The 144179-nt window shown below is 40.7% G+C and overlaps 3 protein-coding genes across 3 annotated transcripts; 2 read left to right on the top strand and 1 right to left on the bottom strand.

Annotated features, from left to right (window-relative positions):
• The first annotated feature begins 68345 nt into the window (after positions 1–68345).
• Positions 68346–76331, top strand: LOC149077554 (U7 snRNA-associated Sm-like protein LSm10). Its single transcript, XM_089242796.1, has 3 exons — positions 68346–68580; positions 71690–71785; positions 75663–76331. Exons 1-3 carry the CDS (start codon positions 68447–68449, stop codon positions 76000–76002), a joined length of 570 nt encoding a protein of 189 aa, XP_089098922.1. The 5' UTR covers positions 68346–68446; the 3' UTR covers positions 76003–76331.
• A 12883-nt stretch (positions 76332–89214) lies between these two features.
• Positions 89215–120451, bottom strand: Hr96 (Nuclear hormone receptor HR96). Its single transcript, XM_089245116.1, has 4 exons — positions 120241–120451; positions 103926–104028; positions 99234–99402; positions 89215–93168 (listed from the first exon to the last, which is right to left on the bottom strand). Exons 3-4 carry the CDS (start codon positions 99369–99371, stop codon positions 91678–91680), a joined length of 1629 nt encoding a protein of 542 aa, XP_089101242.1. The 5' UTR covers positions 99372–99402; positions 103926–104028; positions 120241–120451; the 3' UTR covers positions 89215–91677.
• A 1718-nt stretch (positions 120452–122169) lies between these two features.
• On the top strand, positions 122170–143385 carry LOC149077552 (2',5'-phosphodiesterase 12-like). Its single transcript, XM_089245115.1, has 7 exons — positions 122170–123320; positions 131933–132057; positions 133398–133560; positions 134319–134454; positions 139609–139758; positions 142364–142478; positions 143065–143385. Exons 1-7 carry the CDS (start codon positions 122494–122496, stop codon positions 143334–143336), a joined length of 1788 nt encoding a protein of 595 aa, XP_089101241.1. The 5' UTR covers positions 122170–122493; the 3' UTR covers positions 143337–143385.
• Positions 143386–144179: the final 794 nt, after the last annotated feature.

The raw sequence follows: 144179 nt of genomic DNA, 5'->3' as shown, positions 1-144179 counted from the left end.
GTAAAACTGACTGCCAGCGATTCTATTGCTGAGTCGAATTTGCAACTCTTGTGCGATTGTAATGATTCATTGAGAGAATCCTCCTTACATTTAGCCCAAGCTAAAAGGAGCTTGATGAACTCTATGCGGTCGTCTTGGGACAACTCGTCATAGGTGAACGACTGACGCAGTAATTGCGTGAAGACGACATCGTCGTCGGCGGTGGCATATGGGCACAGAACACACATTGCGGGGGAGAGAGAGCGCACAACAAGCGAAACCACTTACCTTGTTCAATGATATCCAATGGTGTGTTGATCCATTGCACATGGGAAGGGGGGGGAGGGGTAGAGAGTCACAGAAGGGGGGGGGAGGAATCACAGTGGTGTAACGTGGAGGATCTGCGGCTAGCGCACCGGAGAGCCTCGCGCACAAGGTCGCTGCGGCGGTCCCGAGCAGGTGACACCAGCCTTGGTTCTGGACGACCGGTTAGAGAAACTCGATCTCTGCGGTGTCTATTTGCGATATATTACGAAGATCCAGAAAGTTGGGACCCGTCCGGTCTGACTATGACCTAGGTCCCCGGGTTTTACTCCCTTGGCCGGGCTGAGATACCTTCTCACCCGGGCCCCTACGGGAGAACGTGCGTTAGCAAAACAGTGTCCGTCGGAACGAGAGCTGAAAAAGAACGAAAGATAAAAAAATAGGAGGAAAAGTAAAAAGGGGCCCCCGAGAGACGCGATCAGCGATCGCCTCTCCCGAGCGCCATTGGTTGAATCAGACTAAAGCGGTCCCTAAAAAACAGGAGAACTCTGGAGAAGATCCAAGAGGAAAGCCCAAATCAAAAAACCTGGACTTCCTTCCAAATGCACTAGATGGCGACTCCATCGATCAGCCAATTCCCACTGTGATATTTGAAAGAGCCGTCCCAAACGATACGATGATTCTGCCAACGACATCGATAAACTGTCCCCTTGTATCGCATAGCGACAACCGGCAAACGAACCCAGCAAAAAACTTCAAAAAAAAAACTGAAAACATGCTCACAGCAACCGTGAGTAGTAGCTCGCCACCAAACTCGGCAACAGAGCATAAATACGCCGTTACCTTCCTAAGCAACGGCCGCTGGTTGAAAGTCGCAAAGACCATCGGTGACACATGCGCACATTTCGAAGTCAGAGTCAAAAAGGATCGCTGCAAAATTTTCCAACGGCCGCTGGTTGAAAGTCGCAAAGACCATCGGTGACACATGCGCACATTTCGAAGTCAGAGTCAAAAAGGATCGCTGCAAAATTTTCCTACAAAGTGAAAGCGACCTACGCAGCGTTCTTTCGTTTCTCCGCAACGAGAACTTTCAAATAATTCATTATTCAACCCAAGAGAGCGAATCGACAGCCATGCTTCTAAAAGGCCTAGACTCCCAAACGCCGACCGGAGACATCAAAGACGCACTCGAACAACTTGGATTTGAAATAATTGACATTCACCAACTCTCCACAGTGAAAAAACGTTCGAGGACGCGCAAGATCCCCTTGTGGAAAATTGTGCTCCCCAAGAACGAAAAATCGAAAGACGTTTTAAAACTTCGTCAACTGAATTTCGTGTCCATCAGTGTTGTGTACTTCCGACGGCACCCGTGCCGCGCCTCTCCGCAACGCTGCACAAAATGCCAAAGATGGTCACATACAGTAAAAACATGCAACTACCCAGAAAGATGCATCAAATGCACGGAATCCCATACCGGCCAACCGTGTAAAAAAATCAGAGGAATCGATCAACCACAATGCGTAAATTGCGAAAATGGAGCCCACCCAGCCAGCTACAAGAAGTGCAGCGCCTACGTAGCCGCCCTGAAACAGCTACAATCCGGAACCAACAAACTGGAAAAAACGGGACGCCCAGTGCATTCGCAAAGAAGGGAGATCGAGATCCCAGAGAAATCGCCGGAACGTGCCATGTTCCTGCCGCGCAGTGTGTGGCAAAAAATCAATTCTTCAAGGAACAATTCTCAGATCAACGAAAAATCCAAAGAGCCGCCGAAAACTACAAGTCCAAAAAATACAGCCGAAACGCACAAGTCCGAACGACAAGCAAGAGCCAATCCCAATCCGAGCTCAACATCTACGGACTTCACATCGACTGGAAAATCTACGGACCTCGAGAAAATCTCTGAAAATCGACAGAAAACGCAAGCGAAGGGCAAACGAGCCGGCAAAGCAACGAGGGGACCTGCTGCAACAAGATCGGCACTATCGGCCATCACCATGGCTGCACCCAGAAGCCCCGACACCGGCTCAGACGACGGCTGCCCAACGACATCGGCTCCAAAAAAACCGGCGACCGCACCCGAGTCGAAGACGAATGTCCTAATTCAACCTTATATATGTTTGAATACGCAAAACTTTGCTTCGAGGACATTCTGAAATTCAACTCTAAAAAAGATCGACGTGCGGTCTTCGAAAAATTTCTCTACGAGGCCGGGAGTATCATCTCCGAAACCTAGGCCTCGCCAAAAAATCGGAAAAACCTTCTGCAGTATTTTATCGGAAAGCATACTTTTCTTTTCTTTTTCCTTTCCACAACTTTTCTTCTATCAAAAAAAAAAAAAAAAAAAAAAACCATCTTCAAAAAAACTTTGAAAAAATTTGTGAAAAAAAAAAAAAAAAAATCGTGACTTTAAACTTTCTCTTCATCTTCTATCTATATTTTCTCGACTTTGAAAAATAACCGTATTAACTCTATCTCTTTTTTCCCACTCCTTGCCACTAATATTGTTGTATCCTATGTTTTACTTGCAGATTCCAGCCAATACGGAATCGAGGAGGCGTCTAACCCAATGAGAGACGCCCTGGTCAACATCAAAGCGTTGCCCGACCGGGCTTCTTCACAAGCGAAGCTAATAATAATAATACTAATAACGTAAGGCAGTGGTGGCATTTTACCGGCAAAAAATTCTTTAATTTTAATAATAATAGTCGACAGACCATTGTGACCATTGTTTTTTCAAAAGAGGATTTACTCCCAAAACTTTCCCTTCTCATACATGCACTTTCACAACTACACATACATTACTCACTTGTCCTTCTCTTCACCGGGGGTCCCCAAGGGGCCCCAGTCTTTATGTTGGCTAATGGCCCATTCCCATAGGGCCAGTCACCATCGAAAAATTTTGAGTCTGGTCTGGTCTGGTCTTAGATTTCTCTTTGCCCTCTTTTACTTGCGGCCGGCTTTTTTGCGAATTTGCGGGGGGCCTTGCTTTTGGGCTCTTTCCCTTTATCGTTTTTTCGAAATTTTCCGCAAACTGTGAAATCATTTTCGACCATAATTTTAAGGGCTCCTATGAGCTCTATTTGGTTTGTGCCCAGCTCATTGTCTGAGGTGCTACCCTCGACGGCTAGCATAAGCTCGAGAACCTTTCGAAAAAGGACGTCGAGTGCACACGGCACATAGTCTTCTTTTATGAGCTCTACGACTCGGGACATATCGGGACAGTTTGTTTTCACGATGTCCAAGCAATCCATTGTGGCGGCATCTAGATTATCAATTTGGTCCTCGGCCGACATGGAGAAATGCTCGTCCAGGACATATTTTACTTCATTTCACCTTTCGATCGTTTTTTCGTGAATGATGTGCGAGTGCACATAACACGGCTTAGTTTTAACGGGGGCCATGGCTTCACGCTAAATATAAAATTACGAACTAACGCTAACAGATAGCTAAAACCATAGGCGTAAACTTCTATAGGGCCCATGGGCCTGAGCCCCCCCAACATTTTTGAAGACGCGGCTCAGCCCCCCCAAAAATTCGTATGAATATGGCTTATTCATTTTGCAATGATGAAAAATTTTTTTTTAACCAAAAGTTGTCCTAATTATGAATTAGTTAATGGAAACAATCTGCACAAAATTTTAGTTCTTTTAAAAAATCTGGATGGTCTTTGGCTTTCTTGTTCCATGACAATACGTTTATCTCATTTCTTCCCTGCCGTTCAATCCCCAATTGCACCCTCCATCGGTTCCAATCCTTACTGCCAGAAGGCACGGCTGAGAAGAAGATTCTTTGAGGTGTTGAGGGGGCTCTTTCTTCTTTGCCTGTGGCAAAAACTGAGTGTCTCTCGATGGAGTGTCTCTTCTTTTGTTCACTGCGACCGGAGGACGGCCATGGCGCCGACATGAAAATAAGCCCAAAGATGCATGGTGGGGGGGAGGGGGGAGGTTGAAAATTGGGAAGCAATGATATTGAAACCGAAATAAATTACACTCTATAAAGAATAGGTGCCAGAACCTAGAGGCTGAGGCCATTTGAGCCCTCCCCCCTCGCAATAAATTTTGTAAGGGGACTGAGCCTCCCAGTAATTACTGAAAAAAACCATTGTGCAATGCATTCTCCCTCTCCTTCGTACACGCTTGAGTCTCGTATATGCGGAGGACCAATAACTTTTAGGCCCCCCCCCCCTCAATGATTTTTTGAAAAATATTGGGGAAAAAAGCACATTCTAAATGCCCATTCATAACAGATCTTGAGGACCGATGCCGAAACATTTTTCAAGCCCCTTTACAACAAAATTTGACTGGGGGTGGGGGTAGAACATAGGCGTAAACTTGTATCCGGCCCATGGGCCCGAGCTCCCCCCCCCCCCAAAAATTCGAGTGGATATGTTTCCCACACTTGGCTCAGAAAAAACTTTTTGACAAAAAATTTCTTTAAATAGTAGAAATCCATCTGCTCGAAATTTTATTTTTTTACTTTTCTTCAGAATCTCAACGCACTTGTTCTGTGACAATAGTAGTCTTATCTCCGAATCAATCCAGCATCCATTCATCCTAAATTGCGTCCTCCCAGAGTGGTGCCTGAAGGCACCAGTGTAGATAACTTGGGGGCGGGGGAACCTTTCTCTTGCTTGCACTGTCGGTAAACTCAAGAGCATCTCTTCCCAAAAAAGAACAATTCGAATACAAGTCACCGTCATGGACGGTCGCAAGAAATAAGCTTCTGATACGGTATATGGTCAACGAGGGTACGTGCCCCTGCGAGTTCATCCGGGAGTAGCGGTACCACACTACCGAATACCCGAAGGAAGACAACGAAGAGTGGGACGAGGAGGAGCCTCGGGTTGGATCTCGACTGGTTGAGGTTTCACCTGAGTGCACTGATTTCTCTTCAGAAAACAAGTCGAGAGCTTTCATCCGACGCTTCTGAATTGAGACACAGCAAAGGTTGTGGTGGCATTCGGCGAAATTCGACGACCTGGCCTGACCCCTGGCTTGGAATCTCTTTCTCTACGAGTGTTGTGTTCCCCAAAGTGCTCTTTTATTTTTTGTGCTTATGCTGCGTTCGGTGCCTTGGTGTCAACTTGTCTACAAAGGGTAAGTGCTTTTTGCTTGCCGCTTATCTTTGATTATGACGAGATTTTGTCCGCTAATAGGCTCCACCGCAGGAGGCCAATTTCATAGGATTAAAGCGCAAATTGAACTTTTTGACGATGATTCTGATACAGTAGAGTATTTCTGTTTGCTTAAACCATGGCTTGGAGAGTATTTTGATAGACAGAGAAGTCTAAGTAATGTTGGTGACGAAAATTGCACCACAGCAGTAGAGTTTGATAAGGTACTGGAATTATTTGGTGAATATATATGTTGTGATGAGGATGATGGTGTAGATCTAGTAGACAGCATTGTACATGCTACAGTTAATTTTTTCTCCGAAATAGAGAGGAACCCATGTCCACATGCTTTAGCGAAGACATTTATGAAAGATGAAAAAGAAAACATACTGAATATTCAGTATAAAAGTAGTGACAACGAACCATACAAAAGTAAACTAAGAAGTAGCTCTAAAATTGCTTCCAAAGGGGAGATGAGCCCGAAGGGAAAAAACAAGAGAAAGAAAAAGGTGCATAATATCAGTATTAGCCCTGGGAAAGATAAAGAACATGCTGTTGACATGGCGTCCTGCTCTGTTTCGGATTCTAGAATAGAAATGATACCATCGATCAACGAAGAAAATAATCTAGACAATCCAGATCATAATGTAGAACTGGAAATGCCCTCAAATGACGAAGGACTTACATCAAATCAGGAGGAAATAGACCCCCTCCCTTTTCAAAGTAATAGTGATGATAGCGAAAATGATGATGACGGATTTCAAGAAGTATCTTACCAACGTAAAAAGAAGAAATATAATATTCCCCCCATTGTTTTGTCATCCTGGGGAAACAAGTGGCTCTCTAATTTTGGGGAAATGAGAAAATTATGTGAATTTCCCCCTGAATCGAAAACAACGACTAATACGATCTCAATCAAAGTTTTTTCTGAAAATGATTATCGATCGGTCACCAAATATTGTAAAGAAAAAGGCTTCAATTTTTACTCATTTGAACTTAGATCTGACCGACACTTAAAGGTGGTAATTAGAGGACTTCCTCCGGGAATAGAAGTAGATGAAATAGCGGAAGATATACTTAGTCAAGGGTTTGAGGTGGTGAAGGTCTCAAACATGAAGAATTATAGAACTGGTCAGAATTATCCCCTTTATTTGGTGGAATTTTCCCTTCAAAATAAGGGAATTTTTAATTTAACTAAAATTGCTGAAATTCCCGTTCACATAGAACGATACAAAGGAAATAGGAACACCCTGCAATGCAGGTTCTGTTTACGCCTAGGGCACAGCTCAGTAACGTGCTTCGATAAACCGTCCTGCTCATTTTGTGGTGAAAACCATATTACTGGGAAATGCCCAAATAAGGGGGACAGAAGTAAACGAAAATGTACCCTCTGTGGGTCAGTAAAACACACAGCATTTTTCGGGGGATGTCCCAAAAAGTTACAAAGGCAGAGAACTGAGAATACTGGCAGAGTATTTATCCCCTCCTTGCCATCAATTCTGCTTAAAGACCCCGATTTTGAGCACAGCTCTAGAAAGGAAAACAGAATTCTAGCTGGAGGGCTGACATTCGCTGATATTCTAGCGGGAAAGCAGTCACAGGACCAAATTATGGATGGACCGGACCTCGAGTCATATAATAACTTCCCTTCACTACATCCGGAAGGCCTAGATCGAGAGTCTGGCAGCACTGAAAATGAATTAGAAAAAAGTGTCCCGTTCAAACAGAAGCAGACCAAACGTCCCCTCGGTCATTTGAGAGGAAAAGAACTGGGTATAGGAAAACACCCCCTTGATAAGGGAAACTCAATTCCTGAGAGTGAGTATGAAAGCGTACTAGAGAGGGCGATAAAGGAAAAAATATTTTATGAAACCAAAGAAGTGTTGGATGACACCTTAAATCAAGTAGAAACAAGTAGCAAACAAGCATCAGCAGCATCACCATCGAGCGGGAATGTAAACATCCCGATTGTCTCCCCTCTTTTCCCTTTGGGGGAGAGAGCTAGTGGAGAAAACGAAATTGAAAAACAGGATCTCTCTCATAGAGAAGTAAATATTGATAAAGAATTCGAAAAACTAACAAATGCTACATGCAATATTACTTCAATGCTAAAACATGATGACGAGATCAGTCAAAAAATTATTGCCCTATTAAGCGGCCTTAAAGAAGTCATCATTCTATTAAAGAGCAAACAATAGGTACAAACGCTAATAATCTTGGCCTACCTAGGCCCTTAACAATTCTTTCATGGAATGCAGGCAATATTAAACACAAAATTAGGGAACTCACTGAAACCCTATTCGAACTAGATATACATGTTGCCCTTATACAGGAAACTTGGCTATTGCCCAGCGATAAATTGAAAATCAACCGTTACAATTGTGTTAGATTAGATAGAATTCACAATCGTGGAGGAGGGGTATGTGTTTTAATCAGGAATAACATTCCTTTTAGAAAATTAGACATTCCACAATCCAACACGATGGAAACACTTGTAATTACAGTAAGAATAAACAACACGGATATAAATATAGTATCTCTGTACAAGCCACCTCGTAATGCAGTAGATTTAAATCACCTCAGAAATATTTTTGACCTCAATACACCTACAATTATAGCGGGTGATTTCAATGCAAAGCATGCAAGCTGGCACTCCAATTATAACTGTTCAAGAGGAGTTATCCTCAACAGATTCTGTCAAAATAATGGAGTAAACATACATGCCACAGACTATCCAACACATTATCCAGATCACCCATTCCACAGGCCAGATATAATTGATTTTGCAATTAGCAAGAATATTGATGCATCAATTTCCATACATTCACCAGCTATTTTGAAGTCTGATCACAACCCCCTCATAATCAGGATTGATTTTCTATTTGCACTTAGCATACCTACCATTAGGAAAACTAACTGGGAACTATTTGCACAGATACTTGAAAACAACACAACTCTTGAGCTTACATCTCACTCGATAGAAGAGATTGAAACTAGTGTTGCTGGTATCACAGATGTCATCCAAACTGCACTTGATAATGCTACTGAGAAAGTAAAAATAAATGAACATCAATATGGCTTGTCTAGGTTAATATTAAGGAAAATTAGGGAAAAGAATAAGATCAGAAAAAGGTGGCAAAGGCACAGGCAGACACGGGACAAGATGAAACTTAATCAAATGGAAAGGGAAATTCATGAGGAGATCAGAGCCTTCACAAATGAACGTTTCACTGCATTTCTGGAATCGCTTGAGATCCAGGATGGCTCCCTCTGGAAGGCCCTGAAAATTTGTAAAAGCAAAAGGGAAATAATTACTAAAATACATAGTGCTAGCAATGGTGTGGTTTTTACCCCTCAGGACATTGCCAATGCATTTGGCGAGAGCCTGGAAGAGCAGTTTTCGCCAAATGGCATACAAGATATGGCCACCAAGATGGCAAATAGACAAAAAATTCAAAACTATTTCACACACAATCCACCAGTCACCACGGAAACTGATGAGCTCCCACTAACAACATTAAGTGAACTTAATGAGGTGATTAACAATCTTAAAATTAAAAAAGCACCAGGGCATGATAATATTTCAAATCAGGCCATTAAAACTCTTCCTACTAATATTCGACTTTCTTTGATTAATATTTTTAATAGCATGATCCAACTTAACTACTTTCCCAGTTTCTGGAAAAATGCAATAATAAAACCTATCCATAAAACTAACTCTGATCCTCTCTTTCCCCAGAATTTCCGTCCAATATCGCTTCTTTCTAACATGAGTAAACTTTTTGAGCGAATCTTTGCTTCTCGCTTTCTCAATTACCTTCACACTAATAATGTTATCCGCTCCGAGCAACATGGTTTCCGGAGGGGGCATTCATGCACTACTCAACTACTCAGGACTACTGAATTCATCATGGATGCCCTGAATCATAGAGAATATGTTTGTGCTGTCAGCATTGATGTGGCTAAAGCTTTTGATAAAACAAATCATGAAACATTGCTTGTTAAACTTATGGATTTAGATTTTCATAACAAGTTCATATACTTTTTCAAGAGCTACATTGAAAACAGAACTTTTCAAGTTAAAATTGGGGACAAACTCTCTTCCCCTAGACAGATTAGAGCCTCAGTGCCTCAGGGAAGCGTGTTAGGTCCACATTTATTTAACATCTATGTTAATGACTTCCCTGGGCCTCAGCGCGGGATTATAAGTCAATATGCAGATGACGTCTTTTTATTAACACACTGTACGGACGTAAACAAAGCATTCGAAAATCTGCAAGAGACAATGGAGGATGTTGAAGACTATTGTCAAGAATCTGACATCAAACTGAACAACAACAAATGTAATTTTATGTGGTATCATAGAAGGAAAAAGCCACCAGATGGACCAAATCACCAACTTGAAATAGGGGGCGTTAAATTAAGACCTAAACCGCACTTGAAATATCTTGGGGTAATATTTGACAGCAAAATGAACTTCAGGGCACACGTCGAAACAGTAAAAGCACAAGCAACCAAAAAACAGGGCATGTTAAATAGGATCTATTTCCCGGGTAGCAAACTATCCCTTAGAAATAAGATGCTACTTTATAATTCGGTTATACGCCCAACAATCACTTATGCAGCCCCAGTCTGGGCCTTTAAGACCAAAAAGAATATCATGGACCTCCAAGTATTTGAAAATAAGAACTTTCGCAAATTTACGGGGGCAAGATGGTATATGAGGAACGAAGATTTACGCTGTGATCTAAAAATCAACAAATTTCTAGATCAAGCGCGAAAACTAGCTAAAAGTTGTTACGAAACGATAAAGGATTCGGAATATGAACACCTAAGAGAATTTTTAGACTACGATTCTGAAATTATCATTAAACATGGCAGGCCAATGAACATTCTCCACCGTCCCTGGTAGGAGTCTTGTAAAAAGTTGTATAAAAACTGTATATATTGTAGAAATGTAAATAAATTGACCCTTTTTGTTATTATCAAATTTTTTGTATAATTTTTCATATGCGTAAAATGCTCTCCCAGTCGGGGAATCTGGGGAATGTTCAATTGGATTGATAACTGAGAAGTGAACTGATAGATGGCGCCATGAGGAAGATGGCTGCAAGCTCTTCCTTGAAATGCAGGAATTGAAAACGTAATTAACAGCAATCTTAGATGCTGAAATCAAGGCAAACGGGATATCTCTAACTCTCAATCAGAATCTCGTCTTAGAAATATTATATATTTCTTACGGCCCAATGATAAAGGTGCCTGGGGTTTTTTAGCCGTTAATAACATCAAACGGCCTTTTTCCCCGAATTTTCCACCCCCCTTGGATGAACTGGTGTATTTATCTCTACAAATTCAAAATCTCGTTATATATAGTGAGTGGTTAAGCATTTGGCACGACCAAATGTGGGCAGTAGGCCCTGAAATATGGACTAATTTCCCGATTTTGACATACACACCATTATACACACACCATCACACACACACATTCATACAGACAAAAATTTTTTCCTCCCCCTTTTTTATTTTTTCTTCTATCGATAGGCCACCCCATTGGCCCGCTTGTTAAGAGCGGTAGAACGGCGAACGTGCCGCGGAACCGCCGAAAAAAGTTTTATTCAGGTCAGGTCAGCATCTCTTCCTTCTTTTGTTGAGTGTGACCCTTGGGGATGGGGACATGATGCAACACAAAAAAGAAAAAAAAAAAGTGGGAGGAGGTAAAGTGAACAATGATTAAGCTTATTAACAAGTTCTTCACAACAGAGGCGCTGACATGAAGAAATTAACATTGGGTGGGGAGAGACGCACTGCATTGTTCTTCTAAAAACTATTGGGGGGGGGGGGGGCTCAACCGCCTTACAAAATTTTTTGGACTGAAATATCCTCCAATCCTAGCTTCCGGTGCCTTTGAGGGGAATCAAATAAATAATAGTAAAATAAAATTAACACACAAAAAAAAAGAAAATAAGAAATGAATGGAAAATTTCAAAGCCCCCTGAGCCGGGTACAATTGCATTCTAATACTAGGAATATGAAATTTCCTCCTTATAAATCAGGGATTCTCAAACTATCTACGTTAGCAGCACTCTTATATGGAAATTTTAAATACGGTATTTCAATAAATGTTGAAGAGAGGTTAAAAGGTGAAATTTGCGTCCCCCCCCTCTGGTCCGGCACCCTAGACATTTGACCGCTCCCCCCAGCCCTGTATCCAGTACTCCAACACTTAGGTAGCCAGGGCCGGAACTAGGGAAGAAGGCAGTTTTCACAGGCGGAATTCTTGTGGGGACTGCTAATTCTGGGTGGGGGGGGGGGTGGAAGACGAAAAATATCATTTCGATCGGAGGAGGATTCGGGGAGAGGGTGAAAAAATTACATACTCTTCCCTCCCTCCACGACTAAAATGATCCTGTCTCCGTTGGACCGGGCTTTTGGACAGATCTTTCGCGAGGACCCCGATTTTTCACAGGGAAGTGCTTGGACCTGTCGTAAGCGTAACTTGTCCAGACCAGACCAGACTCAAAATTTTGCGATGGTGACTGGCCCTATGGAAATGGGCCATTAGCCAACATAAAGACTGGGGCCCCTTGGGGACCCCCGGTGAAGAGAAGGACAAGTGAGTAATGTATGTGTAGTTGTGAAAGTGCATGTATGAGAAGGGAAAGTTTGGGAAAATCCTCTTTTTAAAGAAAAATGGTCAATTAAATGGTCTGGCGATTATGTAACTTTTAACGTCGAAAAAATGCCGCCACTGCCTTGCGTTATTAGCTTCGCTTGTGAAGAAGCCCGGTCGGGCAACGCTTTGATGTTGACCAGGGCGTCTCTCATTGGCTGAGACGCTGACTCGATTCCCTATTGGCTGGAATCTGGAAAGATACATATTTCATACAGTAAAAATAAGCAAAGACAGGGAAAAGCAGAGATAGAATTAGTACGATTATTACAAAGTTGGGAAAAATGATAGAGTTTCGACAAGCGACTAAGAGAAGAGAAAATTTAAAGTCGATTAAAAACGATTATATATGTTCACAACACGATTTTTTTTTTTTTTCACAAAATATTTATAATTTTTTTGGAGAGAAGTTTTTTTTTTTTTGATTAAGACAGATCAAAGATGGGGAAAGGAAAAAGAAAAAAAGATAGTGAGATAATCCGATTAAATAATGCAGCTTCGATGAGGCTTTAGCTAGGCCTGATTATATTTCCTGCCTCGACAAGAAATTTCTCGTAGACCGCTTGCCTTTCTTTTTTTGTTTTTAACTGTAGAGAGTCCTCGAAGCATAATTTTGCGTACTCGAAGATGTAATACGTCGAGTTTGGGCAGCTGTCATCTGACGTGGAAGAACTGTCAGTGAGATCGGCACGGTTGGCGGCCGGTGTTGCCGTCAAGGGTTCGGCATCTTCTGGCTGCTTCTCGGCGTGGGCATTTCTTTCGGCTGGGGCTTTCGAGGATTTTTTTGGAAGTTTTTCTGGAAGTCGGTAGATCCATTCGATGGTCGGAAGTCCGTAGAGTCGACTTTTTCGCTGCGGTTTGAATTCAATTTCACTGCGGACTTGTCTTTTTTTCTTGGATCGAGCGGTTTAACGGAGGATTCTTGCAACGGTGGTGTGGGGGAGACACAGATTTTTCTTCTAGGTGTCGAAGATATTTTCTGGACACTGCGAGGCACAAAAAGTGGGGGATTTTTTTTTTCGGTGATCCGTTGTGTGTTACTGAATGCGGGTGCACTATCTTGCGTTTTCGGGAGGTCAGCTCTCATTTTTTTAAGCTCAGCGATGTATGCACTGCATTTCTTGTAACTGGCGGGATGGTTTCCAGTATTGCAATTCACACAGGTCGGCTGGTGGACACCGAAGATGTTCGAGCATGGCTGTCCCGTATGCTTTTTAGTGCACTTAATGCATCGTTCCTCAAATTCACAGTTTTCGGCTCGATGGGTCCACCGTTGGCAGCGGGTGCATCTGATTGGTGTGGGCCGTCTTGGTGAGCGTCGAAAAGGGGTGAATTTGACGGTGATAAATTTTAGAGAAGAAACTTCGATTATGTTGCGGGACGTCTGGTCACGGGGGAGTGTGACTTTCCAGAGTGGAAGTTTTCTGCGTCGTGTGGATTTTTTCTTGGATGACATCTGTGTGATGCTCAGGGCAGAGAAGCCAAGGTTTTTAAGTTCTTTTTCGATTAGAGAGGAAGGTGTTGTAATTCCAAGGCCTTTGAGAACGAAGCTCTGGCTTTCTTGGTCACTGTTCGCGATTTGGGGAATATCGACTTCGTTGCTGCGGAGAAATTTTGTAGCACAGTTGAAATCGTTTTTGCTTTGGAACGAAATTTTGTAGAGTTCGTTTTCTAGCTTAACGTTGAAGTCGTGTGCACAGAGTTTCCGAAGGGGGTCGGCAAGCTGAAACCAGCGGTCCTCTGCCGAGATGTATACGGCGAAGCTTGGCCTGTTTCCTTGCGGTGGCTGTGAGCTGTCACTCACGTTGGTGGGAGTGGCGACTTTTGCAGGGACGCTTTTTGATTGGTCCGTTTCGGCCGGCTGTCGGGACACTGCCGGTTGCGCCGCAAGGCATTGTGGGAAAGCTTTCGTCGTGTTTTCGAAGATAACCGTTGGGATTATTTGAAGTTCTTCGGAGTCGCTTTGTTTTCCGGGAGAGTTGTCGCGGTGGTTCCGATATAACTCCTGTGTTGGGGGCTTCGTTAGTGGATTCGAAGCAAGGGCCAGGGGTGATTTGGCTTTTTTCCTGTTGCCTGAAATCGGTTTTGGTGATTCCAAGGTTTTCCAGCTTTTTCCGGATTTCAAGTCTTTTTCTGGCGGCTAGTCCAGGGTACTCGTCGTAGAAACATGGGCTCGGAAAATTGATCAGGTACTTGATACCTCCTTCTGAGAGAAATTGAAGGCGTTTGATCTCCTTTGGCTCCGATGTTTCTGCGATTTTCCCAAAGTCCAGGAAGGCATTCTGTAAGGTGAGACCTTTGTTGCACGATTTAGACGTCATGCTGTCAGCTTGTAACAGGCTGATGTAGTCATCATGAATGCCCTCGAAGAAGTCTTGCATGGACAGAACATGCTCGGCTGTGGATTTCTTGCTGCGAAATTCCGCCGTGAGTTTACGCCAACCGGGGTTGTTTGGTTGCTCTATCACGTCGTGAAAGAAACACACAGGGATATATTTACAGTCGTTTGAGGGATCCATTGCAAAGCTTAGTTAACTAGAGAAAGAATGGGGGGAAATTACGATTATTTGTTTAGTTTGATATGGCTCCGACTGAGTACGGGCCTTGAAATGATAATTTTAGTCTATCATTTGGGAGCAAAAATATTTGCGTCCGTCCCCGACGGTGACTGGGGCGGATTTTGATTGAAGCGTAACTTGTGAGCTGAGCTGAGCTGAATAAAGCCTGTTTTGCCGGTTCCGCGGCACAAATTCTATGGCCGTTCTACCGGTCTTATTAGGGGGTCACTATGGAAATGACCTATCATGTATCGTGTACGTGCATGAGGTGTATAATGTGTGTTTTGTTGTGTAAAAGTTGGACAAAATCGGGATTCAAAGCTCATAACAACACATTTTCGCAAGTAAAACGCCGCCGCCTTCTGAAAACAAGAAAGAGTAAGTCATGAGATTAATACGCTATGACAATGGTCAGTTCCGGTTAGTTCGTTCTGAAGCTTAGATGTTATTTCGAGGAAAAACAATACTCGATCTTTTTGAGCATGAAAAAACCTCAAGACTTCTTTTGAGGGCCGTTAAAAATAGATTAAAGATAAGATAACAATAAATAATAATAATAAAATCGACCATGCCGATTTGAAGTAGAGGTGAACTCTAATTTTTAACTGTTTTGCCTTCTCACAAGTATCAATGTCTATGAATGTTAGGGCGCCATCTATTATCAACATTTAGAGTGACTATTTCTGATATGGGGGAGCAAATCCTCTACCTGGCTTATACACATGTTTCAAATTTATAAAATACAATTAGGTAAAATACAATTAATGAAAAATTAAGGAGAAAAAATATCTACAGTGTATTTACAAATTTCCTATATACAAATTTACACTTGCCAAGTTCTATATAGAAGATTCTGCGGCCTTCCATACCTGAAAATTAGCGCTGGATCATAGTCAACTAGTTCAGCAAGCTGAGCATTCTCTGAGTTTCTCAGAGTTTCATACTGGGTCTCCGCAAGTCTCTTTATATACACAAAAAATGAATCCATATGAATGTCTCTCCGTATGTCTATGTTCCTCATGTACCAACTGGCACCCGTAAATTTTCTGAAATTTTTATTTTCAAAAATCTGAAGTGTCTGAATATTTTTCTTTGTAGCAAAAGCCCATACAGGCGACGCATAAGAAATAATAGGACGAATAACTGTTCTATATAGATGTAGTTTATTTCTAAGAGAAAGACCACTCTTTGGGAAAAATATTTTGTTTAGCATCCCTAGGTTCTTTGTAGCTTTCATTCTCACTTGCTCAGTGTGAGCTTTGAAGTTAATTTTTCTGTCCATTACCACTCCTAGATATTTGATATGTGGCTTCGGGGCAAGTGTGACATTTCCTAGCTCTATATGGTAATTAGGGCCCATAGGAGGATTGTGTCTTTTGTGAAACCAGATAAAGCTACATTTCGAGTGATTCAACGCTATATCCGAGTCTCTGCAGTAATCGTCTATTTCGTCCACAGTTTCTTGTAAGTTATCAAATGCTTTGCGTGCATCTCTGCAGTTCGTACTGATTAAAACATCATCAGCATATTGGCTTAGCAAACCTCTTTGAGGACCAGGAAAATCATTCACATATAGTGAAAACAGTTGAGGGCCTAGGACACTTCCTTGGGGGACGGAAGCCCTGACTGGTCTAATGGTCGAGTGTGCGTCCCCTATTCGTACTTGGAACTGCCTCCCACTCAAGTAGTTTCGTATAAAGTAAACAAACTTCGTAGGAAAATTCATCCTTATCACTCGCGCCCCAGACTCTGAAGGGGACGGTCGTGTTTTTTGCTCGCTCCAACTAGGGAGCCATTTCTTTTTCATTGCAGGTCTCAACATGGCTAGGACCAAAAAGAAGCCGAGGCAAGCCGCATCCAAGCCAGCGCCTGCTACCGAGAAGAAGCATCACTGCCTACTGCATCACGAATCTCTTGTTAAGAACTCAATTGCATGGCGGAAATTCTTCTCGGAAGTGTACTGCACTCGGCGAGACCTCAAACTCCGCTCCAGAGAGGAGACAGCGAACGACCCCCACCTCCAGAGCCAAGCCGTGGGTCTTCTCGTAGACGTCTCGATGGACATACATCCGAGGATCACCACTGAGATCCGATGTGAACTTGAGAGACAATTCTTGGAAATTGTCCATTCTCATCGATCTAACATCTACGAGAATGACGTCGTGGTTAGGCTAAAGGACCTCGAGGGAACTTCGTGCCTCCTCCACGAGGAAGAACCATCAAAAGAAATCCTCCCGGATCAGGCCCTGCCAAATCCGCACGAGGTCACTTCTTCTATTTTCAGAGTTCAATGTCCGGGTGTTAAATCATTAACACCCGAGGAAATCGCTGATGCAGATACGACTCCTCTCCCGGATGCTGAACCCGCCTCGCAACCCCAGAAGCCACAGGACAATCCCGTCCCGTATGCCTCTCCTGAAGGACGTATGGCATCTGCCCAACCAGACAAAGATCCAACGACTCCAACCCAGGACACGCCCGATCAAGCCAAGATCCCTGACTCGTCTCCCATTGGACCAACGGCCTCCGACAGCCAATCAGAACAAGGCTCCGAGACCTGGTCGATTTTGATTGACAGCAAGGGTCAATGGTTTGGCATAGACGTTCATCTATCCGGAATCTGTGCTGAACCGTTCACCGCGACCATAGTAGATGGTCAAATTAAAGTTTCTTTCCAGGTCGAAAAAGACTTTCTGATGGCCAAAGACTGGCTACACAACGAAGGGCTCGTGCCCAAGCCAAAAGTAAATCGCTCCGGCTTTTTTCCAGTGCTTATCAGAGGTCTCGAGAAATCAGCCAAACCCGCTGACATAAAGACAGCCCTTGAATCCCTTGGTTTCACGGTAAAAAAAGCAGAACTTTTCCGCAAAGCAAATCCTATCAAGCCAGGTGTTTGGAGAATAACGCTCCCCAAAACTGAAGCAAATAGAAAAATTCTGCAACTGAAGAAAATCCACCACCTGGACATTTCTGTGGAGCGATGCATCCGGAACTTTCACACCTTCCAGTGCCACCGGTGCCTCGGATTCTCGCATTTTGCGGCAACCTGCACACAACCATACAGATGTGTTAAATGCACGGCCTCCCACGAGCCGGGAAAATGCTGCAAGGTGCCGGGATCCGACGTACCGGAATGCGTCCTGTGCTCCGGACCGCATCCCGCCAACTTCAAGAAGTGTCCCGTCTTTCTTGAAATTACAGGTCAAAAAAAAAAAGACAAGACTAAGCCTCAAGGAGGAAAATCCAGCATACCCTCCCTCTCTTTTTCCAGGAGCAACTGGCGTCATTCCACATCAGTGCTACCGGAGGAAGTCCTGGCCAAATACGAACAGTACTTGAAGGTCAAATCAACACCTTCGCCAGCGGCCATTACTACGGGACCCCCTGGCCTTAGGTCAACGGGGCCTCCCTCGTCCAGACCTCCGTCAACCAGCTCCAGTAGAACCGTCTCACCAGCCCGCCCGAGAAGTGAATCCAAGTCGCTCGGAGAAGTAATTGATGACTTCACCTCCATGGTTGGCAACATGGCCGCCAACAACATTATGGATGGTCTTGCTCTGGATGAACTACGCTCGTTTTTCCAGCAAGCGGAACAACTGAAAAAAAGATGGACGCTGGAGATAACTTAGGCCTATTCTGAGTTATCTTTCTTCCTTTATTTTCCTGGTATCCCCTTACAAAAAACTTAAAAATCCTCTTCAAAAAAACTTAATAACCAAAAAAAAAAAAAAAAGCTTTTTCATTTTTAACTAACATTTACTTTATTCTCTAACCCATTTTCCCTATCGTCTAGGAACTTTGTTTTCCAAATTTTCTATTTTCAGATCCTGGATAGCAGAGAGATCCAGCCAATCCCAGGGCTCCATCCAGAGGTCCAATCACAGAAGACCAGTCTCTCCGGCTTTCTTCACCAGCTATTATCTCTTCACTAAAACGACTAACAACATGGGGTTGTGACGGCATTACTCAGCTCCGGAATTAATTTTATTAATTCCGAGATACAGAACCACTCTTCAAAATTTACCACGACGCATATTCCAGTCGCATTGTTTACTAAATTCTCTCCCCCGGCACTTTTGTGCAACACTGCAAAAAATTACGAAATTTAAACTTCATTAGCGGATTCTACCCAATTTTGACCATGGCCCTTGGGTCAGGAAATTTATTTCTTGGCCCATTGACTTTTAGCTGCCAGGCCTTTTGTAAGCCGCTGTAATAGCCCTGAGGGCAGGACTCGGCTCAAAATTCTTGCATTCCGCATTCATCCTTATCAGTTTATAGATAAGCGTATCATGGTTTGTTCTGTCAAAAGCCTTTGCAAAGTCCAGAGCCAAAGAACACACATACTCTTTGTGATTCACAGCATCCATTATAAACTCAGTGGTTCTAAGGAGTTGTGTGACACACGAGTGCGCCCCCCTGAATCCATGTTGTTCCGGTCGAATTATTGCATTGTTACTACAAAAATTATTAAACCTCTTGATGTAAATTCTTTCAAACAATTTCCCTACATTAGACAATAAACTGATGGGGCGATAATTTTGTGGGAAGAGCGGATCAGTGCCCTGTTTGTGAATAGCCTTAATAACGGCCATCTTCCAAATCTCAGGAAAATGATTAATCTGCAACATGTTATTAAAAAGATTGACCAGAGACCTTATGATGTTCGTGGGCAGGGCCTTAAGGGCAAGGTTCGAGATCTTATCACGCCCTGGAGCCTTTCTATTCTTGAGCTTTCTGATAAGCTCATTGACTTCCTCCATGTTAGTAAGTGGTACTTCTGCCGATTCCAAAACCGGGGGTGTGTGTGACTCAGTGTATTCTCTGATACATTCTTGTATCTGTTCCCTCGTCGTTGAGGGTTGCAAGTTATTCGGCGCAAATTGCTCTTCAAATGAGAAGCGTAACTTGTATTAAGTCGTATGTTAAGTGCATTAAGTCGTAACTTGTATTACCTGTCGTAACTTGTTTTAAGCCAATGGGATCGAGACTCCCCCCCCCCCCTTATTAATTTCGGAGAGCTGGCTCAATCTTCCCCTTTCCCCCAAAAAAAAAATCGCATGGATACGTTTTCCACACCACTCCCCAGCCTTCGCCAACCTTGGCCCCCTCGCCCCCACCCTCCACCTCCTCAACCGCAGCCCCAGTGGACCAAGACGGCTTCACCAAAGTTTCCTACAGAAGGAAAAAAAAGCCAGCGCCCCCCCCCCCCCCTGTGGCCTCACCGACTCCAATTCAAGCCGCCCCCAGTCGAAGAAATAAAATTAAAATCCCAGCTATAATTCTCTCACAATGGGGTGACACCTGGCTCCGGGATTTTGCAGCTGTCCGCAAAAAATGTGAACACCCCCCAGAGGCAAAACCAACAGGGGGCACCATTGTTTTTAAAACTTTCTCAGAAAATGATCACAGAACCGCCACGAAGTTTTTCGACTCGAAAAACTTCAAATACCATACGTACCGGCTGCAGCAGGACCAGACTCTCAAATTCGTCATCAGAGGGCTACCCGCAAATGTAAAACCAGCAGAAATCGAAGAAGCCCTCAAGGGACAAGGAATCGAGACAATTAAAATAACCAACATGAGGAACTACACCACTGGCCGCTTCCTCCCCCTCTTCATAGTCGAAGTCAATATTGACAACAAACATTTTGCCAATGTTACTGAAATCGAAGGCGCCCCCATAGAGGTCGAACGCTTTCAAGGGGGAGCCTCCCCAATCCAATGTAGGCGGTGCATGGCCCCCGGTCACACGGCCGAAATTTTTGCCGAAATCTGCCCATATGTGCCTTCTGCTCTGCGGGCCATGAAACGTCCCGTTGCACCCACAAGGGCAACAATAATTACCTGCGTTGTTTTTTCTGCAAAGGGAAACACACAGCCACTTTCCCTGGCTGCCCGGCCCGCCCCCCTGCCCTGTGCAATGGCGGTCGCACATTTGTCCCCAAGCTTCCCCCTAGCCTTGCCCCCCCACAGGCAGCGGATTTCCCCCCGCTATCTGAAACCGCCCCCTTAATCGACTTCGACGATGAAACGTATGAACACGGTGCCGCCCCCATCGAAATTAGATCAACTCGACAACCAGTAATTGACACCGACAAACCAAAACAAAAGTCGCCCCCTTCCAACCTCACCGACCTTATAAAAAAACAGGCGGAACTTCATGCCAAAATCAGGCCTGGCGCCCCCCCCCAGGCGAAGGGGAAACCCTCACTCACACTTGCTGAAATGAAGGAGAAACTCGAGACCCTCGAAACCCGACGAAAATTCCAAATATGCACTTATGAACTCATATACCAAACGCCCAGACTTAACATCAGTGGCGTAAGTGATGTCAACACTTCTGTCCAAAGCGACCACTCCCAACAGCCCGACCCCCCCCCGGTACAAGCAGCCGAATCGATTAGACCCCCCACCCCCCCGATCTGCGAAACCCCCACAACCTCGGCGGAACCCGCCCCCTCCCCCCCCTTGCCCGAAACCATCACCCAACCGTCGCCCCCAAAAGAAAATAATTCCCTAGTCAACTCTCTTGGTACGCAGCTCTCCTCCCTATCCCAGGAGACCATCTCTGCATTAATCGCCCTCCTCTCCACCCTTCTTAACAAAAATTGACAATAACGGCGCCCCCACCAAGCCGTTCACAATAATGGCTTGGAACTGTAACGGAGTAAAAAATCGAGTACGTGAACTTCACTCAGAAGCCATGAGACACCAAGTCGACGCCCTTCTTCTCAGCGAAACCTGGCTGCTCCCGAGTAATAAAATTAAATTCCCCGGGTACACCATTGCCCGCACTGATCGACTTCATAATCGGGGGGGCGGAACAGCGATCCTACTGAAAAATTGCTATTCTAGTCACCCCTTTCCCCTCCCCGCTTCTCCTCACATCGAAGCCACGGCCATTACAGCCTACATCAACAAATCTCCCATAATCCTTTGCGCTGTCTACAAGCCGCCCAACCAGCCAATAGACACTGCGCTTCTCGACACACTCTTTAACCGAACTACGCCAGTCTTCGCCGGGGGCGACTGGAACGCAAAAAGTCACCTTTGGTTCAGTAAAAAAAAAAATGCAGCAGGACGCCAACTTCGCTCTTTCTGCTTAAACAATTTCCTCGATGTTCACTCCACTATAAACGAAACGCACTTTCCTTCCAACACACGCCACAACCCCGACGTACTCGACTTTGGAATTTCCAAAAATTTTCTGTTCAACATAACAACTTACCCGAAGACGCTTCTCACCTCGCCGCATAACCCCGTATTCTTTGAAATTGAATTCAACATCCCAAGAGCACGACGCATTGTCAAACAGACAGACTGGGGTAAATTTCAAGACATACTGCAAGAGGCCGCCCCCATTGACCCCTCGCCCCCCACACCTTCTAACATCGACTCAGCGGTAGAAACACTCACCGCCAGCATCCAAGACGCCATAACACAATCCACCACTGAAGTTCCCCATAACGACCTGAGGTACGGCCTACCCCGGGACATTCTTGAAAAAATTAAATTTAAAAACCAAATTCGCAAGAAATGGCAGAACCTCCACCGCCGGTCCGACAAGCTTCTGCTTAATAGACTGCAAAAACAGATCAAAAAAGATGTCGACGACTTTGTCAACACCAGATTTACTGAATTTGTCAGCAACGCCACCGCCGAAAACGGCAACTTATGGAAAGCCTGGCGGATATGTCAGCCCAGGGCTCCCCGGGTAACGAAAATAAAAAAGGGACACGACCTCATCTTTGACGATGACGCCATCGCTGAAACCTTTGCCGACGCATTCGAAAATCAATTTTCGCCCAATAGGATCCAACCGCTAGTGACGTCACGGAACAATCGAAAAAGAAGCGCTGCCTTCATTCATCGTCACATTAATAACTGCCCTGACCATATGTCCCGCACCAACATTACTGAAATTTCATCCCTTATTAAAAAACTCGAAAAAAAAAAAGCCCCAGGTGTCGACGGTATTGGCAATAGAGCCCTTAAGCTTCTCCCCCCCCCCATTCTCATCTCAATGGAAAATATTTTTAATAGCTGTCTCACCACAAGCTATTTCCCAACACCCTGGAAGCACGCCATAGTAAAGGCCATCCCCAAAGGCGGCACTGACCCCCTTCTCCCCCAATCTTTTCGCCCGATAAGCCTTCTACCCGGGATTTCCAAGCTGTTCGAAAAAGTCGTAGCCCTTAGGCTTAGCAAGTTCACAACTGACCACAATATAATTCGACCTGACCAACATGGCTTCCGCCCTGAGCACTCCTGCGTCACGCAGCTGCTCCGGGTCACGGACTATATAACCAATGCCTTTAATTACGAAGACACCGTCGCATCCCTTTTCTGCGATATATCTAAGGCATTCGACAAGTGCAACTTCTCAACGCTCTTGTCCAAAATGATCGACCTCCATTTTCCCCCCCACTTCATCGTGTTCTTCTTCTGGTATCTCACTCGTCGTACATTTCAGGTTAAACAAAACTTCTCCCTCTCAACTAAGCGTAACATCCGTGCATCAGTCCCGCAGGGAAGCGTCCTAGGCCCGCAGCTTTTCCTCTTCTATATTAACGACTTTCCCTCGCCCCGGAACGGAAAACTTGCACTCTTTGCCGACGACGCTGTCGCCCTCTGTGGGGCAAGAAATCCAGCATATGCTCTATGGAACCTGCAGGACGAGGCTGCGAACATTGAAGAATGGTGCCGTGAATCAGATATCATCATGAATTTTTCCAAATGCAAATTTATGTGGTTCACGCACAGGAAAAAGCTTCCACAGCTTCCCCTTCGCTTTGGAAACCAGAATCTCCAACCGGCCGACACTGTCAAATATCTTGGGTGCACCCTTGACAAGAAATTGCTCTTCAGGGAACACATTGCCTTAGTTCGAAATAAAACAAACGGGATTCTCGGAATGCTCAATAAAATTACCTTCCCCAGTGCCAAGCTCACAATTAACAATAAGACTATACTCTACAAATCGATATTGAGACCCACGATGCTTTACGCATCCCCCGTTTGGACCCCCGCCCGCAAGGGCAACATCGCTACCCTTCAAAAACAACAAAACAAAATTCTCCGCAGGCTTCTCAGGGCACCATGGTACATTCGCAATATTAATATTCGAGCTGACCTTAACATACCCCATCTTTTTTCATATATCAAAAAATTAAATAATTCCCAGTTTGAACGCATGGCCTCATCTGCACACCAACATCTTCAAGTTCAAGTTCAAGTTCAAGTTAGAAGATTTCTGGCGGGGCCTATCTGTTTACAGACATCTGCCGCCTTCAGAACCGGCCCGCGGGGGACCATTATGAAGAGAAAGGCAAGGGCGCTAATGTTCGTGTAAATGTAGAGTGTGTGTTTGTCGGTCAGAATTTGGGAGAACTGTCTAGTGGGGAACCCACAGTTAATTAAAGAATTTCATTAATTAACAAGGAATTTCACAAATTAAACATGTCTAGACGAGCTTGGTTAGTCATATTACTTATTAATATTTCGGAGGAAAAGTAATCGCTCCTTTGACGTCATCATCTAGCGCCATGGTCGCACCTCATTCGTCGGTTGCGTTCCTGTACCTAATTGGACGAGAGAAGTCACATGATATGCAATTTTGTAGTAATAATAAAAAATATTAGATTAGAGGTGAAGAAAAAAGAGGAATAGTATTAGTATTTTTAAAAAGCTAGGAAAAGGGATAGAAAAATATTTTTAATTATTTTCAGAGTCATTTCTGAATAAATTCAGGAATGCCTCAAAATTTTTAAGTTTTTATAAATGTTTTGGAGAAAATATTCTTGGAAAGATGGTTAAGGGAAACGTAGAAAAAGATAGAAAATGCCGATTAATTAATACCGGCTATTATGAGCCTTTAATTGCTCTTAGGGTTGCTTGCTGCTACTCTGCAAGCTATTCAGGAATTCTTTTAGTGGGCGAGATACTGTCCAGCTTCTTTTTTGAATTCCTGGATTAGTTCACGCTTGTCTTTGCGTGATGTTTTTCTTATTATACTCTTCATGTATAATTGAGCTATTTGGAAGATTTCATTTGCGGGGCTATCACTAGCATCCATCGCATCGGAATCCGGGTTATCTGTCAAAAAATCACGTTGACCTAGTCCGGGTGCCTTGTTGGCTTCTTCCGTGGGTAGTGCGTTGGCTCCAACCGTCTTGCTTACGGTATGCAGTGGGCTCGGGCTGTGCCGTGCATGGACGTCAACCTGTCGGGGCTGCTCACTCGCTCCGTCTGTCGCCTTACGTTTCACTTCGGCACTGCGTTGGAGGTCCGTAGAACGGGACTTGTGTTTTTCAGCTGATACACGCTGAGTTAAAGGTTCCGTTGGGAGGTCCGTAGAGCTGGCTCGGCCAATCGCATTCTTTTCCTTCGTTTTTTGTAAGTCCAGCGAAATTTTCTTTTTTCGCTCGTTAAATTTTCGTAGTACACTTCGTGGGAGAAACGACGTGTTTGTATAATTTTTCTTTGATCTCCGGATTTCTTTGGGGGCGATGAACTCGTCATTTCGTTCCACTATTGGGGAAGCTTTTTGCTCCTGGAATTTTGCAAATAATTTTTTGTATACTTCGCATCCACGAAAGTTGCTCGTGTGGCCTTTCCCACAGTTTGAGCAGGTCGGGGTGTCAACTCCTTTAATGTTGGCACAACGTTTTACGTCATGGTTCCCCGAACAAACCAAACATTTCTGTGGTCGCTCGCACTCGTCACCTCGATGTCCCCAGGTTTGGCATCGATAACAGATATTAATCGATTTCCTATTGGGGTTCCTACGATATCTCGTTATCGATATATCGATAAGGAAAAGCTTTTTGAGTTCAAGGATTCTCCTTGAATCTGGGTCGTCCTTCAAATCGACCTTCCAGAGGGGTAGCGGTTTCCCTCTAATTCTTTTCCTCTGGGATTTAAGTTGGGTGACGTCTAGGGGTGAGAAGCCTTCATCACATAGTTCGTTTAAGATGTCCTCTGCTGGAATCGCTGCAGTTAGCCCTCGTATAAGTACGCTGAGGGTGGGATCATCTGAGGCAGATCGTCTAGTGATTTTTGCATCACTATTACTTATGTGATTGAGGATCGTTTCGTAGTCTTTAAGAGTGCAAAAGTCCATTTTAAATTCATCACGCACTATTTTTGTTTTAACTGGGGCACGGCACTGATCTTTTATCACTTTGGAGATACTACGCCACTGCCGGTCAGCGCGAGCTACAATGGTGTACGTGACGCCGTTTAACCCGCTTGTTGCTGGCTGTTCGCTGCCTGGCTCGGGTTCGTTTGGAACGGGTATTTCCATTTCCTCGTCGCTAGCACACGACTGATAAGCCGACGCTGACCCTTCTTGTGGTTCGTGGACCTCTTGGGTGCCGATGACTGCGGTGGGGGGTTCACTCTCGCCGTCTTGAGTACGGGGGAGCTCCGGCTGATCACTGCCGGTTTTCCCGTCGATCGCAACCAGTGAGGGCGGGGCTTCATCATCGCTCATTCCACGCGATTGGTCCGCTGCTGCTGGTTCGCTCGTCGGGGCGGGGCTTCCCTTACCGTCGGTGGCGGTGAAGACCTCATCTTTGGCCTGTTCGCCCACATCATTTTCCAGTTTTCCTCGGTTTTCACCCGGAATTTCCGGTTCCTGGATTTGTGGTTGGTAATTGTCACTTAGCTGGGCCTTGTTTCCTTCTTCCGGGGGCTCAGCAATGCCCGGGTTCGGTGGTATCACTTCTTGGTCAGGCTGGGCTTCAGAGTCCGGGACGGGATTCTTCCGCATGAATAACGGGATCTCGTCCCATTTCTTGGCCCGCTTCCAGATATGTTTGTTGATTTCATTGTAGTAGTCCGTCCAGATGCCCTCGTTTTCATCTTCATCGAAGAAGCAATCTGTACCGATGATGATAATTTGTTGCAAGTTCCACCTTAGGGACTGCTTGAACAGTGGCACTTCCGGGTCATCTGGACTTCCCATAATTTTGTTGTAGTCCTCCATTGCCTTCCTTAGAAAGTCATCGCCCGTGCAATAGAACACTTCCGTGTCCGGGCGTCTGTTCCTGGGGTGTGATTTATTCCAGCTGTGGAAGTGGTCCCTGATGGTCCCGAGGTATGCGATGGCAGCCTTGTTCAGGTCAGCGTTACGTGCTTTCCTTCTGCTATAGACCGCTAGCAGCTTGGCCCATTCTGCATTCTCGTTGTCCTCATCAAGAATCACTTCATGTAAGAAACAGACTGGTTGTGGTGCTAAGTTGTTTCTCGGTGCCATGTTATGAGATGGCTATCTTATCCGACTGAGTACGGATAGTGCCTAGCCCGAGTTGAACTAATCTATCATAATACTTGATTAATTTACAAGTTTTTTAGGAGCTCATGTGGAGTGCATCCTCTCTCTCTCGTGTCACACCCGAGAGTCTGTGAAATTTGACACCAACATCTGCGGGACATAATAAATTACGACCCGGCAGAAAAGTGGACGCATCGAAGAGCCCTTCAAATAAACGATCTTGACTGGGAAAGACTCTAAACTCTGAACTGCCCGATAGATGGCAGCTCTTCACGTCTCCCTCATGCATCTCTTCTGACGTATCCTCAGACGAACCGATATCTCAACACCCATTTCTTTTTGAGAGACGCCCAACCGGGCCACTTGTATTGTTGTCTTTTTGTATTCTTGTTCAATTGTGTACTCCACTGTCTTTCATTCTTTCCTTTGTCATCCTCTCTCCCCCCCCTAACATACTAACGATTTTTTCCCACTCTCACTCCTTCTCTCCCTCCCCCTTCACCATCGACCAATCATGGCCCTGCCATGAATAAGCCAATCGCATTGCATCACCATCAGCAAGAAGTCGTTTCTTCTTCACAGCTCTCTTCGCTATCTCGCTTTTAACTACTAACACGTGAGGTTGTGCCGCCATTTTACCTGTCGCATTGCAACGTACCTTTACGATGACAACGAATTTATGAAATTTCAATAATCGCAGACCAACGACCACTCTTATACATATTACGCTATAAGAGTTTAACTAACTAAAAAAAAAAAAAAAAAAAAAAAAAAAAAAAAAAAAAAAAGAGCCTTTCGCCACCCCTTCCCTTCACATACACACACTAGCACTCACACATACAGATACTCACTTGTCTTTCCCTTCACCGGGGGTCCCCAAGGGGCCCCAGTCCTTTTGTTGGCTAATGGCCCTCACCGCCAGGGCCAGACACCATCGTAAAATTCTGAGTCTGGTCTGGTCTGGACGTTTTCCACACCTAGACTCGGAATAATCACGTCACGTCAGTACAGTGAGTTTCGGCCTTACACGAAGCTGTGACATGTAAAAAAAAAAATTGGCGATTTTTCCACAAACACTTTTTTCCGGCCATTTTACAGGATGCGACCTCTATTTATCGGAAAATACTGTAATTTTTTCTATGTTCCATTGCAAACTAAATTGGGGAATTTTTCTGAAAAGGATGTAGTATTTCTTACTTATGTTATTCAAAAAATTGTGTTTATTTCAAAATGAAGAATTATTCTTAAGGTTTTAATAGGGTTCCTCCTTTCCCGATCAATTCTTTTTTACGGACGAATTTCTATTTGTCCAGCCGGTGACCGCAAAGAGGGGGTTTTACATACCCTGTTTACGTTCGCAGCACTGTTAGAAATTTTAAATATCTTGCGGCATCACAGTCGATCTCAAGGAGGTATTTCGATGCTTTCCCCCCCCCTTTCCCGACAATAAAATGATCTTCACTCCTAGTTACAGCCCGTCTGTGGCATCTAGTGGCGTGTTTCCCGGGGGGGGAGGGCACTCAGCGAGCTATAAGCACGGCCATGGACTCCCACATACTGGAGAAGGGCTTCTAGCCTGGGATCTTTGGCGGACTTTTTATTCCATGTATTTTTTTTTTTCTTCATGATAAAGGGGCCGCCCCTTCTGCAGCTGACAAAGAGCATTTCAATAGGGTTCAGTTTCGGCTGCTTCAATGCAGGTTTACTGAATACAATCACCATTTCCTAATTAGAAGGACGGGGAGTGTATAGCGTGTCGCTTATGTGGGGAATATGTCACCTGGAGGCATCCGTCCATATGGGGACCCCCCTTCTGATCCTGAAAACTACATTCTTCTTGACGCCGCCGGTCAAGGCTTTAAAAGCTTTTGTGCTTAATGGATGGCCATCCGTGAAGGACGCCGACATAGATGATCCTAAAAAACACGCCCCAGCCTCCGTAGGGGACGGTCGCAAAATTTTTTGCTCCCAATGTTAGCCAAAACTTAACTTCACGGCCCGTACTCAGTCGGAGCCAATATCCTTGAGATATATAACCATAAGGCCCCTTCTAGCCTTACACAGCCCGTACTCAGTCGGGTTTAAAATATCTCAAATAAATAATTAATAATTAATGTTTTCTTAATTTTACGACCCAATTTCCAGGATGTCTGCCCGTAATAGCATCGAAGAGGTTCCCGTCTGTTTCTTCCACGAAAGAGTGGCACAGCCCAACAACCGTGGCTGGCAGAAACTAACCGAGGAATTCCTGAGATCATCTATTATGGAGGAACATGTCAACAGCATGCAGGAATTCTTCACCACCATTGAAGAACCATACGACAGCCTTCTACGCGCCGACAACATGGCAGCGAAATTGTGCAAGAATGGCTTCACGTTCCAAACTGCATACTCCGACTTTCGCAAACTCCGGAAAACCACGGATAGAAGCGAGATCCAACGCATCCAGAGCCTGGCCGACGGTGCGATAAAATATCTCATAAATTATCCCTACCCGTGCTACTTTGAGGACTATCCGGGAATCGCCCACATGAGACGGAAGGAAATCCAGAAAAAGATGGAACAGATCGGGATACCATACTCATCGCCGAAAAAAGATGAAGCCGCGGTCCCACCCCATCGGGATCGTCAAGCCGATACAAGGTTCACAAAAAAAGTTGCACCACCGGCCATCAGCTTTGATCTTCCGTCTCGCTCCCAAAACCCACCGATGACCCCGGAAATGTCCTTTACGGACGATTCTTCTGCGTTTTCCCCGATCCCATCACTTATTTTTTCCAGGAAATCCAGCGACGAGCCCATCCGGGAACCCGCCAAGAAGAACGTCGTTCTCCCCGCCCATCCTTGCCAAACCGACCAATCGGAACACAGGTACCCTGAACAAGCACCGCCCACCCCGGTGACTGACACTTTGCCTAGCACGGCGACAACACAGTCTCGCTATGCCGTTACCTTCATCGGCGACGGCCGCTGGTTGCAAATAGCAAACCACATCAGGAACTTGTGCAAGGAGAAATTTGAAGTTAAATTCGCGAAGGACCACTACCGCATTCTCTTCTCAAATGCAAGTGATCAACAAAATGCTCTCACTTTTCTTCGTGAAAACAACTTCACCATCGAACACTCTTCTGTCCAAATTCAAGAATCGTATCGCTTCATCCTCAAGGGGCCTGACCATTTGACCCCCACAAGCGAAATTAAAAACGAACTTTGCAATCTTGGATACGAAATTCACGACATCTCCCAACTCTCATCTACCAGAAACCGACGGAAAAATCGAAAACTTCCGCTCTGGAAGGTTGTGCTCCCCCGCACCGAGAAATCACGAAATCTCCTCTCTCTTCGTGAAATCAAGTATCTGGCAATAAAGGTCGACTTCTTCAAGCGATATCCCAGCCGCAAGTCCCCGAAGCGATGTACAAAATGCCAGCGCTGGTCCCATCTCGCCGCGGAGTGCAACTTCGAGGAACGCTGCATCAAGTGCACTAACTCCCACGTCGGACGACCATGCTCCAAAATAAAAGGAAAGGACACTCCTGAATGCGTTAACTGTTCAAAAAACCATCCCGCCAGCTACAGGAACTGTAGTGTATACAGAGCCGAACTACTGAAGCTCAAATCCGGCATCACATCGCAGGAAAAAACGGGACAATGTAATAACACAGTTTCGCTAAGTGCTGAAAACTCCAAGAAACCAGCAAAAGTGACTTTTCTCCCTCGCAGCGTACAACTTAATCGCTCTCCACCAAAGAAAATCCGCATCGAAGTCTCCCCAAAAAAAAATTCTCCCGCCACGACTCCAGGAAAAACTGCGTCCACGCACCGTCCCGTCGAAAAACCCAAAAAATTTTTGAAGTCCAACAACCAGTCGACGGCCAATAATAACGCAAGCTCACCCACCACGGACTTTGCTACGAGCGCCTGCTCTACGGACTTGCAGAAAAACTCTAAATTCTCTCGTGGCCAGAATTCTTCGAACAGCCGAGTAACTGAGACCGCCCCGAAAAAAGCCGGACCTCCCACGGCTGCACCGGCCCACACCCGAACCGAGTACATCAGTGACACATCCGACGCTGAATCGGACTGCCCGAACTCTACCCTTTACATGTTCGAGTATGCCAAACTCTGTTTCGAGGAAATCTTAAAATTCAAATCGAAGAAAGATAAACGTGCTGTCTTCGACAAATTCATCTCTGAAGCAGGCAGCATCATCGTCAAAACCTAAGCCTTTTTCGAAAATCGAAAATTCTTCGAATTTTCCTTATTTAATCGTATTTCTTTCCTTCTTCCTTCACGTTTACCCATCTTTTCTCAAAAAAAAAAAAAAAATCCCTTCAAAAAAACTTAGAAAAAAAATTTTTTGTGTGAAAAAAAAAAAAAAAAATCGTGACTTAAAATTTTCTCTTCTAATCGAAAAAACCTATCTTTCTTGACTTTGAAATAATCGTACTAACACTATCTCTCTTTTTTTCCCATTCCTTGCCGTTAACTATTTTTTGTATTTCATGTATCTTTCCCACAGGTTTCAGCCAATACGGAACCGAGGAAGCGCCTAAACCAATCGCAGACGCGCAGGGCAACATCAAAGCGTTGCCCGACCGGGCTTCTTCACAAGCGAAGCTAACATTACTAACAACGTAAGGAAGTGGCGGCATTTTACCGATTTTAAAATTTAAACTTCTAACCGACAGACCATTTAATTGACCATAAATTTCTTAAAAAAGAGGATTTATTCCCAAACTTTCCCTTCTCATACATGCACCTTCACAACTACACATACATTACTCACTTGTCCTTCTCTTCACCGGGGGTCCCCAAGGGGCCCCAGTCTTTATGTTGGCTAATGGCCCACTCCCATAGGGCCAGTCACCATCGAAAAAATTTTGAGTCTGGTCTGGTCTGGTCATAGATGATCCTAATTGGAATATAAAGAAATTACGGTGGTGAAGAAAAATCTAGACGAGGTTTGTGATTCTGCAAAATAAGAATAGCTGTGTTTGGAGCCACTTGAAGTAAACTCCTTGTTTTTCCCCCGAAAAAAAACCCCCACAAATGTTGAGATAGGCAGTTCCACAGTATTTTATGGTTTGTGTGGACCACATTCGGTTGTGCACGTACAGTATAACCTTCTGTTAGTAAAACATGTTGTATTACAAGAAAACGGAAAAGTTCCTCGTGATTCCGCACAGTTTCCTGACAGAAAAAGTAAGCAATATTAAATATAGCTACACATTTTTGATAAATTCATGCATTTTAAACATTTTCTTTAATGATAATTTATTCAAAATCTTCAAAAACAATCTAGATTTTGCAGCCCTCTAATACTTATAATCAATAAAGCGTAGTATAAAATACTTTTTTCTCTGTTAGACATATCAATAAATTAATAAAACTTACCATGTTTTATTTTTTTCAATCATATTTAAAATTTATTTAAGAAAAATTTAAACTCCATTTGGCTTGCGTACTTGTAAAAGTGACAATATTTGAATCGAGTTTTTAATAAGAAATTTATGCAACTAAAAAAATTATTATTTTTCTAATTTAAAACCTGATATATGAGAGTAAAATAAATCTTAAATAAGTGACATGTAATTTGATTTTGGGGGAAATATACACTGTATCATAAAATATAAATAAATACAGGGCTCGACAAAAATCATTAAAAAATTTAGGCACCAGCCAAATTTTGTAAGAGCCAAGCATGGTTTTTTCACGAGAGAAGTATCTTAAATAATCTTTTTTCAACCTTTCTGGGAATTGATGACCCCTTCCCAGGGCCGCAACTAGATACTTTGTCATCTGGGGCAATTCGGAATTTTGGCGCCCCTTGCATGTAGAAGAAGCAGTTAAAGGGTGAATTCGACTCACATTCTGGTCCAGCGTCCGGAGCACCAGACCTACCTGCTTTCTCTAGTTGTGGCTCTGCTCCTTTCCATGTTGGAAGACAATTATGAAATCGGAAAATTTTGAGCCATCACTAGATTCTGATTTAGCAATCACATATAAAAAATTTTAGGCGCGAATACAGATTTTCCAGTCACCATGGTGACCTGGCACTTGGGGTTTGTCCAACCCTGGAATAAATAAAGATGCATATACTGTTCTGAATATATTTTTTGTATATAGTCATTTTCATGACCCCGCCCAGGGGATTTCGGGATTCATGAGATCTGGGGGATCCTGGCAGGATATACTCAGATTTACGGCATGACTAGATCTGAATAAATTGCCTATGGCGATAGACCGGAGTTGTGCTCGTTTCAATGAGAGAGAGAGAGAATGAAAGTATATTTTTACTTGGACCGTGATCAAACTAGAATGGGGCTCAAGGGCAAAGGCTACGCCCCCAACAATCAAATAAATTTTTGTTAATTAAATGCTTTTGGAAAATTGGCACCAACTCAAAAATTCTCTGGAAGAAATTCCGTGTCCCCCCCCCCCCCCAATAGATTGGTTTTCTTGGGTACGCTCATGCTCAGGGGTAGTCCCATTCCAAGGGCGTAGCGAAGAGGAAGACTTGGGGGTCTGGTCCCCTCGTCCGAAATGTGAGAAAATGACCGAAAAAAGGGAAAAAGATGACCAAATCTATTGTTCTATCACTTTGGTCCCCCCTGCCGAACGAAATTTCTGGCTACGCCCTTGTCCCATTCACTTTGGTAACAATACATTAAATGATTGTTATACAGTCGAATATCCTGTTATAACGAACTCCAAGAAACCGGAGAAAACACTTCGTTATAAAGAAATTTCAGATTGTTTGCATTGTTCCTATGTATACTTATTAGAGGGATTAGAAAACCATTCGTTAAAACGATATTTTCGCTGTAACGGTATTCTTTAAAACGGGATTCGCCTGTAATTAGAGCCCGAATTTTCCACTTAAAAAAAATGGCGAAATATGAACTAAAACTGAGAAAATATGTGCTAAAGAACAAATAACCAAGCAAAAAACGCAAATGCGTTTTTAAATGCATCTTTTCTATTTATCTCGATGCATATTCATTTGCAAAAACATTCTCATGCAAATGATTTCTACATGTATTTTATTTAGGAATTTCTAGTTATTAGTACTGTAGCTGCTCACTAATAGAAAGAAAAAGTTGCTCGAAAAAGAAGCAAACTACACGTGCACACAAGTAACAAAACATGAATAATGTCAAAAATGGGCGGATTTTTCTCCTGAGATTTTACTTCTTTTTACTTGAAAAAAAAGAAATGACAAGCAAATAAAGCACCCGGACTTCGGGTATGGTCCATGTAGCAAAGGGTCCTTGGAGTTGAGTAACCAAACTATTTGAAAATGTCGAATTTCCGATTCGATAGACGATGTTGCCTGATCCATAAATCCATGGAAGTGAGCATGAATGTAATAAGTTCAGACTTTTAATTGTTCAGTTGGTCATCTAAACCGCTTTGATGATACGAAATTCTATGGAAAACGTCTTATACTCTTAGAGAATCAACTGATTTGAGATCAAAAATCAATTTCACATGACTAGAGTTCCGTTCAATCGTTAATATTAGAACGAAATGATCTCAAAGACGTCCCAATGCAGATAAAGCAGCAATTTTCAATAATTTTATGTCCTTACAGAGCGAAACGTGAAAATTCGTTTATAATGAGAACTACGTTACAGCGAGAACTTTTCTTGTGGTTGTGAGCTGTTGTTATAACGAACTTTTATTGTATTATGAGCAATATTAATTTGAGAAATTACAAAAATTTAATTAATCTTCCGCACAACTTGAAAATTTGCACTTATTCTGAAAATTCTTGAATTACATACATTTATACACACATTAATGCTAAAAAGAGGTTAATTTATATAAATGCAACAAACAGGACTAATCATAACAAATTTATAAATAGTGCAAAAAAAAAATGAATAAATCAAAAATAAAAAGGTCAATTTCCCGTGACCTTTCATTAAATTAAGTTGTATAATAACCAAGAATGGCCACTGAAGCTGTGCTTTCCAAAGTGTGAAATATCGACCCCTGGGGGAAGGGGTCGATGCAGTTGTCCAAAGGGTCGATAGAAGCTATGGGTTTAGTATAGGATCCTATGGGTGGGCTTGAGTTGGGAGAAATGAGAAAGAAATTTTTTTTAAAGAAGAGCTATGGAACACAAAAAGTTTGGGAAACTTTTCACTGAAGCAGCGGTTCTCAACCGGTGCTCCGTGTACACTTCCCGGGGGCTCCGCACCCACTCGAAGAAAATAAATCAGTAAATTCGATAAATGAATATAAGGAGAGCGTACGGGGCTCCACCACAGAAATTTTACGCCGAATAGAGGCGACCACTGATGCATATTTGTGTTTGAGTACAGGTGATCATTTGTGGAGATTTTACTGTATTTAGGAAAATGTAATGGAACCCTTTGTATATATCTCCCTATTACGTTTCTGACCTTACTTATTTGTACGAGGTTTTGCTTCAGTTGCTATACATTTCTATACATTATCCCTGTATACAGGGCCTGACCAGACCAGACCAGAATTAAACTTTTCCTCCCGGGCCTGGTTCAAGGGAACCATCTGCGGGCTTACAAACTGTAGCCACGGGGACTACGTGTGAAGGGAAAGACAAGAGAGTATGTGTGAATTAAAAGTGCATGTGTAAAAAGAAAGTTGTCAAGTTCGGGTAAAAATGAAATGGTCCTGGTCATGTTTAAATTAAGTTAAATTTAAACGAATTTTGCAGAAAAGATGCCGGCACAACCCCAATTTTTTAGTACGATTATTATTTTAGTGCTTTCTGCTGTGAAGAAAGCTAGAAAGGCGATTTTTCATCAGCTACGCCACTGCTTCGCATCTGATTGGCTGCGAAGTCCTGGTCATCTCTCATTGGCTGGACCTGTAATCGATACTATTAGTAGAAGAAGGGAAAATTTAGAGATAGAGTTAATCGATTATTTCAAAGTTGGGAAACGATAGTAAGAGAAGAATAAAAAATATTATTAATTTTTTTTTTTTTTTTTTTTTTCCAACTCAGAATTGAGTAAAATAAGGGTTTTTTTTTTTTTTTTTTTTTTGAAGAGAATTTTTCATTTTTTGATAGCAAAAGATGGTGAAAGGAAATGAAGGAATAGAAGATTTTCCGATAAATAATTTTTAGATTGAGATGAAGTCGCTTATTTTATGAGAATGTTCCCTGCTTCAGTCAGGAACTTATCCAGGATTGATCTTTTATCCTTTTTTGAAGCGCACTTCATAATGTCCTCCATGCAAGACTTAGCGAATTCAAACATGTCGTAAGTCGAATTTGAACTGGCCGCCGAGTCATCCGAGAAGGATATCATTGTGGAGCCGTCTTGGTCAGCTTCCTTGGCCGGCATCTGGGCTGCCGGTTTGACGGAGGTCAGTTCTGCATCGGAGGAAATTTTTTCTAAGTTTTTTCTGGAGTCCGTAGATTGATTTTTCACCAAGTCCGTAGAGCGGGACTCTGTTTTTTCTTTGGGCGAATTTTGTCGGCCCTTTTTTCCGAGTTTGTCCTGCTTTTTTGGCGTAGGGTTTGCGTCGGATTTCGCGGACTTAGATGACGTCTCGCTGATTTCTTTACCGTTTTGCAGTTTCCTGTGACTTCGGAAATTTTCCCACACGCTACGAGGAAGAAAAGTCGTGTTGGTGTAGACTCTTCCAGACTTTTCGTAAGTGGCAGTCCGCACTTCAACATTCGTTTTCTTGTGTCTTGGTTGAGCAATATTTTTGTCGTGGACATCCAGAGGTTTCCCGTATATTTCCGCGTGTATTTTTCCAAGAGCTTTCTTGTAAGCGGCACATCCACGGTAGTTACTGGGGTGACCAACCGTCCCGCAATTACAGCATTCTGGTTGATCAATCCCTCGTACCTTCTTACACATCCGAGCTGCGTGAAAGTCCTTACATTTGAGGCAGCGCTGAGGTCTGTCACATGGGTTCCCCTCACATTCCCATGACTGGCACCTATAGCACTGTCTCGGCGTAAGTCTATTTGGGTTCCTTTTGAACCTAGAGATAGTGACAGCTACGAAGGCTAGCTGTTTGAGATCGAAGATGGCCTTTGACTCTTCGTTATCTGGCAGTTCGATTTTCCAAAGCGGGAGGTTGCGCATCCGGGCACGTCTCCTTCTAGAACGGAGTTGTTCGATGGATTTTGCGCAGAAACCTGCTTCCGCTAAGTCGTTGCGTAAGTCCTCTGTTGGTGTTTCCGGGTCCATTCCGCGGAGCAGAATGAAGAAGGAATCGGCACCAATTGCAGATTGCCTGCTAACCTCAATGTTGTTGTCTCGAAAAAATTTTAGAGCAAGTTGACGGTCACCATCACTTTGAAACCAAATTTTGTGTTGGCCGCCACTGAACTTGACGCGGAAGTCACTTTCACAAAAATCACTGATTTTTTTCCCCACTTTTGACCACTGGCCATGGCATCGGATCTCAAGAAAAGTTGTCCCGTATGCTTTTTGTGATGTCCCGTATGCTTTTTCGTGTTTACTCTCCGGATCGGGTGAAGGGGGTATCTCGTCCTCGCAGATCCATTGCGATTGGGTGATCAGGACGTCAGTCTCCGTCGGGGCGGGGCTTTCGCGGGTAGTCCCGTTTCGGCACCGTTCTTCTGGATTCTCCTTCCCGTCCCCTGATCGCTCAGGAACGGCAGACGTGGGTACCACTTTCTCCGTCGAGGAAGGTGGGTCCTCTTTGGTGCTCTCGACGCGTGATTGGTCGGTTGGAGCCTTGGCTTCAGCATGGGCGGAGCCTTGGGGAGACTTTTCCTGGCTGTCTCTTGGGCTTGGCTTGGGTCCCTTTTTTCGTTTTTTTCCGGGAGTCTTGTCCGGGTTTTTTGCAAGAGAGTTCACAAATCTTTGGCACAACAGGATGTCAAGTCTGTTGAAGAGTGACGTCGTTTCAGTGAGTTTGCATTTATCGTGGACCGAAAGATCCTTGACAGCTTTCCATATCTTGTGGTTGTGCTGATCCCTCTTTTCTATGACGGGGACTTCTTTAGTCAACCAGATTAGCTTGTCAAGAATATTATCACTGGAGCAAGGCTTGAACTTGTTCTTGCTGGTTTGCAACAATTTGTAGAATGCTTGGAAGTCGTGTTCAGCTAAATCTGTCAGCTGTTCGGCTGCTGCGGCTATGTCGTCAGCTTTGGCTTCCTTGTCCCAGCATAGCTTTTCCAAGTCAATCCATCTCCAGTTTTGGGGGTCCAGAAAAATGTCGTGAAAGTAGCAATTAAAATGGGTTCTATTACACGTCATTTCTTATAGTATTTAGTTATCCGACTGAGTACGGATTGTGTTTCAAGCTTAGACTGAAAATTATTTTAATTTAAGGGTGGTTATTGAAAATTTTTTAAGTCCGATATGCTTGGCATCGGAGCGATTTTTTGCGTGACCGTCCCGTTCAATGGCTGGGACGTGTGTGTCGTGTTGACTTTTAATGTCCAGACCAGACCAGACTCAGAATTTTACGATGGTGTCTGGCCCTGGCGGTGAGGGCCATTAGCCAACAAAAGGACTGGGGCCCCTTGGGGACCCCCGGTGAAGGGAAAGACAAGTGAGTATCTGTATGTGTGAGTGCTAGTGTGTGTATGTGAAGGGAAGGGGTGGCGAAAGGCTTTTTTTTTTTTTTTTTTTTTTTAGTTAGTTAAACTCTTATAGCGAAATATGTATAAGAGTGGTCATTGGTCTGCGATTATTGAAATTTCATAAATTCGTTGTAATCGTAGGTACGTTGCAATGCGACAGGTAAAATGGCGGCACAACCTCATGTGTTAGTAGTTAAAAGAGAAGTGAGATAGCGAAGAGAGCTGTGAAGAAGAAACGACTTCTTGCTGATGGTGATGCAATGCGATTGGCTTATTCATGGCAGGGCCATGATTGGTCGATGGTGAAGGGGGAGGGAGAGAAGGAGTGAGAGTGGGAAGAAATCGTTAGTATGTTAGGGGGGGGAGAGAGGATGACAAAGGAAAGAGTGAAAGACAGTGGAGTACACAAATGAACGAGAATACAAAAAGACAACAATACAAGTGGCCCGGTTGGGCGTCTCTCAAAAAGAAATGGGTGTTGAGATATCGGTTCGTCTGAGGATACGTCAGAAGAGATGCATGAGAAAGACGTGAAGAGCTGCCATCTATCGGGCAGTTCGGAGTTTAGAGTCTTTCCCAGTCAAGATCGTTTATTTGAAGGGCTCTTCGATGCGTCCACTTTTCTGCCGGGTCGTAATTTATTATGTCCCGCAGATGTTGGTGTGCAGATGAGGCCATGCGTTCAAACTGGGAATTTTTTGATATATGAAAAAAGATGGGGTATGTTAAGGTCACAAGCGTACATCTCGTGGAGTGCGGTCGCATATTCTTTTGCTCCGCATTTTCCTATTATTCTATTTTCAGGTACACGGACCCGTACGTGCCAAGCAGCCTGTCCTAACCGGGATAATGAAGAGCGGCGTTCTACAATGCTGCCTCTTACATGCTAGATTGGTCCCGGAGAAGGAGGCCCTCTGGAGACACCTTGGTGACATCTCCAGAAAATATGTCGAAGACAAAAAGCCAAACGAAAGAGTCACCGAACTAGTTGAGGCAATCGCTCAGCTCATGTTTGGGCTGAGTAAGGAACAGATAGAGGAAATTCTGGATACAACTACCACCAAACGCTCCTGCAAAACTTTCTCCCTTTTTAGGTCGACTTATGAACTCTTCAAGAAGTCCAAAAAGCTGACATCCGAGGCAGAGAAAATCAACGCAAGAACGGAGCTGATAGATAACTTTTATCTCATGACTGTGATCGCGGACGCGACCCATTGCGAAGTCGTCAGGAAGCGATCGAAACCAAATAAGAAAAAGGCTTCGGAAAGTCCTCCAGAGGATGCCGGTGCCCCGATCTTCTCTCCGGTCCCCTTCCCGCCATCGGGAAATACGACGCTGCTCGAGGAAAGCGCGGCATCATCAGATGAAACGCTGACTCCGCCCAATATTCCAGAACAGCCAATTGAGAAGCCTTCCCCTGAGGGAGACGCAGAAGCCCCGCCTCCTGATCTGAGCGGACCAACCACGACGAACCACACGCGTAAAAGACGCAAAATCCCTCCTATCTTCGTCTCGGCGAATGGAAAGTGGAGGATCCTAGCTGCAGAACTGGATCTTATCTGCAGTCATTCATTTGATGCCAAGATTCAGAACGGGAAGGTCCTGGTCTTCCCAACCACAGAAGATGACCATCGTACCGTCACTAGGTACCTCACGGAAAAGGGTGTCGAGTATCACTCGTTCACCCTAGAATCTGATACCCCTGACAGATATGTCATTAAGGGGCTAGACCCCTCGTCCTCGGACGAGGACATTATTCTCTCCCTGCAGGTTAGCGGACATATAGCAGTCAAGGTTCAACAGCTACGTAGAAGAAGGGACGGCGCAAAACTACCCATCTGGAGGGTAGACATGCCCCAGTCTCAGAACTCCGAGGCGATCCTGAACCTGACATCGCTTGACCATCTCCGAGTCAAGGTTGAGAAATTCCGGCCTCGCGGAGCAGCAAAACACATCATGTGTTTTAGATGTCAAAGATGGGGCCACCACTCTTCTGGATGCTCCGAGCCCGAGCGGTGCGTCAAATGCATCAAGCCTCATGCCACAAAGCAATGCACGAACGTACGCGGGGTCGATAAACCCCAGTGCGTAAACTGCAAAAAATTCCATACTGCAAATTACAAAAATTGCAGTTTCTCTCCCTACAGTAAGAACTTCAAGCAGGCAGAGAAGACACAACGCACAAAACCCACGAAGGGTATCCAGGAAGCAGCGATGTCAACTCCCAAGCCTAATCCTGAAGCCGAAATCCCGTCAACAGCAGAGGTGTCAACTTCATATTCGCCGGACACCAGTCTGGACGAATCAGACATAGACCCTATGGACAAACTTAAATTAGCCTACCAAGACGTCATGATCAAACTGATTGAGGTCGACGGCCACTCCAGAACTGATGCAATCAACGAGGTCCGAATGACGTTATTTACTACTCAGGAATACGTCGCGGCCATCCTAGCAACTCCCGGCACCAGAGAAAAGCTGGCTGAATCGCGCCGACGGGCCCAGGAAAGGCACCGTCAACAAAAAGCGTTGAAGGACTCCAACGCTTAATTCCTGGAAACTCGTCTCCGGCCGGACCCTCCTCTTTTCTTTTTTCTCTTCTCTTTTGTAGCGTCCCCCTTCTAAATGTTATTTTTACTATTTCTATTTATTTTATTTTTCTTCTAGGCAAAAAATTTCAAAAACCCAAAAAAAAATTCCAAAAATTTTGAAAAAAGAAAAAAAAATTCCCTATCTCTTCTCTTTTTCCTTTTCACCACTGGACTTTTTTTCTTCCACAGGTCAATAGCCAATCCTGCGCAGGCGAGCCCTTGGCCAATGGCACCCGCTGTTGGACGGGGCATTTTTTCTTTTTCTCTTCTAGATGCTGGTTGGACTCGGCGGCATTTTACCTGAGGGAAAATTCGAAATGGCTGGAACTTGAACTTTAAAATCCCGAATTTGACTCTACACTACATCTAACACACATTTACTCACACATTCACGCACACGAGCCAAATTAGGTCACGTACTTCGTGGCCCGCGGATAAGTCTGGTAGAACGGCCATAAAAAATTGTGCCGCGGGACCAGCAAACCAACTTTAATTCAGTTCAGTTGTTAAGGTCACATGGCGCCCCAGCTCTCGTAGGGGACAGACGTGTTTTTGCTCGCTCCGTCTAGGGAGCCATTTCTTTTTACTTCCAGCTTTCTTTTAGGTAACCTGTCATGGCAAGGTCCAAAAAGAAGCCGAGGCAAGCCGCACCCAAGCCAGCGCCTGCTCCCGCAAAGGAATACCAGTGTTATCTACACCATGGTGCCTTTTCTAAGCATTCAATCGAATGGCTGAAATACTTCGCGGAAGTAGACTCTACTCGGCGGAACTGGAATCTCCGTACTCGCGAGGAGGTAGCAGATGACCCGCATCTCCAGTGCCAAGCAGTAAACCTACTGGGTTATCATTCCAAGGACACGAAGTCATGGGCCAACAAAGAGATCCGCTGTGAACTTGAACGGCAATTCATTGAATTTGTCATTGATCAATCCAGTCATAGCTACTGCAAGGACCTGGTTGTCAAACTCAAGGACCTTGAGGGGTCTAAATGCATCCTCTACGAAGACGTAGATTCGTCTCAAATCCTCACGGACCAGACCCAGCCTGATCCGCACGAGGTCAACTCCCGTCTTTTCAGATCTCCTGATCCGAGTGCTGATCCGTTGGCACTCGAGGTAATCGCTGAGCAGCCACCACCCACCCAAGAAGCTGTGGGAAAATCTCCGATGGAACCAGAAGAGCTACGGGATGGGACTAGTCCTGTCCCGTATGCTTCCTCTGAAGGACACATGGCATCCTCTGTTCCTGTAACTGGAGATCCTGCGTCAGCCTCTTCTAGCTCACCCGGATGCGATATCCCCGTCCCAGATGACACAACGAACCCTATTGGTCAAGCCGAATGCAACAGCCAATCAGTTGCAACGCCGAAGAAATGGTCCATCTCCATTGTAAGCACAGGAAATTGGATTGGTACAGACATTCACCTTACGAGAATTTGCGCCGACCCATTTTCTGCTTCCATTGCAGATAACCAGATTGAAATTCTCTTTCAGTCGGAAAATGACCTGCTCTTGGCACGGGACTGGCTCCGAAAGGAAGGGCGAATAGTGCAGCCCAAAGAAAAAAGATCCAGTCTTTTCTCGATCCTCCTCCGAGGCCTTGAAAAACAGGCCCGTGCTCAAGATATCAAATCAGCGCTAGAAACCTTGGGTTTCACTACAAAAAAAATTGAACTTTTTAGGAAATCCAAGCACACGAAATCGGGTGTCTGGAAAATCTCACTTCCAAAGAACGAGGAAAACAGAAAAATTTTCCAGTTAAGATCCCTTCACCATCTTGATGTCACTGTGGAACGATTCATCAAGAACTTTCACTCCTTTCAGTGTCACCGGTGTCTTGGATTCTCGCACTTTGCGGCTACCTGCACTCTGCCTTTCAGATGCGTCAAGTGCACGGAGTCCCACGATCCGGGCCTATGCCGCAAAGTGCGGGGATCTGACCCACCTGAGTGTGCTCTGTGCTCTGGTCCGCACCCAGCCAGCTACAGGAAATGCCCGGTCTTCATTGAACACCAGCTTCAGAAAAAAAAAAAAATGAGACCCAACATCAAAGGCAAAAAGATCATTCCCACCATTACCTTCTCCAGGAGCAACCGGCCTCCAGCGAAGTCCGTGCTCCCGCACGTGGTGCTAAAAAAATTTGAACTTTTTCAGGAAGCCAAAGAAAGACCAACGCCAGCGGTCCTCACCAAGGAACCCCCCGGCCTTAGGACCACGGGACCTCCTCCGACCAGCCGGCCGCCAGGCTCGCCCACAAATCCCGTCTCACCGGCTCACAAGAAAAGTGACTCGAGAAATCTAGCCGTAGTCATCACGGACGTAACATCTATTATTAGCAACATGGCAGCTGACAAAGTAATAGACGGCATTGCTCTCGACGAACTCCGAGCTTTCTTTCAACAAGCCGAGATGCTAAAGAACCGATGGTCGTCAGAGATAACTTAGGCCTACTCTGAGTTATCTCTCTTCCTTTATTTTCCTGGTATCCTCTTTCCAAAAACCCAAAAATCTCTTCAAAAAAACTTAATAATTCTAAAAAAAAAAAAAAAAACTTTCATTTTTAACTAACATTTAATTTATTTTCTAACCAACTTTTCCCTATCGTCTAGGAACTTTGTCTTCTATTTTCTTTATTTTCAGATCCTAGATTGCAGAGAGGTCCAGCCAATCCAAGGGCTCCATCCAGCGGTCCAATCACAGAAGACCAGTCTCTCCGGCTCTCTTCACCAGCTATTATCTCTTCACTAAAACGACTAACAACATGGGGTTGTGACGGCATTACTCAGCTCCGGAAATAATTCTCTTTTTAATTCCGAGATACAGATCCACTCTTCAAAATTTACCACGACTTATATTCCTGTCGCATTGTTCACTAAATTCTCTCCCCCGGCACTTTTGTGCAACTCTGCAAAAAATTACGAAATTTAAATTTCACTAGCGGATTCTACCCAACTTTGACCATGGCCCTTGGGTCAAGAAATTTATTTCTTGGCCCATTGACACCTAGCTGCCAGGCCTTTTGTAAGCCGCTGCAATAGCCCTGAGGGCAGGACTCGGCACAAAATTCTCGCATTCCGCATTCCGCATGTTAAGGTCAGCTCGAATATTAATATTGCGAATGTACCATGGTGCCCTGAGAAGCCTGCGGAGAATTTTGTTCTGTTGTTTTTGAAGGGTAGCGATGTTGCCCTTGCGGGCGGGGGTCCAAACGGGGGATGCGTAAAGCATCGTGGGTCTCAATATCGATTTGTAGAGTATATTGTTAATTGTGAGCTTGGCACTGGGGAAGGTAATTTTATTGAGCATTCCGAGAATCCCGTTTGTTTTATTTCGAACTAAGGCAATGTGTTCCCTGAAGAGCAATTTCTTGTCAAGGGTGCACCCAAGATATTTGACAGTGTCGGCCGGTTGGAGATTCTGGTTTCCAAAGCGAAGGGGAAGCTGTGGAAGCTTTTTCCTGTGCGTGAACCACATAAGCGGAATGCGAGAAATTTTGTGCCGAGTCCTGCCCTCAGGGCTATTGCAGCGGCTTACAAAAGGCCTGGCAGCTAAGTGTCAATGGGCCAAGAAATAAATTTCTTGTCCCAAGGGCCATGGTTAAAGTTGGGTAGAATCCGCTAGAGAAATTTAAATCTCGTAATTTTTTGCAGAGTTGCACAAAAGTGCCGGGGGAGAGAATTTAGTGAACAATGCGACAGGAATATGCGTCGTGGTAAATTTTGAAGAGTGGATCTGTATCTCGGAATTAAAAATAAAATTAATTCCGGAGCTGAAAAATGCCGTCACAACCCCATGTTGTTAGTCGTTTTAGTGAAGAGATAATAGCTGGTGAAGAAAGCCGGAGAGACTGGTCTTCTGTGATTGGACCGCTGGATGGAGCCCTTGGATTGGCTGGACCTCTCTGCAATCTAGTATCTGAAAATAAAGAGAATAGAAGACAAAGTTCCTAGACGATAGGGAAAAGTAGGTTAGAAAATAAATTAAATGTTAGTTAAAAAGAAAGTTTTTTTTTTTTTTTTTTTTTAGATTATTAAGTTTTTTTGAAGAGATTTTTTGGGTTTTTGGAAAGAGGATACCAGGAAAATAAAGGAAGTTAGGTAACTTAGAATAGGCCTAAGTTATCTTGGATGACCATCTGCTTTTCAGTCGTTCTGCCTGTTGGTAAAAAGCACGAAGTTCCTCGAGAGCTATGCCGTCAATGATGTTGTCAGCTGCCATGATGCCGACGGTATGAGAGAAGTCCGATATGACTGTGGCTAGAGTTTTCGGTTCACTTCTCGAGCTGGCAGAAGAGACGGTGATTGGACTCGGATCTGGCGGTGGGCTGGCCGGAGGCGGCCCCGTGACCCTTAGGCCGGGGGGTGTCTTGGCACTCACCGCTGGCAGAGAACGTTCTTTGGACTTCTGAAAAAGAGCAAAGTTTTTCAGGACCTCCTTCGGAAGGGCGGACTCCTTGGGTGTCCGGTTACTCCTGGAGAAGGACAAGGATGGAATGAGAAAGTTCTTTTCGTGGTTGATGAGTCGCTTTTTTTTTTCTTGGGACTGAATGTCTAAGAAGACGGGGCATTTTCTGAAGTTGGCCGGGTGAGGGCCTGTACATAGAGCGCACTCCGGTGGATCGATTCCCCGCACCTTACGGCAAAGCCCCGGTTCATGGGACTCCGTGCACTTGACGCACCTAAAAGGCAGGGTACAGGAGGCCGCAAAGTGCGAGAATCCAAGACACCGGTGACACTGAAATGTGTGAAAGTTCCTCACGTAGCGTTCAACAGAGACTTCTAGGTGATGAAGGGACCTGATTTGGAAGATTTTTCTGTTCTCCTCGTTCTTGGGAAGAGAAATCTTCCAGACTCCAGATTTGGTGTGATTGGATTTTTTGAACAGTTCGATTTTTTTAGTCGTAAAGCCTAAAGTTTCGAGAGCTGTTTTGATGTCCTGGGCACGGGCTTTTTTTTCAAGACCCCGGAGAAGAATCGAGAAAAAGCTGGATCTTTTTTCTTTGGGCATCTTTAAGTGCCCTTCCTTTTGAAGCCAGGTCCGGGCCAGGAGAAGGTCACTTTCTGACTGAAATTGGATTTCAATCTGGTCATCAGTGATAGTAGCTGAAAAAGGATCGGAGCAAATTCTCGATAGTTGAATGTCAGTTCCAATCCAATTTCCTCTACTTTCGATGGATATGGTCCAATTCTTCGATGTTTGACCTGATTGGCTGTTGGGTTCGGCTTGGCCAATGAGGGAAGGAGTATCATTCTTAGGTGTAGGAACACCTCCGGGCATGGATGACAAGGCTGTCACAGGATTGACAATGTCCATGATGTCTGTTGCCATGTGTCCTTCTTTAGAAGCATACGGGACGGGACGTATCTCTTCCCGTTGCTCCTCTGGGTCTGCCTGAAATTTTGGATCTGCTTCTCTGGATGTCATTGAGACGACTGCGATTACCTCAGGTGCTGCAATGTTAGCACCTGGTTCAGGAGATCTGGAAAGAGAAGAGCTGACCTCGGGCGGATCAGGCTGGGCCTGGTTCGTGAGGATTTGCGAGAGCGGTTTGTCCTCGTAGAGGATGCAGGTGGTTCCCTCTAGGTCCTTGAGTTGGACGACCAGGTCCTCGCAGTAGCTGAGTCGGGTATGATCATTGACCATTTCAATGAAAGCTCGCTCAAGTTCACATCGAATCTCTTTGTCGATCCATGATTTTGTGTCCTTGGCGTGGTTACCGAGTAGATTTACTGCTTGGCACTGGAGGTGAGGGTCAGATCGTACATCCTCTCGAGTACGTAAGTTCCAATTTCGCCGAGTTGAGTCCACTTCCGCGAAGTATTTCAACCATTCGATGGAGTGTTTTGAGAAAGCACCATGGTGTAAGTAGCAATTATATTGCTTCACGGCAGCAGGTGCTGGCTTTGAGGCGGCTTGTCTCGGCTTCTTCTTGGTCCTTGCCATGACTGGAACCTAGAAAGACAGAAAGAAAAGAAAATGGCTCCCTAGTCGGAGCGTTCAGAAACACGTCCGTCCCCTACAGAATCTGGGGCTCGATGATTTTAAATTTCCATGTGTTGATCTTTTTGTGAACCACATAAATTTGCATTTGGAAAAATTCATGATGATATCTGATTCACGGCACCATTCTTCAATGTTCGCAGCCTCGTCCTGCAGGTTCCATAGAGCATATGCTGGATTTCTTGCCCCACAGAGGGCGACAGCGTCGTCGGCAAAGAGTGCAAGTTTTCCGTTTCGGGGCGAGGGAAAGTCGTTAATATAGAAGAGGAAAAGCTGCGGGCCTAGGACGCTTCCCTGCGGGACTGATGCACGGATGTTACGCTTAGTTGAGAGGGAGAAGTTTTGTTTAACCTGAAATGTACGACGAGTGAGATACCAGAAGAAGAACACGATGAAGTGGGGGGGAAAATGGAGGTCGATCATTTTGGACAAGAGCGTTGAGAAGTTGCACTTGTCGAATGCCTTAGATATATCGCAGAAAAGGGATGCGACGGTGTCTTCGTAATTAAAGGCATTGGTTATATAGTCCGTGACCCGGAGCAGCTGCGTGACGCAGGAGTGCTCAGGGCGGAAGCCATGTTGGTCAGGTCGAATTATATTGTGGTCAGTCGTGAACTTGCTAAGCCTAAGGGCTACGACTTTTTCGAACAGCTTGGAAATCCCGGGAAGAAGACTTATCGGGCGAAAAGATTGGGGGAGAAGGGGGTCAGTGCCGCCTTTGGGGATGGCCTTTACTATGGCGTGCTTCCAGGGTGTTGGGAAATAGCTTGTGGTGAGACAGCTATTAAAAATATTTTCCATTGAGATGAGAATGGGGGGGGGGGAGAAGCTTAAGGGCTCTATTGCCAATACCGTCGACACCTGGGGCTTTTTTTTTTTCGAGTTTTTTAATAAGGGATGAAATTTCAGCAATGTTGGTGCGGGACATATGGTCAGGGCAGTTATTAATGTGACGATGAATGAAGGCAGCGCTTCTTTTTCGATTGTTCCGTGACGTCACTAGCGGTTGGATCCTATTGGGCGAAAATTGATTTTCGAATGCGTCGGCAAAGGTTTCAGCGATGGCGTCATCGTCAAAGATGAGGTCGTGTCCCTTTTTTATTTTCGTTACCCGGGGAGCCCTGGGCTGACAAATCCGCCAGGCTTTCCATAAGTTGCCGTTTTCGGCGGTGGCGTTGCTGACAAATTCAGTAAATCTGGTGTTGACAAAGTCGTCGACATCTTTTTTGATCTGTTTTTGCAGTCTATTAAGAAGAAGCTTGTCGGACCGGCGGTGGAGGTTCTGCCATTTCTTGCGAATTTGGTTTTTAAATTTAATTTTTTCAAGAATGTCCCGGGGTAGGCCGTACCTCAGGTCGTTATGGGGAACTTCAGTGGTGGATTGTGTTATGGCGTCTTGGATGCTGGCGGTGAGTGTTTCTACCGCTGAGTCGATGTTAGAAGGTGTGGGGGGCGAGGGGTCAATGGGGGCGGCCTCTTGCAGTATGTCTTGAAATTTACCCCAGTCTGTCTGTTTGACAATGCGTCGTGCTCTTGGGATGTTGAATTCAATTTCAAAGAATACGGGGTTATGCGGCGAGGTGAGAAGCGCCTTCGGGTAAGTTGTTATGTTGAACAGAAAATTTTTGGAAATTCCAAAGTCGAGTACGTCGGGGTTATGGCGTGTGTTGGAAGGAAAGTGCGTTTCGTTTATAGTGGAGTGAACATCGAGGAAATTGTTTAAGCAGAAAGAGCGAAGTTGGCGTCCTGCTGCATTTTTTTTTTTACTGAACCAAAGGTGACTTTTTGCGTTCCAGTCGCCCCCGGCGAAGACTGGCGTAGTTCGGTTAAAGAGTGTGTCGAGAAGCGCAGTGTCTATTGGCTGGTTGGGCGGCTTGTAGACAGCGCAAAGGATTATGGGAGATTTGTTGATGTAGGCTGTAATGGCCGTGGCTTCGATGTGAGGAGAAGCGGGGAGGGGAAAGGGGTGACTAGAATAGCAATTTTTCAGTAGGATCGCTGTTCCGCCCCCCCGATTATGAAGTCGATCAGTGCGGGCAATGGTGTACCCGGGGAATTTAATTTTATTACTCGGGAGCAGCCAGGTTTCGCTGAGAAGAAGGGCGTCGACTTGGTGTCTCATGGCTTCTGAGTGAAGTTCACGTACTCGATTTTTTACTCCGTTACAGTTCCAAGCCATTATTGTGAACGGCTTGGTGGGGGCGCCGTTATTATCAATTTTTGTTAAGAAGGGTGGAGAGGAGGGCGATTAATGCAGAGATGGTCTCCTGGGATAGGGAGGAGAGCTGCGTACCAAGAGAGTTGACTAGGGAATTATTTTCTTTTGGGGGCGACGGTTGGGTGATGGTTTCGGGCAAGGGGGGGGAGGGGGCGGGTTCCGCCGAGGTTGTGGGGGTTTCGTAGATCGGGGGGGTGGGGGGTCCAATCGATTCGGCTGCTTTTACCGGGGGGGGGTCGGGCTGTTGGGAGTGGTCGCTTTGGACAGAAGTGTTGACATCACTTACGCCACTGATGTTAAGTCTGGGCGTTTGGTATATGAGTTCATAAGTGCATATTTGGAATTTTCGTCGGGCTTCGAGGGTCTCGAGTTTCTCCTTCATTTCAGCAAGTGTGAGTGAGGGTTTCCCCTTCGCCTGGGGGGGGGCGCCAGGCCTGATTTTGGCATGAAGTTCCGCCTGCTTTTTTATAAGGTCGGTGAGGTTGGAAGGGGGCGACTTTTGTTTTGGTTTGTCAGTGTCACTTACTGGTTGTCGAGTTGATCTAATTTCGATGGGGGCGGCACCGTGTTCGTACGTTTCATCGTCGAAGTCGATTAAGGGGGCGGTTTCAGATAGCGGGGGGAAATCCGCTGCCTGTGGGGGGGCAAGGCTAGGGGGAAGCTTGGGGACAAATGTGCGACCGCCATTGCACAGGGTAGGGGGGCGGGCCGGGCAGCCAGGGAAAGTGGCTGTGTGTTTCCCTTTGCAGAAAAAACAACGCAGGTAATTATTGTTGCCCTTGTGGGTGCAACGGGACGTTTCGTGGCCCGCAGAGCAGAAGGCACATATGGGCAGATTTCGGCAAAATAGGGCCGTGTGACCGGGGGCCATGCACCGCCTACATTGGATTGGGGAGGCTCCCCCTTGAAAGCGTTCGACCTCTATGGGGGCGCCTTCGATTTCAGTAACATTGGCAAAATGTTTGTTGTCAATATTGACTTCGACTATGAAGAGGGGGAGGAAGCGGCCAGTGGTGTAGTTCCTCATGTTGGTTATTTTAATTGTCTCGATTCCTTGTCCCTTGAGGGCTTCTTCGATTTCTGCTGGTTTTACATTTGCGGGTAGCCCTCTGATGACGAATTTGAGAGTCTGGTCCTGCTGCAGCCGGTACGTATGGTATTTGAAGTTTTTCGAGTCGAAAAACTTCGTGGCGGTTCTGTGATCATTTTCTGAGAAAGTTTTAAAAACAATGGTGCCCCCTGTTGGTTTTGCCTCTGGGGGGTGTTCACATTTTTTGCGGACAGCTGCAAAATCCCGGAGCCAGGTGTCGCCCCATTGTGAGAGAATTATAGCTGGGATTTTAATTTTATTTCTTCGACTGGGGGCGGCTTGAATTGGAGTCGGTGAGGCCACAGGGGGAGGGGGCGCTGGCTTCTTTTTCCTTCTGTAGGAAACTTTGGTGAAGCCGTCTTGGTCCACTGGGGCTGCGGTTGAGGAGGTGGAGGGTGGGGGCGAGGGGGCCAAGGTTGGTGAAGGCTGGGGAGTGGGTTCATCGGGTGATGTATCACTTGTGATGACCGGGGGAGGGGGGGAGGCTATCGGGGGGGGAGCATCGGTTGAGACATTTGTTATGTCAGATTCGTGCACTGGGGGCGAGTTGGGGGGGGGCGCTTCCTCGGTGCTGTCGGTTGATATGTTGTGGGGGGCTACTACATCTGGAGCCAAGGTTGGCTCGGGGAGTTCTTCAGTGGTGGATGAGGACGAATTTGTGTCGTCGGTACTATTTTCTGTGGTGTCGGTTACGCCACTGGAGGTCGATTGAGTTGAGACTGTCGATTGGGTACTGTCCTCGAGGGCAGTAGAGTTCTCGGTATGGGAGAAGTGAAGTGTGAAGTTGTTCGATTCATTGTCGCCAGAGTGGTTTGATTCATCTTCGGAAATTGGGGGCGAATTTTTTTGGGGGCGACTTTTCTTCCTCTTATTATTTTTTTTCGGAGTTTCGCTTGTCGAAGGTGAGGTCCCTTCGATTGAGATAGGGGTGGAGATAATTCCCAATTTGAACGCGCGTGACGTTTTATGGGTACATGAGGCATCTTGGAACCTGTCGAAGAAATCCCTTGCCTCAGATATAAAATTTTCGATTAATGGGTTTTCATTTTTTTCGATTATTTCATTGATTTGGTCTGGGCGATTAAGCAGAGTTAGCCTGTTGGATAGCTCCGTGTAGCTTGTTGCAAGCGAGAGAATTGCTTCGTCGAACTTACAACTGTTGAACGATTGATAAGGTGACTTATTAATTATATTCTCCTTGCCTTTGGCCCATGTTAGTAGGAGATTACCAAATTCGATGCGCTGCTCCCTAGTGAGCTCATCGAATGCAAACGATTGGCGCTGTAATTGCGCATAAATGACGTCATCCTCAGCAGTGGCGAAGGGACATAACACACCCATTCTCAAAATAGAGAGCGCTCAAATAAGACCACTTACCTTGTCTTTCAGTATCCTAGAAAAAAGGTGTGTAATCCATTGCACATGGGGGGGGGGGGAGAAAAGCAAAAAAGTCACTGGGGGAGAAGGGGGCGATGTAGAAGCGAAGTGGTGATTCTGCGGCTAGCGCACCGGAGAGCCTCGCGGACAAAGTCGCTGCGGCGGTCCCGAGCAGGTGTCACCAGCCTTAATTCTGAACTACCGTTTGAGAGCGTCGATCTCTATTCGGTGTTAGTTGAAGATCTTAAGAGATCAACTTGTGGGACCCGTCCGGCCTAACTGTGGCCTAGGTCCCCGGGTTCTACTCCCTTGGCCGGGCTGAGATTTCCTTCTCACCCGGACCCCTACGGGAGAACTAGCGTCGGCAGTGCAGTATCCGTCGGAACGAGAGCTGAAAAAAAGCGTGACCGTTGCGTTCGGGCGTTCTCATGCGATTGATTTTGACTTTTAATGTGTTGTGTGTGTGGGGCATCCAGACCAGACCAGACTCAGAATTTTACGATGGTGTCTGGCCCTGGCGGTGAGGGCCATTAGCCAACAAAAGGACTGGGGCCCCTTGGGGACCCCCGGTGAAGGGAAAGACAAGTGAGTATCTGTATGTGTGAGTGCTAGTGTGTGTATGTGAAGGGAAGGGGTGGCGAAAGGCTCTTTTTTTTTTTTTTTTTTTTTTTTTTTTTTTTTTTTAGTTAGTTAAACTCTTATAGCGAAATATGTATAAGAGTGGTCGTTGGTCTGCGATTATTGAAATTTCATAAATTCGTTGTCATCGTAGGTACGTTGCAATGCGACAGGTAAAATGGCGGCACAACCTCATGTGTTAGTAGTTAAAAGAGAAGTGAGATAGCGAAGAGAGCTGTGAAGAAGAAACGACTTCTTGCTGATGGTGATGCAATGCGATTGGCTTATTCATGGCAGGGCCATGATTGGTCGATGGTGAAGGGGGAGGGAGAGAAGGAGTGAGAGTGGGAAGAAATCGTTAGTATGTTAGGGGGGGGAGAGAGGATGACAAAGGAAAGAGTGAAAGACAGTGGAGTACACAAATGAACGAGAATACAAAAAGACAACAATACAAGTGGCCCGGTTGGGCGTCTCTCAAAAAGAAATGGGTGTTGAGATATCGGTTCGTCTGAGGATACGTCAGAAGAGATGCATGAGGGAGACGTGAAGAGCTGCCATCTATCGGGCAGTTCGGAGTTTAGAGTCTTTCCCAGTCAAGATCGTTTATTTGAAGGGCTCTTCGATGCGTCCACTTTTCTGCCGGGTCGTAATTTATTATGTCCCGCAGATGTTGGTGTGCAGATGAGGCCATGCGTTCAAGAGCCCTTCAAATAAACGATCTTGACTGGGAAAGACTCTAAACTCCGAACTGCCCGATAGATGGCAGCTCTTCACGTCTCCCTCATGCATCTCTTCTGACGTATCCTCAGACGAACCGATATCTCAACACCCATTTCTTTTTGAGAGACGCCCAACCGGGCCACTTGTATTGTTGTCTTTTTGTATTCTCGTTCATTTGTGTACTCCACTGTCTTTCACTCTTTCCTTTGTCATCCTCTCTCCCCCCCCTAACATACTAACGATTTCTTCCCACTCTCACTCCTTCTCTCCCTCCCCCTTCACCATCGACCAATCATGGCCCTGCCATGAATAAGCCAATCGCATTGCATCACCATCAGCAAGAAGTCGTTTCTTCTTCACAGCTCTCTTCGCTATCTCACTTCTCTTTTAACTACTAACACATGAGGTTGTGCCGCCATTTTACCTGTCGCATTGCAACGTACCTACGATGACAACGAATTTATGAAATTTCAATAATCGCAGACCAACGACCACTCTTATACATATTTCGCTATAAGAGTTTAACTAACTAAAAAAAAAAAAAAAAAAAAAAAAAAAAAAAAAAGAGCCTTTCGCCACCCCTTCCCTTCACATACACACACTAGCACTCACACATACAGATACTCACTTGTCTTTCCCTTCACCGGGGGTCCCCAAGGGGCCCCAGTCCTTTTGTTGGCTAATGGCCCTCACCGCCAGGGCCAGACACCATCGTAAAATTCTGAGTCTGGTCTGGTCTGGCCATGCGTTCAAACTGGGAATTATTTAATTTTTTGATATATGAAAAAAGATGGGGTATGTTAAGGTCAGCTCGAATATTAATATTGCGAATGTACCATGGTGCCCTGAGAAGCCTGCGGAGAATTTTGTTCTGTTGTTTTTGAAGGGTAGCGATGTTGCCCTTGCGGGCGGGGGTCCAAACGGGGGATGCGTAAAGCATCGTGGGTCTCAATATCGATTTGTAGAGTATAGTCTTATTGTTAATTGTGAGCTTGGCACTGGGGAAGGTAATTTTATTGAGCATTCCGAGAATCCCGTTTGTTTTATTTCGAACTAAGGCAATGTGTTCCCTGAAGAGCAATTTCTTGTCAAGGGTGCACCCAAGATATTTGACAGTGTCGGCCGGTTGGAGATTCTGGTTTCCAAAGCGAAGGGGAAGCTGTGGAAGCTTTTTCCTGTGCGTAACGTTTTACGTCATGGTTCCCCGAACAAACCAAACATTTCTGTGGTCGCTCGCACTCGTCACCTCGATGTCCCCAGGTTTGGCATCGATAACAGATATTAATCGATTTCCTATTGGGGTTCCTACGATATCTCGTTATCGATATATCGATGAGGAAAAGTTTTTTGAGTTCAAGGATTCTCCTTGAATCTGGGTCGTCCTTCAAATCGACCTTCCAGAGGGGTAGCGGTTTCCCTCTTATTCTTTTCCTCTGGGATTTAAGTTGGGTGACGTCTAGGGGTGAGAAGCCTTCATCACATAGTTCGTTTAAGATGTCCTCTGCTGGAATCGCTGCAGTTAGCCCTCGTATAAGTACGCTGAGGGTGGGATCATCTGAGGCAGATCGTCTAGTGATTTTTGCATCACTATTACCTATGTGATTGAGGATCGTTTCGTAGTCTTTAAGAGTGCAAAAGTCCATTTTAAATTCATCACGCACTATTTTTGTTTTAACTGGGGCACAGCACTGATCTTTTATCACTTTGGAGATACTACGCCACTGACGGTCAGCGCGAGCTACAATGGTGTACGTGACGCCGTTTAACCCGCTTGTTGCTGGCTGCTCGTTGCCTGGCTCGGGTTCGTTTGGAACGGGTACGTCCATTTCCTCGTCGCTAGCACACGACTGATAAGCCGACGCTGTCCCATCTTGTGGTTCGTGGACCTCTTGGGTGCCGATGACTGCGGTGGGGGGTTCACTCATGCCGTCTTGAGTACGGGGGGGCTCCGGCTGATCACTGCCGGTTTTCCCGTCGATCGCAACCAGTGAGGGCGGGGCTTCATCATCGCTCATTCCACGCGATTGGTCCGCTGCTGCTGGCTCGCTCGTCGGGGCGGGGCTTCCCTTACCGTCGGCGGTGGTGAAGACCTCATCTTTGGCCTGTTCGCCCACATCATTTTCCAGTTTTCCTCGGTTTTCACCCGGAATTTCCGATTCCTGGATTTGTGGTTGGTAATTGTCACTTAGCTGGGCCTTGTTTCCTTCTTCCGGGGGCTCAGCAATGCCCGGGTTCGGTGGTATCACATCTTGGTCAGGCTGGGCTTCAGAGTCCGGGTCGGGATTCTTCCGCATGAATAACGGGATCTCGTCCCATTTCTTGGCCCGCTTCCAGATATGTTTGTTGATTTCGTTGTAGTAGTCCGTCCAGATGCCCTCGTTTTCATCTTCATCGAAGAAGCAATCTGTGCCGATGATAATAATTTGTTGCAAGTTCCACCTTAGGGACTGCTTGAACAGTGGCACTTCCGGGTCATCTGGACTTCCCATAATTTTGTTGTAGTCCTCCATTGCCTTCCTTAGAAAGTCGTCGCCCGTGCAATAGAACACTTCCGTGTCCGGGCGTCTGTTCCTGGGGTGTGATTTATTCCAGCTGTGGAAGTGGTCCCTGATGGTCCCGAGGTATGCGATGGCAGCCTTGTTCAGGTCAGCGTTACGTGCTTTCCTTCTGCTATAAACCGCTAGCAGCTTGGCCCATTCTGCATTCTCGTTGTCCTCATCAAGAATTACTTCATGTAAGAAACAGACTGGTTGTGGTGCTAAGTTATTTCTCGGTGCCATGTTATGAGATGGCTATCTTATCCGACTGAGTACGGATAGTGCCTAGCCCGAGTTGAACTATTCTATCATAACACTTGAGTAATTAACAAGTTTTTTAGGAGCTCATGTGGAGTGCATCCTCTCTCTCTCGTGTCACGAGAAAAAAAAAGAAAAAAAAAAAACGTGAACCACATAAATTTGCATTTGGAAAAATTCATGATGATATCTGATTCACGGCACCATTCTTCAATGTTCGCAGCCTCGTCCTGCAGGTTCCATAGAGCATATGCTGGATTTCTTGCCCCACAGAGGGCGACAGCGTCGTCGGCAAAGAGTGCAAGTTTTCCGTTTCGGGGCGAGGGAAAGTCGTTAATATAGAAGAGGAAAAGCTGCGGGCCTAGGACGCTTCCCTGCGGGACTGATGCACGGATGTTACGCTTAGTTGAGAGGGAGAAGTTTTGTTTAACCTGAAATGTACGACGAGTGAGATACCAGAAGAAGAACACGATGAAGTGGGGGGGAAAATGGAGGTCGATCATTTTGGACAAGAGCGTTGAGAAGTTGCACTTGTCGAATGCCTTAGATATATCGCAGAAAAGGGATGCGACGGTGTCTTCGTAATTAAAGGCATTGGTTATATAGTCCGTGACCCGGAGCAGCTGCGTGACGCAGGAGTGCTCAGGGCGGAAGCCATGTTGGTCAGGTCGAATTATATTGTGGTCAGTTGTGAACTTGCTAAGCCTAAGGGCTACGACTTTTTCGAACAGCTTGGAAATCCCGGGAAGAAGACTTATCGGGCGAAAAGATTGGGGGAGAAGGGGGTCAGTGCCGCCTTTGGGGATGGCCTTTACTATGGCGTGCTTCCAGGGTGTTGGGAAATAGCTTGTGGTGAGACAGCTATTAAAAATATTTTCCATTGAGATGAGAATGGGGGGGGGGAGAAGCTTAAGGGCTCTATTGCCAATACCGTCGACACCTGGGGCTTTTTTTTTTTCGAGTTTTTTAATAAGGGATGAAATTTCAGCAATGTTGGTGCGGGACATATGGTCAGGGCAGTTATTAATGTGACGATGAATGAAGGCAGCGCTTCTTTTTCGATTGTTCCGTGACGTCACTAGCGGTTGGATCCTATTGGGCGAAAATTGATTTTCGAATGCGTCGGCAAAGGTTTCAGCGATGGCGTCATCGTCAAAGATGAGGTCGTGTCCCTTTTTTATTTTCGTTACCCGGGGAGCCCTGGGCTGACAAATCCGCCAGGCTTTCCATAAGTTGCCGTTTTCGGCGGTGGCGTTGCTGACAAATTCAGTAAATCTGGTGTTGACAAAGTCGTCGACATCTTTTTTGATCTGTTTTTGCAGTCTATTAAGAAGAAGCTTGTCGGACCGGCGGTGGAGGTTCTGCCATTTCTTGCGAATTTGGTTTTTAAATTTAATTTTTTCAAGAATGTCCCGGGGTAGGCCGTACCTCAGGTCGTTATGGGGAACTTCAGTGGTGGATTGTGTTATGGCGTCTTGGATGCTGGCGGTGAGTGTTTCTACCGCTGAGTCGATGTTAGAAGGTGTGGGGGGCGAGGGGTCAATGGGGGCGGCCTCTTGCAGTATGTCTTGAAATTTACCCCAGTCTGTCTGTTTGACAATGCGTCGTGCTCTTGGGATGTTGAATTCAATTTCAAAGAATACGGGGTTATGCGGCGAGGTGAGAAGCGCCTTCGGGTAAGTTGTTATGTTGAACAGAAAATTTTTGGAAATTCCAAAGTCGAGTACGTCGGGGTTATGGCGTGTGTTGGAAGGAAAGTGCGTTTCGTTTATAGTGGAGTGAACATCGAGGAAATTGTTTAAGCAGAAAGAGCGAAGTTGGCGTCCTGCTGCATTTTTTTTTTTACTGAACCAAAGGTGACTTTTTGCGTTCCAGTCGCCCCCGGCGAAGACTGGCGTAGTTCGGTTAAAGAGTGTGTCGAGAAGCGCAGTGTCTATTGGCTGGTTGGGCGGCTTGTAGACAGCGCAAAGGATTATGGGAGATTTGTTGATGTAGGCTGTAATGGCCGTGGCTTCGATGTGAGGAGAAGCGGGGAGGGGAAAGGGGTGACTAGAATAGCAATTTTTCAGTAGGATCGCTGTTCCGCCCCCCCGATTATGAAGTCGATCAGTGCGGGCAATGGTGTACCCGGGGAATTTAATTTTATTACTCGGGAGCAGCCAGGTTTCGCTGAGAAGAAGGGCGTCGACTTGGTGTCTCATGGCTTCTGAGTGAAGTTCACGTACTCGATTTTTTACTCCGTTACAGTTCCAAGCCATTATTGTGAACGGCTTGGTGGGGGCGCCGTTATTATCAATTTTTGTTAAGAAGGGTGGAGAGGAGGGCGATTAATGCAGAGATGGTCTCCTGGGATAGGGAGGAGAGCTGCGTACCAAGAGAGTTGACTAGGGAATTATTTTCTTTTGGGGGCGACGGTTGGGTGATGGTTTCGGGCAAGGGGGGGGAGGGGGCGGGTTCCGCCGAGGTTGTGGGGGTTTCGTAGATCGGGGGGGTGGGGGGTCCAATCGATTCGGCTGCTTTTACCGGGGGGGGGGTCGGGCTGTTGGGAGTGGTCGCTTTGGACAGAAGTGTTGACATCACTTACGCCACTGATGTTAAGTCTGGGCGTTTGGTATATGAGTTCATAAGTGCATATTTGGAATTTTCGTCGGGCTTCGAGGGTCTCGAGTTTCTCCTTCATTTCAGCAAGTGTGAGTGAGGGTTTCCCCTTCGCCTGGGGGGGGGCGCCAGGCCTGATTTTGGCATGAAGTTCCGCCTGCTTTTTTATAAGGTCGGTGAGGTTGGAAGGGGGCGACTTTTGTTTTGGTTTGTCAGTGTCAATTACTGGTTGTCGAGTTGATCTAATTTCGATGGGGGCGGCACCGTGTTCGTACGTTTCATCGTCGAAGTCGATTAAGGGGGCGGTTTCAGATAGCGGGGGGAAATCCGCTGCCTGTGGGGGGGCAAGGCTAGGGGGAAGCTTGGGGACAAATGTGCGACCGCCATTGCACAGGGTAGGGGGGCGGGCCGGGCAGCCAGGGAAAGTGGCTGTGTGTTTCCCTTTGCAGAAAAAACAACGCAGGTAATTATTGTTGCCCTTGTGGGTGCAACGGGACGTTTCGTGGCCCGCAGAGCAGAAGGCACATATGGGCAGATTTCGGCAAAATAGGGCCGTGTGACCGGGGGCCATGCACCGCCTACATTGGATTGGGGAGGCTCCCCCTTGAAAGCGTTCGACCTCTATGGGGGCGCCTTCGATTTCAGTAACATTGGCAAAATGTTTGTTGTCAATATTGACTTCGACTATGAAGAGGGGGAGGAAGCGGCCAGTGGTGTAGTTCCTCATGTTGGTTATTTTAATTGTCTCGATTCCTTGTCCCTTGAGGGCTTCTTCGATTTCTGCTGGTTTTACATTTGCGGGTAGCCCTCTGATGACGAATTTGAGAGTCTGGTCCTGCTGCAGCCGGTACGTATGGTATTTGAAGTTTTTCGAGTCGAAAAACTTCGTGGCGGTTCTGTGATCATTTTCTGAGAAAGTTTTAAAAACAATGGTGCCCCCTGTTGGTTTTGCCTCTGGGGGGTGTTCACATTTTTTGCGGACAGCTGCAAAATCCCGGAGCCAGGTGTCGCCCCATTGTGAGAGAATTATAGCTGGGATTTTAATTTTATTTCTTCGACTGGGGGCGGCTTGAATTGGAGTCGGTGAGGCCACAGGGGGAGGGGGCGCTGGCTTCTTTTTCCTTCTGTAGGAAACTTTGGTGAAGCCGTCTTGGTCCACTGGGGCTGCGGTTGAGGAGGTGGAGGGTGGGGGCGAGGGGGCCAAGGTTGGTGAAGGCTGGGGAGTGGGTTCATCGGGTGATGTATCACTTGTGATGACCGGGGGAGGGGGGGAGGCTATCGGGGGGGGAGCATCGGTTGAGACATTTGTTATGTCAGATTCGTGCACTGGGGGCGAGTTGGGGGGGGGCGCTTCCTCGGTGCTGTCGGTTGATATGTTGTGGGGGGCTACTACATCTGGAGCCAAGGTTGGCTCGGGGAGTTCTTCAGTGGTGGATGAGGACGAATTTGTGTCGTCGGTACTATTTTCTGTGGTGTCGGTTACGCCACTGGAGGTCGATTGAGTTGAGACTGTCGATTGGGTACTGTCCTCGAGGGCAGTAGAGTTCTCGGTATGGGAGAAGTGAAGTGTGAAGTTGTTCGATTCATTGTCGCCAGAGTGGTTTGATTCATCTTCGGAAATTGGGGGCGAATTTTTTTGGGGGCGACTTTTCTTCCTCTTATTATTTTTTTTCGGAGTTTCGCTTGTCGAAGGTGAGGTCCCTTCGATTGAGATAGGGGTGGAGATAATTCCCAATTTGAACGCGCGTGACGTTTTATGGGTACATGAGGCATCTTGGAACCTGTCGAAGAAATCCCTTGCCTCAGATATAAAATTTTCGATTAATGGGTTTTCATTTTTTTCGATTATTTCATTGATTTGGTCTGGGCGATTAAGCAGAGTTAGCCTGTTGGATAGCTCCGTGTAGCTTGTTGCAAGCGAGAGAATTGCTTCGTCGAACTTACAACTGTTGAACGATTGATAAGGTGACTTATTAATTATATTCTCCTTGCCTTTGGCCCATGTTAGTAGGAGATTACCAAATTCGATGCGCTGCTCCCTAGTGAGCTCATCGAATGCAAACGATTGGCGCTGTAATTGCGCATAAATGACGTCATCCTCAGCAGTGGCGAAGGGACATAACACACCCATTCTCAAAATAGAGAGCGCTCAAATAAGACCACTTACCTTGTCTTTCAGTATCCTAGAAAAAAGGTGTGTAATCCATTGCACATGGGGGGGGGGAGAAAAGCAAAAAAGTCACTGGGGGAGAAGGGGGCGATGTAGAAGCGAAGTGGTGATTCTGCGGCTAGCGCACCGGAGAGCCTCGCGGACAAAGTCGCTGCGGCGGTCCCGAGCAGGTGTCACCAGCCTTAATTCTGAACTACCGTTTGAGAGCGTCGATCTCTATTCGGTGTTAGTTGAAGATCTTAAGAGATCAACTTGTGGGACCCGTCCGGCCTAACTGTGGCCTAGGTCCCCGGGTTCTACTCCCTTGGCCGGGCTGAGATTTCCTTCTCACCCGGACCCCTACGGGAGAACTAGCGTCGGCAGTGCAGTATCCGTCGGAACGAGAGCTGAAAAAAAAGCGTGACCGTTGCGTTCGGGCGTTCTCATGCGATTGATTTGAAAAAGATGATGATTGTGTGTCTAATTAACATTTCTCGTTTTAGGCTTGCAGATTTTCCAAACCTTCCATAAGTCTCCGTTAGATGCTGTTGCATTATGCACAAATTCAGTGAACCTGTTGTTGATATGGTCAGTGGATTCTTGTCTAATCTCCCTTATGAGTCTATTTAATTCAATTTTATCTTGACGCCGCCTCAGGCGCTGCCATTGCTTGCGTACCCTGTTTTTATATTTAATTTTATCCAGTATGTTTTTGTGCAGTCCAAATTTAAGGTTAGGGGAATTAAGAACGGTTGTAGCATTTTTGCATATATCTTGAAGCTGCTGAGTAAGTGTGTTAATGGCTTCGTCAATTTCCTGAGCCGAGGGCTCGACCAGTGGCGTAATCTGGAGGAGCTCGAGTTGCTCTTGGACATGGGCCCAGTCAATCCGCTTGTACGTGGGCTTCACTGTAGGGAGACGGTGATCTATATGTATAAAGATCGGGCTGTGGTCCGAGCTAAGCGTGTCTTGTGAGTGTGTGTGTGTGAAACAGTATAGGTTCTTGGACAGTCCGAAATCCAGGACGTCTGGTCTGTGTCTTCGTATGCTTGGTGTGTGTGTAGGAGTGGGTGAGGAGTGAATATTAAGAAGCTTGTCAATGACATATTTCCTTAGTTTATTACCTCCTGCATTTGTATATTTGCTAAGAAAAATGGGGTTTTTACAATTCCAGTCCCCCACAGCGAGTACTGGTGTGTTAGCGTAGAAAATTGAGTTTAGAACGTTGAAGTCCAGAGGGCTTCTTGGTGGTTTGTATATTGAATAAATATTGATATTAATGCGATTAATGTGTAATGTGGCCCCCACTGTCTCCAGGTTGTCCGAACGTGCCGGTGGCAGTGGCGTAAACGGTATGGTTTGTTTAATAAACAGAGCGACGCCCCCTCCCCTTCCTCTGCTGCGATCTGATCGGAGACAGTCGAAGCCATAAATACGTATGTTTTTACCAGGTTGTAGCCATGTCTCGGAGACTGCAAGAATGTCAACTTCGTTTTTATGTAGTTCTTCCTGTAACTCTTTAAGGTCATTTGAGAGCCCTCGGGCGTTCCAGGCCATCACGCACAGAGGTTTAAGAAAGCTATTGTTTTGTTGACTTATTGTTATGGTTGGGAATTAGCGTCTGCAGAAATTTAATTAGCTCCGGGATTGCGTCCTGGGGGATCTGTTGCAAAAGTGCGGGTAAAATGGTCTGAGTGGATTGAGACTCTTTAGTAGCACTGCTTGGACCCTCCGTGCTCTGGGATTTATTGCTGGGCACTTTATCGGCCTCGGCCTCTTCTGTGGATGTCTCGTATTCCGTTTCCACGTCCGTGAGATCATACCGTGCTCTATTCACCAGCAGTTCGTGTAACACAGTGGGGTAGGCTCGTTTATGGGATCTCTCCCCTTCAATTTGGAGCCTCTCTTCTAGTTCAAGTCGTAACTCTTCCAGAGTTTTAAATTTTTTACCTTTAGCGAAAGGGGGGGGACCCGGCCGTACAGTGGCGTGAAGTTCCTTCTGTTTCTGCAGGTTGTCCCGTATTTTCTCGGCAGGGGTGTCTTGGAAATCTCCAAAATTCCAGCTGGCGTTGCTATTGGCTGATCGCCCAACCAATAGCGTTTGCGCTCCCAGTTCAAAATTTGACTCTTCTCCTCCCGGGGCCACCACTGCTTGTGCATACGATGTTTTTTGACCGGGTAGAGCCGGGAATTGTCCCAGAGTAAACGGCTGGAGGCGGGGGGGGAGCCTCGGCAAAATGATCCGGCCCTTTTCCTTCGAGTTCCCGGGTCTCTTAGGACATCTGGGGTACGTGGCAGTGTGGGGGCCCCCACAGAAAAAACACTTCATCTTGGATTTATCATTTCCATGTCTACAATTTTTGGTTTCGTGAGGCCCGCTACAGAAGCCGCAGCGGCCCGCATTTTGGCATCTATGGCTCGTGTGGCCCCATAGAAGGCACCGCCTGCATTGCAGGGGGGACACGTTTCCACGGTACCGTTCGACCACTATGGGCATACCCGCGAGTTCTGTGACCCCCGTGAGTTGCGCCTGCGATGGGTTGATCTCTATTAGAAAAAGCGGTAGTGCTCGTCCCGTCGCATTGTTTTTCATGCTGCTGACTTTTAACACCTGGATTTGTTGTAGGGTCAGTTGCTCCTTTATTTCGTTCGGGTCGATATTCGACGGTAGCCCGCGAATTACGAATTTAAGTGCTTTGTCTTCCAGAAGTGGGTACGTGTGATATTTATATTTTTTCTCGTCAAAAATTTTTGTTATCTTTCTATGGTCCGATTCTGTGTGCACTTGCACGACAATGGTGTTGTGAGTTTGTTTAGCTTCCGGGGGGGGTGAGAATTGTGCCCTTATTTGGGCGAAATCGGTGAGCCATTTCTTTCCCCATTCAGTTAATATAATGGCTGGAATTTTTTGAGTGCGCCGCGATCTAGGGAGGGTGGGCGCCCTTTGCATCGTTGGGGGGGCGGGGTTGGTGCGTGGGGGCGAATGAATGGACGCGGGGGCAGAAGACGTACTAGCTCCCACGTTGATGCCACTGGGGGGCGACTTTGTCTGTTTCTTTTTGAGCTTCTTACTCCTGTTTACCTGGGTGAAGCCGCTATTATCATTTCGCCCTTCCTCTTCTCCCTCATTGTCATACCCCGATTCTGAGCTGCTATTGGCTGGAATTGGGGGGGCTATTTGGTTGGCTCTTGTCGCAAGCGGGTCATCGTTCACGGCTCTTGAGCGGTTATTCCTCAGAGCCGGTCTGGTTGTTATCGGGGTGTTTCCGTTCTCGGTTGCCGTAGCTTCCCGAGGATTTCCGTCGATCGTTACTGACTCTTGGTTCACGGCTCCTGAGCGGGAGCCGCTCGGAACCGGAGTTGACGTGGTGGGTCTTCCAGAGTTATCAACATTTAGAATAGAGAGTCCAGGGCTCGTTGGTGAAATCAAAACTTCATTTATCATTGGGAAAGAGTTAATTCTTTCCTGTGAGGGGGGGGTCATCTCAAAATTAATTGCTGGTGGCGTCCTTTCTATTACACCACTGCTTAGGGGATCAGACCTCTCAGTGGTGTCTCTTGGGGGGGGCGAGCTCTCTGAGCTTGTATTTGAACCACTACTTGATGAGTTCGTGGTCGTCCCATTTACGCTGCTGGAGATATTGTGTGGGTTGTTCGTACTACTCTCAGAAGATTCAGTGGTGTCCTCCCCGCCACTGCTAGACCCGGTATCTTCACAATTTTTTTCAGAAATTTTAACTGATTCCGAAGATGCTTCGTTATCAAGTTTGTTTGGGGGCGAATGTTTCGTTTTGGTGCGCTTTCTTTTCCTCCCCTCGGGGGTTTTAGCGCTATTCTCAGAATTAATGGTTAATTTTCCCTCTTTCAAAAATTTTTGAGCGGTTTTGTGTTTGCATGTTAACTTATGCATGTCCATGAAGAATTTACGAGCGTTGGACACAAAAGTATTATAGGTGAAATCGTGAATAGAATTGTCAGGTGACTTTACCAAAATGTAATCGCAGAGCAAGGCATCAAGCTTAAGGGAGATTGCGCAATCTTCCCCTTCTCTGCTTAAGTTGTCCGTCACTTCTTTGACATGGACGAGATATTTAACGAGGGCTCCATCGAACTCCTCGATTTTTTCCGGCTCTTTTTCGAGAGCTCGCGCTATATCGCTTAACTTTTTAATGACCTGCGGGTCAATTACATCAGCATATGGGCAGAGTCGGCCCATGTTCTAAACATGCACACACTTACCCCTGCGCAATTCCTTCCATGTAGGTCGTTGTTGGCAGGTGCGTATCAACCTCTTAGGGTGAGGGGGGGAGAATGGGGGGTGTCAAGTAATATACTATTATGGGGGGGGAATATAAGTGAGGGATCTGTGGCTAGTGCCTAGTGGCCTGGCCTTCCTAGCACACCAGCCTTGGTGTATCCGTTGTCAATGGATGCACAGATTAGAAAGATTGAAGTGAAAAGTTGCTTCCGTTGAACCTGAAATAAAAGATCACAAGAGTGAAAGCACGTCAGGTCAGCATCACGGCCCGGATGAAAATGGTTCTTCCCCTTGTATACAGGGCCTAATTTCTTCATGGGCAAATGAAGCCCCCGAAATTCAAACAACATACATTCACTGACCAATTAACATCTTTGACTCTTGTCGCAAGAGCCTCCTAATTCCTGCTTTACCCAGGGCCCTAAGTCTTTGGAAAACACCTTTTCTATCAATCGAATCACATAATTTTTCAATTGGTGAAAACGTGTCACTGAAATACAGTGTTTTACGGTTTTCAAAAACCCATCATGAAGAAACGTTGTAAGCGGAAAAACTAAGCGGGATCGACTGTAGTTTCTCATGCATATTTTTTACTGAAAAAGTAATAAAATTTAAGATGATTGACTGGTTCAATCAGGGCTGCAACTAGATGCTTGGTTACCCGGGGCAAGCGCGCATTTTGACGCCCCCCTTGTAATGATGAAGGAGAGGTTTTAGAATGAAATTTGCACCCCATCCGGTCTAGCGCCCGGGGCACGAGACCCGCCTGCTCCTCCCTAGTTGTGGCCCTGTGTTCAATGGCTTTTGACAGGTACTGAAATAATTATTGAACGGGCTACGGTATGCTGATAGCCAGGGCTGTAACTGGGATTTTTGTCGCCCCCACATTCGATAATTTTGTAACGGTGTTCTCTGTCAAGTAAAGGACGTTTTACATAACGTTTAAATAACACTTTTTTTTGTTAAATCTTGAAATGAATACCGTAAAATTGCGTGAGACTTTAGCAACAGTAATGTTATGATAGTATTATAAGTATATTTCTTCTCAAGCATAAGATTTTGAATCAAAACGACAGATTTTCCACAAAATTTTTTTTCGGAAACGTCTGTAAAAAAAAGGTGGGGGGGGGGGTTATTTTCGGAAAAAGTTCGTTTTTCAGTACTGCTTTCGCATTTATACGACGCGTCGTATAAACGAGGTTCCATTAGAGCCGGAGCCCCCCCAACATTTTCAATAAGTTTACGCCTATGGCTAAAACTAAATAAAGCGGGCGCTTTAAGGGGACTCACCCATTTTGCGACCGCTGCCTTGACCTCTCAAGAAAATGGCGCGGTGCGACAAAACGCGTAAAAAATCGGTAAAACCTTTTAGACTGCTTCGTAAATTGCCCTCAGTATATCGTTGTCGTCAGTGAAAATTAGCTGCAGATCCTCAGTTACTAGCCAGCACTAGGCCAGGCTAGGGGAGAGAAGCTATGTTCTGCGCCCGGTGGATTTGGCGTTCACCAGCGCCGCACGCTGTCGTATAGGCTTAGCTATCCACTTTCCGGGGTCCGGAGCAACTTTTCGCACGTCCTTCTTCCTCGACGGTCAGAGATCCCTTTTTCCATACGTTGTATAAATGCGTAAGTCGCATAATATAATTGACTTCATTTTAAAAAACACCCCCCTTCCCTCCCCAGCAGAAATCGGAAATATTCATTAAAATTTGAACCAACTTTTTTTTAATAAAATGTGTCCCGTTTTTCTCTTATTTTCAAAGAATCTCACTTAAATTTTCAAAATCAAGAATTGAGATTATTTTCATGGCGTAAATTTGCCTTGGGCAATTTTTTGGTCGTATTTGGCAACTGCACTGGCCTTCGTCAATTTCTTTGACTAATTTTCTGTGTATCGTACAGTATATGCAGTGCTGAAGAGAGTGCAATTTTTTTTTTGTCACATTCAAATTCACATGTCTTCACCATTTTGTGGCTGTAATTGGCAACTTTACTTGCCTTTGAAACATTCTTGACTATGATTAACAAATTTACTTGTTTTAGGCATTTTTTTGGCTCTAATTGGCAACTTTCCTTAGGTTTGACAACTTTTGGCTGTGTTTATCAACTTTACTTGCCTTCGACAATTTCTTTGCATAATTTACTCTGTATCATGCAAAAATAAATCCAGGAAAATGAATTTAACTGGCTTTGCGGAGAATCGAACCCACGTCCTCTCACTTCCATTTTCAAATAAGTCGCCATCTGGTGAGAGTCAGAAATTGTGAGCTTTGGCCCGAATTGTCTGGCTGTCCGTGTGCGACCTCGTTCAGCGCACACGAGCTCTAAGAAAGCAGATTCGTTGGCTTTGTCTAGGGGCACTTATCCGGCAAGTGAGAGGACGTGGGTTCGATTCATTGCAAGACCCGTTGAATTTTCTTTCCTGGATTTTTCTTCGTATCAGCCAGCTGTTGAGACCTTCGTAGTAATAGCAAAGTGACACCACATCTTCGGATTACTCTGTACAATTCGAATTTTAGTATATGATGCCGAAGCGAGTACAGTTTTTTTCGGCTGTGCTTGGCAAACTTACTTGCCTTTGACAACTTTTTTGTCTGTAACTGGCAACTTTACTTGCGTTTGAAACATTTTTGGCTATAATTAACCATTTTGCTTGCCATTGAAAAAAAAACAAATTTTTTTGGCTGAAATTGGCCCCTGTACTTACCTTAGACAATTTTTTGGCCGTGATTGGCAAACTTACTTGCCTGCGACAATTTCTATGGCTATTTTTTTTTACTGTACTTTGCAACTTTTTTGTCGGTAATTGGCAACTTCACTCACCTTTGACAACTTTTCCGGCCGAAGTTGGCAAGTTTACTTTGGTGGCAATTGCTGACTTTACTTGCCTTTGACAACTTTTCTTGGCTATAATTGGCAACTTTACTTGCCTTCGGCTAATTTCCTGTTTATCGTTCCAATTTCAGTATACGTAGCCTACTGCCAAAGTGAAAATAATTTTTTTGGCTGTACTTTGCAAATTTACTTGCCTTTGACAACTTTGTTGTCCATAATTGTCAACTTTAATTGCATTTCGAACATTTTTGACTGCAATTAGCAACTTCACTTGTCTTTGACCAATGGTTGGCTGTAATTGGCAAGTTTGTGTCGTCTTTGACAATTTTTTTTTGGCTTTAGTTGAGGAAATTTATTTGCCTTTTATAATTTTTTGGCTGTGATTGGCAACTTTAGTTCCATTTGAAACATTTAATTGACAATTTTCCTTGTCTTTGACAATTTTATTTGCGATAATTAGCGACATCCAGCCTGGTCCCCGATTTCCCATATTTCTATGAAGGAAATATGGTCAGATGAAGCTTCTATCCAGTTCTGTGATTCTCTACCAGAAATGACCCTAATCATTAGTTGACGTAGTCGTCACCAGTAAGCGCTGCAAAACTAACCCGCATATTATCGGGTGAAAGAACTGGCAACACTTGAGTACATTCGTCAGTTTGAGATTTTCTGTAGCGCGGCAACGTTGTCTCCGCGTAAAGTTTAGTCGGGAGTTTTTAATTCTCTGTCGTTCGTTGATAGATAATTAGTTTCCAAGATGATGACGATGAGGGAACGCGCCATATCGCAAAAGACTCTGATGTGCCTTCTGCAATCGTTCGAGGGCAAAGAGGCGACCGTCGAGTTCCGGGACGAAACTGCTGTCAAAGGCCGAGTGGAACACGTCGATGGGTAATTAATCAATTAATTTCAATTATTTTCCATTCATTCTCGATTGGTTTCGAATGATTTTGTCATTTCGTTTGAAGACGTATCGCGGGAATTCGGAATTTAGTGCTAGCTTTCGTTCATGTCGCGGAATCGAAACTAGAATGTCCATGTTGCTAAAAAGGTGAAGGAATTCTAAGGACGACCAATCGTGGAATAGCTTGTATCCGTTGTTGCAGAGAGATCAATCTTGATTGGTTGTAGTTATGCGTGTTTCGTTTTCAGCAGAGACATTCTTGTGTTCCATTCTGGCTCTCCCAAGACCATCATGGGGCCCCCCCACATGGTTAAAAATTTGTCCCTTTCAATTTACATGCTTACACTTGATATGTTTTACAGCACCTCCGTTTCATGAGGGTTCCTGTGTACTTAAGGTCCCAGGGCCGTGGTTCCATTCGGGACTGGTATGGCTCCATCTCGAGAGCACCGGGACGATTCTAATTAATTTTTGTCTTTTCACGCTGTAAATTCACTGCCAAAGGGCCCATGAAAGGTCCTAGCTCGCCCCCCCCCCCCCGCTTAAGGATGTGGGGGCCATAATGGCGTTCTAACAGGTTTCGGGGCCTCGCCCCATGACTATCGGTTATTTTAAATTTTGTAAGTTCTAAGAACAGGATACACCGAGGCCCTTGATGCCCCCTCCCCGGGATCCAAGGATCCGTTAAGATTGGAAGTATCGTTGAGGAAACCAGCGTAATAGAAGCTTCAAGGGCTGTGTTTAATTAATGAGGTTATAGGGCTTGAGCAATTTGAGGGCCTCTCTTCAGCTGTAATGGAAATATTCGATAATTTGAGATGCTTCTCTTTGACTATTATGTGGCCCGGGAACCCTCGTTGGATGGATCCCCCTTTCCGTAAAGATGCTACTGTAAGCAGGGCCGGCTTGTGGCAGCACGTGGGCATCATGTGTACACCCCGGGCAAATAAGATTTTTTTCAATCCCGACCTGGCTAGAAATGCTCGCCTTTACACGATAACTTACGAAAAATCAGTGGTTCCCAGTTGGGAACCCGCAGCCCTGCTGTGGTTTTCCAAAAGTAATAACTTTTGTGAGGGGAAGGCCCGGCCTTGCACACGTCTAATGCGGGGGGGGGGAAGGGAAGAGAATAAATGGAGGAAAATTGAACAAGATTAATACTCACGACCTGGTTTGAGTGATGTCAGGGCCCGGCGACTGAGAATCGCTGGTCTTGACACTGTCATGGCTCCAACAGGTTTTTTTTTGGGGGGGGGGGCCTTGAACCCGATGGGAATATTTGGTGGTTCAGGTTTCTGTTTGAAGGTGCAGGGACGGCCATGTCCTCAAGAATTCGTTGAAATAGAAATTTGCATTGAAGAAACTGGATATTCGATATAATAGAAACTATCAAGGGCCGTCTTAACAAGGTTCGGGCTCGAATAATTTTGCCTCCCCCTCCCCAGTCTGATGGAAATATTCGATGATGGTTTTAGGTTTCTGTTTGAAGATGCGGGGACCCAGGGCCCTTGTTGGATTTGATCTCTTCCCCCTCCCCGTGAAGATGGTACGGTGAACAGAACCTGGAGTTTCTTGAACGTAGTAGTTGCAGAACGCCTTGGACTCAACAAGGGTGGGACTGACATGGCTCCAGCTGTGGGGGTTCCCGGGACGATTCTGATCTACTTTTGTTTTTTCCCCACTATAAATTCACTATAGAAGGGAGAATGAAAGATGCCAGCTTTTGCCCCCCCCCCCCCGCTTAAGGATGTGGGGGCCCATACGGTGGTGCTTTCTTGGAAGGGGCCTACAATAATAGATAATCTGTGCAATAGAAATTATCAAAGGCCGTCTTATCGAGGTTAGGGCCCAAGCAATTTGAGGGGTCGCCCCTCCCCTTTTTAGTTTTATTTACTTTGATGTATATATTCAATAATTTGAAATTTCTGTTCACCTCTCTGGCCCGTTTGACATGCTCTTTCCTCGTAAAAGATGCTGCAGCAAACGCAGCCTTGTTCCTCTTCTATGAGGGTGGGCTGACGTTGCACCAGCCTCTGGCAGCCCAAGATGATTCTGATCTATTTTTGTTTCTTCTCAAAATAAATTCACAATAGAAGGCAGAGGCGGATTTAACGGCGGGCCTGCCTGGGGCCCCGAAAAATAAACACTTTTTTCTAATTTAGGGGGCCCAATATTTTCTTTTGCTTCGGGGGCCCCGACCGACTTTAATCCGCCACTGATAGAAGGGGTCCATGAAAGATCCCAGCTCGGGGCGGGGGCTATATCCCAGAGCCTCGTGGTGGAGCATGATGGTGCTGTAACGGGTTTCGGGGGGTGGGGGAGGGGTGAGCCTACAATAATTGGTTATTCCTAATGAATAAATTTGCTTTGGAAGGGACTACACCCCTTTCGGCTCAAAGGATCCGTTTGGATTATTTATTCGATAATTTGATGTTTTTGTTTGACTGCGGCCCGGGACCGTAAAGATGATTACTGTAAGCAGGGCCATCTTATGAGCATCATGTCCACCTCGTCCAAATAGATTTTTCCGGGGGGGGGGGGGGCTAGAAATACCCGTCTACCAATTTACATGCTGTTTCGAAAAAATCGGATGTGGTTCTCAACCTTCAGTGGCCGGCCCCCCTGCTGATTTCTCCTTCTGTGAGTGGAAGGCCCGGCCTTAATCATGGGGGGGGGGGGAAGCATTAAGTATGGAATAAATAGAGTAAAATTTGCCCCGCCTTCTCCCTCTTCAGTTTGATGGAAATATTCGATGTTTAAGAGACCCGATAGGTTGCCCAGTTGGAATTTTATCCTGCGTCCCCCGTGATGTAAGTGTCAACAGTGTACATGCTATGGCCCTCGGAGTCATCTGATGATTTCGTCCGTGACATCAAACCTAATCCGTGAATTATATAATTTATATAAATGACCTCGAATACCGAGGGCCGACTGTACTTGGAAGAATAGTTCTTTTTAAACAAAAATATTTGTCCCGTCAACATCTCGAGAGGGTATCGATGAAATTTCGTTTAAATTTGTTTGTGAAAGACGTGTGTATAATATTTGTCATGTATGAGATTAAAATTTGAGTTCTGATAATGTTTCTTTTCACAGCTACATGAATATTGATATGAGGGACGTGAACTACACCGCCCCGTCTGGTGCAACCAGGGAGTTCAGGAAGTTCTGCTGCCAGGGAAAGTTTGTCAGGTAAGATCAATTATAATCATCTGTGGTCACTTTAGTAGTATTTTTTTTCCCCCGATATATTTGTGGCCCTCTGTAAGTTTAATGCACGTGTTACATATGAATGGATTGATATAAAAGGGGGGGGGGGCTGTGCACACAACCTTTTCAGTCCGCGGGCCAGGTATGCGGGAAGTTTTACCGCTGGCGGGATAGAAGTTTGTGTATGTAGGGTGACCGTACGACCTGTATTTTATGGAAGATTTCCCGGTTTTTCAACGATGCTTGCTTGAATTTGTATTCATTGAAATCAAGAATTGAGATTTATTTAATAACTTATAGGTTATACCAGAGATACCTTATAACCTTTCAGACATTGCGGGCCAAATTAAACTTGCGGAAAACACGGGTTCGCGGGCCACCAAGTCATACCGGGTATTTTCGGTATCTAAACAGGATTCTCCTAATTATTGATGAGGTTTTTTTTTTTCTAAATCCGAATTAATTTCTTTCGTTAAATTTCAATTACTATTTATTTTGTAATAACTTCCGTCATTAATTAATTGTTTTTACAATCGATTATTTCTTTTAATAAATCTAAAATTTGTTTGGAAATAATTCTAGAGTTTAATGATAAGTTGATGATTCTGAAGTCGCGTGTATCATTAATAATATTAGTTTATTATATTAACAATTTTGAAATTCGCAATGATTCTGAAACTATTTCTATCAGTAATTCGGAAAAACATTTTTTCATTAATTATAAATTTTTATCAATTATAAACTTATTTTTCTCAATAATCCTCAAAATTATTTTCTTTCATTAAGGTGGTTTTTTAAGCATTTCTGTAAATTATGTATACCTTTTGGATGCCGAATTTGGCCTCTCGAAATATGTAGTCTATATGAAGTCACATAGGCCTCAAAAACTGTTGTGGCTCAGGGTACGACGACCATTTTAATGGGAGAGGGAGGAGGAGGGCAAGTGTAGTGAAACTTGTGTGTAACGATACTGTCTATAACATATTCGCCAAACCAACTAATGTCCCGCGTGCCAAATGTGGCCCCCGGAGTTGTCTGATGTGGCCCGTGACCTCAAATCTAATTTTGTGAAATAGCACATTTGCAGACCACTTAAGTGACCCGTGACACATTTACAGATCACTTGAGTGCCCCACGATACAGTTGCAAACTACGGTCCGTGACGCAGTTACAGGTTATTTATATTTAAGCTGCCCGTGGTACAGTTATACATCACTCAAGTGACCCTCGAAGCAGTTCCAGAGCACTTATGCGGCTCGTGGTAAAGTTCCACGTTACTCAAGTGACCTGTGGTAAGTTCCACAACATTCAAGTGACCTGTGGTAAGTTCCACATCACTCCACTGTCCCAAAGGTTGAGCAAGCACCCTTGATCTATAACAATAAACCTGCCTATAATACAGGCTAATATTTACTTTGGTTCCGGAGGAATTCCTATGTATTTTGAACCCATAACGATGACCACTTTTTAGATCCACCTGTCCATATAACGATCATTTGATCTCTTCAGAAAGCTGGTAGTAATAATTATATCCCGATTTTTTATCTTGGAAAACGGGGGGGGGGGAAGATACCCCATTATTCAGAATGTGATGAGATAACAAAAAGATTGCAACACGTGAGTAGTAAGAAATGTGCACATCGCAAAAAAATTTTTGTCCGAAGAAAAAGGTCCAAAATAATGGTTTTTTTTCCCCTCCTTTTCCGGGGCATAGTGAGGAAAGGGTCGATCTAGAGCTTGCTGTTGGGAGGGGTGATTTTAAAATTCACTAAAAAGAAAAAATAGTCGGCGACCATACGTCCCGCATTTTTCATGATTTTTTTTCTGCGCCCGACTTTTTCGGAAACTGTCCCGGTTTTACCCGTTTTTTAGTCCGGAGTTTTCTTGAATTTATTTTTGCAATATTGTCATATGGAAGTTCCGAAAATTTCATGAATTATATAAGCTCATACTAATCAATTATGCCCCGTAGATCGACCCTGATAATGACCCTCTTTCATGTTGGCAGATATGCTGCTATAAATTCCAAACATTTTGTGCCGCTCTCAACTTGCAATTTAGTAACTACACAAAGAAATTTATAGGTGCCTATGACAATTTTTTAGGCGACCTGGCGTCTGGGATTTGTAACGCCGTAACATAAGCACATGTTTCGATTCGTCAGATGGGTTGGAACATAGTGTATGCGAGTGTCATCTGCAGAGAGGTACATACGGTTTGCCGCCTGTGTGGGCTGCTCGTCTTTCTCTAATTCTGGTTTATTTTTCTGGACCACTGATTCCTCAAATTCGCCGCCCTGTACTATGACCCACTTGCCTCCCCCAGCCTGTAAATATGGTTGTGTCTCTTTAAGTTCTTATGTTTACTCACATGCTTGCGCACTCTTGTGGTCACGCTCATCTCTAGGTCAAAATCTCTAGGTGATATACTGAGCTGGTCTCTCTCGCACTTTGAGCAGCAGCGGATTCACGGTTTTAAAATTTTGCCGCCCTTTCCCCGTTACGCTTTTTTCAACCTCTCCTTTCCCCCACCCCCTTGGCTATAGCCCGCAGAGTTCACCGCCGCAGGGTCAAACAAGTGGATCATCACAATCATCAACAAATAAACAAACAATATTAACGGATTTCATTTCCCTGTAATTTTACCGCATGCAATTTTTCCAGAATCAATCTGTTCCTTGTTGAAAGGGAAAAATGATTTTTAAAAAATAATAGTAATTTGAATCCCCCCCCCCCCGCCCCATTTCTAATTGAAATTGTGTTTTCTGATTATTTTGTGTTCCTACGAGTGGTAATTTGGAAAACTTCGGTCTGATTAGTGAGCTGTCATCACCAGTTCATGTTTCTCACACTGGCAGACGGAGCTCGTACCTAGGGTCCACAGGATTTTAAAGGGGGGCCCCCAAAATTGGCCTCAAGAATGAGCGACAGTCACTCATTCATGTGGTCACTCATACGATCACTTTCACTAGCTTACTCGAGATGTATATCTGCTACGCGTACATGTGATCAATCCGGTTATTATGCGTACTTAGCAATCGTCGTGGTAAGTTTGATAAATCCATCAGTTTTACCTTCGAATATGCGTAATACCCAATCGTCGTTGATAAATTTGATAAATGCTAAAAAAAAATTATCGCTTTTACTAGCGATTATGCATAATAACTAAGTGTCATTGGTGAATTTGATAAGAAACTGAAATTTATCGCCTTTATCTGCGATTATGCGTTGATTTGGTAATTAATGCATATTAATTATCAAAGAATAATTAGAATAAAGTAATAAATAGCGTGAGAAAAAATTCTAATTGAGTTTAGTATGTGTGTGATGATGAATATAGTCAGGTCAGGATATAATGATGCAAACGTGTGTGAATTATCATATTTACGATTTATCGTGTTTGCCAACAAAACGACGCTTGGATACTATGCATAATCGCCGGTGAAAGTTAATTCAGGGGAATTTATCAAATTTACCAATATTCTCGGCAAAGAAAAATAGAACCCCTGCACTAGAGTATTATGCATAATCACAGAAAAGAAAAAGGCGATAAATTTCAAGTATTTATCAAATTTACCAACGACGCTTGGGTGTTATGCATATTCGTCGGTAAAAGTGATAAATTCGTCGGTCTGGTAAACAAAACGATCGGTAAGTATGCATAATAACCGATTTTCTTTTTTTTATCACTTTTTCCGTAACGATAGTTCACTCACACATTCACTCGATCACTCACTCGTTTGTGATAAATTGTTATCGGTGAATTTTCCTATAGATATTCCGTTAATCTTGTCGGAGCATAGTGTTTACTCGAGAACAAGCACCTACGATTGGTTGTGTATATTTTCGTTTTGTTGCAGGTATGTCCAGGTGCCGGACAAGGAAGACATCATCAAGAGCATCAAGGAGAGGTTGCAAGAACTGGCTCGCATGCCAAGCGGACGAGGTAGGGGCCGCGGACGTGGTCGCGGCCGAAGTCGTGGTCGCGGTGGCCGTGGCGGGGGCTTTCGGCCTCGCGGTGGCTCCAGGAGCGGCATGACCAACGGCAGCAGCGGCCGCTATGGGAGCAGCTCCAGTGGCTATGGCAGCGGCGGCAGTGGAAACCGCTACGGCGGCGGCGGCTACAGCGGTAGCAGCAACCATTATAGTGGTGGTGGTAGTCACTACGGTAGTCATAGTTACACCAGCAGCTATTACTGAATGTGTCTTTTTTTTGGTTTGTTCATCTTTCGTGTATGTGGTTTTTTTGTCTCTCTTCTGAACTTGTGTTAATTTTCTCCCTTCCCTAAGTGAAGAAGTTCGTGTATTTTCCTTTCACTGAAATCAGTTTTTCCTCGTGTTTCATGTATTGATTTTGCATTTTTTTGATAATGCTCATTTTTGTGGAATTTCTGTTATAGTAAAGAATAGTCAATTTTTCGTTCTCCGTCGTTATTACTTATTTGTGTGGTGAAAGGCATTTATAATTTATAGTGCTGCCATATTTGTACGTTCAAAATTAATTGTATAATAAACCTGTTGCATAAGGTAATAATTTTAGTCAATTTCTGCGTTATGTGTGTGTGCTTTTTTTTTGCATCTTTTCATATTTCGCTATTTTTTTATACGATGTAGAAATTTTTCATGTTTTTTTTTCCCAGTAGTTTTGGGGCATTTTTCATGATCAGAATTTATGGCGTTTTCATATTTTAGAGTATTGCTTTGCATATTTCATCATAACGATGGAGGGGGACTTTTCCCCCAAGCTCTCTCTAGCTTCATTTCCCGGAATCGACGTTTTCAGCAATAATTCGAATTTTATTTGTGTACCTTTGGCGTCATTTTTGACAATCATTGGTGATTTTGTTTGCAATTTCCTCCAGAAAATATGGTCAACCAATTTTGTAGAATATTTTTTTTAGGTGTTTACGGAATATTTCTTAGGGCGTAAATGCATTTTTTTTTATGGTACTATATCGCACACCAACTCCAGTCATATATCGCCATATGGCAATTTCCAACTAGTAGAGTTGAGTGGGAAACGAAGACTCACTAGGTAAAGAACTTTTTCTGGTGTTCTTTTGGCTGGATGCGTGCGTACCCATGGACCTTGACAGCAACCTTCATAGTGGAAGACGAGCATCTTACCACTGAGGCGCCAAGCGTAGACACTGGGTCCTGGCCTTCCCGCACTCAGCTTGAAACGGCGTAGGAGTACATCTAAGAATTCCGACATCTTCATTCAGGATGAAATTCATACTCGAACAACATGAACTTCGGCTGAGCGACAGATGGCTCTTCCGCCAGTTGCAAAAGTCGTTGAAACTCAAGGTGCAACCACATCTCGAGTACAGAAGAACGTTCTAGGGGGATTCGATCTCGCTCGTTCCTCGGCGATTCTAGCTAGTTCTTTTTCTTTGGGGGATTCTAACGTGATTTTCTTCTCTTCCCTCAGCTATTCTATAGCTCGTTTTTTTCTCCGATAATAGTACCCAGCAGGGCTTTCACGAATTCTTCATAACCGGATTTCGTTATTAGTATATGCTTCATATCAACTACAAGTAAATAATTCGGAACGTCCTCTCTTAATTCTAGAGCAAGTAGGATCAAATCACGTTTCTTACCTTTGGCCAGGTACGCCATTCCGATTGTAGGCGCTATCAGGAACATGGGCGTACCCAGCGAGGGCTGGGTACTAAATACCCCCCAGAAGAGAAATTAAAGTGTAGTAATTGACACAGCACAGACATCAATTTAGTATCCGTGAGTTCCCCCCAGTTCAGATCCTGGGTACGCCCTTGATCAGAGACCTTACTAATGAAATCGGATGTCAGTTTCACCACGACGTTGGGCGCCAAATTGTAAGAAGCGATTAGGTGGGCATCCCTTCCGAGCGGCGGCGGAAGATTCTTAGACAATTAATATTAGAAGGATCTCAAATTAATGCACAAAATCACGGAACCTAAAGAAAACGATTTTATTTCACGGCACACTCGTAAAACTACAGTGAATGCAGCGAAAGCTTTACATCCCAACTCACGCTCTCCTCTCGCCATAAAATAAAGCGGGGAAAGAAAACTCAAGAAGCTTCTCTTTTACGAAATTTTGATATGATATTCTGCTATATATTTATAAGGTTATGAACTAACCTTAGATCTCTAAGATCTATGTCATATATTTGTCTGACTAAATTGCGCTTTCCCGACGTGTCTCTAATACGTAAGAAGTTCCTAAGGAATATTAACGAGACGTGTCCTTTTTTACTACTGCCATCTCAACAGCATAATAGCCCCCCCAGCACAAAATGAAAGAGGGCGACACGTCAGAGGGATAGGTACCACCCCTTGATCAGGGGCGTACGCAGGATCCACTTTTGAAGGGGTCACCGAAGACGACTTGGGGATACAAAAATAGTCTCGTTCGTTCACATGCTTTCATTCACACCCTCTAAGTCACTGTTTTCGTCTCGTGCTCACCAGGTCATTCTTTTGGCCACTCACATGCTTGCACATTCTCTAGTCTTCCAAATTATCTGGATTTTTTTTGAATGACACTACCTCGTTAAAATTACATTTGCGAATATTAACAAGAATGAAGAAAGTTTTCTTCTTTGACAAAGCTCTCGCGGGTTTTTAAGGGTTCCATTGTGTTTGATCACGAGGAACCCCAAAAGCGCTTATCAATCAACCAATATATTTGATTTTTTCAAGAAAACAATAATACAAGAAACCGGGGGGAAAAATTGCCAAGAAGCAGACTTGGCTCATACTGGCAATCACAGCATTATAGAGTAGCTATTTACAGAACATTCAGTACAATTATAACAAATAATAATGATATATAATAAATGAAAGGTGAGGGAAGAACAAAATAGACTGTGTATATAGTTGACGGTGGCAGTTGTGGTGGGAACAGTATCTAAGGAACCGCAGTTGGAAACCGTGCTCTAGGCAGTAGAAAGGGTTTTTGTTTCCCTATAAGACCATCCAAAGCATTCTGTGCTGGTGTACTGAAAATCTGTCTTAACACTGGGGTATCCATGTTGGGTTTATGCTCAGAACTTACCGAATTTTTTTTCTAAAAATGCCTCAATTTCCCGATTTTGTAAAATATGTTTTTACTTTTCCCTGGTGGTTCTTCAACACACACTTTTCTATCCACATTTTTTTACCTTTGAAAGCTGTTTAATGGCCTTACCAAAGCGTGGAAGTGGTGTCTTCTTTGGTGCCACAGAAAAACCACTATATTCAGAGGCACTGCTCTCTGCGGTGAGACACTTTTTTTTAAATGAAAATTTAACAACTATTAATCACAAACCAGCAAAAAAAAAACAACACTTCTCCATAAAATAAACTGTTTTTAATGTGACAGTAATTTTTTTAAAAATGCATGCGCGCGTCATAAAATTTATCAAACTCAAAGAAAATATACAACGTAACAAATACACACACGAACAAACTTCTAAAAATTCCACGCAATTTCAATAAAATGACTCGGTAACATAAAAGAATTAAAAACGAATCGTTTGCTGATTAACAACATTTCACAAGCCAAAATTCTTGTATTTGAGACAGGGATAATTTATAGACATCGATGGAAAGCAAATGGTAGACAAGTTCATGAATGCACCATAACTTTACAGCACATTCGATTTGAAACTTAATGTATAAATAAAACAATGACAAGATAAGCAGAATTAGTGAAATTAGATCATAACACTACGTAACAAAAAAAAAAAAAATTTTATTTATCCTTGAATTGAAATTTAGATGGCAGCACTGAAAAATCAGACACACTATTAGGTACACACTTTGTTCCAGACTCTACCACAAAGCTGGCAGGAAAGAGATCTCTGCAAGAGGGTAAGTCCTGGTATTCATTCATGTCTTTGGGTAAAAGTTGTTATTTCTGTGCCTGCTTGTCCTGAATAATCATGATTATTCCCCTTAAACATTGCTTTTTGTAAGATATGGGACTTTTTTCATCTTTTATTTCCATAAACACATTTTCATGTTTTAGCTGCCGAAAGAATTATCTCCATGATATTTTCAATGTGTTTCCTCTTATATAGATGGTCCAAGTTGAGAATTCATTGGTGAAGGTGCTCTTTTGGGTAAGCCCCCTGGCTTTGAATTTTTCAAAAAGTGAGAAGGAAGTGATGTGCCAAATTTAGAGAAATATTGGGCATTTCAATTTTGTATAGATTTTTATTTATTTTCCCCACAAGTTCAACATGGTTTTTGGTATAGCGATTACCTAGGAAGCCATTAAGCATGCGAACATAGATATTCCAAGCTGATTTATCAGTCTTTGACTTCTTTTGGGAGAAGTTCTTCATATTACACATTCTTGACTGTGTAATCTGATAAAACCCCTCTCTCGTGTTTTTTTTAAAAATCTAGGAATGTCATAAACTATTTAATGAGACTAATTTCAATGTTTTGTCCTTTTTGGAAATCAGTCATGTAAAATTAAAGAAATGTTAGAATTTTGTGAAAATTTCGAAATCGCATGACACAATGCCGAATGAATAGAGTCTGCGACTGCAATTACAGCATTGGATTTACAGAGAAACCTGTCTATAACATTCTGTACAATATCGTTATAGACAGGTTTCACTGTATATGTGATAAATTTTGTTATAAATCACAACCGATTATTAAATATAACTGTCCAAAATAATAAGTGACTAAAAATGCCAGTTACAATACATAATAATTGATTTATCTAATTTACTGTAACATATATACAGTTTTTTGTTAACATATCTGCAGTTTTTTGGTCTCAAAAACAGTTATTTTTTTCTTTGGCGTTTCTGTGGTTTTTGGTAATGGGAGGCAATCTGACCATTTTGATGATTGATTGGCAACAAATGGCACATTTCTTGCTATAGTTTCAAAGAAATGTGGTCACTCTTGGGTATCAATGATTTGTGATATCAATAACTGGCAGTTCTAAGAAAAAACAATCGTTTGTCACATAATATTTACATGGTATTTCCTTACAACTCACATAGTCCTGCTTTTCAGGTGTTTGACCCCGCCAAGGTAACAAAAAAAAAAAAATTCGCTATCCTGAATGCAAAAGCAAAGTTTAAAGCAAAATTGCCGTATTTAGTCTTTTTTTAGTCATAAGTCAATGGAAAATGTGGTCCGCAAATCAAGGACATAAATTGTGTTACACAGTGATAATTGAACAATCATCGTACTGAAATTATAGAATCAAAACATTGTTGATATAGCTGCATAAATGGAAAATAATTAGAAATCACGCTAATGTACCAACAGGAATAGATGAAAAAAGAATGCTTTACGGTTTTTCCATGCTTCAAGCAACATATCTTTATAGAAAAAGGATGAGTCACCTAGGATATCGGTAATGAATATGAAAGATTTCATGCCTCGAAACTTTCCACATTTAAACGAGGAATATGCAAAAAAAAAAAATCTGGATGTTAGATGGCATCAATGTTTATTACAGAAAAAAAAAATCACTCAAAACCGTAAGAAATTTAGAGTGTGAGACCCTTTTCGTATGACAGTGCTTATAAATGAATTACGTACATAAATAAGGTAAAACAGAAACTAAACATTTATGTTATCTGCATCGCTAACAGAGTCACTTCACAAATACAGTTCAAAATATACAAAAAACTATGTTAACTTGAGCTTTGGCTGGCCGATTCACAAACTGGCCAGATTTAAAACATTGGCTGTTAATGCATACACACACACATAGTTTAAAAGCATCTCGTATAAACATACATATTTCTGTTTAAAAATATACACAGTAGGACACAAAATGTACGGTGTCTGAAATTTTCAGTAGATAAATTTTTATAAGAAGAGACTACAACAGGTGATTCGATACAACATCAAACTCGTTATAGAGCAGGTGTTTCTAACTAGAGGTCCACAGAGAGATTTCATGGACGTTCAGGAGCTTGGATGAGAAAACAATTTACTTTGCCCTATTACATATATCGAGTATTATTCTGTGAAAGAGTTCGTGACCTTCATCTTATTGGTGCAAAAGGTTAAAAATCCATGAGCCCGAAATAGAAACAGAATTCTGGAAAATGAATGGTAGCATTGAATTGGGATTCAACTATATATAATTTCATCTGAAGATGATCTACACGATCAACTTTAAAGCAAATTTCAAGTATTAAAAATGACACAAACTTTGACACATTAGAATTATTTACAAGTCCACATGATTAATATATTTCTTAGCTTTACATATTGCACACATTCTTTGAAAAAAAAAATATATATATTCAGCAAACGATAAGAAGATAAATATTCACCAGGTTTACATTGTGTCATTAATTTGAATCACTTCTGATTCCAACGCATAGAACGATTCTCATTTCTCTTAACCGATATACAGGATGTCCCATATTGTTCGCACAGTGGATATCTTTAGAACCATTGACTTTAGATACATCCTTTAGTTATAAAAAGTTCTTGAATGATGGTGAAGTTACTCAAAATCTAAAAATTTGTTTGATGGATCGTATACTTAAAAAATACAGAAATTAACTTTTTATGCAGTCCCCATGCGTTAAAACTTCTAAATATTGAAATGTAGATCCTGCTCTTTAAAGTCATTTGCGAAAAATTTCATATCTTTAAATGTAATACATATTGAGATATTAAACCACTGTGTTTTTGCAAGTTTTCTTTGGCTCATATAAAAGTTGCTGTTTTTAGGGACATACACAAATGGCATGTACTGAAGCAGCATGTATTTTTTTATTCGCAATAAACAGAAATTATATTTTCTGAAAAATTCAGAATTTTTACAATTTCAAATTTAATTTACATTTCGCAGTTTGTGAACAACACCTCAATCATTGACAATAAATGCTCAAATCTTCCAAGTAAAATACAGTAAAACCCCTCTTAACGATCATCCCTGTTGAATGGCCAAATAAGAATTTCAAATTTCATAGCAAGAAAGGCTATTTGAATATGCATTTCTAACCTCTGCTTAATGGCCACCCTCAGATATGGTCCTGGACACCATTTTTATAATTTGCTCCACTGGACTAAAACCTTCTATATGAACACTGATATTTGTCATTTTGGTACAAAATATGCTCACTAGATGGCAGAACATGTTCATATATTTGATCCACTTTTTGGCTACTATTGAAATTTTGACTCGAAGTTTATTAATGCTCGGCAAAACTCTGATGTATATTTACAATCATAAACTACTTATATTTTATATATGATTCCATGCTGTTCAATACGGCCAGCTCTAGTATAATCGTCGCTCTCTATCACTAAGAGAAAATACTGATGTCATCCAGTACAGTGATTTATGATGGCATTGGTAGAAGATTATGCTCCTATAGATGATAATGTAAGAATGAAAAATCATACTACAGAAATATCAGATATCGTTAAGAAATTAGTAACGTCAGAGTCATCTGAAGAAGAAGACAATATGGAAGAAGTACAGTGTGAGGAGCAAGAAAGAAATGTCAAAAAAGTTTTGGACGTTTTTATAATACTGGAAAAATTACATCCTGCATGGCACAATGAAGGAAAGGTGTTGGAATTAGTCTTGCAGCTTACAATAAATTTTGAAGAATTTGAAATACTTAACAAAACCCAAACAGATTGGTTTCTTCAAAATATGCAAAATCATAATGCAAACTTTGTACATAATATTTCACAATTTTAATTGCATAAATCTGTGCAATAATTATGCACTTTCATGACTTTAAATGCATCTTATATTGTCCGAATTTCATTCGTTTTCAAATACAGTACGGAATCATTTGTTTATTGTTAATATAGTTTCAACACAAATTCCCTCAGATATGGTCACTGCACTTTTAAGTAAAAATTTTTTTTTAAGGAAAATGTTTTTTGTCCCACAAAAAGAGGGGTTTTACTGTATTTCCAAGAGCGCAAACCATCCCAAGATGGTCTCTATGGGCGGTCAGCGGTCATGTCTGTCTGTCTGTATTTCCATGAATATTGCATTTAAAAATATGCAACTTTTTGTAAATGACTTCTCAGAGCCATATTTATATTTTACTAATTAGAGATTTTAGCACACACTGTCTATCTAAAAAGTAAATTTTTCTATTTTTATAAATTTATAAAACCTCTTCAAAAATAAAAGGCATTTTGACTAACTGCAAGTCATTTGATTGTTTTGTAGTAGAAATGATGTTTCCAAAGTCAACGGTTGCAGCGATATCAGCTGTGTAAATATTTTTGGACAGTTTATATGTATAACATAAATAAAAATTACAACATGTAATAAATATTTGATATTATTTTCGAGCCCAGATAAATTTAATAGTACAATAAAATACAATTTATATATACAGTGAAAATACTATATAACGATACCGTCTGTATCAATAATTACCCATACAATATTACACTCTCTGGTACAGATGCAGTTTTCATACATTTCATTCATCTATAATGATGCATTTATCTGGTACCTTTGGGTTATATAGGCATTTCACTGTGATAATTAATAATAATTCTTCTCCATAATAAATTTTGACATGGATTATTTTTACAGAGTTTACATACCATGAACATGTAACTCAGTGAAACCTCACAGCAAATAATGCAACTCTGATGCCATAATCGGAAGGTGGCTACTTCACCAACACCAACTCTGGCCATATCGCTATGCTGAAATTTACTCCCACTTATAAGTTGGTTTGGAAATGAAGGCACCATCTACTGGTGGTTGCCTCAAGCTCATTGGGGAAAATATCACCACGCCACTCAGGCAGTAATTGGAAGGTGGCTGGTGTTAAGAGGATTGGCATTTCCAGGAGGAGGAAAGAAAGCCCTTGAAATTTATGATATATAATGTATCATACATGAACATAGGTGCCAGAACCTAGGGGCTGAGGCTATTTGAGCTCCCAATAATTCCTTCTCCTGTGTATGTGCTCGAGTCCCATATATATGGGACAACCAGCAACTTTCAGGCCCCTCCCCCTGCAATGTTTTCTTTATGTTGTCGCCTCTGTACATGAACAACAATTACAATCCTCACTTAAATAATTGAAAAAAACACTTCTAACATACGGCTTATATCATAGGTTGTTGTCCTCTATACTGCAACCAGCCTACAACTTAACCACACTTGCATCTCGTCCACAATCCTCTGTGGAATTTCTACTGAATTGGTACATGTTGGAATGTGAGTGTATGTGTTGTGAACCTAACATGAAGTTTGTTACCGTGTAATGCTTGTTATGTGTAGTGCCGCCATCTGCAATTAATTTTTCTAACTATGAGTGAAGTGCACTAATTGAATAATTCTACCATTGTAGGCCTGTTACTTTCTGTGGTAAAGACTTTTAAAGGAGTGGTTGGCTTGCATTTGGGCTTCGAATTTGGGAACCACAGAAAACCAACTTCAGCCGACCACCATTATGGTGACGGTTGGGTTCGTTCCTGGGTCCTCATGATGCAAGTCTGTCACTATGACCACTTGACCACCGCAACAGCACTGAAACCAACCTGTCCGATGCTATTTTTTGTTCACATAAGTGAGATATTGAATTGGCTCAACAAAGTGTATCCATAAATTTTAAAAATATTGGGTGGTATTTTTTTCCTGACTCATATTTTTTTCTTCGTGATTCGATGACTGAAAGCGATAATTGTTTGGAGGTTAATGATATGGAATGTGCTCCATTTCTTGAAAATAGGGCTGTTGTTCAGACAAGTGCCCTTTTCTCACAAGGGCAAAGCAGGCACATTTAGCAGAGCCCAGAAGTTATTCACCATATTTATCTCGTTGAATTTTGAATATATTGCTGCAAAATCTGAAGTCTGGAGACTCCGCAAAGCAACCAGCCACTATGAACATTTGCAATATTATTTATATGTGATTATCATATATAGCAAACCCTGTAACAAACCTTCAAAGAGCTTTAGAAGGAGGCCCAAAAAACTATGTTTGCCCAGGGTACAAAATATCCCACTGCCACCACAGTGATGGTCGACTGAAGTTGGTTTTCTGTGGCTCCCAACTTCAAGGCATGAATAGGAGCTGACCTCTCCATTAAAAAAAACCATGTCACAGAGAGCAACAAGTCTATAAAAGTACAAGTATTCAATCATTACACTTCACTCATGGTTTAAAAAATTGATGGCAGATGGCGGCACTTATATACACACACACAAACATTTTCCACCATGGCCCGTCTTCTTTGACCACCTGTCAAAACCTTTTCACTAAGACAGAGCAGCGGGACAGGATCTGGTTGGGAGCAGGAGGGTTACAAACTATTGAGGAACAGGCCCAGTTTGGAGGAGGCAATTGCGAGAGGTTTCACAGTATATGTTCATTGCACAGGAAATATATGCAGTTTGAATTAAATATCTCTAGCATATACTATACATAGATCAACATCATTTATATGAACCATAAGAACACTGATTTACAAAGTGGTGATAAAACATTTCATTCAAAAATATTTCGATTTTGATTTCCAAAACACCAGAAAGTTCATGGACGGACAAGAGATTATTCATATTTCAAATTTAAAATGCCCAGCTAAATATATGGTTGGTCCAGGGAAAAAACAATTTAAATCTTAGGTCTAATCTGGCATATAATACAATACAATCTTTTCTGAGGAAATAGTAGGCAATTCTGGCGGAAATGCTACTAAATGTGGTCTGGTATGTCTTTCGAGAGTAGTAGACATCCTGGGTCGAAAATCCTACAAGACAAAAGAAACTATTATATTTACTTGCGCAGAGAACAAGGTTTTTATTCAATTTTCCTGCTTCAAAGACATGGGTTGTCCTATATGAGTGAGCGAATATCTAAACAAAAAATTTCATTAAAAGACAAAAACCCTGAAAAATGTGAATTAATTTAAGAAATAACTCCACAACTAATGATAATTTTGACTGATCAAAAAATATTTATAATTCAGGATTTATTCAAAATTCAATATCGATGAAAAAAACTAAAGTCACAATCAAGGAGTAAAATAATCAAAAATTGACGAATGGTAAACTAATGAGAGATATTTTTCCAGAAATTTAATAAAAATTCAGAAATTATGAAAGATGACAGAATTTGTGAAAGTTTTCAATACTTTTGTCCCCCTCCCCTTCCCCTCATTTGATACAGGGCTTTGAACCAGATACAGGGATTCCAACAATGGCATCAGAGCCAAGGGCATAGAGGATACTCAAGCACTCACAGTAATTTGTAACATCCTTTCTGAGCAACCCCCCCCCCTAGAATGTATTCAGAACTCCCCAATACAATAATACCCTGGCCTACATCACCCAGCATTTCCTTCATCTCACTCTAATGCTATTATCTGAGAATAAACAATATAAGGAGTTGAATTTAAAAATCTAGTTTTCCTTATTTTGATCTCTAAAATCATTCCTCGTCTCATATGCAAATAAATACAGTATTTTAAAAAAGGTTAATTAATCTAAATTCCAATTAATGCAGTTCATGAAAGATGAAATTGTTTTCATACTTATTCTGACACACCCTGAATGCAGTAAAAATAAAAAAAATACTTTTCTGGATATTAAACAGAGGTAAACACAGCAAGAAAACCTAGCTGTTTCCACCACGAATCGAATCCCAGACCTCTAGCAATATAGGCAAGTACACTGAGGAGGCAAGAGAACTGGGGTTTGAATCCCAGAAAGTGACGACAGCAAACTTTCAATTTCTGAGTTCACCTTGGCATAATAGCAAGAAAAGCCTATATTTTGATGTATTATGGGCTGATGAGATGAGAAAAATCACATCTATTTTTTACCAATGCAGAATTATGCCCCAGAACCGTTTCACTAGGCACACTACATGATTAGAATTTCACTGTAATGTATGATGAATATATAGATAGGAACTGAGAGACAACTAGGCTCTGTCACATTAGGTGGTGTACGCACATTGCCCCATGGGAACTTTGCGATTCTGCAGAACAGGCAGTCAAGAAAATTAGACTAGAAGTGGAGAGAGGAGGATGATAAGACCCATAAATACATCTCTGTCCATAACAAGCCAACTAATTTCTGTGGGATTATCAATATTATTGGGATATGGAACAAAGAAATGGCTTCATAATCATTCTATAAGTGAAACTTGATTCTGGATTTTCATGATCATTAAATGGTAAATTAATCATATAATTTGAGGTACCAGTCTACATCAAAAATAAAAACATGAAAAAAAACGTGCAAGACACAAAAAGTCATAAAAAATCTTAACCATAAAATGATTGCATAAACTACAGTGATCTCTCGCTTATGCATTGGTGCAAGGGAACAAGAAAAAAAGATGCATGAATGAGAGGTGTATAGGTGAATAGTATTATTGTGCTATATCGTTGACTGGGAAAGCAAAAAATAGTCTCATAAGTGAGAGAAATGTATAAGTTTCTCTCACTTATGAGACTATTTTCTGCACTTATACGGTATAAGTAAGAGATCACTGTAATTAAAAAAAAAGCATAATGATCATCTAAAACAATAAACCAGCAGGGGTCTTCAACATTTCAAACACCGTGGGCAAAAAGTTTTCTATGAAGCCTGAGGGCCAAAAAGTTTCATCCTGGTACCTAGATGCACAAAGTGGCATCTTAATGGTGCCCAGGCGTACGAATAAAACAGGCCCTGTATCATAAGAAAATTTTATTTTTGTGAGATTATTTTTCAATTAAATATGATTTTTCATCAATTCTTAAATTGTGAATTCGTGAAAATTGTGAATTTTTTTTCATTAATTCTGAATTTTTTTTTTCATTAATTCTGAATTTTTTTTTTCATTAATTCTGAATTTTTTTTTCATTAATTCTGGAATTATTTCTTACAATTTTTCTTACTCCTAAAAATTATTTCTTTGTATATATTTCTGAAATTATTCCTCTCATTAGTTCGTAATTTCGGAATTAATTTCTCCAGCATTCCCATGAATTCTGTATAACTTGTAAGCATTTTCGTCAGCGGGCCACTGCAAAAAACATCCAGGGCCATGCATTGAAGACCCCTGCAATATAGAATCCCCCAATACTCAATAACCAATAATACACAACTTATGACATGAATGTCGCTCTCCACTTGTTAATACAAGATATACAGAAGACTGGATGTTGTGAAGATATTTATTATTTGAGATGTTAATTTTTTAAGGAAGGAAAAAACTCTCTGCCTCTACCGGGAGTCGAACCCGGGTCCCTCGATTGCCGGACGAGTGCTCTGACCACTAAGCTACAGAGGAGATAGAGATTTTCCTTCGCTAGAGCGTATATGTGCCGAACGGAACCGTGCAATGGACGGTGAACCGATCAGCTAATAGCTCATGGACGACGAGCCACCAGATGGCTATATATATGACAATCGAGGGACCCGGGTTCGACTCCCGGTAGAGGCAGAGAGTTTTTTCCTTCCTTAAAAAATTAACATCTCAAATAATAAATATCTTCACAACATCCAGTCTTCTGTATATCTTGTAATACACAACTTATGAAATATGTACATGTGAAAATATGTTTTGCATTAATAACTTCAAGCCAAAACATTCCAGTTTTTTTTCAGGACAAAATTCATGAAATTATACACAAAAAGGATTCAAAGACAATTTCAAGAAGGAAAAATGATGAAAGAGAAATGAAACATAACAATATTCTTATATAAACTTAATGAAATCGCAAAAGTAACATGTTATTCAATGATTTAACCGATACTGGGAAACAAATAACTCACAAAAATATTCAACGAGAGGAAGAAAAAAGACAATGCTTAAAACTTTTAAGCAGAGATGTTACACAGTGAAACAGCATTGAGGACCAATTAGAACAAAGATAAACAGCACAGTCATCGCTTTACGACAAGGAAGAGCATAATTGTGTATTCTTACGTAATGGTTTAAGGACAGTACTTCCCAAACTTTTGGCACCCATGGCTTTATTTTGCTAGAGATCATTTACTCTTGGCAACTTTCCTTTGGGGATCAATCCTCCGCAACTCAATTCATTCAATTCCCCCCTTCTAGTTAAAGCCAACAAGGTGAAAACTAAGAAGGCTTAGGGATATTATCTAGAATTCTGATGGGAAATTTGCTTTATTCACTAAGTATCAGATAGAATTTATTGCTTTTATCAGATAGGAATTTGATTAATTAGTCACACTTTGCATCTTGAAAGCATTTCATTTTACAAAATTCTGATTTTCAAGGGACACTAACACAAAAGCAGATACAAACTCACAGAATGGGGAAGGAAGGGGAGGGGGTAAATCACTGATTGTGTGTATAGTGAACGGGGGGGGGGAATGTCCTCCTATGTCAATAACACAACTTTTAACACTATGAGAAGGTGTATCTGCCTAGGGCTTCAGAGAGAATAATTAAGTACAGAGAAAGGCCTCCCCCAAAAAAGGGGTGGAGCAGGTCTGCTCTAGGATGGCAAGGAGTCTGGTACTACAGTTGTTTGATTCTATGAACAACCAATTTACAAACCGATACATTTTTACCAACTAGTCCTATGGCACCAAACAATATACACCATTTCTTTGAGCATATATTCTATTTGAGTTCATTAAAAAGAGGATCAACTGTATCTGGCTGACACACTGCAGAAAGTTTCAGTTCACAGGATAAAATTTTAAATTCTGAATAAGGCATGGAATTCTTCCCAAAAAGACCAGTTTAAATCAGAAATGCTAAGTATAGTCAGAAATCCCAAAGATAAATAAACTAACCAGAGGGTGACAAAGTGACTGAATTTGAAGTGATATTAGATGAAACATTCATGGAGAGAGAAAAAAAAGCAAGTACCGGTCTGTTAAGGCTGCCAACTGGTGATAAAAGAAACCAGCCAAGTGTCATCTGGGAATATTTTGACAGTGAAAGATAACAAAGCTTCCAACAAAGGTGGCAACCTGCAAGTGTGCCCAATAAAAGGTTCCTGACAGTTTTTCTGATATTTCCATTACTTGCTGTTCCATCAAATACGTTCAGTTTTATTACTCTACAAAACAATTTATAAAAATGACAATCAACACAATTAATTTAAAAAAATATAATTGCTAAAAATTTAAAAAAAATCTGCAGCTAAAATCACAAGCACAATTAGGAATGCCAGGCAGTGTGCAGAAAAATCATTGCCAACAATTCACTGCCAGAAAATTCACCGATCATAATGCAATTCAGTGACATGACAATTCATTGACAGAGAGATATAGTGATTGGATAAGTTAATGATTGAACCAGTGAGTGATTGATCAAAGGAAAGAGCAGGTCAAACAATAAGTGGGTGAATAAGCAAGTGAGTGAGACATTCATAGGGTTGCTCACTCATTCACAAATTCACTCATTCATAGATGACAAACTGTTGTCGCTCAATGTTCCCAGCGAGATTTTTTCGTCAGTGAATTGTAGTCATAAAATTCCCGTTAATCATGCCAGACTACTATTGGTATCCCAAGAATAACCTGAATCTGGTCATTAACCTACTAGTAGCAAAGAAAAATCTTGTAAAGTGGGCCTAAAATGCCACAATTTGACTATAACATTCCTTTCACCAAAACGATCTTTGATAAAATTATGAACAAAATAAATAACAAAAACAAAACAATCGATAATCTGAATATTTAAAAAAAAAAAAAACTATATTAAAACAATTATGTAAATCAGTTATAAGATTTGGTTTTGATATATAAAAATGGCACAACGATACAGCTTCATTGATTTTTTTGTATATAATGCCACAAATAAACTGAATGCAGAGTTCATTAAGAAATTAAAAGTTCACCCCCTCCCCCCTCAACAATTGAATGAACCACGAATCATGCCAGGCATTTTGCCTGATCTTTGGATAAAACCCTGAGAAATAAAGTCTTCAAATTTCAATACTCAGTGTTTCAAATCGAATATCTCGATGAGCAGAGGCTCAACATCCTTGGGATTAACATCAAGAAAAACACGAACGTGATTCTCGTTAAGTATGTGCAACTCCTCTATTTTTTGCATGAGATGAAGGTAGGCAGATTTAGCTTCACAATCACTATACAGTGACTCCAGATACCTAAATAGCAAGTAGTAATAAGTGTCTTGTTCCAGTTTTATTACTTCCCTGTGAACCAAATTTGGGCGTTCTGGAGAGAACAGAGCGATGCCAGTGAGGATGAGCATGATGCTCTCATCCGTTCGCCATTGCGGCAAGAAAGAATTGATGAAACGTTTGTGTTCTTCGTACACATTTCCCTTCGCTTCTTTCAGTATGTCAACTTTTATGGACATACGCTTTGGCCCCCGAGGCGTGTTCCAGCAGTCTTTCTCAGGGTCGTACGACATGACAGATCTGAGGAGCATCATCTCTGTACAGCCCCCTTTCAGCAAAGCAATCTGGTCATTTTGACACAAGCCCTTGAAGGCTGCAATTTTCTTGGACATTTTGATGAGGCGTCTGATTGCGTGGTCTGTCATGTTGATTACATCCAGAAGGCTTGGATCTGCAATCCCGCACGCCAAAGGCATGTTTAGAATTTTGTTGGCAACAAACAGCTCATCGAGTTTGGCTTTCTCCAAAGCGCTGAGTTGTTTCGAATTGATTGAAGAACTCTTCAACGGCAGTTCTGTAAATCTTAGTGCTACTGCTTTTTCATACACAGAATTAGGCAGATGAGTATTGTTACATGTTGGAGGCACTTTGTGAGAATTCAAACCAAATACTGAGGTGAAACTAGCCCCCCTCTTTGCAGCATCAAACTTTGAACTTCCTTCAAACTCTGGACCGCATCTATGAGAGACCTGAATAATTTCAGGATCTGGAAGGCTGTGTTCTGATACTGCAGGAGATATAGACTTATCATGTACATTTAAATCATCATTGATTGACGTTCTTGAATCCTCTTCTGCAACCACATTCTCCGAACACATCGACAACCCAGTATCACTATAAACATCCGATGGGTCATCTTCAACAGCAATTATTTTTTCGGGAGGACTATATTCGCAATCCGATGGAGTCAGAGGTTGGTGGCTGTACATGTGGCTCTTGCAAGTCACTTCGGCGGAAGTTCCCATGTTGCCCGGAGTTTGAGGTGTCAGGGGTGACATGGCTGGAGATGGGCTAAGCACAGCATGATTAAGTGAATGATCCGGACTTTCCACTTTAACCATGGGCGATTCGATAGAAAGGCAAGCATCATCTTGATGAACACGACTGTTCCTCTTCAACCTATTCCTTTCTATCTTTTCTCGTTTGGCTTTCTTTTCTTCATCTGTCATGATCCATTCTTTCTTCATACCGATATCGAAACATTTCTTCAAACGACACTTCTGACAGAATCGCCGAGTTACCACATCAACTTTGCAGTCATTGTCAAATGGACACTTGAATTCCTGTTGAGAAAATAGCCACAATTAGATCCTAATTAGAAGAAAGAAAATTCCATTTTCTTCTATGATTCTGATACAAATCCACAAAGAAAAAGTTCAATTCAACCCTGCAAACACTAAATATCAATAATGTCAACTCAAAAAAAATCAAAAAATGATAGTTTCAGATATTTTTTTTGACAACAGGGATTCTTCGCCTCTGCATTCTATGGGCCTTTCTGTGTTAATAAGACAACGACCATAGATTGCACCACAGAATAATATTTGGTTTCTGAATAATGTAGAAACATTGCATTATAACTTTTTTCTTGTTCCAGATCACAGATTCCCTGCATGAAATCACTCTAAAGAACCAATTAAGAAACACTATTTTAAAGAAACCAAAGCAACAGAGAAATACTGCCAATTAAATGGTCTAAACCAGAGGTCTACTACTACTACTACTCAACTGTGCATCCTGTACACATTTCTCTACGGAATTTCTAACGAATTGTGTGCGTGTTAAGAAATTAATTTGAATTTGTTTCTGTGTAATGCTTGCTATGTGTAGTGCTGCCATCATTTTTCTAACTATGAGTGAAATGTAATGATTGAATGACTGTATCGCTGTAGGTCTGTTGCTATCTGTGGCGAGACTTTTTAATGGGTAGATCAGCTCGTATTTGCGCCTCAAAGTTGGGAACCACTGAAAACCAACTTCAGCAGCTGACCAACACTGTGGCGACAGTGGGATGAACCCAAGTCCCCACTATGTGAGTCCATCACTGTGAACGCTCGACCACAACAGTGGTAATCCTTGACTGCTATTGGATTTGAAAGATCCATCTTGGAAGTCCCCCAACCCAAATGGGTCGCGACTTTGGGCATTCTTTTGGTCACTCGTGCACTTGTACACTCTTTTGTTCGCTCACATACTTGCAAACTCTCTACGTCACTCACTGATCCCTCACTGGGTGTCATGGAGCTTAGATATCCTTCAGAAAGTTGCCAAATGTGGCACCTTGATAACATTTATTTTCTCTGGGCTTGCCTGCTCCGACTGGATTTTACTGTCTCATTTGTCAACAACACCTGTTTAGTGAAAAACGAATAATAGCACCATTATAATTTCTTTCGTTATAATCCTAATGCAGTTCAGTGGAAAGCATTTTTTTTTATCATGGTCCTAATCATTACACCCACAGTAGAGTATCAATAATTTGAGTCTCAAAATTTTAAGATTCAGAATAATTTGAGGTGCTAGAATTTTTTAAAACTTCTCTCTTTGCTGCCAAGCAAGAGTTTTGTTTCATTTTTCCCCTTAATGAAAGTCTATGGGTCTTAGCAGTTGTGTAATGAATTAAGAGCAAAATAGGATCCCCCAAACATCAAAGACCCTTTTCTAACACTTAATGGATAAGCAGAGTTTTCAGTATGTACAGGGTGGTAACTATCGACTGCCCAATAATTACCGTAATTATTGGATCGAAACAACTCAGCGCTCTGGAGAAAGCCAAACTCGATGAGCTGTTTGTTGCCAACAAAATTCTAAACATGTCTTTGGCGTGCAGGATCGCAGATCCAAGCCTTCTGGATGTAATCAATATGACAGACCATGCAATCAGATGCCTCATCAAAATGTTCAAGAAAATTGCAGCCATCAAGAGCTTGTGTCAAAACGATCAGATTAATGACTTAGAAGGCTTTAAAAATTGATGATGTCAGTTCAAAATCCCGCCTAATTCACCAATCGTACACAAATAGTTCTTGGAAATGCTAAAAATATATTAATCCCTCACACAGAAATTCAGAAAACCAAAGAGATATAAAAACAAATTTTTTTCCCTCACACTTTTCAGGAAAGAGAAAAAAAACCTTTTTTTACAAGTCAATTAGAATATGTTCTTTGCATCTCACATCACAACACTAGTTTTGTAGAGGCTATAGTTAGTCATTTTGTTTTATTCCCCAGAAAGTACTGAGTCTATTTTATTTTAAAACTTTGGTTATAATTTCTAATTTGATGGCATATATATATGATGGCTTGGCTTTCATCATACCAAGAATATTGTACGCTGAACTACCCTTAAAATTTTTTGAAAGGTATGAAACTATTCTTCAATGTTATTTTTTTCAAATAACACTGGCTCTAATAACTACCATAAAATTAAACGCTTGTGAGTAGGTAAAATAGCCAAGTTTTAGGGGAAAAAACAAAACATTTTCATGTTCACAAAGGAAATTTCAATGGTTTTAAGGTATACTGGGGCTGGTTGTTGATTTCAAAACTGGTGTTTGTTTTGCTGAAGCAGCTGTAGTTTGAGATAATGCATAATATCAATATTTCAATATAGTCTGCAGCCACTAATTTTTGCGTGGAAATTTTTCTTTCAACTTTTTACTTTCCTATTTTATTCAATACATCAATACCAGACATCAGTGATTTCCCAATTGTTTCTGTTTTTTCTCCGTCCTGAATTCTTTTAAAAAAATGTACTGGTTTTTAATATTTTTTAGTAGAAGTTTTCTACTACATGTTCATACAAGTAATTTTCAATGGATTGATTGAAAAAAACTGCAATGTTATCATATAAAAGTTCTGAAAATTTCATGAATTATCGTGTTTTGCTTGGGGACATGATCACACCAGTCACCCCTTCCATAGATTCATTCGGACCTGGCTTATGGTATTAACATTGAAATTCAACTTTCACTTCATCCCAAAAACTAGAGTCGATTCCATAAAACCAATGTTAGATTTGGAATCAGTGCCCCAAAAGCACCCTAAAATCACTGCAATTTTTTTTCAGAGCAAAATCAGTATTGAATAGTGCAATCAATATAAAAAATCTGAAACGAAAAATCATTTTGAATAGGTCAATTCATAATATAATAAGTTTGATTAAAAGTTTCCGATAGAATTGTTGTTATTATTTTACTGTTTCCACCAGTCATGTATTCATCAAGCTATAATTTTTACATCCTTTATTGAAGCCTTTTACGCGTAACAGTTTTGATGAAAGTTCAAAAAAATCAAAAGAAATATTGTTGTTTTATTGATCAACATGTAATCTGATTAAAACGACAACGTAAAATAAAGATCAAGCAGTAAACATGTACGCACAGTATGCACCTTCCCTCAAAAAATGTGACTTGAAAAAAGTGTTGATTTGGCTAAAAAAAATTCAAACAGATCTAATTTGGCTAACACTACAAATCTGGTGATATATTTGCCAACATAGAGAACCAAGCTAATATGTAGTTATACGTAATAACAAGGTTATAATATCACACTACATGGAGAGAAAAAACGTCAATCGTGAAGGAAGAAGGCAGAACTTGGCTTCTAGTGAGATTGAATATTTCTGTTAATTTTCAAGAAGTGACAACCCGCTGCTGGCGGAGAAATGAACTTTTGTTCAGAGTTTGGCACATAACTGATCATTAGAAAAATAATATAATGTCACGAAATTTCAAACCTTATAACTCACTTAATATTCATCAGATCCAAAAATCGAAAACACTTTTCTGTATTAGTTTTTCACAAGGAATCAAGCATGTAATTATTGGCCAGCCATAGTTACCACTCTGTATATATAATCCGAGGTAGTCTCGGTCCTGTTCACCTCAAATTATTGAGAATTCACTGCACTAATACAATATGAATGCATCCCCCCCAAAGCAGAATAATTTGTACTGTTCTGCATCAAGCCTTCAGCTGACTGAAAATGTTCTGCTGCAAAAACTGCCATAATATGTTATCTAAACCAAAGAGTTCATTTCTCTGAATTTTTTCCATGATTTTTTAACAGCAGCACTGATTGTTCTGCAACTGACATCACAATTTTTGGCATATTCAACTTTGGTGGGGGAGTGGGGAGGGTGCACATCCCAGGCATTTCTTTTAGGAATTTATAATGGTGCATGCAGAGTTGTATGTGTAGATGTGGCACTAATCCAGCAGTCAAGATTGTGAAAACAACTTTTCCACAAACTGCATTCAAATATATTAATTCCTTCAGTTTTGATGGATTTTACATCTATTTACAAATTTATGGGATATCCTCAGCCCTGTCTTAAGAGTATTATGGGCCCCTGGGCCAAGTGATTTTTCTGAGGCCTGTTACCTGGTAAATTCTAGAAAATTTCAACCAGATCTCAATTTTGTGAGGTCCCTGTTCTCTTGAGGCTCCCTGGCAGTGCATTGAGATGACACTGGACACCCTGTTTATACACAGGATGCAATTTATGATGGTTTTCATGAAACCATCATAAAAAATGTTGTAAGTGGAAAACCGTTTCAAACTGGAAATCTCAATGAGTATTAGTAAGTGTGAAAATAAGTGGTACCGAGTGAGAAAACATTTCAAAAGTGGGATCCACTATATCTATATACAGGATGTTCTGTTAATAGACAGACAAACTCAGAGGGTTGTTAGTAGACATCAAGAGGAACAAAAATTGCAATGGAACATGGTGTTGTAAACCACGTTGAGAGAGTGAAAATCGCGAAAAATGTATGCGGGATATGAGTCCAGAGAGGAGACGAAAGGTGGGTTTCAGTTGATCGTTGAATGCGTTTGTGAGTTAGCTCCCCATATCTGATGTAAGTAGCGTTGTGAAACATATGCGCTGGGGTATGATCATGTGCTGCAGATGACATAAATTAGCGCTATTGCAGTAGTAAGCACGTGTAGCAGTTAGTTGTCTGTTTCAATGGGTATCGTGATGGCTGACTACATGAACAAGGAATACGCTGATATGCATCTGATTTACAGTCAAGCAGATGGCAATGGGTGCTTAGTACAGCGGATGCACCGACAGCAATATCCAATGAGGCATTGTACGCACCTCATCCTACGCATATCGTCTGCAGCGTGTGATCCATTCCCCAGCGCATGCGTTTCGTGACGCTACTTAGGTCAGCTATGGTAGTAGGTCAGCGAACCCACGAATGCATTCAGCGACGAACTGACATCCACCTTTCATCTCCTCTGGATTCAGAGCTGCATGCGTTTTTCATGATTTTGACCCTCTGAACGTGGTTTGCGACACCACATTCCATTGCAATTTTTGTTCCTCTTGATGTCTACTAACAACCCTCTGAGTTTGTCGGTCCATTAACAGAACATCCTGTATATAAAATTGATTTTCTGTGCGCGTGTTCTCTACACATATCTGCAATTTTAGATCTATCATTGCCAAATTGTGCATATATACTACGGACCTGAATTGATAATATGCTACTTTAAAAGTTCATCAGAGCTAGGCAAAAAAAACAAAAAACTGTCAGGCAACAATGGTTACTGGGCCTCAACAATCACTTTCAGAATGTTTACTTTGGTTACTGTGGTTCCCTAGCAAAGAGTTTCAGACATGCATATACTTTACTGTCACTTCTTTAATGCGGCACATATTATGTATGATAGTTTATACCTTTATAATGGTTTGTCACTTTTTCAATCTCCCACAGTAATTGAAGAAAACCCGGGCAGCACTGGGTATTATAGCTAGTTATCTATAAAATCTACGCAGGGTGAAAGTGACCAAATCTGCCTAATGAAAGGGGAACAACAACTATCTGCAATTCGACCTTATTGTAGATAGAAGGGTGTTTGAAGAAATGGCGATTACAGAATTTGGCAACAATTCGATTTTGAACTCAGTCAATCTTTCAGTTCTTGTAGCTTGCCGATACTATAGATATTTTGATGGAAATAGTGTCACGTAATAGAAATTTTTGCTCTTTCAAAATATGTGCTTAGATTGTTTGTGGATATCTCAAAAACTTCACAAATTCTTTTTTTTCAGACATGACATATTTTTCTTCCATAATTGATTATCCCACATACTCGAAAGCGGTTCAAGATAGGACAGGGTTGGTAGGGTGTTTTATGTTCCACTTGGGATTGTCTATCACACTTTCATTTGGCTGATTATTTGACATTCACCCTCTAAATATCTGTCTATAAAGAATAATTTATGAATTATTTTAAAAATATGCTCATTTTTATTCAAACTGAAAATTATGATGAATATTAACCATCAAGAAAGAAAAATTATAAAGGAAAAAATATAAAGATTACCACCTTAGTTTTGAGAGCATTTCTTCTAAAGAAGGCTTTGCACGATTCACAAGTAATGGCATTGAAGTTGCTGCCGAGGGCATGATCCCCACAGACCCCACACTTCTTATGGATCTTCTTTCGGGTCTCAGCCATTATCATCTCTAACTATTGCAGACGTGTTATAACCATACTATAAAGTAAGAGAGGTAAAAAAATATCGAAAGTATTAAAATTACAGATTCATGAACAAATATATTACATTTCATACGCACATCACTTTGCTGCAAAAAACGGTTTTTTTAAACTAAATACTAATATTGAAGTCAACGAGTCTCAACCTTTTTTGTACCCAAGAAATAGGTAAAATATCCATAATTATCCAACAGACCACTAATTTGGGGTATATGGGGGGGGGGGTGTCTAATTTCCTATTTGAACCTGTGAATGTTACTAACACAGTAGTAGAACCTCTCTAATCCAGACACTTCTGTTATTTTTTTTTTTCTCTCAACTGGGACTGGGAAAAAATGATGGCACCTCTTCTGAATGGATGTGATTCGTAAGAAATGTCAGTTTTGTGGTCAAAAGAACTTTTCTTTCTTCATTTCTCTTCATTGTACAGATAATTTTAGTGATTTAGAGCTTTTCAAGTGCTCTATCATTTTCTGTGATCACCTAAATGAATTTTCAAACATTCTGCAAGCATCAAATGATGTCACAGGCATAAGCTTCAAACGGAAACATAATGCTTAAAGCAAATATAGAAAATTTGAACTTTTGAAAAAGCTAAAATCAACGAACAAATAAAACGAATTAAGAGTGAAGAATATGTGAATGGTAGGTTTTCTGATTACAATCTTCAGAAAAAGACATTAGTTTTTTTTTTATCCCCGCACTGTCTATACAAAATATGTTTAAAAAGAATAAGTAAAGAGATCTTTTTACTAGTAACGTTATGTAGTACAGAAATTATGGTTCAAAATTAAATCATCTATTATTATATGCATGTGTCTTGCCCTATTATTTTACTTTTAAGGAAAAATATGAATCAAAATGCTCAAAGAGGCACATTACTGCTTTAAATATGAAAACTTGAGAAATCAACAGAACTGGATTCATAACCTAGAATCACTTGGGTTGGTGATGGGAAAACTAGAGCCCATTGCAGATTTCAATATAATAGTATAGACATTTTCAATTTCAGTACTACAAAAAAATCACTTAAGAGAGTGATCCCTTTCTTATATATTAAAAATATAATCGTGGGAATTGAAATAGAAATTGATTTAAAATTTTTTGCATATGCAAAAAAAACATAATGCATACTTATTGCATACGTGTTCCATTTTGATGTTATAATTAAGTAAAAATGTAAGGGTTTCTTGTCCATTCAATCAGAACACCACACATTTAGCCAATCTGAGTTGATATGACCAATACAAGCGGACCTTGGAACCATATGAAAACATTTCTTACATTTTTGAAGAATGATCCCTATTTAATATGTTGAATTCGAAATGATGCAATTTAAAGTTTATTGACAGAGTGCATCCAGTCACTCACCTGCAACTTATTAATTTTGTCACTTTACATGACTTCATGCAAAGAAACAAAAACTAATAATAAAATTTACCCTGCCGTGGAGAAGGGCAAACTTTTTAGCAGCGGACCAAAATAAATAAGTAAATAAATATTTTAACGGGCCAAACATTCAGACATTGATTCATAATTTGAATTTTTATACTCAAAAATGAAGGGGCAGGATGTGTTGTATATTTTCAAAACTCACGGTGAGAGGTTTATCCTTTACAACTGTGAAAAAATAATCATATTTTAATAACTTAATGCATACTTATTGCATACGTGTTCCATTATGATGTTATAATTAAGTAAAAATGTAAGGGTTTCTTGTCATAAGAATCTCAGATTAGAGAGTTTCTACTGTGCAGCGATACTTTGGAGTTACGCCTACAGGCCACCTCTGGTTTGCAGACCAGGGTGAGAAATGCTGCTGTGAATCCTAAGTAAGATTTATAGAAAGATGACAAACATATTCTTTCTCCTTACAAGTGAAATTAATTTTACAAAATGAAATTAATGTGTATTGCATGTCACAATGACAAAAAAAACAAAAAAAAAACAAAAAAATACACGTACGGTACAATGATGGAAAATGAAATCCTCACACAAAGGAGAATTGTGCTGGAAAACTAAAATAGTGCACACATTTGAAAGATGCCCATGTAAATCACAATGTTGCAGAATAAGAGTGGCACTATTAGCGTTGAACTGAATGCCCAAATCAAGTTTGATTTAAATAACACGCAGGGAACATCAAGAGCATTCTTTTTCTTCTGGATTGCATTTTTTACGTAAGGTGAGAGTGCCCCAGAGGAGAAGAAGAAAGTATCAACATCTACGTTTAACTCTTAAATGTGTGGGCTTAGCATTGCATACGAGAAAAAGGGTTCCTTACTGTTCATTATGTTCATTACTGCAGCCAGCCTGAAGACAAAAATTCAGAATTGAATTTGCACATGAAGTGAAATCAAATTCTTCCCATTTTATATTTTGAATTTGCTAGTAGATGTCTCAGCAATTAATGACAACTGTTTGTTTGTTGCAAAGCAACTGTGATTTCACTAATTTGCTAGAATGTTTTGTTTGCATTTTACCTTGATGTTTGCAATCCAAATTTTTACTTACTATGCAGTTGGATCTGCTTACAATGAGCTAATTTTCAGCAAAAATGCTAGTTATTTATTTATTTACACAACAATGTTGGCCCAGGCCTATACATGAGAATGCAATCAATGGTGACAGAAATAATGTTTTAAATTTTTTAAAAATATAACAGGCGTGGGTGAATGTGGGGGAATAAGATCCACTTAGCTAAGGTATGAAGAAAGAAACTAAATTTCAAGCAGTCAGTGGAAGCAGAGATATGTTTTATCTTATGTGAATGGTCAAGTCTGTTGGGTGTATATGTTGGTTTAAAGATGATACTGGAAGTATCAAAGTTAAGATGTCAGAAATTTTTAAAAAGCATATTGAAGTTAGTTGAATCCAGTCACTCGCTAAATATATATTCAAATGAAAAAATAATGAAATAAATGCTTATACCAAGCATATTATATGACACAGCTTGAATATTTGACTTATAAAATATTTTTTTTTGTCCTTTCTATTCAAATGCATTAATTTGCTCATTAAATCCAGACTCGCACTAAAAGTGGGCTTGCTATGAGCAGGTTTTACAGTAGTTTGAAACACAAAGATGGTAGTTATGTATTTCGGAAGTAATATTACTTCAATTTATTTTATGTGCGATTTTTGAGGCTTTGAACATCTTCAATATATTATTGTGAATAAGCAGTACAATTTGTAATAGATTTTTTTTTTAAATGATTTTTCCAGCTTTCAGTATGTATGTGTCATTAACTATGAAAAACATTACCAGCTTGAAAACAAAATTGAGCATGTAAGGAAGGCCATAGTGTAGGTCTTCTAGAAGACTAACTGCTTACTGCAAAATTGAGGAAGGGGTTGGGCGAGATGACTCTACAGTGTATGATTGTTTGGTCCTGGGTGGGTAATGCTACTAGGAGATCGGCGTCCGAGCACACCACAGTTACTAGTGTGGGAGAGGATCACAATATTTGCGGGATAGCCTGGGTGCATCAGATTGCATCTGTGGCAAGAATTTGAGCTGCTGATAACATTGGTGTGCTATGGCGATAAATCGAATCAGTTACTGGAAAATTAAATGTGTGCTAGATCCTTGTGCCGTGTTTGTCATTAACTCCAAATTATTGAGCACAGCTTCAGTGGTGTTGAACTAGCAACCTATTGGAGGGTGGAGAGAATTAACACTGTTTAGTTCTCAGAAAAGAGCCGGGTTTGCCTTGGCTTGGTTTTAGTGGTGGATGTACGTTGGTTAGAAGAAAAACTTTCACTTTGCAAGCCAAATGCATCACATACATACCAGTCTTACTCCACGAGTGATGAGCTAGAGAGGCATTTCTGAAGACAGCAGGACTACTTGCATCATTCAACCAAGCATCTTGACGATTCATGTTTACATTGGGATGGTGATCGAATTGGTTGTGCATCCATTCATAAGCAGCATCCAAGGAAGCAATATTCCATCATGATAATGCTCATTTCCATACTACAGCTGTAATTTAATGTGATTTACAGAGTATGAACGTGATGCTAGTGATTAGCGAGTGAGATCACTGGATCTCTCTCCCATCAAGCAAAGTGTTGGAGATTATTGGATGCCTCAGCTCAAGCATCATCCACAACCAGCAATGACCATTGGCAATTTGACTGGTGAAGTGCAACAGGCATGAAACTCTATATCTCAGAATGACATCCGACACCTCTATGACAGAATGCATACTCTTCTACTTGCTTGTATTCAATGTCATGGTGACCGAAGTGATCAGATACATAAAAATACATGTATAAAATGACTCTGTGTGCCCCCACAAAATATTATTTACAACATTGTGATATATACGTATATAATCTATGAAGTGAATAAATACGTAGACAGATGTATTACCAGAGTTTCATTCATCTGAATCAATTCCTTCTTGGTGTTGGGATTCCATTTGCAGTCAGTGTATTTAATAAAAAATTTAAAATATTAATTTTGATTTTAGAAAAGAAAAGATAAAACAGATGAGAAAATATCCAATGACCTACCATCGAATCCACACATCATCACGAGATGAAGCAGCTGTGACCTTGACACCAGCATCTTGTGCCACCACATCACGCTTATTTTTTACACTTTTTACACACGTTTCTAAAATAAGAAAGGAAAAAAAAAGGCAAGATAAAAGGAGAGTCATGACATGAGTCACAAACATTAGAAATCTGCTGAACAAAATATGATATTTATCATCAACAGCAATTCCTCAGCAAAAGATCAAAGACCAGTTAGAGGAGGGGGGGGGGGGACAAGTGGTTTCTAGACAAAAAAAGAGGAAGATCACTGATAAGCACGAGCAATGACTTCAGCAGCTTATCACCAAATGATAAATTAGAGAAGAAATTAATAACTTTTTTTTCCAAAAGAAACTTTTGGGCTTTTCATTTATGAGGGTGAAACTATTCCACCTGATAACGGTTACTTATATGAAAGAAATCATTGTCAAAAAACATAGAATAATACATGCAAATGACATTTTTAAACAAAATATGTCACAAAAAATTGGAACTTAATCAAACCAATTTTTTTTTAAATTTTATTTTACAGGTTTAAATATACATTTTCAATGGGTAAAAAACATAGGTTTTTTCCCCTTCAATACATATCAGAAATTTACCAGATTTATCTAAAACAAAAAATTACCAGATATAGTCTATTCTTCAATCAAGTAATCAGGGCCTGATTTCTGCATTGGCAACAGGGGCACTTACCCAGGGTTCCATGCTTTAGTGGGGGCAAACTTATCCAAATACCATAGGTGGATTCAACGGTGGGTGCACCAGGTGCAGGCCTGGGGCCACAACTTCTAAAGGGCCCAAGAAATCAAAATTTCACACTTTTTTCTAATTTAAGGGGCCAAATATTTTCTTTTGCACCCAGGGCCTTGGCTGACTATAATCCGCCACTGCCAAATATATATTTCTACTAACTGTTTTTAGTTTAAAAAATTATCCTCCAATTAGGTCACCTATACTCTTTTTTATTTTTTAAGGAATGTCATCCTCACATATTCCCAAGAGATCTATCTGCGTAATCTGCCGGAGAATTTGTTAGTGTTAGACAACCATGAATGAACTGGGATTTCTTTTTAAAGTGCCTCGTCAGCAAATATTATCAAATAACCATTTCCCCAAAGAGACATTTCCAAATTTTGAGACAAACCATTGAGAATACTTGTAACATCACTCATATCAAACTTTTCTGCAGAAAAATCCTTCTCCTTCTTGAAAAGGATAAAATCATCAGTTCACACAAATCTTGTACAAGAAACAGTGTCATCTTTAGCTTCATTGTGCATCAAAGCTGAAACAACTCGAAAATTGGTTTTTTATAAATGCTTTTGGAAATATGAGGGTGCAAAAAAATATATTCTAAGATATTTAATGAAGAATAGAGAAGCCAAATTTTCTAGAATAATCTTTAAGAGAGTATTCTCTGGAAGGACTATTATTATAAATAACTTGAGAATATTCTTTTTATTCTTGATAAGAATATTCCCAAGTAATTTATAATAGTAGTCCTTCTAGAGAATATTGTCAAGAATATTCTCTCTCCCCATCAAGAATACAGGGAAAAGTGAATTTTGTAGCTGACAAAATTAAACTTTAAAAGCAAGAGAATGAAACCAACATTGCTGAATTGCACAACATGCAAAGAAATACGAGTGATAGAAAGCATATGCAAATAGAAGAAAACAACTGTTCTATGCCTACTTAGAATGAAGGTGATTTTTCTGAATAGCTTCTGCTTTCAATCAAATTTGGCTTAACATTTTGCTTTCAACTTATTTTTGAAAATTCATCTAATTTTAAAAAGAAATTTTTTGATCTTCAAAGGTTTTCAGAATCTTGATAACAAAAATTTTTGAAACCTCTCACGATGACAGAGAACATTCTCAATCTAAAAGTTGTTATTATGAAAAAAATTGTTTTGTTTTAAATGTTTCTGGCAATGAAAACTGAATTTTTATTTCATAATATAAACAAAATGAGTAACAATTTTTTAATTATTTAAAGAAAAATGAATATTCTCAATTATTCTCCACTTTTTTACATCCAGGTGAATATTCTCGCCTCACATCTCTAATGATAATTTAATATGAATTCTTCATTCAAAATTTAGTGTATTCTTTTGTAATTTCTTCACAAATAATGCATATTTTCTGACTGACAATGAACCTTTACCATACTTCAGAGTGGCCTACAATACCTATTTTGTCCAAGGGCCCCATCACATCAAAGTCGGGCCCCATAAGTAATAATGAATGACTAATAAAAATAATAAATCAGATTGCTGACAGAGATTCTGGTAAACCATGCAATTCTTGAAGTAAGCATAAGAGTGAACTTTGTACCCATGTTATCAGAATTCCATCGTTTCACAGATAAAAGATGCAGTGACGGCAGCAGCTTTGTGAGGCTAATGCTAAATAAGCAAACAGATATATTTTTCTTTTTTTGTCAGCTTATTTAACTTACAGGTTATTGAAAAAACAATAATAATAAGTAAATTTAAACTGTTCAAAATCTTTGAGCTGATTATGGAAAATAAATGATAAAGATGAAACACATAACAAGTAGCAAGATACACATTTTACAGGAGCAATTTTCCAAGATTTTGAAAGATTCTCGTCCGATAAGATGTTGACAGAATGAGTGAGAAAATAATCAACATGAGGGCTTGACACACTGAAGAGAAAATGAAATGCTCGTCAAATTTCTTAAAAGCCAAACACATTTTTTTTCACAGAAAATAGATAAATATGCTTTTTTACAGCTTTCCTGGAACTTGGTGACCATCTCCTATGAAGGTAGAAAAACTTACATTAATTCAGATAATTTTGTGTTATCTTCAAACTATGAGTAAGTCATCATGCATTGAAAAATTTTACGCACGAATGTCGATATTTTAGTCACCATATGATACAAGGGATTTGTCAGGTCCTGCAATAGATGTGCTGTCCAACTTTGGTTTACCGAATAACCAAACATGCTCCTAATCCGAAACACTCGTGTGGTAAAAAATCGTATGCATGATAAATTAAAGAAGAACATGGAAACATCTATGGTGTACTCTCTGGACACAAGTGTGGCTGAAAGCAAGGCTGGTCCAGTTGACGAGCTAGTTATTTGTATTCAGCCCTTGATCCCCTGAGAATCACCAGAGGTGCCAAAGGCAAGTTAAGCCTAAATCATCTGGTACAAAGGCTTCAAACCAACATAAATCAGTCGGTTTTGGTCATCCAAAGGTTGCTGATTGCTCTGAAGTTGGATTAAATTCTGGAAAAAGGGTTTTTTGCATTACATCCTCTTAAGGATAGTGTTTTTTCCCATTTTCGGGTAAAGGTGCAGTTACTTTGAAGAACCTATACTGGCAAGAACTTCAAGAAAATGAACAACATTAAAAGGAATGGGTTCCAGCAAATGAGAAATGACTGCAAGTTCAAGCCAATGATGATTCTCCTATTGTGACATCACATCAACGGACTCGTTCTGTATGGTTGTTGGGACTAGAAGTCAATTTCGACCAACTTTAACTCAAAAGATCAATCTGAATTCAACTTTTTATGTTGAATTGGACTTTAAAGTCTACATGGTAGCCAAAAATTCCAACCGGTGTTTCCCAATTTGTTTCTAGCTCATCACTCGTGGAGTAAGACTGGTATGTATGTGATGCATTTGGCTTGCAAAGTGAAAGTTTTTCTTCTAACCAACGTACATCCACCACTACAACCAAGCCAAGGCAACCCCGGCTCTTTTCCCAATAAAAATTTCTTCTACATAAACATTTACATGCTACACTACTGACATACAAGCACAATCTGCCATACTCTTCATATGACCATTGTGGCAATTTGTAAATTGGAAGTCAGACCTCCTGAAGCTACTACTCAACCATATATGCACCTCGGATACACATTCCTCTATGGAATTTCGAATGAATTGGAACATGCCATATGTGTTGTGAACCTGAGGTGAAGTTTGTTTCTATGTACGCTAATTCTTACTATGTGTAGTGCTGCCATCTGCCATAAATTTTTATAACTATGAGTGAAGTGTAATGATTGAATATTTGTACTGTTGTAGGTCAGATGCTCTCAGTGGCGAGACTTTTTAATGGGGGGATTGGCTAGCATTTGTGCCTCAAAGTTGGGAACAGAAAACCAACTTCAGCCGACTGCCACTGTGGAATTTGAACAGGGTCCTCATAATGCGAGTCCATCACTATGATCACTCGACCACCACAGCAGCATCCTTCTGAAGCTGGGCACCATAGTAAACATTAACTTTGGTCAGTCTGTCTAAAACCCTCGTACAAGATGCTCCGCAAATAGAGGTACAAACTTTAAGGGTAGGTAGAGAACATCAAAAGGATTGAGAACTGCATAGGAACCCATGAGTGGAAATATCATTGTATATCACAAAGTGTCACTGTTCATGACAGACTTGAGGGGAAATATGTGATTTTTCATCATGCAAGCAGTAGTTACTGTAGGAGGAGCAAGCAACGATACATGAACAAGGACTGGCAGAAACAAAAAATGAGGGGAAAATCACATATTTTGCCTCCAACACTGTCATGAACAGCGCCACCTAACGACATACAATGATGTTTCTGGTTATGGGTTCTTATACGATTCTCAATCCTTCTAATGTTCACTACCTCCCCTTAAATTTTGTACCACTAGTCACGTGACACCCTGTATCTCAAAGCAAACTTTCTTAGAGCCAGCCCCAATTCTTTTCAAAGATAAAAAAAATTAGATGGCAAATGTTTTAGAGGGTCATCCCTCCAGGCACGAGATGAAATTTGGCTATGTCAAATCAAATGATTCTATTTTTTCTTTTAGATAAAACAATTGCCCATCAAGAATTGCCTGCAAAAGACTGAGCTTTAACACATTTGGCTTACTTTCAAGCCGGTCCTGTTGCTACGGGCAATTTACTACTGAGTGAATTGTGCGGAAGTGTGAGTCAGGTGCACCTACCAGTCCGAGTTATATACAGGGTGTATTTTATTTATTTATACAATATTGATTGGCCGAGGCCTATACAAGAGGATGCGGAATTATATATGGCAAAAGTGTCGATTGATGGTATGAGAAAATTCGGAAATCATAGTGCAATCTACAATATTTGATGGTAGGTTGTTCCAGTCTATAATAGTTCTTGGGAAAAAGCTAAATTTGTGACAATCTAAAGAGGCAAAGATAGGCTGTAATTTTTTGGAATGATTGAGTCTAACAGAGAAATGTGAAGGTTGGATTAGAATATTGGATGTGTCAATATTAAAAACCCCATGGAGGAGTTTGTAAAGAAAAGTTAAACGAGAGATAAGTTGAAGAGAGGAGAGCGGTTGGATATTGAGTTGTCGCTTGAGTTCCGTTATGGAGACAGATGAAGACCAACAGTTAAAAATGAAACGAGTGGACTTATTTTGGATAGATTCTAATTTGTCCATGTTGGTTTGGGTGTGGGGGTCCCAGGCTTCACAGGCATAGGAGAGAGCAGGGAGAATATATGTTTGGTAGCACAAGTGACGAACATGACAAGTGGAGTATTTTAGGTTACGGCGAAGGAAAAACAGTTTTTGGAGACATTTATTAAAGATATAATCAACGTGAAGGTTCCAGCGGAGATCGGTAGAGATTATAATGCCCAGATATTTATAATGGGAACCTCAGAGGCCAAAGAGTCGTTTATAGAATAGGGGAATTCGTGGGAAATTCCTTTATGGGTAACTTTCATAAAAACAGTTTTTGAGAAATTGAGGGGTAATTCCCAGGTTGAGCACCATTTGGAAATAATGTTAAGGTTGTGTTGGAGAGATTCTTGGTCAGAAAGATTGGACACTGTTTTATAGATGACACAGTCATCAGCGAAGAGTCTAATGCGGCAGTTTATGGAGTCGGGTAGATCATTTATGTAAATTAAAAATAATAATGGCGAGAGGACCGAGCCCTGGGGTGTGCCAGATTTGACATGAAGAAAAGGAGAGTTCTGGCTCTTGTACGAGACAAACTGGCTATGGTTAATAAGGAAGGCCTCCACCCATTTCAGCAGTTGAACATTTAGTCCAAGGTATGAAAGTTTTAGTAGAAGTTTATTATGGGGCACCCTGTCAAATGATTTGGAAAAATCTAGGAAAATTATGTCGGATTGGAGGCCTCCACCCATTTCAGCAGTTGAACATTTAGTCCAAGGTATGAAAGTTTTAGTAGAAGTTTATTATGGGGCACCCTGTCAAATGATTTGGAAAAATCTAGGAAAATTATGTCGGATTGGAGGTTTTTATCAATGGAGTCTGTTAAGTCATGTATGAAAAGTGTTAATTGGGTAAATACTGATAACGATGATCGAAATCCATGTTGGTTAGGGAAGAAAAAGTTAATCGAATCGAGGTGGGTACGGATATTCTTGGCAATTATGTGTTCTAAGAGCTTGCAGCAAGAGGAGGTGATTGCAATAGGTCTAAAGATGAGAGGGTGGGAGAGTGAGCCAGATTTATGGATGGGAATTATCTTATTAATTTTCCAGTCATTGGGTAGGTTAGAAGTATTCAGTGAGACATTGAATATAATGAGGAGATAGTTGCAAATTTCATTGGCGCAGAATTTTAGGATATGATTGGGGATCCCATCTGTGCCAGTAGAGTGGGGTTTTAATTTTTTTAGGAAATTCAGGAGACCGGCTTTAGAAAATGAGATGGGACAGGAGTCATGAAGTGAATCGAAAAAGACGTATTGGGGGGGGGGTGAAGGATCAGAGGAAAAAACAGAAGAAAAGGCTCGGTTAAATTCGGAGGCAAGATCGAGGGGAGAGGTTAGTTCCGAGTTGGAAGTTTTGAGCGAGGAGGTACCTGCTGATTTGGGGTGAAGAAAATTCCAAAATTTTGAGGGATTAGTTTTGAGATAGGAAGGCAATGAGTGGGATAAGTAGCTGGATTTGTGGCGAGAAATAAGGTCTTTGAGGTTACGGGTGGAGGTCGAGATTTTGTTTCTGTGAGTAGAGGAGTCGTTAAATTTGAGTTTAGAGACGTCACGTCGAATTCTTCTTTTGAGATGGATAATGGTTGATCCAAGGGTTAAAGAAGCTTTTAGATGAAGAGCATTTGGTAGGAGCAGTGGCTATACATTTATCGATAACAGCTTTGAATTTACTCCAGAGACGTTGAATATCGTTAGAAGAGGAGATGAAGTCAGGAAAGTGGGTACGAAGGATATTTTGCATGAGAGGGTAGTTGGCCTTGTTAAAGTTAAGTTTTCTGGCGCGAAAAGAGGGAGGGATGGTATGATGAAGGAAGAAATCTAAAAAAGGGATTTTGTGATAGGAACAGCCATCAAAAACTGAAAAATTGGAAACCAGAATTTTGTTGAAAACTGCAATTAGGTCTAATGTGGAGATTGAGTGATTGGATATTATTTTGGGTTCCAAGATGGTTTGGACGAGGTTAAATTTTAGGAAAATGCCGAGAACTCTATTGTTAATACCATGGTTTCCCGAGAGGGACTGCATTTTATGCCAATCAATACCGGGTAGATTCCAGTCACCGGCTAAAATTAAAAGATGAGAATTATGAAATCAGTCCAGTATTGTTTCAAGTTCAATGAAGTAGTGAGGGTCCGAGGCAGGGGGTATGTAAAGGGAGAAAATTGCAATAGGAGTGCAGTTTTGATGATGCCATTCGGCAGCGACAATTTCAATATTTGATTCAAGAGGGATTTCAATTAGGGGTATAGAACTGTTAAAAACAAGGGCAACGCCTCCTCCGTGTGTGTTTCTATCTTTACGAAAGGCAGAGAAATTCTGTGGTAGAAATTCGGTGTTGCTGATATTACTGTGCAACCAAGTTTCTGTAACCGCAAGAAAGTTGGGATTATGAGCTAGTAGGATGGATTCGAAGGAAGATAGATGGAATGACATTCGAAGGATTCGTATGTCATTTTACTGACAAACTGTTGATTCTAGAGGCATACTTCCAATTAGAAAAAGTATATAATTAACATTTAGTACTCTGATATGTCATTCATGTTGAAAGGGGCTTTATAGTTATTAAAATTAAAAAAAATTAACTTTTTATACTGTCCCCGTGTGCCCTAAACCCAGTTAGAAAGTTGTTGCTCTGTCTCTCCTGATGCCAACTAAAAAAATTCCATGTTTTCAAGCGCAATATTCAGAGATATTCGAATTCGATAAATGGAGGAAAGTTGGAAAAAATCCCCAGTTAAATTAGGGGAGGAAACTGTTTACCAGCATTTAATTCCGTTTTTTCCAATTTTTCTCTTTTTTTAAAATTTCAATATCTCAGTGAATATTGCACTTAGAAACATGCTTTTTTTGCATCACGAGCAACAACTTTGTAATTGGGTTTTTGAGCACAGGGTGCCCATATAGGAAGTTAGCATTTTTATTTTATTAACTATACAATCCCTTTCAACATAAATGACCCCAAAGCAGAATGTTTTGCATTGTTCTGCAACAAACCCTCTGCTAACTGGAAATGTTCTGCGGTAAAAATCCGCACAATAGTGTTTTCTTGCACTTTTTCTTAAAATACTTCCAGATTGTTCTGCAATAGCGATAATTGTTCTGCGACGTACGTCACAGATTTTGGCATATTCTGCTTTGGGGATGAATGACATCTGAGTTTTTAGGACACTTTTTATAATTGGAAGCAAACCTCTAAGATCAATGATTCGCCAGTAAAATGCCATACATCGTTACTAATGCAGCCTGTAAATTTATGTATATAGGGTGATTCAGAAAAGATGGGAAAACTTTAAGATGTGATAGTACACACCAATACAAACAATTGTCATCAAAGAATGCATGGTCTAACATGAAACGCAAACGAGCTAGCGCGTTTCGAAACAGGGCCACTCCGCAAACATTAAAACTGCATTCCTGTTGAAATTTATTGGGAGAAAAAGAACACTAGCCATGCAAACGCAACCTGGGGAAGAAGAAGAAGAAACCGTTTGCAAATCTGCGTCACAGTGAATAAAAGGTGCAGATGCCTGCCCCATGAAGGTTGCTGTCACGGTCCCAGGTTCGAACCCGAGGGAGGATATAGATGATAAGATAATTTCCCTAACGAGCTTCAGGCAACCACTGATATACAGCACCTTCATTTACAACCCATCTCACTAGAGGCAGTAATCTGCAATATAACGATATGGCCAGAGTTGGTGTTTGGTGAAGTAGCCCTGTGAAGTTATTCTAGAGTGAAACTATTCTAACAGTTACAACATATGGGTTAATGCCGCACTTTAGTAATACTGAAAAAGTAGACATGCAATTCATTTACAGAGTGGCAAACGGAAGTAAATAATTCCCCAGTGTACATTTGCATAGATGTTCTTTTCCTCCCGATAAATTTCAACAGGAATGCCATTTTAACGTTTGCGGAGCGGCAGTTTCATGTTAGACCATGCATTCTTTAATGCCAATTGTTTGTATTGACGTGTACTATCACATCCTATAGTTTTTTACATCTTTTTTTTAATCACCCTGTATATAGGCTATGTGTATGTATTAAGTTTGAAGGAAGGACTAGATGAAACCACAGTTTGTTTGCCGGCTACTTTACTCGACACAGAATAGCTAGAAAACTCAATCTATTTTTTATTGGGCAACTTTTTTTTTGGTGATTTCCTCTGTAACGTGTTGCCACTCTTCTTGTTGGTTGGCAATTTTCTTCCGCAGGCGGTTTTCTTTTTGACTATTAGTTTTATTACTTCTTTTCTTCTTTTGTGGCTACTAGGTTGCCATTTTCTTTTTTTACTGCTATCTTCTGAAGGTACAGTCACCCCTACAGGTCACTCGCCAACAACAATAGGTATTTGTATAAAGCATGTCGTTTGAATCAATAGAGTCCATGAGCATTTGGCAGCGTTTTATTTTGCTTGTTTATAGGTTTTATCATATATTCTCAGTATGTTACATTCAGTTTTTCTTGTTGGAATCTCATTCTGAATTTTTTTTCTCTCAAGTTGTAAATTAATATTTCCATTTTATATTAATTTTTTTGCATACCACACATCACAGTTTTAATCCTGCAATCGTGTTTTTATTGAAATCAGAGATCGTTTCTGACCAAACCCAGTTTTTTCGGTTTTTTTTTGCCCTGACCGTTGTATTGTTCAAAAGACAGTTCTAGTTCTTACAGTCTGGTTTATAATCCAGTGTCTTTATTCCAGAATCATGTTTTCATTTATAACCATTTTCTTCATTATATAATATGTTGCTTCGTTTTTGCATATTTGGTCCATTTTTTATTGTAATTTTTTGTTTTTAACGGATAGTAAGTACTATTCCTTTTCGGTGATGTGTTAGAAATTCTTCCCTTTCACAAGATAGACGTCTGAGAGCATGACTCCATTTCACTCTTGGAGACTTGTCATAATGCTTTTGGACATTTTGATTGCCAAAGAGGTAACAAGTTGCCAAAAAAAAAATCACTAGAATCAGCCCCGACCCCAGGGCAAGAGCCGTCAGCCCCACCCTTGTGAGCAATGCTGTCTTAACGCATGGGTCCACTCGAGCACGGCCCGGGGGACCTCAAGAGAAAAGGGGCCTCACAAAAATGAGATCCAGTTGAAATTTTCTAGAATTCACCAGGTAGCAAAAACCACTTGGCCCGCGGGCCCATAATGCTCTTAAGACGGCCTGCTTGTGGAGGGGGGGGGAACATGACCTTAAGGCGGCAACACATGTAACTGCAAGCAACTTAACAAGCATGAATGTTCAATTTTTTTATTTGTCACCTCTTTGAAAAGCCCATATGAGAAGCTTCTGTAAAAAAAGCAAAAAGAAAAAAGGCGATGATGGCGATAAGACAAGGTAAACAGAAAAAGAATGGCTAGTTCCTGGCAGGTGGCATAGAAATTAAACCGAAGAAAATGCCATATAGTTTACAATAGTAATCAATTATTATTATTCAATTATTAGAATAATAATCCCTTTATATTAAATTGTTAATACTCACTTTAAATTTTTTTTCGGTATTAAATATTAAAATATTTAAATTTTAATATTTAAATTTAAATTTTTTAAATATTAAAATATTTAATACCGATAATATTTAATAACGGTATTAAATATAAATACCGTTCAAAATATTAAATTTAATAAAAATTCAAATTTTTTAAATTAAAAAATTTAATTTACTTTTACAATTTATAACAACAATTTTTGAGTACATCTTTTAAAAAATGCCAACACAAAACGCAGCTCACTCAAGCGTGAAGAATAGGCCTACCCGCATACAAGGAGAACCGATTGGCACCAAGACAATCTTAACTAGCACACACACACAACCCGAGATAATATTTTTATCTTTTCCCCATGCCGAGAAATGAACCCTCTCTACAGAGGGGGGTGTTTCCATAACTCTTCTGGTGATCTGAGGACTATACATTGCTGTTTATAACTCAGATCATCAATCAAAGTGAGTTGTCTTTAGAATCCTTCTTTTGGTGATTCTTCTGCACTCTATACAACTCAAGCTAAGATTCTGGTATCCATCATCATCATCAATCTGTCCCGTGAGGCTTAACAGCATCAATAAACCATACCGCCAATAAACCATGTTCCGGATACTTCCCAGACAATACATTCAATTGTGGAAAATATGATTTTGGGATTTGTGCGACGATTGGAAAAGATCTTTTGGGGCCCCAACCAGACTTGAAGCGTCAGCCAGCACAACAATATAGAATCCAGCATGTTGCTATACTTGAACTTATTCGCAATTCTAATTTTAGTCTCATCAACATGACGCAAACACTATGCCAATGAGAGCCTGACAGTATTCCAGCAGGCCACTCGTAGTAACTGGCCCAAGAGCAGCCAGGTACTACTATTTAACCATCCATTTACCTCATACACATTTCTCTATGGAATTTCTAACAAAGTGGGACATGCCGGAATGTGTGTGTAAGTGTTGTGAGCCTTACATGAAGTTTTTTTCTGTGTAATGCTTTTTATTTGTGATGCTGCCATCTGCCACCAATTTTTCTAAGCATGAGTGAAGTGTAATGATTGATTAATTACACCGTTGTAGGCCTGTTGCTCTGCAATGGTGCAATTAATCAATCACGTGTATCCAGGTGACTGGTGTACTACTATGCAACGTATGATATGATGGATATTGTATCTATCACCAAAAGCCAATCAGGACTCTGTGAAGAGAAGTGGATATTCTATTTCACACAGGCATTGTTGTGATTTCGTTTCTCCAACAGGAATTCCTATTATTGTTTCAACACTCTGTACTTTAATTATGAAACAAACGCGGTTCCGATTGTTGGAAAACAACAGGATGGAATGGGGGTTATAAAGGTTATAAAAGAGAATGAGAATGCTATTTTCTGATTTAAGTTTTCAATTTTTTTTTCTGTCTTCAGTTAAATTCCAATTGGGTTGGGATTTCATAAGACTGACCGCATGTGCGATCGAGCTTCTACTTGAGGTTGAACTTGTGATATGTCGAGACACAGAGGTAGAGGAAGTGGGTGTGGATCCTTCATGGTCACAGGTTGCTTGTTCCTGAAGTAGAGCTAAGTGCGAGAGGTGTGGTGTGGAGATGGACTGGCTCTGTGAACTAAGTGTTGCTTACAAGCTGGAAGCAGGTCCAGCATGCTCAGCCTTATTAGTGCTGATTGTAGATTAAGATGATGCCTCGACTTGGAGTAAATTGGATAAGGTAGGCTGGTTAGTGGCAGTGGTGAGGGAAGGCTATCTTCCTATCTCTATCACAAGTCGTTTTGAAAGTGAGACTGACACAAATGGAAGGAGAGTGTTGATGGCAAAAGTTGTCAGCCTGAAACGATATCTCTTTCATTCTGTTATGGAATGCATGGCATATATATATGAAATGCATCTGTCAGAGCAGTTGTCTTGTGCAATCAGCTAAATTTCTAATGTGGGAGGGAATTGGTTTTTAACTATAATTTTTCGGCCTCAGCCATCATTCAGCAATAATTTCTTCTGCAACCTCCTTGAGTTTTTCCATTTTTCAAACAATGTCCAGTTCTGGACATTGTTTTTATATATGTTACTGCCAGAACCCAAAATTATCCAGTTTGTAATTTGCCAATTCCATAATAAATTGACCTGGCCAATATTCAAATTTCAGGCTTTGGTCAGCCACTTTACGAAGAGGCTGGAGATCCCTGGCCAAAGTTCAAAAAGAAAAGACATGATTCTGGGTCATTGTCACTTGGCATATTTTTTTTTGCGATAATTATGTCAACATGTTAGTAATGACAACCCATCATATTGCAGTGACGATATGGTAATATATATGTGTATATATAGGCATATATTTTGTAAGATTAGATAGAAAAAACTATGTCTATATTATTACAGATAGTTTTTATGTCAAATTTCTCTTAATTTTTCTTTCATCACAGTGAGCTAACCCAATGCAGCTACTATATATATATGTATATATATATATGCGTTGCCAATGAAAAGTAGGATTTGACACCTATCCGGAAAACTTTGGTAAAAGGTCTCCAGCCACTTTGCAAAGTGATCAGCCAAAGCCAAATCAATACAAAGAATTCATTCTGCAAATCAGACTTTGGCCAAAATTCTCACCCAATGCAAGAAGTGGCCACACTCTGGGCTCTGGCATTAACATACCTAGATTTATTTCAATTTTACATTTTTTTTAACTGCATTTTTTCCTCATTTTCACATATGCACCTATCTCACTCATAAAACCTATCATGTTCCTTAGCACCAGAGCCAAGACCTTTTCTGGCTTGCTGTAGAAACAGTTTTGCGATCCTATTTAATATTTACATGCATACCTCGAATATGTGAGATATGATATGGCCTGTGCTCATGGATTAACTCATTTTTACTCCACACATTCACTGAAAATAAATTTACGGGGCCCTTTGCAGGGCTGTCTTAACGCATTGAAACAGGCCCATTGGAAGATTCGTGTGTATAGAGAGCCTCATGTTAACAAGATTGTTAAGACAGACAGCAGTAATTTGGGGGACGGATTGCCCTATCAGCCTTGGCTGACAAGGATCAAAACGGCAAGGCTGTCTCAAGAACATTACAAAGCTTCAAGCAAAGTGATTTTTTTAGGGCTCCTACATAATGCCTCCTACAAAAATGCCTGACTACTAATTTTAACCAGACTGAATTTTTATGAGGTTCCTCTGCTTTTGACGTCGCTGGATGGGTCAATGCGTCAAGAAGCATTGTTCTGGAAGAAAAGTTCACCTGTTATTCGACTTATATTTTTTCCAGTATTTAAAACACTAATTCCAAATTTTCTTAATCAATTATAAAAGAGTCAGCTAAAAGTACAGCGTCCTGTCAAAAATCAAAGCACCCTGTTCAAGGTTAATGTGGGTGGCCACAGATTCATTGTAATAGGCCTGTGTGTGTCTCCTTTTTCTTTCAAATCGAGCGCAACCCGGATCTGTCGCTGTGAGCAATTTAGTAAGAAGTGTGTTATCTGAGTGTGTATTTAGTGCTGTGTCTGATTTTTCTGTGCTGCCATCTATATTTTGGACGTGAAGTGTAATGATTGAATGTTTGTACTGTTTATAGGCCTGTTGTGTTCCGTGGCAAGACTTTTGAATGGGGAGATCGGCTCGCATTTGAAACTTGAAGCTGGGACAACCACAGAAAACCAACTTCAGCTGACGACCACAAAAATCTTCACAGCAGCACGCCCCCAGAAGCCTGCCATCCAGCGAACCGGCAGAAACAGGTGCCGAGACTCCGACGGCCACATCCGCAGACGACCTAGCGGACACTTCTGACTCTGGGTCGGCCATAAGCCTAAACTCAACGTATGAAATGTTCGAGTTCGCGAAGTCCTGCCTCGAGGATATAATGAAGTTAGACTCTGGCAAAGAGAAGAGAGCTGTCATCGACAAATTTCTCGTCGAAGCCGGAAATATTCTGGTTAAAGACTGACGATACGGAGCTCTCTAACTCTATTTTTATTTCAGCATATTTTTATCGGATTTTTCTCAACTTTTCTTCATTTCCTTTCACCCATCTTTTTCTTTCAAAAAATCAAAAAAACTTAAAAAAAATTGTGGAAAAAAAAAAAAAACTGTGCTTTATTTTATTTTTATTTTGACTTCTACCATTTTCTGAACTTTGAAAAATAACATACTAATTCTGTCTCTGAATTTTCTCTTCTTGTTACTAATCTATATCGATTACAGGTCCAGCCAACCAGGGATCGAGATCGCACCAGCCAATCCCGTGCGAGCAGAGGCGAAGTTACCTTGTCGCTTCCGAACTTCTTCACAGCGAAGCATAATCGTAATAGCACTAACATAAGAAGGTTGCTGCCGGCACTTTACCTGCAAAATTCGTTTAAATTTAATGTTAATTTAAACAGGACCATGACCTTATCATTTTTCCCGATTTTGACAACTTTCCAATACACATGCACTTTTAATTTACACATACTCCCTTGTCTTTCTCTTCATACGTAGTCCCCGTGGCTACAGTTTGTAAGCCCGCAGATGGTTCCCTTGAACCAGGCCCGGGAGGTAAAAGTTTAATTCTGGTCTGGTCTGGTAGCTGACGACCACTGTGACGATGGTGGGGTTCGAACCTGGGACCTCAGGTTGCGATGTGTGCGTGTCTGTCAATAAACCTATTTTCCATCAATAGATCGTCAGAACTTCAATAGCTCTGACTCTTAACTACATAAAGCAGTTATAGTTTTAAAAAGTTCAGTTTTTCATCCTTAACATTTTGCGGCCTGGGTGCAATGACAGCTGCCAAGTCCGCCCTGACTTACACAGACACATACGTGAGAGATCGCCATGACCGAGCTTTCACAGCATTAATCTTGATACATCAAAGTGCTTCAAATAAGTTTCCCTGGGCAATGGTCCCTATGTAGATACATCACTGTCCATATTAAAAAAAGTCTAAAGCAGTGGTTTTCCAAGACCACCTACTACTATTGCATTTTTCAAGAGCGAAATCTCTACAACGAGGCAGTTTTTGTAGCTCTATTACAGCCAATGATTAAAAGAAAGATGTCAAATCTTGCCAGTTTTTCCGATCTTTCGAACAATGAACTTAGATATTATTAAACTTACCTTGAAACAGGGAGAGAAATGAAATTCATATAGCTATTTCAAGAGGACACATATATTTCAAAAATCATAAACAATGTTTCAAATAAATAATTTATAAACAAAAAAAGTACTGATTACAGTATAAAAATTAATAATCGATAAGTAATAATGAAAATAATTCAAACTCATTAGTGAAAATAGAGAAAAGTGCGTATGTACTCTACCTATGGTGACGGTCACCTTATCTGTTGAACACGAGATATAGCTCACGTTGATGGATGATAGATAAGATATGGTGGAGAAACATGGATGATATATAACCAGTGACCCACCATATTTAATTGTTACGGATGATCTTATTTCTTATAATCATCCCTGTTATAATTCAACCATCACTGAAATTTTTGTTTATTTACCTTTCATTTTTCGCCACCATCATCAATCCTCCAGAAAACACGTGATCAATTTTATTTTTTATAATTTTATTTGGATCAAAAATTCTATTCAAAAAAAAAAAAACTTTTTTCAGATTTTTCGATCAAAATTTGTGATAAATTGAAATTATACGAGAAAATAATATTAATCCATATTTATGAAATGAAAATCAGGTTTTTTAAACTACAGAATGAAAGGTGTGGTTGGATGAAAATAAAAGTTTTAATTTGATAAAAATTCATTCATTGCTTATTAAAAAAAGCAAAAAATTACATAAAAACTGAAAAAATGAAGAATTTGCGTCATAATACGAACAAACAAAAGAAATTTTCACTATTATAGAATGAAAATGCCAGCGAATCATGATGAAAAATAATGTGACCATATAATAAATCATATTTCACGGTACATTAGCATACATTTTCATCTGACGGCTTTCTTCCCTAATATATTTTATTAAACTTGCCTTAGTTTCTAATACTTACTTGAAGAAAGGATGAATAGGATTTTAAACATCATTCCATTCCCTTATTTTCACATAATTTTGGACACGTTAACTTCTTTTGTGCAAACGTGACATATTTGGGGCCATACACAGGGCCGTCTTAAGAGTATCATGAGCCCCCGTCCAATTGATTTTTCAGAGGCCCTACCATACAAATTCTCGAAAATTTCAACCAGATCTCATTTTTGTGAGGCCCCTCTTCGCTTGAGGCCCCCGGGCCGTGCCCGGGTGGGCCCATGCCTTAAGACGGCACTGGCCATACAAGTATTACGTACAGGGCCGTCTTAAGAGCATCATGGGCCCCCGGGCCAAGTGATCTTTCTGAGGCCCTACCAGGCAAATTCCCGGAAATTTCAATTAGATCTCATTTTTGTAAGGCCCCTTTTCTCTTGAGGCCCCCCGGGCCGTGCCCGGGTGGATCCATGCCTTAAGACGGCACTGATTACGTAAGCAGATTTTCAGCCATTTTTCACCCCCCCCCCCCCCCTTGCAATACCTTCTAAAGCTGAAGGTATTGAATGAGAAGGTTGCCTTGCTCTAGAAGATGTTGCCCCTTGTCAGCAAAACACTGACCTCTCCCCCCCCCCCCCCCATCAGCAGCTTAGAATATTTCATACCTTCAAAATGGGGTGGTTGATGACGTAAGCAACCTTCAAATCGGCCCCCTCTGGTATCAAAAGTCAGCAAATCTAGGCTGACCATATTTCCTCAAGAGAAATACGGGACATTGGGATTCAAAATACGGGAAAATACGGGACATCGCCAATTATTGCCAAAAATGACGCCAAAACCGAACAAAGTCGCCAAATATTGTTGAAATAATGGAGAAATCACAATGACGGGAAATGCAGCATTACTGCTAATTGCAGTGGATTAAAATGAATTCCACGAAAAAAAAATTTCACTAAGACAAATGTGGGAGATTCATATTCTCTTCTATTCATATACTCATTTATAGTTGTAGTTATCATAATATAATTTATAACTTGAAAATAATTTCAATCTTTGACTTCAATAAAGAATAAAAATTCAAGTAGGCTTCGTGCAAAATACGGGAAAAACCGGGACACTTTTGCTAAAAAGTCGGGACAGCCAAAAAAACAGAAAATACCGGGACTGTCCCGGGAAATACGGGACGTATGGTCATTCTAAGCAAATCCAAACCCCCCCCCCCGATGCTGACGTAATACTTGAATGACCCCTTTTCACGAAGCCTACTTGTATTTTATTCTTTATGGGAAACAAGGTCAAATATTTGTTCTCGAGAATAATTTCGTAAATATTAACGACTAGTGAAATACAAAGTACGATATTTTGAAAGAAAATCTTCAATCATAGACTGAAGATGGCTGACATAGAGCAAGATGGAAAAAGCACACAAAACTAATGGAAGTTCCTCATCTGAAAATTAAAGTCTTCTTGACTGCAGCATGTTCCACTTTGTTTACTAGCGCTACGGATATTTTAATTCGATTGACATTTATTGAATAAGAAATGCTTTTCTATTCTCTTTCCAGTTGAAAAATAAATCACCACGATGTTTCGATTTTCTTGTCCATTTCTATTCCGCTTCGTATCAACTCGTTCATTCTCGAGACACAGGAAATTTCCGTCTGCTCTCGAGGCGAACAAAGTCAAAATAATAAGCGCAGACGACGAAGATCAGATGAAGATCACGTTCAAGTTCGGCAACGTCCCGAACCACCACAACGTGCTGACGGTGAAGTTATCGAAGCGAGAGAAGATCGACAACGTACTGAACAGGATCAAACTCATGGTCAATCTACAAAAGAAGAAGGAGGAGCTCAAACGCGCCACCTTCAGCAGATATTTCAGTTCCGGATCCGACGAAGTCGTCGCCGTCGAAGACTGCGACGATGAAGACATCAAAGTGGACTTGCTTCACGGGGACGTCCCTGTCAGCCGAGACATCGAATCTGTCAGCGCTTGGACTGGTGGCGCAGTGCTCAAGATCGGTGACGAGGTATATGAAATCAATAGAAACACGCCGACCGTGCTCGAAATGAGTCTACCGGAGCACATCTTGCCCGGGATGTTCATTCGCCCCCATTTCGTGTTGGAATGTGCCACGTGCGAAGACAGTAAATTCTCGTGGTATTGCTCGAAAGGTGGCGTCGCTTCTGAGGATGATGACGAGTGGGTGAAAGTCTTCGACGGTTTCAATTATTTCACCAAAGTCGAAGATGTTGGTCACAAGTTGAGGATAGTCTGCGAACCGAGATGCGGTGATGAAAGTGGTCCCGCCGTCGCTGTGGTCTCCAGGAATTCTGTTGAGATAGGACCGAAGAAATTTCCCTTCGAGGAGAGACATGAATACACTAAAGAATTAGTTAGTCCTGATTGGTGAGAAATGTATAAGATACTTGAATTTTTAGTTTTACTGGTTTATTCCCAATATATAGTATACTGTGGCTTGACAAATCAAAGAAAAAAATGTCTAGCCACCAAGTGTATTTCCTCCGACCAAGCTAGTAATCACACATGGAAAATTTTGAGTATCAATTTAAATTTTTTTAGTCACCATGGAGTGGATAAGCAAGTGTGTCAGTAAGTGTGTGATTGATCAGGTGAATGTAGGGAGTTAGTGAATAAACAAATGAGCAAGTGATGAGTCACCCATATTGGCACTCATTCGGTTATATACCTGCTCTCCGGTTATTCATATTGTCACTCACCCTGCCATTTATACTGTCACTCATTCATATGACCACTGACCATGGGCAGGACAATCATCATCATTGTGCCCCCCAGCAATAACGACTGTGCCCCCCACAGACTTCCAAGTCAATCTCCGCCTATGTCACTGGCTAGCGCAAATGATCATTTGGTCAGTTCATAACTCACCCACTCACTAACACGGTTACTGACCTACTCAGTCACTTGAATATTTTGATCACTTATACGGCCACTAACTCACATATTCATTCAATTGCTCAATCATTTGGCCACTCACTCACTAGTGATAATCTCTTGTCTGTGGATTTTTCTGCTGGTAAATTTTCATATCGGTCAGTTGTGTGCAGGGTTGGTAAAACCAAAAAACCGGGTTTTTTTTTTGTTTTAAATAGTATTAACATTAAAAACAACGAAATTTCTGAAAAATCATTCAAACTTCCAATAATTAACTAAAATAAAATGTTTATTACTGCAATTAACACCAGGGTTGTTTGGTTTAAATCAAGTGGTTTTTTAAAAAAAATCAAATAAAAGTTGCCTAAATATCATTTTTTTCCCTTGAAAAATATCATATTGGTTCATTATTAACCAAAATGTTTCATTTTTACCACATTTTATATCCTTGGGGTACATTCTGATGGTAATCTTTAAATGACATAAGATTTTATAAGTGGTTTTTTTCAAAAAGTCTCATAAAAGTGGCCAGAATATGTATAGATTTTTCATATGAAGTATCTTAGTCATTTAAAGTTATATATAAAAGCCAAAATTTCTCATTCTTACAACATTTTTTAACCTTTGGCTACATTCTGATGTTCTATCTTAAGCAAATTCATGAATGAGTGCATCACACATCTAAATGTAGTGGTGTATTTTATCTCACAGGGTTTCTTTTTCTCTTCACAAAGAAGCAGCTACAGTATTGACACCATCATGCTAGGGGCAGGTGGTCCTATAATCCAATAAAGACACCAGCTGTCCTTAAAGGACAAAGACTAGTGTACTAGTAGTTATACTACCTCACATACATTTTCATTTTCTTTCCCGTAAGAAGTAGCACATCTCCTACTGTATATCTACTAGTCTTAATATTCAATAGTTGTTTTTTTTTATACTTTCACACACACACACTGTTAAGCCCAGTTAATCAAGGTTCTACTGTATAGTAGTAACAGATTTATGAAAAATAATCAGCTATATACAGGGTGATTATAATTTAAGTTTTGATTCCAAAACTATACAATACGTACTGATCAGAATAACTTGAAAATTTGCATGGATACTCCTGAAGCAATGGAAGTTTCTTTTGCAAAAGAAAAAAGTGCAAAATGTGCAAGTAGATGATGCTGTACTTGGCCAGCAATATAATCTATTTTGTGCAACCACATCATTTCGGCACTTCCACAGCATCAGTGTGTGGATAGAACTTTTATCAAGATGCACATTGCAATACCAGCAAAGCAGCTGCTGAAGACCCATTTTGGCAGGATGCACCTTAACCCATGCAACTTCTGGCTGTGGGGGCACCTCAAAATGTTATAAACAGTGGTCAGATTGCAAACTTTGGTGAACTGCAATCTCCAGCACATTCCCTATATGTTAGAAGTTCCTCAGGAATATTAACGGGGGGGGGGGGGGGGCACGTTTGGTTTAATAAAGCTGAATTGCAAGCACATCCACATTATGACCATGGCATACTCTGATTCTGTTGTTGAACAAGAATTTTTGTGCTTTCAACCTCATAGCCAGAACACGCGGTGGACAACATATTTAACATTTCTTAAGTAACTTGTAGTTATTTGTTCAATTACTTTGTGTTTTGTGATGTTTCCATGAATTATGAACTCGTGAAATGCTATAATTAAGGTATCATTCTGCCATGACTGGCTATCGTTTCTATTCTGCGAGCAAATTTCCCACATGTTGGATGATGTCATTAATTTTACATTTTTTAAGTATTTTTTCCCCTTTATCAAATAAAATTGAATTTTTTCAGGAATATTCATGCCAATTTTCAAGTCATTCTGACAATCGTCCTTTTTTTACAGTGTTTTCAAATCAGAACCTTAGTTATAATCACTCCGTATATCGTAAATCATTGCTAATTAATCTGCATTATTTATGCTTCATTAAATACATTATATTCACTTAATTTTTATTACTTTTTGCAAAATAGCTTCCTAATTAAGTATACTGAAAGTAACTGGAGAAAAACCTTTATATATTATATGATTAATAATAACATTAAAAGAATTTTCAAACACAGTAATCCATTGAGTTAAGCAAAAAATAATTAAATTGCAAAAGTTGGTTTTTGTTAAAATGTAATAAATATTTATTGATTAATTAGCATGGGAATAGTGTTAATTACATTAATAAACATTTTATTTTAGTTAATTATCAGAAGTTTGAATGATTTTTCAGAAATTTCATTGTTTTTAATGTTAATACTATTTAAAACAAAAAACCGGTTTAAACCAAAAAAACCTGGTTTTTTGGTTTTTTTCAAAAAAACCGGTTTTTTTACCAACCCTGATTAACACTATTCCCAAGCTAATTAATCAATAAATATTTATTACATTTTAACAAAAGCCAACTTTTGCAATTTAATTAGTTTTTGCTTAACTCAATGGATTACTGTGTGTTTGAAAATTCTTTTAATGTTATTATTAATCATATAATATATAAAGGTTTTTCTCCAGTTACTTTGTTTTACTACTTATACTTAATTAGGAAACTATTTTGCAAAAAGTAATAAAAATTAGGTCAATATAATGTATTTAATGAAGCATAAATAATGCAGATTAATTAGCAATGATTTACAATATACAGGGTGATTATAACTAAGGTTCTGATTTCAAAACACTGTGAAAAAAAACGATTGTCAGAATGACTTGAAAATTGACATGAATATTCCTGAAAAAATTTTATTTGATAAAGGGGGAAAAATACTTAAAAATGCAAAATTAATGACATCATCGAACATGTGGGAAATTTGCTCGCAGAATGGAAACGATAGCCAGTCATGGCAGAATGATACTTTAATTATAGCATTTCACGATTTCATAATTCATGGAAACATCACAAAAAATGAAGTAATTGAACAAATAACTACAACTTACTCAAGAAATGTTAAATATGTTGTCCACCGCGTGTTCTGGCTATGAGGTTGAAAGCACAAAAATTCTTGTTCAACAACAGAATCGGAGTATGCCATGGTCATAAAGTGGATGTGCTTGTAATTCAGCTTTATTAAACCAAATGCCCCCCCCCCCCCCATTACTATTCCTGAGGAACTTCTAACATATAGGGAATGTGCTGGCGATTGCAATTCACCAAAGTTTGCAATCTGACCACTATTTATTTATAAGATTTTGAGGTACCCCCACAGCCAGAAGTTGCAAAGGTTAAGGTGCATCCTGTCAAAATGGGTCTTCAGCAGCTGCTTTGCTGGTATTGCAATGTACATCTTGATAAAGTTCTATCCACACACTGATGTTGTAGAAGTGCCGAAATGATGTGGTTGCACAAAATAGATTATACTGCTGGCCAAGTACAGTATCATCTACTTGCACATTTTGCACTTTTTTTCTTTTGCAAAAGAAACTTCCATTGCTTCAGGAGTATCCATGCAAATTTTCAAGTTATTCGGATCAGTACTTATTGTATAGTTTTGGAATCAAAACTTAAATTATAATCACCCTGTATATAGCTGATTATTTTTTATAAATCTGTTACTACTATACAGTAGAACCTTGATTAACTGGGCTTAACAGTGTGTGTGTGAAAGTATAAAAAAAACAACTATTGAATATTAAGACTGGGAGATATACAGTAGGAGATGTGCTACTTCTTATGGGAATGAAAATGTATGTGAGGTAATGTAACAACTAGTACACTAGTCTTTATCCTTTAAGGACAGCTGGTGTCTTTATTGGATTATAGGACCACCTGCCCCTAGCATGATGGTGTCACTACTGTAACTGCTTCTTTGTGAAGGGAAAAACAAACCCTGTGAGATAATACACCACTACATTTAGATGTGTGATGCAATCCTTATTCATGAATTTGCTAAAGATAGAGCATCAGAATGTACCCAAAGGTTAGAAAATGTAAGAATGAGAAATTTTGGCTTTTATGTATAACTTTAAATGACTAAGATACTTCATATGAAAAATATATATATATTCTGGCCACTTTTATGAGACTTTTTGAAAAAACCACTTATAAAATCTTATGTCATTTGAAGATATACCATCAGAATGTACTCCAAGGATATAAAATGTGGTAAAAATGAAACATTTTGGCTAATAATGAACGAATATGATATTTTTCAAGGAAAAAAATTATATTTAGACAACTTTTATTTGATTTTTTGAAAAAAACCACTTGGTTTAAACCAAACAACCCTGATTGTGTGTAAGTGAAATTTTTGTGAATTTTGAAAAAAGTGATATGTTGGTAACATCATCCACCATGGTACTAAAACAAAGACTTGACAAGTCAAAAAAAATATATATATAGGTGCCAGCCAAATTTCCAAGTCTATGGCGCCCAAGTTGTGCAGTGGTAAGATTCTCCACCATGAATGTTGCTGTGAAGGTCCACAGGTTTTAATCCTGGAGAGAACATCGGGACAAGTTTTAACCTGGTGACCACTGATAGATGACGTCTTTATTTCCCACCTAACTCCAGTGGTTGGAAATCGCCATATGGCAATATATGACCAGAGTGGGTGTGAGGTAAAGTAGCCAAATTTCTTAGGTGCCAAGTATAGTTTTTCTTGAAGAAAACTGGCCCCAAACAATATTGTTATGAAATTTAATCAGAAAATGTATAGATCTTTCGGTGTTCCTATTGTCCCACCTGAAACCCCAATGCAGAACCGAGAATAATCAGCGGTAGAAAAAATAGCAACAAAATATAATGACAATAGAAAAATAGTCGCCAAAGAGCAGTATGATGTACATTCGGAATTTACTGTTTAACCTTTATGAGAAAATGGCACCATGCGTGCTTTTGATCACTTGTTTGAGTTGGGTACTGTTCTCCTCCAGAGACAGGGCCGTCATTTCAACTTTTTCGGGGGGGGGGGCAAAACACATGTACTCAATGTATGTATATATATATGTATACACCATTTTTAGTATATTTTCAAAAGCTGAGGGGGGGGCGGCGATCCCATTCTCCGGGTCGCCATGACAACAAATACCAAACACCAACTCTGGCCATATTGCTGTAATACAATTTACCGCCATTAATGAGATGGGTTGAAATGAAGGCGCTGTCTATCTGTGGTCGCCTCAAGCTTGTTACGGAAAATATCTTATCTATATTCTTCCCTGGGCTTGAACCTAGGACAGTGAAAGCAATCTTCATAGTGGTAGACAAGCATCTTACCACCACACTACATGCCAACTGACAAAAAACAGAATTGGCACCAAATTTTTTTTTTATATGAATTGAAATTGGAATCTGAGAAGAACACAAGGAACAGCTTAGGTATAAGGGGCAACTTGTCGATTTTCGGCGCCAAACATGTCTGTTGGCCTGACAAAAAGTCACCAAGGCCTTCAGACAGTACAGGCACCAAAAAAAAATCGCTGCCATAGAAAACATAACAATAATGGAAATCCATAATAATGAGAATATCACAACGTATCAAGATTAAAAATGAAGCATTTTAAAAATAACCCAGACTGTTCTAAATAAACAACGGTCCTTCCTGTTGCATAAATAATAAATATTCTTTGTATATAAAAATATAACCTGGACTCTATTTTAAATAATAAATCGATCAGGGCATAAATATTCTCTGTATAAATAAAAAAAAATGAATTACTAAATTTGCATTATAAAATGCAGAAAAGGGCATAAATATTGGAGAATATTAAAGGTACAACCTGAGACGATGGAAAAACCAGATGATATCCAATAATTAATCCGATCCACGCACTACATTGTGAAAATCAAGTTGTATATAGGGAAGGAAGAGAAAAACGATCTCATCTCCTAACAGTTTTCGAAATCATTCAAAACGCCGCGGCTATGGGGTGACATAATTTGGAAGAAAAAAGAAAGAAAAGACCTGTTTGAAAACCTCAGCGCCAACCTGTACAACAGATGATAACAACAAAAAAACAATGATCTGTGGAAAGAAGATGAGATATATGGCAACCCAATGCCGTTATGTTGCCAACTTGACGTGTCCCTTATACCAAAGCTGTTCTGAAAGCAAAATTTATGTCAATGTGTCCCAGAAAAAATTCACCAATATATATATATATATATATATAAGTTTGGAAGTGGGGGGGGGGGGAAGGGCTTATTTTGGACGTATTTTCTCATGGGTATTGGGAGGTGTACTTAGTTCCTAAGAAATCTTGCTGGAACTTAATTTTTTACAATTTGTCAAGTCTTGGTTTATAGTTATCAGGATTTTGGCTTCTACCAGGACTTGACGATTCCTAAGTCCTTACGGCGACTAGGAAATCTGTATTCGCACCTTAAATTTTCCTATGAGTGATTCCTAAACTACAGTCTGTAGATGACAGTTTTTAGATTTCATTCATCTTTAACTATAGGAATGGGATATTGAGTCCTGGAAAGTTCAAAAAACAATATTACTTAGGATGGTTTCTTTTAAGGAAAAAAAAACCAATTTTTTCTCTTGTAGTAGGTTTGGGGGGGGGGTGTCGCTATACTGCAATTTATAGCGAATTGGGTTGGAAATGAAGCCGTCATCTATCACTGGTTGCCTCAAGCCTGTTAGGAAAATTATCTTGTTACCTATATTCTTCCCCCCCCCCTGGTCTAAACGTGGGACCTGACGGACACCTTCACAATGGTAGATGAGCATTCTACCACGCCACTCGGCCGCTAAGTATGAGTATTGCCACTGGCACCAGAGTGGTGCAGTGGTTAGATGCTCATGTACCACCATGGAGATTACCATCAAGGTTCATGGGTTCAAATCTGAGGAAGAACATAAGAAACAAGTTCTTTACCTTCTGAGCCTGAGGCAATCACCAATAGATGACTTTCATTTCCACTGGTTGGAAATTGCCGTATGGAGACTTATGTATGATCTCTCAGAGTTGGTGTGCAGTGAAGTAGGTTTGGGTACTGGTCAGTTATCGGGATGAATATTGGGCACAATTTAGAATGCGCTTGATGGACGGTAACCTGGCTTTTCTATTTGGGTTTGCGATTTAGGTGGCAACATTTCTTTAACTGTCAAATCCCTCATAAGACTTAGCTGGTTTTTTCATTCCTGATTGGTGGTCATCTTAATAACTGAATAGTGTACCTTCGTATGTTTACCCTTAAAATAGGATTTTCTCTTCATAATATCAGAATTTGAGAAACAAAAAAAAATTGGCACCAGCAAAATTTCATACGCGCCAGGCTTCCCTCCAACACAATTGGTCTATATTTAATATATCCTTTGATTATTCGGAACTTAGGGATCCTTTTTCATACTAACTGATATAATTTTCAATAATGCTTTCCTGTCCTAAGACTTCAGTTCAGTAAGCGTGAAAAAATTAGATTCCAATATCAATTTCCATTGCAATCTGGGTTTGTCAAGCCCTCATAATGCAGCATTATTCGCCTGACAACTGACTAGTACTCAAACCTACTTTACCACACACCAACACTCTCTACGTGTGTGTGATGCTGCTGTGGTTGTCCAGTGGTCATAGTGATGGATTCACATCGCAAGGACCCAGCTGAAGTTGGTTTTCTGTGGTTCCCAACATTGAGCGACGCAAATGCTAGTCAATCTCCCCGCTGTCTCGCCGCAGAGAGCAACAGACCTATAACAGTATAAATATTCAATAATTACACTTCACTCATAAATTTAAATATAGATGGCAGCCCTAAAAAATGAGAAACACTGGATACATAGTCAGACTGTTAGGTACACACACTTTGCACACTCTTTCTATAAAGATGAGCTGGAACAGATTTCGGCAATGGGAGAAGTCTGGTTTTGTGAAGCTCTGGATGCAGTTATTGATAGAGAACATGGGAATAATGGTCTGTAAAAATCAGGACAAGTGAGCAGTTTCCGAGAAAAGCTGAAAATAAACACTCAACAGGAACAAAAATTTGTTTTTTCAAAGTATCATTTCAGGGTCCACATCAGTAAGAAAACTTTCTAGGGTCTGGCATCGCCACAGTGTTTTAGACAAATGAACATATGTTATACTAATGTGTTTAAATTTCATGTTTCACTTGAATAAAAAATATTTTTTTTTTCTTCCTCATTGCAGTATACGTTGTGTCAGCTACAATATTTTGGCAAATATATATGTTGAAACAAAAAGATTTCCATACAGCACGAGGAAGGCGAGAGACGGTTATTACAGGAAGCAGTTGATGCTGAGGGAACTTCTTGGTGAGCAAATTAATATTTGAATTGTCTCTTGATGTTTTCAAGAGTTTTCCCTAGCATTTTGATGATTTATGTTGGAATTATTTATATCCTGAGATTGCTTTCATAATCGGATTGGTTGAAATTATACCATTTGAGAGTTGTGCTTGCATTCTATTAATTAGCTTTTTATCAACAGCCCCGCTAAAGTTTGAGAATTCGTCTGAGTGATGTTTACTATTACCATATGGGCACCAAGACTTCGGGTTGCAACCCAACGCATAACATTTTGTTTTTTTCGTTCTCCTTTGTCCACTGTACAGTTATGATCCACGTTAGAAATTGGAATAATCCTTAAGCACCCACACATGCTTTAATACTCACGTGTGATAAATTGAAATAATTCACATTTGCATCCATGGAATTGAATGGGCGGTACACTAATAATAATGAATTTAAAAAACCATCGTGAACAATGGGGAAAAAAATGGTTGGTGCTGAAACATGACTGAGAGCAGAATATACACCACCACCGTGCAATGAAAGTAAAATGGCACAAAGTTCAATGATGCAGTAGTGACTTTAGTGACTAGTAGTGATGCAGAGTAACTTTTCGTCCAATTGCTAACATACCTTAATGTGAATATGCAAATGAGACATAAGAGGGAATTTAGTAAAATTGCTGCAGATATAACCATAGATGTGATTTTGCTTTTACTTTGTCATGACCCCTCATCCCTGAATAGAAATAATAATAAAAACTGGATCTGGAGAATGAATCTTGATTTCGGCTGAACGAATCTTTGTAGAAGATCCATAGTTATCAAAACAAAAGAACATGGAAGACATTGCAATTTAGGTTGAACAGTGATCACATAATATACCTTCAAAAACAACCACAAGGTTGTAGTACTCACAGACACCCAGATGTTGATTAACAGAGGCAGTTTCTTTCCAAGAATGTACTGAGAAGCCAAAAATATTCAAACATCATAATTCCTGCTATTTAAGAGGAAGGATGGTGTTAAGCTCAGCAGTATATTGATCCCCTGTCTTGTAAACACTAGACTATTTCTGTTCCGAGAAAAATAGCAGATATGATTCTCTTAGTAGAGATTCTAAATCCCAGTTTCCTCATTTTTTTTTATTGTCACTTGTTAAAATAACTATTTTTAATTATATTGTACTCATCATCTTTTTCAAGGCTGATTCAAGTTACGAAAATAAGTGAATAAGTCGATAAAAGTTTGCATTCCCTATAACTCATTAATACTGTTTATTGAAATAAAATGTTTTTTTATATATATGGTCAATTTGAAAAATTTGCATATGTTTATTAATACTCTTCCCCCTCACTCTGAAAGGTTACAATTCTGACATCATATGTCTTCAAGAAGTTCAAGAGCGAGTATTTGATTTCGACTTGTCGCCTGTGATGAATGACTTTGGATATCAGGGGCATTATGTCCGTAAAGGTGGGAGACGATATGAAGGACTGGCTCTTTTCTTCAGGCAGTCGAAGTTCCGGTAAAAATCATTATTTTGAATATTGTGAGCTTCACTTTTTTTTTTATTTAGACAAAAAAACCACGAGACCAAACTATACAAAAAGACAATTACAAAAACCAACATTATTTGTCCCAAAAGGGCTTAACATGAATATATGATCACAAGTAACAAAGAATAGAGAAAATTTTTTAGCTGGGGCTGTACCATTAGCTGCAAAGATCTCAGGGCAGATCAAGGTCTGGAACCTGCATATGTTGATCTCTCTACCATACCATATTTTCCTACCTAGAATCTGTTGCAGCATATGAATTTTCCTTTAAGAAATATTGTCATCGTAAAGCCGGCAGCTAATCTGTGTAATATCTATATGTATATCTGAATATCTATCTCATCATACAATCTTATGTAATGTATGTGATATATTGTATGTATGTGATATATTGTATGTATGTGATATATTGTATGTATGTGATATATTGTGTATATATGTTATGTATGTGATATATTGAAATCTCAAGACTGGAAGGGGTGGTTTGTCCCGTTTAGGTAAAAGGAAAAAAAAGTTTTTTTTTTTTATTCATGTCCATCAGCGTACACAAAACGGGGGTTTTGGGGTGGGGTATATAATAAATTTGGCGAAGGTCAATCTAAAATTGTAGATTTGTATAGAGCACATACAGACACACACACACACACACAGAAAATCAATTTCATACAGATTGCTGTACTTTTTCTTTGCATTATCTGTGCATGATTGCATTTTGTTTTCTTTGAAGACTAGTTCAGCAGCAAGGGATTTATCTGAACGAGGCAGTGAAGAACGAGAAAGAAATATTCACTGATTTGCTTACTAAAGTGTCAGGAAATTACAAGGACATGAGCAAGATGCTTGCCCAGGATACTGCTTTACAGGTAAATACCAGAAAATAAGGGTTTTTTTTTTTTTACTATATTGTGGTGAAGTTTATTTGCGAGAGTAGTTGTGTTCATCATATCATGTTTGTTCATGCGAACATTCTCCAAAAGATTTCAGATTTTACATCAGGGGTCTTCAACCTTGCAATTAACTTGCAGGCCAAATTAAAACTTCACATGAAGTCTCTTGGTCACCAATGCATACCGTGGTATTCCCAGTTATTAAACAGGGTTCCGGAAATTATTGAACATGTTTATTTACTCTGAAATTATTTCTTCTGTTAAAATTGAATTTTTATTAATTTTGAAATAAATTCTTTCACCAATTCCAATTTTTGTTCATTATTTCTTTTATCAATTCTGAAATTTGTCCAGATAATTCTGAAATTATTTCTATTAAGTAGTTCTGCAATTACTTCTGTCAGTAATTATTTTTTCATTAATTATGAATTTTCATCAATTATGGTATATTTTTTCAATAATTCTAAAATTATTTCTTTAATTAAGTAATATTTCAGCATTTCTGTAATTATGTATAAATTTTGTATGCCAAATTTTTCCTCTCGAAATACAGTACATGAAATCATGTCTCAAAACTTGTTATGACCCCAGGTTCACCCAAATTTGTTACAACATCCCTTTTAATGAATCAAATGAACAGCATTACTATTGAATCTGGAATGTATCTCACAGGTCTAAATACAGCAGTACAGATTGTAGTGGCCAGCATTCTCTTTAAGTAATTTTTTGTAATTTAATTGTATTTCTATGTAAAGTAGCTATCTTCTCAAAATGGTCAGCGGGCCATGGCAAAAAACTCAGAGGGTTATATTTGGCTCCACGTGCTATAGGTTGAAGACTCCTGTTTTACATCTCTATCTACACTCAAACTAACAAATATCCTAAAATTAATTTTGCCGCTGTGGTGGTCGAGTGGTTATAGTGACGGACTCGCGATGCGAGGATCCGGGTTCGAATCCCACAGTGGTGGTCGGCTGAAGTTGGTTTTCTGTGGTTCCCAACTTCAAGGCGCAAATGCGAGCCAATCTCCCCGTTAAAAAGTCTCTCCACAGAGAGCAACAGTCCTACAACGATAAATCATTCAATCATAACACTTCACTCATAGTTAGAAAAACTAGTGGCAGATGGCAGCACTACACATAACAAGCATTACAGAGAAACAACAAAAAAAACTTCACGTCAGGTTTCACTACATGTACACGCACATTTCCGCATGTACCGATTCGTTGGGGGGTTTGGGGGGGGTGGGGTGCATGTGTGGTGTAGTAGTAGTAGGTAGGGCCTCCAAAAAATGGCTCGGGGATCCATGATGTTCTTAAGTTAGCCACCTCGTTGGGCAATTTGCCTGTTGTGGCGTTGTATTTGTATTTGTAATTGGTTTTGATGACAATAATTATGACAGTAGAAGGTTGATTATTTTCTCTAGAGATGTAAAATTCTCGAGAATAATCTTTCGGAGGAAGATATAATCTTCCCAGAGAATATTCTCGAATAATCTCTAAAGGAGAATATTCTCTGGTAGGACTACTATTATGAATAACTTGAGAATATTCTGTTATTTATAATATAGTTATATATAATATCCTTGAGAATATTCTCTGGAAGAACTACTTTTATAAATTACTGGGAAATATTCATATAGAAAATAATAAGAATTATTCTGAAGTTATTAATAATAGTCCTTCCAGAGAATATTCTCTAATATTTACCTCGATGAGAATACTCTTCAGTTACATAAATCTTTCCAGAGTAATATCAAGAATATATGTAATAATTTATTATAATAAATAATCTCAATAAAAACTTAGTATAGTTAGAATAGTTATTATTTTTGATAAGAATATTCTCTAGCATTACTAATATAATAGTAGTCCTCTTTGAGAGAATATTCTCTGTTTCTTGTCTCTCTTCCCATCAAGAAGATAGGAATATTTAAGTTTGTAGACCACAATATTAAAGTTTGAAAGCAAGACAATTAAACCAACAGGGCTGAATTGTACAACTTTTAAATAAATGTGAGTGATACAGAATTTAAGTGTATGTGCATTGAAGAAAACAACGGTTCTGTATCTTAGAATGAAGGTGATTATATAAGAATAGCTTCCTTTATCAATCATATTTGATTTAATTTCTTTTGTTGTGAACTTATTTCTGAAAATTTATCTAATTTTGAAATAATTTTTTAAGGTTTTAATCTAAAGGTTTCTAAAATATCTTTACAACCAAACTTTTAAAACCTCTCACCAGGACCTGGAAAATATTCTTGAGCTAAAGTTGTCATTGGGGGTGATTACACCAAAAATTGTTTTGTTGTAAATGTTTCAGGCAATGAAAACTGATTTATATTTCACAATATAAACAAAATGAGTAAAAAAATTTAAATTATGTAAAATAAAAATGAATATTCTCGATTATTCTCCAATTTTTACATCCATATTCTCGTTCTCTGAGAATATTCTCACCTCACATCTCTAATTTTCTCATTCTATCATTCTCCTTATTGTACTGCACAGTTGCAAAATGTGCATTGCATTTAATAAAGTAGAACCTTGATAAACTGAGCCTCCAATAGCGGAGGCTTTTATTAATCGATGCAAGACCAAGATACAGTGTTCTCATATACATGTCACTTGTGCTGTACGTGACAGGTAAGGAAATCATTAAACTGACGTGATGGGATTGGAAAATGTTTTTTTTATAATTCTTGTTTACCATTATATAGCTCAGGGCTTGACAGATTGTTTAAGAAATTAGGCACCTGCTGTCAAATTTTCTAGGAGCTGAACATTTTTTTCTGAGAGAAAACCTGCAGTAGTTTTTTCTAAATTGATTTTTTCGGGACTTGGTGACTTTTCCCATGTGGGTGGAAACAGTTACACAAATTCCACAAATTTTGTGTTGCTCTCAGACTTCAATCACGTCATCACAAACCCCAACATAGCTTCCTGAGTTAAATTACTATTTGCTTGTAAATAAACTTACCTGTAATTTAGGACAGGTTTTTTTTATTTTTCACATTTTCAGAAGATTGTCTCTGTTAATCGAACATCCCATTATTTGAGTTGACTTTGAAAGCACTATCTCAAATTAATCAAGGTTCTACTGTATTTGGTATTGATTGTGGCTTATGCAAGACACGAGCCATGTACAATAAATAAAGAGACTCAATGCTTTGGAATTGCTACATTTTTGCCATACCATCATGCAATATGGCAAAAAAGTTTTTTGAATTGGATAATAAATATAGAGGTTCTGGTTTAGAGGGTCAGGCAGACTTTTTGCAATTTCTTTGCCAACTCTGGTGCGAATTCCCCTTAAACTCAGTCAGGTCTTGACTGCAAGGTTTTGCAGAATCATCTTTGTTTTGCATGTTACCCAGAATTGTTTATTTCCGTGATTTTTAATGGCTCTAACAGGGATCAGATTTCAGTCAAATGAAAATTTGATGGTGCTCACTTACAGTTCTTTGTTTATTGGTGATCTGCTGGTGACAGGCAGCCAGACTGGGGTGGGGAGTAAAAGGGGCAAGTGCACAGAGGGGCAAACTTTTAGGGGAAGACAAAAAAAAGAGACATACAATTATCAAATTTTACCATGTGGGGGCTGCAAAATCCTGTTCCCCCCTCTTGAAAATCCCAGTCACTGCTGTACATGTTGTAATTGTACATTTTGGTGCCACATAAAAAATTATATGACTTTAGGCGAGAGACTTTCTCAAGACTTATAATCTTGAGGCAAACTTTAGAAAAAAAAGGTGTCTGCCAGGAATAACTAACTTTTCTTTCCGAAATTTGCCTAAGTATAATATCTGAAAAGTCTTTTTTCCTGAATGTGTTGTAAGTTGAGGAAAAACACCTCTCCTCATATGACTTTGTTGGCCTGTCAAACGTACTCAGTTTGGTTCAGATTATAATAGCTTGCTACAGATAGTTGGGCATTTGTTTCCCAAATAACATGCCCAAATAAAAACAACATTCATTCATTGCCATTTTATCAACTCCAATCTGAATTGTGCAGTTGAATGTTAGCTTCTTATTGTAGTTGTGTAATTTATAAATTGAAATGGTTTTTTGAAGGAAAGACATTTTTCTGGATATTATACCAAGGTGAACTCAAAAAGAAAAGTCTACTAGTCTCTGAGGAGAAATCGAACTCAGTCCTCTTGCAATCTGGCAAGCGCCTTATCTATATATGCCACAGGAGACATGACCTTTTTTCCTTATTTATGCTCTATAGAGTGCCATGCCGAAGTCGAGGCATTGTAGTCCCCCTTAATTTCAGCAAATGGCCCCAGGTGGCATTGGTCAAGAGATTGAGATGATGATTTTGATTTTTTTTAGCCCAATTGTGTGTGTGTATATATAATTTATACCTACCCTCAATTTCAGCATATGGCCACAGGCCACAATTAAAAAGCACAATTTTCTCAGGCCACAATTTGGCTCAGAAAAAATAAAAATAATCGCATTCTCATTACTGCTTCCATCTGGTGGCCATTTGCTGAAGTTATGGGGGGGGGGGAGTACTATGCCTCTGATTCAGTGCGCCACACTACTCAGCGTTAATAAGAAAGGAATGGGCGTGTCTCCTGTGGTGTGTATGAAGAATAGCATGCTCGCCCACAGATTGTAAGAGGACTGGGTTTGATTCCTGGTGGAGACTAGTAAACTTTTCTTTCTGAGTTCATCTCAGCATAATATCGAGAAAAAAGTCTTTCATCCATACATTTGGGCTGAAAAAAATAATCAAAATGGTTTTGTTAATCAGCCTTGTTTGTTCTTTCCATGATTCAGAGAAATGGTTTAACACCTTCACGTGCAAGCAGAAAACTAGCCTATCGAGTGTGTTTCAACAGAAATATCTGATGTATGATATCCATTTTTGTATAAATTTATTTAACCCCTTTAAGTGGCAATTAGAAATCACAAAACCCCCATTTAAAATGCTGCATCTTTTTTAATGAAGTAGGATTTTTCTGATTTTCAGCAAGTGCAAACTAAGGGGTATATGCAAAAGTTTCCCATTGAGAAGTCAACTTTACAAAAAATCTGGGCTTGTCAATGCTAAAATAAGAGGCTTTTATGGAGGCGAGATTAACAGTTCATAAATGCTTCTAATTATTTATTTTAGGTTGTGCATCTTCAACATGCAGATTATCCGGAATATCAGATACTCGTTGCGAACACTCATTTATATTCTAATAAGGATACACCTGATGTGCGCCTGATTCAAGCTGCTTTATGTATTTCATATATCGAGCATTTGCTCAAATCCAGCAAGGTATTATAATTTCAGAAAATTATAGATATTATTCTATATTAAGAAGCATTCACAATTGTCATGAGAAAAAATTTAGATTGAAAAAAAAAAATGTCACAAATTAAAATCTGAATCAAGCAAACTTTTTTTTGACTATACACTATCATAAACAGGGCATGTAACAGCTGAGTCGATGGTACTATAAGCCAGTGTTTCTCAACAGTCAGACCCTGCTATCAATCAAACTGGGCTTATGGGTGGTTCACCGTTTCATTTTCCCTATTTTTTGAGTGGTATGACCGGGCAGGTCCACAACTAGATACTTTGTCAACCAAGGCAAGCACTCATTTTGGCACCCCCTGTAATGTAGAAGCATCAGTTAAAGCTAGGATTCTTAAATTATGGATTGCAGGGACTTCAGAGATGGGTCATGTGAATCTACTTACAGACAGGGATTACTGAGCTATGGGTCATGACCAAAACTTAATTCGCATGGGTCTCAAAAATTGGTCATACAAGTCCACTTACTGTCTTGTTATAAATGCACTTATTGCAGCACTGGTTTCACTAATTTTGAAAAACCAAGTTTCATGGGTTGAGAAACTGACCTTGTGCTGCGATTGAAAAAGTCGAGTACTCCCAAATGGAAGGGTGAAGGCTCGCCCCTGTGGTCCAGCACAGAGGGCATGAGACCCACCTTCTTCAGCCTAGTTACTGTCCTGTGACTAAGCCTTCCACTCACAATATATATACATATATATATATATTTATTTATTAAACAGCAACATGGCACATTATTCCAACAGGATAATGCACATTCCCATGTTAAAGTGCCTTTGTTTTGATTAATGAAGTGGCTGGGCTGTTCTGTGCTTACATTACTTTAACACTTTTTTGAGCAAACACTATGCGGCAGCCAGTGATTTATAAGAGTGTGCAAAAACAAGTGGGCACATACAAAAAAAACGTGTGATAGGAAAAAAGAGAAATTGTCACAGGGCTAGTTTACACATGTATCGTGATGATGTGAAGAACTATCTCTATACAAACTTTATCTTAATTTCATTTAGCTTTCATTTTCAATTCTAATGATATGCTATGATTGTGGATAATAGTAATGTTAATGTGATAATGTGTAATTTTGGTAAGAGTTAATGAATAGAATAGGTTTATCAACCACCACATCTATTATGCTCAGATGTTTATCCCATTAATAGGCTTGATAATATGTCACTGCTATTTGCTGTTGCAGCCATCTGATGGCTGGGCTATATTAACACATACAGCGGTCTGCCCAGACTTTTTTTTTGTAGGGTCCTGTTTTTATGGAAAGTTTCCTTATTTTTGTGAAAAGGATCATTAATTTTGTGAAAAATAAGTAATTTTGTCGTAAGTGGAGTAATGTACTACCGAAGAAATGACCCAAATTTATAGTTTCATTAATTTTTATTTTGTGAATACGTTTTCCCTTACACGTATATGCCTTTACAATGGTTTTGTCACCTCTTTAATGCTGCCAGTATATGTAGAATAGTTTATGCATTTATAATGGTTTGTCACTTTTTCAATCTTCCCAGTAATGAGGCTGTTTGAATAGACGTCAGAATCAGCATCACATTGAAACACATTGCTAGAGAACCACAGTAACTAAAATAAACATTTCGAAAATGATTGTTGAGGCCCAGAAACCATTGTTGCTAGACAGTTTTTTGCCCATGTCTGACAATCTTTTAAAGTAGCCTATCATTCAAGTCGGGTCCCGTTTGGTGTATACGCAAAATTTGGCAACGATGGATCTTAAATTGTAGATTGTATAAAGAACATACATACACACAGACAGAAAAACAATTTTATATATATAAATTGATTTATTTCAAATTTGTTATACATGTTCTTGATTGTATGTGCTATCCTATTTCGGTACAAAGTTTAGCCTTTAAATGCCTCCAATACTTAACCTTCTTTTAAAATTTCAATAAACTGAATTAAATACAGCTTGTACTCATGATAAAATTGCCTAAAATAAATAAAATTTGATAAAAAATAATTCAAAATGAAGGAAACTTCAGTTCTTGAAATGATGAAAAAGATTGAAATTTAATTTTGAATAAGTATGTATGAATGGGGATCTCAAATCTTTTTCATTATTTTATGAACTGAACTTCTTTTATTTTGAATAAATTTTTATTCAATTTCATTGATATCACATTATTTTATCATTGATATCACATTATTTTATCATTGATATCACATTATTTTATCATTGATATCACATTATTTTATCAAGCTGTTTTTAATGGTTTTTGTGAATTTGTAAAAAAAAATTAAGTATTGGAGAAGTAATTTACATGTGAAATTTTGTACTGGCATAGAATAGCATACATAATTAAGTATATGTGGTAAAAATTTGAAATGAATCAATGGATATAAATGATATTTTTAATAACATTTCTGCATAAGAAAGTTTTTTTACCATGTTAGAAGGTAGGCAATCCCCTTAAGAAACACTGGCCTAGAGCTTAAATTAAAAAAAAAATAATTATAAAGTGATTTCATACTTGAAAATCTTTCACTATTGTTATAAGGCCTTTCATATTTTTATTCATCAATTTTAATCTCATTTCAGAATCGGCATCGAATAACTCAAATATTTTGTGGAGATTTCAATAGTCTGCCAGATTCCGCTGCTTTCAATTACATAACGAATGGAAATTTTGAGTGCGGCACCAGCTGGAATAACAGTAAATGTTTTCATTGAAAAAATTTGATTGTACTGTATGTGTGTGAAATATACAGGGCGCATAGCTACCAGCACACATCATATATTACTGGCGAACCGTTAATACTAGAATCATACTTCCAATTAGAAAAAGTATCCTAGTAACATGTATAACTCAGATGCATCTTTCATATTGCAAGAGATTGTATAGTTATTAAAATTAAAAAATATATCAACTTTTTTTATACGTACATTCTGTGCTCAAAAACCCAATTAGAAAAATGTCTCTTTTATATCTCCTGATGCCAAAAACAAAAAAAATTTAGCTTTTCTAAGTGAGATATTTAAACTTAAAAAAGGGAAAAAAACCAGGATAAATATTGGTAAAACGCTGAAGCTATGGAGGGATTTTTGAATTCAAATATCTCAGCAAATACTACACTTAGAAATGTAGAATTCATTTGTTGGCCTCTAGGATCAACAGTTTTCCAGTAATTTGCGGCAAAGTAATTTGAGAGTTCTCACCTTGTTTATTTAAGTGTATTAAGTATTCATATAATACACATTCCCCTAAAAATCTTTATTTCATTTTTAAAATCCTTTTGCAGGTTCTTCGATCAAGGACACAACGTTGAAGCACAGTTTGAAACTTGGCAGTGGTTGTGGAATCCCAGACTACACGAACTATACTGCTGAATTCATGGGCTGTCTGGATTATATATTTTATGATGAGGACACTTTAGACATTTATGATATTGTGCCGATGCCTTCACACAGTCAAGTCACGCAAGACATTGCCCTACCGAGTGAACTGTTTCCATCGGACCATATCGCTCTAGTGTGTACTCTAAGGTGGAAACAATGGGAAAATAGAAGTTAGCTGTTTGTACATATTTATAGGCAAAATAAAATCCATTTGAGAATTTCGAGGCTTTGGTTGAGACTTGCAAATATCAAGACAATAATATACTTTAATTTCATAAGTGTTTTGTTTTTCCCTTTTCAGTGATTTTTGAAACTCCAACCAGAGTATGATATTGAAAAAGCTGATATTAAATAACTGTTAGAAGAGACATTGACAAATCCAAGATAAAAAACTAATGTTTGGAGAGCGTGAATCGTCAAGAGGTTCTATACAAATTACAGTAAAACCTTGTTAAATCATCCCCCTAATAAGTCGTCACTCCGGTTAAGTTGTCATTTTTCTTCAGGCCCTTCCAGCTTTCATAGACAACAATGTTATTAAACCCTTGTTTACTCGTCGCTTATTTTGGTTAACTTGTCACTATGAAAAGTTTGAAAAAGTCAGATAAAACACAGACTATTTTTATGGCTCACATTAAAAAATAGCTTGTTAACAGCATTGCCATATGCTTAAAAGTCACCATAAAATCCTATATACTCAACGAAACAGTTTAAGTAACGAAAGTTACTCTGGGGAATTTCATTTGCCAACTAAGGTTTAAAGCGTTCAGGGCTGTTCGAGCTAGATCTCATTTTTGCGGGGGGGGGGGGGGGGGCGCTACTAATTTAGGGCTTCAAATATAAACAAAATATCTTTCCCAAGTTGAGGTCTTCTGTTCACTTTTCCCTGCCCAGGGCCCCCACCTCAAGTCAAAAGTGTTCGAGATTACCTTGTAGTTGTATCATGAACTACTGATAAAGAATTAAAACACTAAAATTAAATTTGATGTATATGTAAAATTAATGTGCAATAGAGAGT

Source organism: Pholcus phalangioides, unplaced genomic scaffold (genome assembly GCF_987345545.1).
Source record: "Pholcus phalangioides strain wild (caught in Gottingen) unplaced genomic scaffold, Ppha-v1.0 ptg000015l_1, whole genome shotgun sequence".
Taxonomy (NCBI): Eukaryota; Metazoa; Arthropoda; class Arachnida; order Araneae; family Pholcidae; genus Pholcus; species Pholcus phalangioides.
This window is presented reverse-complemented; position numbering and strand designations above follow the sequence as displayed.

Excerpts from the sequence above, each read along its gene's own strand:
- LOC149077554 (XM_089242796.1), top strand. The coding sequence starts at position 68,447 with ATGATGACGATGAGGGAACGCGCCATATCGCAAAAGACTCTGATGTGC. Across the intron at positions 68,581-71,689 it reads CGAGTGGAACACGTCGATGG|CTACATGAATATTGATATGA; the intron begins GTAATTAATCAA and ends TTCTTTTCACAG. Across the intron at positions 71,786-75,662 it reads TGCCAGGGAAAGTTTGTCAG|GTATGTCCAGGTGCCGGACA; the intron begins GTAAGATCAATT and ends GTTTTGTTGCAG.
- Hr96 (XM_089245116.1), bottom strand. The coding sequence starts at position 99,371 with ATGATAATGGCTGAGACCCGAAAGAAGATCCATAAGAAGTGTGGGGTC. Across the intron at positions 93,169-99,233 it reads GAAATGCTCTCAAAACTAAG|GAATTCAAGTGTCCATTTGA; the intron begins GTGGTAATCTTT and ends TTTTCTCAACAG.
- LOC149077552 (XM_089245115.1), top strand. The coding sequence starts at position 122,494 with ATGTTTCGATTTTCTTGTCCATTTCTATTCCGCTTCGTATCAACTCGT. Across the intron at positions 132,058-133,397 it reads GATGCTGAGGGAACTTCTTG|GTTACAATTCTGACATCATA; the intron begins GTGAGCAAATTA and ends TCACTCTGAAAG. Across the intron at positions 133,561-134,318 it reads TTCAGGCAGTCGAAGTTCCG|ACTAGTTCAGCAGCAAGGGA; the intron begins GTAAAAATCATT and ends TTTTCTTTGAAG.